Genomic DNA, 144,179 nt, shown 5'->3' with positions numbered 1-144,179 from the left:
TTCTGTAATAATAATAAAACCCAAAAGATTTTACTAGAACACATAAGTATTAAAATATTGTGCTCTAACTTAAAATATCAAACTTTGATTGTCTCTGGTGATTTCTTTAAGAAGGATGATACTGCTAGAGATGTTGAAAGACCAAGGGAAGACTGATGACAAGAACCTTCCCCAAGAGCCGGCAGAGAGAGAAAGCCATCGCCTGGAGCTGACACCCTGAATTTGGACTTCTAGCCTCCTAGACTGTGAGAGAATAAACTTCTCTTTGTTAAAATCATTCACTTGTGGTATTTCTGTTACAGCAGCACTGAATGACTAAGACAAAGTGCTATTCCACAAAGAAGATGAAATGACTGCATGGACACCAAAAAAGCAACACGTCTCTCTGATACTTTAATGGAATACTATGCTAGAGTAACAGGGAAATCTTCGATTTATTTTGTATCATCCTTTCTGTTGCACATACAACACAAACCAAAGATACAGAAAGGAAAAATATTGCCTAATAATTGAGTTTAAACATAATTGACAAGAGATATCAGGATATGCCTAAAACTGAATTAATAGGAAGTATCCCCATTTTTGGAAACCCTGGTGGCATGGTGGTTAAAAGCTTGGCTGCTAAGCAAAAGGTAGACCGTTCAAATCCACCAGGTGCTCCGTGGAAACCATATAGGGCAGTTCTACTCTGTCCTATAGGGTTGCTCTGAGTCGGAATGAACTCGACAGTAATGGATTTGGTTTCTTGGTTTATCCGCATTTTGTAAATGAAGAGATTAAGATTCAGAGAGAATATGACTAATGAGTAATAATGTTGGATAATAGAATTTACTTTCCATTTACTAATCTTCACTAAGTGACCTATGATTTTGTCTTAGTTATCTAGTGCTAAATGGCTAAATGTAGGAAGCAAGTGTAATTGGCAGCATAGAAGGGGAAATGAACAAATGCCTCTGGGAAGACTGCTCAGAGGAGAAGCTCTTTAATAGACCAAGAAGGTATTGCAGCTAGAGGATGCTCAAGGAAGAACTGCTAGATTGTAAATTGTCTTAGAAACCATAATAAGGAGTTTGTGCTTTTTTCTATAGGCCACTGGTTTTCAAAATTCTTTTTTTAAGTATACAGCTTTTGCCAGATAAAATCCCAAATGGAGCTCTAATCTGTAACTCAGATTATAGCAGAGCTTCTCTGTGTGAAACAGGTAGAGGGCCAGGGATCCCGATAACTTCCCATCACCCCAAGTGGTGCCTTTCAGGACTGCTCAGGGGAATTTCTATTGTACACAGTTTGAAAAACACAATTTCCAGAGCCTCTGATAGTTTGGGGGCAGTGGTTAAGACCTAGGGCTGCTAACCAAATGGTCAGCAGTTTGAATCCACTAGCCGCTCCTTGGAAACCCTATGGGGCAGTTCTGCTCTGTCCTGTAGGGTTGCTATGAGTTTTTTTTTTTTTTTTTTTTTTCTGACAGTCTTCTTGCTGTCTTGGTGGGGCAAATATTTAAGTGCTCCACTACTAACTGAAGGGTTGGTGGTTCGAACCCACCCAGAGCCACCTCAGAAGCATTGATTCTGACTCATGACAGCCCCATGTGTTACAGGGTAAACTGTGCTCCAAAAGGTTTTCAAGGTTGTGGCCTTTCAGAAGCAGATCACCAGACCTTTCTTCCAGGGTGCCTCTGGGTAAGTTTGAACTGCCAACCTTTTGGTTAGCAGTTGACTGCATCAACCATTTGAGCCACCCAGGGACTCCCCTGTAAATAGGGTCACTTTTTTTTTCTTTATAAGGCTATTCAGGCTATTTATTTCATCTTGTGTGACTAAATGAAAGTTAACTCTATACATCGAAACAGGGAATAGAAGACAGAGTGGGTTTATAACAGAAACTTCCACTCAGTTCCATTTGGAACACACCGAGATCTCTATTACCAGTCAGGAGAGAGGACCGTATTAAGAAATGGGAATCTATAGGCCCAGGTAAGCTATTAGATCTGAGAGAAATTGGGATTACATTGTTTATATCCATTGTAACATACATCTTGCTTTTTTGAAAGTTCAGTTACTTAAAGGAGTGTGAGAAGAGTGTGAAAAAAGAAATAAAGAAACATTGATGGGAAAGGCATAAGGGTTCGGTCAGGAGAGGTCAGAGAGCTAGAGGTCCTTCCTCCCAGGCACAGGGAGAAAGAGCCTGTACAATTTAAGCAGAATCAAAGGAGGACAGCATTCTCATTCTTTACGTACTGCATTTTGCCCAAGTTTTCCAACTTTTGTGGCTTAGGTTCTTAGTACTGCTATAACAGAAATACTACTAAAGGGTAGTTTGAACAAACAGAAATTTATCTTCTTGCAATTTAGGAGGCTAGAAGTCTGAATTCAGGGCACTGGTTCTAGGGGAAGGCTTTCTTTCTCTGTCAGCTCTGGGGCAAGGTTCTTGTCTCTTTTCAGCTTCTGTTCCCTGGTTCCTTAGCGAGCTTCATGTGGCGTATACCTTCCCCACTGTTTGTGCTTCCTTCTCTGTGCCTAATCTGCTCTTTGTATATCTCAAAGACTGGTTTAAGATACATCCTACACTGAGCTGGTACCATTAATGTAACAAAGAAAGTGTTACTCCCAAATGAGACTACATCTACACGTATAGGGGTTTAGGATTTAGAACATGCATTTTGGGGGGAAACAGTTCAATCCATAACACTCTGAAACAAATGCAAAATACCTCAGCTTAGCCTGGACTCTGCGAGCTCACACAAATTGTCCTTCTGCCTACCTTCCTAGGGCAAAATGACCCAGCCCCAAGGGTGTCCAACATGCATGAAGTCACACACTGAGTAGTTCAACCAGCACCAATAGCTCTTGAAATACACCAAACGTGAACACGTCAGGATCAGGGGCTTGCCTCCTCTCATTGCTGAGTCTCCCACCACAAAGACTGACTGTTCCTGTGAGGTGCAAGACATGCTGACTTACAAAACTGATTTGAGGGGGAAGGAGTCAAGAAAAAGGTTTTCTTCTTTTGATTCACTTTTCCATTTTTCTTCTGCTTCGGCACAGCAAGCTTCCTGCCTGCAGAGGCGGCTCTGAATGTGTATGGCTGCCTGAGGTGCGCCGTCTTCCGGTCACCGGAGATGAGGAGGGAAGCCCACAGATGTGCAAATGGGGTCACAAGGTGACCTAAACACACTCATGTGGGTGAAAAGCAGACATAGGAAAATTGGCTAGTAAGATAGATTTTTCCCAGCAAATAAATAACTCTCAGTAATAAGTTAAACACATTGGGTACCCCTGAGGACTGGGTTTAGTTTGCCAAAACAGTATTTCATTACCCTTATAAATTTTGATCTTCCTTCTGATATTGGAATGGAATACAGTAAAAGGAGAGCAGAGAGAAATAATTTTAACTTCTGAGTGTGGTACACAGCTCAGGGAAATTCACACACACTCCCACAAACATTAAAAGTTTAAGTTCCCTCAAAAAAAAAGTGCCCTCATATTATTGAACAATTACTGGCAGAGTTAATTAGTTCTAGATCTCAATATTATTGTTTTTTGTAGGAGGCTGAAGATGGAGTTTGCTAGTATTCTTGCTATTACACATGCAAGAATTTGGGACAAAATTTTAAAAATAACATTATCATACCAATTTTTCAATTCGAATAAATCCACTTAGTCACAGGTGGAGAAACCAGAGACCTGTAATATTCCCTGCAAGGGTGGGGAGTCAGAGACAGGTATATGTGTGTGTGTCAGGTATGTGTGCATGTAGTGTGTGTATGTAGTATGTGTGTGTGGAGTGTTAGGTGTGTATATGTTTTCATGATGTATGTGGTATATGTGTGTATGTGGTGTGTTTGTGATGTGTGGATATATGGTGTATGTATGTGGTAGATGCGTGTGATGTGTATGTGGGGTGTGTGTGTGAGAGAGTTTGTGTTTGGGAGAAATTTTCTATAGAATCACAGATGCGGTGGGGGTAACTGTTCCCCATAACACCCCTCCCTCTTGGAGCAAAAGTCTGTAGAAGGTGAAAAGGTAGATATATGTATATACATATAAAGAAGAAACTAGCAAAGGGGGTTAATTAGAAAATTATTGAAAAGTAGGGATTATGGCAAACATTTTCTTTTCTTTCACGCTAGGCAATTGGAGTGTAAACAAATTCCAGCCAGGGAAAGAAGAATCCTAGTGTAGTAGACCCCATGCAGTCTAAATGAGAGAGACTATCTAGTTTTCTTAACTCAGGCAGTGACCTACGTGTTTCATGCAGTCTGTAGTATTTTCTCTTAATAAGTATGCTCCTGTAATGCAACCCAATGGAAAACCAGCAGATCCATAGAAATGTACAACTTGCCAGTGCAATCTAGAAAGCAGAAGTGTAGCGTACAGAGAACTGGGAAGCCCTGGTTCAGGCAATTTTGAATTCTGGTTCTGCCGTTTACTTGTTGTGGGACATCAGAGAAATCACGGAATCTGTCTTTGCCCCAGATTAATCATCGGTCACAAGGGAGTAATTACGCCTCTCTTGTTGAGTGATTGAGTTCAGTAAATAAAATAAGAAAAACCATCTGGCAGCTAGTCCATGTCAATAATGCTGGCAATTTAGTCCAAAATATTCTTTTTGTTGGTAAGGAAAATGGGGTTCAAAAAAGTCAGCTAGTGAGCAGTAGAGGCTATACTAACTCTCAGACTTAACTTGACTCCAGAAAGCTTTTCTTCTCACCTTACCTCACAATCAAAACAAAGCAAATAAATCTCTTTATTTAAATCTCTTCAAGCCAAAAATCAGATTCCACCCAATCACCAAAAACCTAAAATATGCCTAGTTTGCAAGACCAACTGTGAACTCCTTTCAAAGGGATACAGCTATTCATGTAATTTCCACAGATTGTGTGTAATAATGAAGTGCCACAGCTGTGGAGTATGACTCTTATAATTAGTTCAGTTAGAGAAGTCCCAGGACAAATGATAAGGGAGACGGACACAAAGAGAGACTGGTTGACTCTAAGGCCAGAGTTGTAGAAATCAGTCTCTTTGGAAAGGCAGTTGCACTTGGAGAAAGGGCTCTTCTTCCCACATTTGTAGTCACCCACAGGGAGTTCAAATTAAATTAGGTTCCATTTTAATTGGATTTTCTTCTATTACATTAGAATTTGCACAATCTTGCCAATGTTTGGCAGCTTGCTAATTAGTAATAAGATGACTTCTGACTGGATAGATAAATCATGTTTTACTGCTGTCAAATTGACCTCTAATGAACCTATCAAGCGGTATGTATGTTCTTGTATTTATGTTCAGTTTTTTTCTGGTGGGCACACTGCAATTGGCAAGCTTAACTCACCATTGGAAGTTGATACTGCAATGACTTTTTTCACTGATCTGAGGAAATAAAAATTAAAAAAAAAACACACACACAAAAGATCAACTCTGAAATTTTCAATGCCGTTGACTTGTTAACTTTTTTTTTCTGATTCAACTTTTACTGCAATGTTGCCCAATAATGATTTGTCTCTTTGATAAACAGTAGCAACAAGAACCATGGACTTCCGGAAGAATGAACAAGTCTGTCTTGGAAGAAGTACAGCCAGAATATTTCTTGGAAGTGAGGATGGTGAGACTTCGTTTCATGTACTTTGGACATGTTATCAGGGGGGATCAGTCCCTGGAGAAGAACATCATGCTTGGCAATGTTGAGGGTCAGTGGAAAAAAGGAAGACCCTCAACGAGATGGATTGATACAGTGACGGCAAAAATGGGCTCAGCATAGCAAGGGTCATGAGGATGGAGCAGAACTGGGCAGTGCTTCATTCTACTATACATAGGGTTGCTATGAGTCGGAACCGACTCCAGGACACCTAACAACAGTGACAACAAAGCTTTAGGGAATTAGTGTGAGAGACAGATAATTCTTTCTTAAAGACTGTGTTCTGGAGTAGTCAAAGACTGAGGCTGAAAATATTTAGTTTCTTAAGGCTCTTTCACCTTTCCAAAACATACAGCTTTATGTGTTTCCAGAAAGTGAAACAAAACAGTTTGAGCTGCAATTATGCAACATAACTTCTAGAACTTGGGTTAAGTAGTCCCAGCAGTATGTCTGGATTGTTTTATTTAACTGCATATGCACTTGATTCTCCTGGAAATTCTTTAGGTAATTCTAGAAGCACAGATATCCATGTTTGACATAGATTTCACAATCGTTATTTATCTCCTCAAAAAGAGGATCTTCACTTGGTCCAATAGAATCTTTATTATGTGAATGAACACGATGCTTTTAAATCTGCTTAATCTTTAGACATCTGTCACACCACAGTGTAATTTAATTTCATCAAAATTTGGATACATTAGTTTACCATTTTAATTGGTGAGAGAAGGTAGACTATGTTTTTCATGAATTATTACACAAATCCATATGAAGGAAAACAGACTCAGCCATCAATTCACCTATCTTTGAAATAGCTCTGTAAGTATATATGGATACCACAAACCATCACCATCACATTAGGATTTTATCTTTCATAACCTGTTTCACCTAAAAATGAAGTTGGCTCACAATTTCTTATCAATTTATAAAAATGCTTTGTTTAAAGAATAGTTTGAAGTTCACAGTTTTATCTAGATTGAACTCATTTAATTTAAAAAGTATGTGCACCTCTCCAATCCTATTGATAAGTTTATAGAAAACAACAATGATGGACAAACAAACTGGCTAAGGAATTATGCCCCTATGAAAAAAATGGGAGCAATGTCAAAAATTTACAACCACAGAAACTTTTCCCCCAGGGAATATATGTGAATATGCTTTAAATTGACATCATTGCACCAAATGGAGTTGCTTAAATCATCGAATCATCTTTGTAAATCCGGCAACGATACGCTGAAGAGAGTTCAAGGAGTGGCACCTGTTTCATCTGCAATATCTTATTTTGAGCAAATGGTAGGTTGACCTGTTTGATTGTATAATAACTCGCTCCTTGGGCTCAATCAGGGTCTCGGCTGTCAGAAGACTTTTCCTTTATCCACGCCAAAGGGAACCATTACCAGGCACAGATAATGGAGGAGATGATGTGCAGAAACAAGCCACAGTAAAAAATAAAAAAAGAGGGACTTCAGCCAAGCTTCTTTCTGACCATTGTGCTTCTACCTTGGCATTTGCTTCTATGGATTGCCCTTCTTTTCAGAGGTGAGATCTATGAAAAAAAAAAAGGTAGGAACATGTTTCAGACTCAAAATTAAAAATTCATTTCTCTGCTTTTGGCTGAGGGCTAATGTCAATGTCTAGGGTGGTAAAACAAAAGATATTTATTTTATTCAAGAGTTTACGTTGAGAAATCAAGAGGCGGGAAATGGTGGGTTATTATAATAAGCACTGACATATGCTGGCTATTTTTGTGAACTGTGGCCTAGCTCCAATCATGCCTCAAGAGGAATGTTCTGTGGTACTTCTCCTTCTTGCTGGCATTTCAGTGGTTTGAATATTTGTTTACGAAAGCAAGTCATATATGTTGCTATTAGGTTCAGTAAAACTTATCCCACTGAAAGTTAACTTGCCAAATAAGCTATCCTTTAAAATATGGTACTGTGTACATTATTGTCAAAGCCACAGGAAGGATCACTGTTCTTAAAACTTGTTAGTGTATTCCAAAGACCAATATGAAAAAAGTTGGTATAATAGTAGGACCAGGATAGAATGATAATAATGAGTACCATGAAGAAGACAAAAATCAAAGACATCTACTCATGGCCACAGAAAAAGAAAAAAATCATAGAAATGTCAAGAAATGGTATTTTCTTTATTCATGTTAACAACTTAAAGATACGTTAAATGTTTTCTACCTGCATTTGATACATATATATTATATGATTATATATATTTTTATATATAATATAATATAATATGTGTACATGAGCTAAACTAACATTTTGGTAACAAGAAAGCAAACAGAAAGATAGTAAGTTATTTTTCCAGGCCATTATGTTAAAAAGACATCAAATATATTGAGAACAGAAGTTTCAACCCAGAGATATAAGCCACTGATTGAATCAATCCAAAGTTTAGATTTAATCCATTAGCTCGGATGCTAACCAAAAGGTCGGCAGTTTGAATCCACCAGCCACTCCTTGGAAATCCCATGGGGGCAGTTCTATTCTGTCCTATAGGGTCGCTATGAGTTGGAATTGACTCGGTGGCAATGGGTTTGGTTTCCTTCCTAGGTAATCTGAAATATTTAAAAATCGACTCCTTTTCACAGGAGTCTTGTGAAGTAGGTACAGAGGCAAAGGCCATTATTCCCTATTTTAGGTAGAGAGAGGCTGTGGCCCATAAAATAAGCCATGGCAGAATGGAAATCTGAACAAGAGACAAAACAGGTTTCCAGTCCCTTGAAGTGAAGGCAGGGTTCTCCCCATACAGTGAAGGAGGGGAGATACCTCCCTCCTGGGCACTTGGCTCTATGGTTACATTGGGAGAGGAAGAGAAATGCCACAGGGAATCATGGGGCCCTCACAGCGCTACAGTCAGGTTTTCCTCACTGTGTGATGAAGAACTCTGCTCCCTGTGTGCCTGCTAATTTATTTATTAATGGTAGCTGTTACGTTAAAAAAAAAAATGGTAGCTGTTACATTAGCTATGCTTTTATGTTCACGAGAATATCTAGGACCTTTAATCTTTCAACTGTGTTGTTGGCTGCTATCAATCATGGTAATCTCATGCACTACGGAAGGGAATAGCATCCCAATCCTGAGCCATCCCCAGGATCAGTTGTGGATCAGACCATGTGATCCATAGCGTTTTTATGGCTGATTTTCAGAAGTAGATTGTCAAGCCTTTCCTCCTAGTCCATTTTAGTCTAGAAGTGCCCCTGAAACCTGTTCAGCATCAGAGCAACACCCATGTCTCCAATGACAGACAGGTGGTGGCTGAACATCAGGTGCTTTGCCAGGAGTTGAACTGGGGTCTCCTGCATGGAGGACAAGGATTCTGTCATAGAACCACCAATGTCCCCCTCTCAACTCTAGTAATGCTTATTATCTGTGTACCATTTATTTGGTACTTATCACATGCTGTGTTTTAGTGTTATATTCATTTCTTTAGGTAATTTGTAATATCCTAGAGCTAGAGACTACAGCATACTGTATATGACCCGTAAACCTGGGTGGCAGAGGCCATGTCTTGATTCTGCTTAAAGGATCAGCTGAATTTGAAGTTCGTCTGGTACTAAGGGGGGGCGGGGGTGGTGGTGGGGTGGAGGGCAGGGTGCAAATGTGGCAGAATGATTCAAAGGACTGAGGTGACTCCGTCCTCTACATGCTCATTAATCTCTCAGAAAGTCGATGCTTTGGCATGAACAGTAAGGAAAACTAGGAAGGTAAATGTCTTTTCAATTGGGATGCAAAATATAATGTAAACCTTGCTTCCTTCCCTACAAGTTTTTAGCTTCTATTTAAGAGAGGTACTGCAATTTTATTTACCTCATGGAATTGTAACGATTTTAAACTTATTGCATGTGTATTTCTCATCTAGGCTATATATATATATATTCCGATAACAAAACCACTGAGTTTAATGATAAACTAACTTTTATAGCATTATGATATGGGTAGGGAGGCATTTTCTCCTCTAACTCTGTTTAAAAATCTAGAAATAGGCATAAAATTATCTGTCTCTAATATTAATCTTCTATATCAACCAACCCCTGGTAAAGTAATTAAGAAAGAAATGTATTTTATAAAGAAAAATATACTTAATATTTTGTCCATCTGTTTTGAAATTATACTAAGTATAATCACTAAAAGTTTCTTACATCTCTTAAATAGCTTTTCCTATTTACATTGATTCCTTTATATTTGAATTCTACTAGTATTGAAAAGAATTCAACTGAATCTGGCAATTTTACTAACATTAAAAACAAAACTGTTGCTGTTGAGTAGATTCTGACTCATAGTGACCTTTTAGGACAGAGTAGAGTTGCCCCATAGGGTTTCCAAGGCTGTAATCTTTACAGAAGCAGACTGCCACATCTTTCTCCAGCTGGTGGATCCAAAGCAATGAAGGGCTTTAACCACTGCGACACCATCTAGAAAACCCTTGTGACAGTTTTTCTCAGTCACATGAGTTCGCTATGAGCTGAAATCAACTTCGACGGCACTTAACAATAACATAAAAAGACACAAGCTGAGAAATAAGGAATCTGACTTTCAGGCCAGGATTTTCAGAATTTTTATGAATAAAATAAAAATAATAAATAAAAATAATCCATATTGATTAGTTTTTATGAATGTAATCTTTGGAGTCATATTGCCTGATTTTGTCTGTGTCCTGGCTAATGAGCTGCCAAGTGAATTTAGACAAATTACATTATATCTCTGTGCCACAGTTTCAGCATTTATAAAACAGGGTTAACAGTGGTATTCATTGCATAGAGTTACTATAAGGTTTTGATGAAATAATACAAATAAAGCACCGAAAATAGTTTCTGGCGTATCATCAGTACTCAGCTAATTGGTTATTATTAAGCATTAAACCCATTGCCGTCGAGTCCATGCCAACTCATAGCAACTCTATAGGATACAGTAGAACTCCCCATAAAGTTTCCAAGGAGCGGTTGGTGGATTCGAACTGCTGACCATTTGGTTAGCAGCTGAGCTCTTAACCACTGAGCCACCAAGGCTCCATTAAACATTACTAAAGGCCAATTATAACATTTTGACTTTGACCTATATTGTAAAGAGAGAAATATGTTTGCTCACAACACAATCTCACATGCTTCCATGCCGTGCCTTTCTAAATATGCAAGAATTGAGCTCAAGCTCATTAGACAAAGCTCAGCTCTGCACCATATGAAAAATTTGGAAATATACAGAAGTGCCTGGCATGCAATATAGTTAGAAAACATAGCTTTTGGACATTACAGAAAGGAAGAAACAAACATGATTTCAAGGTTATACTAACTTTCCTATGCCATAATTGTTCCAGAAATATGGAAGTCATTTTTCATCCCAGTCTGATAACAGATTAAAAACAAGATTAAAATGTCATTTATAAAATTACATGTTTTTAAACAGAAACTGTAACCCATTAACATCTCTGGATTTCAATGTATTAAAAAGTACCATTATTTAATGCTATGCAGAGAGAGAGCCAAGGAAGTGTCAAATGCCTTGAAAACATTCATTTAGATCTTTAATTTTTAAAAGAATAACTGATTTCTAACGCATGCCAAACATGTTCTAAAATAACCATGGATAGTAACTGAGAGCAAAGCTGAAAGTTAGTTGACTTGCGGACTGTTCGATGTGGTGCTCAGTACCTACCACCTGTGGACCCTGGTCAGGAAGCCCTTCACTAGGCCCCAGAGCTTTAGAGGACAGGGCTCTGGTCTTTCTTCAGTCATGACCTCCTCACAGTATAAGACTCTTACCCTCCAGAACAAGTTCCTGACACCCACTTGCAGACACCAAAGTTCCCTGCCCAAATGGCCCTGGGCCTGCTTCCAGGACTCGTGTGGGCCTCTCCCCTAGGCCTGAATGCTGGCCAAGAGCCGCTGTTTTCAAGGTGGTGAGAAAAGTACGATGACGTTAGGATGTGCCGGCTGGGCTGTCCTCAAGTGCACACTAAAGGTCCACACTCAAGGTCCATGGAAGTGGAAAGGTGAGAAGAGAGAAGGGAGGAGAGGGTCACAGACAAGGGCCAGGGCTCAGTTCTCCCTATGCCACCACCTCCTGGTTCAGAACTGGGAGGAATCTGACCATTCCAAATTTGATTCTGGACCTCTGTGCCATTTATCAAGGTGAAAAGCCAAATGCCATCGAGTCAATTCCTACTCAGGGTGACCCCATGTGTGTCAGAATATAACTGTGCTCCATAGGTTTTGAATGGCTGATTTTTGGAAGCAAATGCCAGGCCTTTCTTTCTAGATACTTCTGAGTAGATTCAAAGCTCCAACCTTTCATTTAGTAGCCTAGCACTTAACAGTTTGTGCCACACAGGAACTTCATTAATTAAGGTAAAAAATTAAGGTAGGAGGATAAAATATACTTTAACAGTTCGTAAGTTTGATTAATAACTTATAAATATTTGAATATACAGGGTGCAGGTTTCCATTTGCATTCTTGCCCCAGACCTGGGGAATGTTAGAGGAGGGTCTAACGGTATCATTCAACTTTAATCACTCATTGTCCAACGTACCTTTTAAAAATCACAAAGTTACTTCTCTGCAAATATATAAGGTATAGGCAGCAGAGCTACTATTTCAAATTAAATTGTTAAAAGAGAAATAATTATAAGGGGAAATATTAGGATAAAAATACAATGTGCTACATTTATTGGGGGTCATAAAAATAAATTTGTCAGGAGTCATAGAAAATTAATAAAAATTGAGAATTGGGACAGTCTATAAAGCACGCGTACTAATTACCAGTAATTGTAATATCCTCATTTCTGAAATTTGGTCATTTATTTTAAATATAGGTAAAATACTTTAAAGACTTTATGGTAGCAATAAAACAGGATTTTTAGGAACTAATTTCTATTTATAGATTATCAGAGAGTCTATATTTCCTACTGATTTTTATTCCATTAATTGAACTTTGGTATTTTCAGCCAAAAATATAGGTTATACTGACTAGCAGTATATTCTTACATAGTGGAAGACAAATATATTAGTCATACAATGACTATTATCATAACAAAAATATCTGTATGATCAAAAGGTGTCTTCTAAACCTGTAAGTGTTTAATAATCAATACTACAAAATTATTTTATAAGAATTCTAATCAATTGGGATGGACCTACAGATCAAATGGAGCTTTCCAATTAAATGAAATTAAAAATAGCAAGAATCACTACTGAAATTAAATAATGTCACTTGAGAAATTTGTGACAAGTGTAATTGCAGAGCTCCTGTCAGTTCTTAAGACGTGTCTTGAGCTTCTGGGATCACTATGAGTTGGAATTGACTTGACGGCAATGGGTTTGATTTTAGTTTTTGGCCTTGAGCTTTGAAATGGCATCATCTTTGGGAAGAATAAAGGGGAACAATAGGGATGTCAAACAAGCAGTTTTCGGGTAAAGAAATTCTTTTTTGGGTGGTCCCCAAAGCCATGATCATCCCTCTTCCGTGCTGCAGATAAGCCAGCCACAGTCATTTACAAAGCTGTGTTGGTATAGAGAAAGACAAGTTTCAAATAGTAACGTGTGCCTGTGTTATGTGTTGAATTGTGTCCATCAAAAAAGATATGTTGAAGTCCTAGCCCCCAAACAAAAAGCAAGCCTGTTGAGTAGATTTCGACTCGTGGCGATCCATGTGACAGAGCAGAACTGCTCCATAGTTTGTATCTTTACAAAATCTTTATGGAAGCAGACTGACAGGCCTTTCTTCTGTGATACTACTGGGTGGGTTCAAACCATTTTTGCACCTATGAACCCCTAGCCCCCCAAACAAACAAACAAACAAAAAAAACTAAACCAGTTGCCTTTGAGTTTATTTTGACTCATAGCCAGTCTATAGGACAGAGCCACCACATGTCATAGTATAATGGCCTGAGTGTTGCTGTGATACTGGAAGCTTTGCCACCAGCGTTTGAAATACCAGCAGGGTCACCCATGGTAGACAGGTTTCAGTGGAGCTTTCAGACTAAGACAGACTAGGAAGAAGGACCTGGTAGTTTACTTCTGAAAAAACTGGCTAGTGAAAACCTTATGAATAGCAGTGGAACATTGTCTGATACTGTGTTGGAAGATGAGCCCGCAAAGTTGAAAGACACTCAAAATATGACCGGGGAAGAGCTGCCTCCTCAAAGCAGATTCGACTTTAATGATGGATTCAAGATTTCAGGACCTTTATTTGCTGAGGTGGCACAACTCAAAATGAGAAGAAACAGCTGTAAATATCCATTAAAAACTGGAAAGGAGACTGGACAAAGTATGAATCTAGGAAAATTGAAAGTCATCAAAAATGAAATGGAACACATAAAGATCGATATCCTAGGCATTAGTGAGCTGAAACGGACTGGTATTGGCAAGAATTAGATAATCGTATGGTCTACTATGCCAAGAATGACAAACTGAAGAGGAATGATGTCACATTCATTGCCAAAAAGAACATTTCAAAATCTATCCTGAAGTACAATGATGAAAGTGATAGGCTAATATCCATACAGCTACAAGGAATACCAGCAAATATGACTATTAATCAAATTTATGCACCAATCACTAAGGCCGAAGATGAAGAAATTGAAGATTTTTACCAACTTCTGCAGTCTGAAATTGGTCAAACATGCAGTGAAGATGCATTGATAATTACTGGTGATTAGAATGGGAAAGTTGGAAACACAGAAGGGATAGTAGTTGGAAAACATGGCCTTGGCGATAGAAACGAAGCCGAAGACTGCATGATAGAATTTTGCAAGACCAATGACTTCTTTACTGCAAATCCTTTTTTCAATACCATGAATGGCAACTATACATGTGGGCCTCACCAGATGGAATACACAGGAATCAAACTGACTACATCTGTGGAAAGAGATGATGGAAAAGCTCAATAACATCAGTCAGAACAAAGCCAGCGCCGACTTCAGAACAGATCATCAATTGCTCACATGCAAGTTCAAGTTGAAGCTGAAGAAAATTAGAACAGGTACACCGGAACCAAAATACAACTGTGAGTATATCCCACCTGCATTTAGAGATCATCTCAAGAATAGAGTTGACACATTGAACACTAATGACTGAAGACCAGAGGAGTTGTGGAATGACATTAAGGACATCATACATGAAGAAAGCAAGAGGTCATTAAAAAGACAGAAAAAAAAAAGATCAAAAAGAATGTCAGAAGAGACTCTGAAACTTGCTTCTGAACATAGAGTAGCAAAAGTGAAAGGAAGAAATGATGAAGCAAAAGAGATGAACAGAATATTTCAAAGGGTGGCTCAAGAAGACAAAGTAAAATATTATAATGACATGTGGAAAGACTTGGAGATAGAAAACCAAAAGAGAAGAACATAGTTGGCATTTCTCAAGCTGAAAGATCTGGAGAAAAAATTCAAGCCTTGAATGCAATATAGAAGGATTCTACGGGGAAAACATTAAACGACACAGAAAGCCTCAAAAGAAGATGGAAAGAATACACAGAGTCACTGTATCAAAAAGAATTGGTTGACATTCAGCCATTTCAGGAGGTAGCATATGATCAAGAATTGATAGTAGTGAAGGAAGAAGTCCAAGCTGCACCGAAGATATTGGTGAAAAACAAGGTCCCAGGAATTGATGGAATACCAGTTGAGATATTTCAACAAACAGATGCAGACTGGAAGCACTGAGTTATCTATGCCAAGAAATATGGAAGGCAGCTACCTGGCCCACTGACTGGAAGAGATCCATATTTGTACCTATTCCAAAGGAAGGAGATTCAACAGAATGTGGAAATTATTGAACAATATCATTAGTATCACACACAAGTAAAATTTTGCTGAAGATCATTCAAAAGCGGTTACACCACTACATCGACAAGGAACTGCCAGAAATTCAAGCTGAATTCAGAAGAGGATGTGGAATGAGGGATATCATTCCTGATGTCAGATGGATGAAAGCAGAGAATACCAGGAAGATGTTTACTTGTGTTTTATTGACTATGATCCACTGTGTGGATAATAAATTATGGATAATATTGCAAAGAACGGCAATTCCAGAATACTTAATTCTGCTCATGAGGAACCTGTACTTAGACCAAGAGGCGGTTGTTCAAAAAGAACAAGAGTATACTACATGGTTTAAAGTCAGGAAAGGAGTGTGTCAGGGTTGTATCATTTCAGCATACCTATTCAATCTGTATGCTGAGCAAATAATTTGAGAAGCTGGACCAGATGAAGAAGAGTGGGGCATCAGGATTGGAGGGAGACTCATTAACAACCTGTGATATGCAGATGACACAACCTTGCTTGCTGTAAGTGAAGAGGGCTTGAAGCACTTATCGATGAAGATCAAAGACCACAGCCTTCAGTGTAGATTACCCTTCAACATACGGAAAACAAAAATCCTCACAACTGGACCAATAAGCAACATCATGATAAACAGAGAAAAGACTGAAGTCAAGGATTTCATTTTACTTGGATCCGCAATCAACGCCGATGGAAGCAGCAGTCAAGAAATCAAAAGACGCATTGCATTGGGCAAATCTGCTGCAAAAGAGCTCTTTAAAATGTTAAAAAGCAGTGATGTCACTTTAAGGACTAAGGTGCACCTTAGATTCAAACCATGGTTTTATCAATTGCATCATATGCATGTGAAAGCTGGACAACGAATAAGGAAGACCGGAGGAGATCGAAGATGAATTGGCGCCTTTGAATTTTGGAGCTGGTGAAGAATATTGAACATACCATGAACTGCCAAAGAAAAAAAACAAACAAATCTGTCTTGGAAGAAGTACAGCCAGAATGCTCATTAGGAGCAAAGATGACAAGACTTCATCTCACATGTTATCAGGGAGGACCAGTTCCTGAAGAAAGACATCATGCTAGGTAAAGTAGAGGGTCAGAGAAAAAGAGGAAGGCCCTCAACGAGATGGATTGACACAGTGGCTGCAACAATGGGCTCAAACATAGCAATGATTGTGAGAATGGCACAGGGCTGGGCAGTGTTTCATTCTGTTGTACATAGGGTCGCTATAAGTCAGAATCGACTTGAGGGCATCTGACAAAAACATAGGACACAGTAGAATTGCCTCATAGGATTTCCAAGGCTGTAAATCTTCACAGAAGCTGATTCTACATCTTTCTTCCATGGAGTGGATGGTAGGTTCAAACTGCTGACCCTTCAGTTGATAGCCGAGTGCTTAACCACTTCACCACCAGGGCTCCATTCTAGCCCCCCAGTACCTGTGAATTTGACTTTGTTTAGAAAAACGGTCTCTGAAGATGTTATCAGTTAGGTTAACAGGAGGTCAAACCGGAGGAGAGCGAGTCCGAATCCAATGTCATGACTGGTGTCCTTATCAAAAGGAGAAGAGACAAGGAGGCAGAGAGACACAGAGAAGGAAACGGCATGTGAAGAAGAGGCAGAGATGGAATTATACTGCAGCCGCAAGCCAAGAAACACTCGGGGCTACCAGAAGCTGGGAGAGACAAGAAAGGAGCTTCCCCTGAAGGCTTCAGAGACAGCAAGGTTCTTTCAACACCCGAATTTCAGACTCTTATCCCCAGAATGGGAACACTGGTGGCGTAGTGGTTAAGAGCTATGACTGCTTACCAAAAGGTTGGCAGTTCGAATCCACAAGGTGCTCCTTGGAAACCCTATGGGGCAGTGCTACTCTGTCCTATAGGGTCACTACAAGTCGGAATCAACTCAACAGCAACAGGTTTGGTTTGTGTTTTTTCTTTTTTTTTTTAATTCCCAGAACTGTGAGACTATACATTTCTGTTATTACATGTGACTCAGTTTGTCGTACTTGCTTACAGCAGCCCCAGGAAAATAACACACCCTGTCAAGTTCCACCAAGTCTGCCTGGATTTGCTCATAACATCTTTATTACACACTCACACACAGCTCTGCCTTTTACTGGTGATAGTCTAAATGTCAAGTGAATAGCACAGATAAAATATACTGTGAGTTTATAGGAAGGAGTGAATACTGAGAATTAGATATTAGTTATGTAACTATCTAAGTTAAAGACCCCTTTTTCATTTTTATATCTTATAATTTTAGAACATTTTAAAATGGTGAGAGGGGTAGATTATCAGACACACTGCAGTATGTGACCCAAACCACAGGTTTAGATTAAATTACACCTGCACTAAATCATACTATATGATTTAGGCATATCACTTAAATTCCCCAAGCCTCAGTTTCCCCATCTGTAAAATGCTCTAAATAATAAAACCTACTGTATAGCACTGTTACAAAGATTAAACTAAGTAATAAGTTTAAAATAGTTAGGTTTTAACATAACAGAAGCATATATTTTATTGTAATTTTACCTCTTGATACCGTTACACAGTACGTTTATGTATTACAAAGCTTGCTATTTCTTCCCAAGTAGACAAAAATAAGCAGTTCTCATATACTGTCTACAAAATTTCATTTGGACACATTTTATTTAGTTTCTGAAGGTCAGCACAACTCACTTCTGTTTTATATAATTATTAGCTTCTGTAACATTGGTCCAAGTAGAATCCAATGGTGATAAATAAATGGTCTTTTGATATTACTGAATTCTCTACTGAGTAATTTTTCTAGTGATTAAACTTCCACTTGGGGGAAAAGGTCTTTAATATTCATTTCAGACCAATATAAAATGGAAAATTTTAATTGGGTGGTAACTCAGTGATTATACAACATGCATTTAAAAAACACAGACATTATGTAACAATCATTATGATTAATAGCATGCCTTTTTAATAAAAGCTTTCCATTATGACAGAACCAAAGAACTTCATTAAAACCAATGGTTATATTTGCAATAGAAAGAAAAGCGAACATTTATAGTAATAAATAGTGATAAATACCTGAATGTTTTATTATAGATTTCTCACTTTTTATATTCCTTCTCTATAATGCTACTGCAAGCTATGGCCTTTGCCCCTCCTAGGGTGCTATGCACAGCTGTCCAGATTGGGCACTGTACAACACCAGGAGGCTCCATTCACATAGACTGCTATGAAGAGCCACTTGGACTTCACAACCTGCAGAACTACGCGTGGCAGCCCTGGCTCCCAACTTCTACTCCATAATGGAGCCCTAGTACTAAAAACTAGAACTCTACGATCTCAACTCTGAACTAAGTGAGATCAGATTTCAAGTATAGTCTGAAATCAGAAGATTACTCATCTTCAGAATTTTCAGGTGGATTCGTATGTTTGGAAATTAACTAGTTAGACTAACAGATGCATGTCATTAGAGATATTAAACAGGTAGCAGACACTGTTGACTTTTGAATATATGTGATGAGCACAGAAGTGGGATTATAATCATAGCCCAGTTTAGAGAGTCCACTCCTGGGTGGCCTCATAAGGCCATAGAAACAAGCAGTAGAAAATACAGCAGATTCTGGAAGGAGGAGGAGAATGGTGCACCAGAGGAAAATAAGATAAAAGAGGATTCTTAATTAGGAGTACTTTATAGGTGACTTTTTGTTTTTCCCATCATACTTCAAGGTGGGTGTTGTGGGCAAGCTGGCCTACGCTAAGAGCACGGCCTTGAAGTCTGACATACAGTCATTAGGGAGCACAGTTCTGAGCCTCTGGTTTCCTCTGTCTGTCTGCCAGTGGCACTTAAAACATCTGTCTAGCAAACAACCTGGACGAGTGGATGCTCATCTGTCCTTTGTAGTGGAGTTACAGAGCTTTGTTGTTGCTGTTACAAAACAGCTCTGCTAAAAGTTTTCATTTCCAACCCCAGATGGAATACTGACTCTGAGGCTGGAATAGGAACAGAAGCCAGAACTGAGATTCATGCATTTCTGTATTCCAACAGTTTCTTTTTCTTAAGGAGTTCAATTTAACCCCAGGTGCATCAAATTAGAGTTGTGTACGCACCAAGGCTTTATAGTAAGCCCTCCCCAAGTACAAATGAATGTGCGTTGAGTAAACAGCCCAAAGAGAGCCCATTAAAATGTAAACATGAAAGAATGCTCAATACAGCTGTGGTCTTACCATTTGCCTTGTGCTGCACATCTGGCGGAAACTGGTCAGGAGCATACCACTGATAGTCTGGCTGTGTGGAACAATAAAACATTATTATAGCAATATGGACTTCAAATGAAACTTAGTGGCTCATTAAAAATATAATTATACAATGCGGCTTCTATTATGCAGGCAACACAAAAGTCATTCCTATCCAAACCTGTTGCCAACTCGCTCATCCCTCTTACCCCTCCTCATCATCACCACTATCTCCCCCTATTCCCTCCTAAATCCACCTGGTGTTTGGCCAGAATTTCTACTACTTTGGCATTATGGCATGTTTTCTTTTTTGAAACAGATGTGTTTTGCAGATCTGTAGAAGTATAAACACTTTTGTAAAAGTTACTATAGCCCATAAATAAAACAAAGCAATTTACTATCAACAAATAACTCTTTAAAACCCTTACACTGGAGGTAATGGGAAGACCAAGGGGGGAAAAAAAAACGTTTAAGAGGTTTAAGGAAGAAATCTAAGACATTATAAGGGACATGGTGTAGAGAGGTTTACGATGATAAAGCAGAGAAAACCTTTCCCTTTTCACCATTCCTCTGCAGAAACTATTCTCTAATTCACTCAGATAGTTTAGACTAGGCAGCCCGTGATTTGCAGGAGCAAGAAGAGGGAAGAACTTTAAGATTTTTCTCTTAAGATTTTCTCTTACGTTTACACCAGTTATGAACAGCTAGATATTGAACACCAGGGAACATGTTCAACAAATTGTACTGAATAATGAGCTCAAGACCTGAATTTTCAAGGTACATTTCTAAGGCCAGTCTCTTTGTGTTTAACCACTTGGAACAATGGAACAATCTCAGCTTTACCTACCTACAGAGTTGGTCTGTTTTCCTGCTCCCAAGGCTCACCCTTATAAGACACGGAGAATACACGCCTTCTGTTCTCTTATTCAATTACCTCCTGAAAATAACTCAGGAAAATTTCTCTAACAATGAGCCAATGGGGCTGCCAAAATACTAGAAGTGGCCAAAAAGTTCAATAAGCCGGCAGGCCACTGAGAAACAGTAGAGTCTGACCCCACCTCACCCCTACTCAAACACCTAGACTTTTGGCTCGTTTTGGTCCACAAAAAAACTAAAAGAGGAAATGAGATCACTTCTGTTTTTTTATCTTCTCGTTTATTTTTAGATGTCTCAAGTAACACAGAAGATAAGTGCTGTGAGCCTTGGCTTTATACTGCAGGAAAGTTGCCCAAAGAAGGTAAATATGCTATAATTTTACAAACACTATGGCATGTGATTTAATTCAGACTTTGGTATTCTTTTAAAATTAAGAGTTTTTATAAATCCTACTGTTAAGCCAAGATTTTGTTTAACTGAATACTGCCAAAAAAAAAAAAAAAAAGGCTGTTTTATATGCTTGGAACCCTTTTTCAAATATGGACCTTTATTTAGGGATAATTTTACTTGGTCTGTACTACCTTACTTCTCTAATTGATAGGGAAAGTTTGATGAGTTTTTATTTATAGTGGGTGAATTCCTTCTCTCCTTCTGTGAGCGAAGGTTTGAAAAAAACAGCCATTTTTACTCCAAGATAAATGTGAACGACTCTTTAGTTTTATAGTTAACCAGTTCCCCAAACTGCAGGAGCTAACGCTGAAGTAAATTTCTATTTCTTTATGTTTCTCTCAATCCTACTTTACCTCTAAGTTCTTAAGAAGATGTTTAAAGAAGTATAGCTGTGTTGAGAGATTCCCAGAAATGTTTCTGGTGAAGATTAGGCATAAGCAGAGAGGTAAAGAAAAAAGGGAACATATTTGTGCACCAGTGTTCATTGTAGCATTATTGACAATAGCCAGGAGGTAGAAACAACCCAAGTGTCCATTAACAAATGAATGGATAAACAAAATATGGCATATCTGTACAATGGAATGGAAACCACATTGGTGTAGTGGTTAAGAGTTCAGCTGCTAACCAAAAGGTTGGCAATTCAAATCCACCAGGTGCTCCTTGGAAACCCTATGGGGCAGTTCTACTCCATCCTATAGGGTCACTATGAGTTGGAATCAACTCAGTGGCAATGAATACAATGGAATATGATTCAGTCATAAAGAGAAATGAAGTTCTGATACATGCTATGGCATGGTTAAATCTTGAAAACATTTTGCTGAATGAAATAAGTCAGACACACAAGGACAAATATTGTATGATCTTATATGAAATAACTAGAATGGGCAAATACTTAGAGACAAAATTTATAACCATTTACTAGGGATAGGAAGGAGGGAGTTAGAGTTGCTGCTTAAGGAGTACTGAGTTTTTGTTTGAGGTGATGAAATATTTGGCCATGGAGAGTGGCGATGTTTGGACAACATGGTGAAGGTAATTAATGTCACTGAACTGTACACTTAAAATGGTTAAAATGGCAAATTTATTATTATAAATATTTTCCACAATGAATTAAAAAAAATGTAAATGGGGGAGAGAAGACAGACAGAAAGAGTAACTAGGCCACCACACAAAAAGAACAAAATTCTCAGCAGTATTCTGTGTCACACCCAGGTCAAATAAGGGACGCTCATTAAACTCTCAAATCCTTCTAGCACCCAAGGAGTCATTATCTCCTCCCCGGGGAAACGGGCTTTGAGTCACACTCAGATACAAATGTATGAGAGGTTTCACCCAACCAAGAGAACCATCTCCCCATTAGTGCTCCGCTAGGAACATTCCAGCTATCATCTCATCTCCGAGATTCCTTGCAAATCAGAAACCTGGTTAATAAAAGCTAAGTGGTGTGGGGAGTTGTCTGAGCAAATCCAAAATGCAGAAAAATGCATCATTTTCTCCGTGGGTAAAGGTCTTGTTTTTGTAGGCAAAAAAAGAAAGTAAAGAATCCAGACCACAGGAGTAGGGTGGGGGGTGGGGGGCACTGCTGTGGAGAAGGAAAGGGAAGGTGCTTTTGGGCTGGATCATTCAGGTTGACTGTCCATATCAATTCTACTTGCAAATAATTGCTCAACTGTTCATTCATTTTGCCTGGATAGACAGCCATAGAGGAAAACTTAAGTGGGTCACTTTTTCTTGGATCCTTCAAAAAATCCTTTTAATTGGAAATCATCAAAAACTGTTTTACACAGATGTAGCAATACCCAGAGTAGTTCAATATAAATTTACAAAAGGCAGCATCACAATACCTCCCAGACTGTTTTGCTGTATCTACTTTCCTTTCTTTATACATCAAAATGTCTTTGTGGTAGAGTCAGGTGTGTCATTAATAATGACACATATAAAATGTTATATTTTCATTTGAGGAATTATAGCCCAATTTGATATCTTTTAGTTATTTACTTATATTTATGCATCCAGTGGACACAGTGTGCCAAAGATAATTATAGTGTATACTGACCACTGTAACTCTACAAATTAGAGGTTGAAATAAAATAGAGGCTCTTTCTGTAGACAACATTATGTGCCAAAATTCCAGAGGCAGACATTTCTACCAAAGAGAGTATTAAGTACTTATGTGTTGAAATGGAAACTCTTACGTACTGGGTGTTTCTGTAGATCCTGCACAGCCCCAGAGCTGGTTGGTACCCATGGATCCCGGAGGTGGAAAACCAAGCCACAGTTACAGGTTGGAAAATTCATCTGAGGAGAAAAATGCTGTCAGTTCACTGAAAGTAAGTGAAATTGGGGAGTCACATTGACATTGGATTTATACAACTACAAGGTTTTGTTTAACTTTCAAGGTTTAGCCTAACATGGAATAATTCTAATTCAAACTAGCAAGCATGTCGTGATGGTTGATTTCATGTGTCAGCTTGGCTAGACTATGGTTCCCAGTGGTTTGGCCAAATATTAGACTAGTTGCTATTCCATAATGTAATCTAATGCAATATAATATAATTACTTTCCATTATGTAATGTAATATAACATAATCAATCAATAGGCTCCCCGGTGGGGCAAATGGTTAAGTGCATGGCTACTAGCTGAAAGGTTGGTGGTTTGAACCTGCTCAGTGGCTCCCTGGGAGAAAGACCTAATGATCTGTTTCCTTAAAGATTACAGCCAAGAAAACCCTATAGGGCAGTTCAACTCTGTCACATGGGGTCACTATGAGTCGAAATTGACTCGATGACACCACCATTAACAATCAATCGGTTGAAAGGGAAGCTTCTTAAGTCGTGGTCTGCCTCCAGTCTCTAGATAGATACTTTGGCAGAACTTACTCTTTCTCTCTACTCTGTACTCTTCTCATCGCCTGACCTGTGGATCTCGGGACACAAGCCTGCAGAAGTCTCCAGCCTGCTTCCTGACCTATAGATTTTGGACTTGCCAGCCTCTACAGCCGGGTGACCCAATGCCTTGAAATAAATCTCTCTCTCCTCTCTCTCTCTATATATACATATATGTATCAACAGAGAACCCTGTTTCTCTGGAGAACCCTGAGTAAGGCACATGTCAGTATAAAGTCTGCATGGATTCAGCTGAGGCTCCCTGGCCAAATTTTACAATTTGTAGACAACATTATGTATTTTTCCACTTTGAAGAAATTAGAAGCAGTTGAAAGGTATATGAAATTGACTTTATTTTCCTAGCTGTCTTCACAGACGGTTTTCATTTATGAAGAACCATCGAGTGAGCCATAAAATAAGTTTTCTTAAATTGGCATCCTGAGGTTCCTATGGCATAACTAAATCATTTCCAGGGAGGAAATTAGAAATGAAGAGAAATAATATTCTTTTAGACTACTAGAGAACCAATAGGATAAAATGCTTCAATGCCTAAGAAGATATTCTATTTTCTTGAAAAAGGTAAAAGTGCTGAACATACTTTTGCGTTGTAAATTGTGTAGGCTACTAGAAGAAATACGAGGGAAATGTATTTCCCAGGTGTTTGTGCATCTATGAAGAAATCTCTATTTGAGTGAACACACACCAAGGCTTGTGCTACTGGTAACATGTTCTGCAAAGCATGTGTTTTTCATGACTGTCCCAGCTGAGAGAGCTTGGTGGTTCCTACGTACTATCTGTCCACTGATGTTTTAGTTAATAATGAAAAGCATGGGTTTTTCTAGGCCATCTGTAGCAGAGTTTGAATATGCCTTTAATTTAGGCCATGATGAACTGGTGTACATGGGAATGATGTGTGGGTGGAAGTTAAAGGTGACATTTCAATCACAACAAGAGGGCTTGGTGAACTTAGATAAGGATCCACCTACCTGTTTTAATTGCTTTTCTAGTTTTTCTTTCTCCATTTGACAAGCTTTTATCTGTGAACAAAACAAAGGCATTTGTTTATCAAAAAAGATTTCAGATGGTTTATATCAAAGCTACTATGGCCCCAGCTGTCAGTGGCCTACTTAGGAGTCCAAGGGGTGAAACACTGATAGCAGTAATGCAAAAAAAAAAAAAAAAACAGCCACATTTTTTCCCCAGACATGCAGTGAATCTATCTTGAAATTTCCAAATTAAGCTTGGAAAATTAAATAGCTTGAAACTGTCACTTCAATTTGTTGAGGCCGTTATAATTCTCAGCTTTATGTTGATATGTCCATATTTACATATAGATATAGAAACAGCTTTCATTGCTTGCTGAATGAAATCGGAATTGGTCAGCTTGGCGTTCAAAGACTTCCACAATAAATTTTCCAAGTTGTATGTGTACTTACTACAGGCCAGATAGTGATCTAAATGATTTACATGTGATAACTCACTGAATTCTCTCAATACTCCTATATGATAATGTTATCATGCCCATTTTACAGATGAGGAAACTGAGACATGGAGATGCTGAAAAAACTTGTTCAAGGTTATACTGCTATGCTTTATGGCTTCTCACTATTTGAGACCCAAACTCAGCTCCTCACCTTCCCCGGTTTCCCCTCACATCTGATATACCCAGAGAAAGTGGGTTCTTCTTTGACTCTTTAGTTACGGTATCCTCATCCCTACATCCCATCTTCCTCATCTCTATAAGGCATGGTCAAATGTTCCCTCCTATACATCATTTCTCCCTTTTAGCATTGTACATATACTATGGGATCTCTTACAGTCTGATCTGTTCCGTGAAATATATCTCCCTCACTACACTGTGAGCCCTTGAATAGCAAAGACCAGGTTTTATTCCCTCACAGCACCTAGCAGAGTGCCTTGCAAAAAGAAAGCATCAAAATTAGATTACAATGAAATGAAAGTAGCAGGCTAATTATATAGCTAAATGAAACACTTAAATGTGTTCCTTTGCAATAAACTAAAGTCATTCATTAAATATCTGTGATAATATCTGTGAACCATGACAGGAGCAAGACACATTTTTTTTCTTTTACTGAACTCTGAGAACAACTTTGTGAGTCTATGATATAGGAATCGTTACATACTTTTATAGGTTAGTACACCAATGGATGGTAAGTAACTTTATTTTCAGAGACATAGAGGCTTTAGGGTTATAAGGAACATTGTCATTTTATAAATAATAAAAAAAAAAAAGCCAAAAACCAAATCCATTGCCGCTCAGTCGATTCCAACTCATAATGACCCTATAAGACAAAGTAGAACTGCCCCCATAGAGTTTCCAAGGAGCGGCTGGTGGATTGGAACTGCCAAACTTTTGATTAGCAGCGTAGTACTTAACCACTGTGCCACCAAGACTCCATAATTAAAAAAGGGAAACATAAAAAACTTGATTAACTTGCTCAAGTTTACCACCTAGCATGTCAGTACAGGCACAAAACAGGGTCTTTACCCCTAAATTCCTCCTATCCTTTAGTCTCCCTCACTTCATCACTCTTTAATGAGTATGATTTGTTTTAAAAACTCCGCAGTGGTAAGATGAATAATCTCTGGTATGTAAGCAGAATGATTTGACCTGTAAATTCCTTGTAAAGTCCACTTGGACAACAGAAAATACGCTTTTCAAATAAAACAGTGTCGGTTCTTTTTATTGTGCCATGGTATTTAATTGTCTGTTGGTACATTTAACATAGACCATTAAACCATCTAACGTATCTCTGCGAATCTGCATCATTCTGTTACCGGAGTAAATGAGCCTTTTGAAAAATAAATCATGGGATTATCATTATTTTAAAGACAATTTTTGATAGTTTTAAGAGACTAAATTTTACTTGGCACTTAGTTCATAACCACAATTATACCATACTGGTGGTAGAGTGGTTAAAGTGCTGGACTGCTAACTGGAAGGTTGGTAGTTCAAACCCACTAGCTGCTGCAAGAGAAAGATGCGGCAATCTGCTTCTGTAAAGATTAAAAGAGAAAACCAAACCTACTGCCATCAAGTCAGCTATAAGTCATAGTGACCCTACATGACAGACCAGAACTACACCATAGGGTCTCCAAAGAGCAGCTAGTGGATTTGAACTGCTGGCCTTCTGATTAATAGCCTAGGCTCTTACCCACTATGCCACCAGGGCTCCCCATAAAGCTGACAGCCTTGGAAACCCTATGAGTCAGTTCTACTGTCTTACAGGGTCGCTATGAGTTGGAATCAACTCGACAGTAATGAGTTTTGTTTTTTTTTAAGTTTTGTGTTTTTGGTATTTAGGCTATACATTTTTTTTTTTTTGACATCAGTCAAAAATTACAGAGAACACAGGAATAAAATTACACTTGAGTTATACTTCTATAACTTAAATGGATGAATATATGTTCTTAGTTGAACTAAAACTCCTGTAATGGCAAAGATATTGCTAATCTTTGACACCAATTTATTTCCAATCTGAACTTAATATACTAAGAATGAATAAAATTTGGCAGGAAATAAAATAATTTGCACAGTGACAATCTGAAAGAATTAAGACAGCTTTGTGTGTAAGAAATAAAAGCTGAGACAGTGATTTCCTCACGAAGAATATAATCAGATCATTTTCTCACCCATTGTTCTATAGAGTAGTTTGCATTAATTATTTTCAGAAAATTATCCCATTATATTTTATCAATTTTTTTTTTTCCATCTAACTTCTTAGAGAGAAATCGTTCTGCTAAAGAGTTTTTCCATGTGAAATTAGGACTTTCAAGTTGATCCTTGGAAGAATGTCAGAGAAGAAATTAAATTTACTTTGAGATCAACTGTCTAACAGGAATAATAGGATGACTGCTAGCTTACATTTTCTTCTAAGACTACAGGTCAGCCACAGCATGTCTCACAATAATTTCCTATTGATTGAAAAGCATCGCATAATACTTGAAACCCGAAATTGTGTGATTCATTTTTTTCATAAGCTAAAATTGTGTTAGCTACATTTCTCTTCATTAACATCAATATTTATTTATTGTGACAACTTCCTGAGTACTTTTAATATATGCTATTACACTTAATTTTAGTGCAACCACCACCACTGCCTTTAATACACCCTTTTCCAATAAGCTGGTTGACATTATCTGGTTTCCCTGAGTGTGCTCCGGTTACATTAAATCTGTGAACCCACTGAATGAGTTTCTTGATTTCACTAGACGTATACGTGGCATTTAAAACTATGTATGTTTTTGGAAGACAAAAACATTCCAACAGAGCCCTTCAAAGAAAATGACAAGAATTTAGAAACCACTTCACTGTACTGGAATGTTTTGAGTTTAAATTTGAGTACTATATAGTTCAAATCCCATTCTACCAAGATAAATATTATGAGAAAAAAAATCAAAAGAACTGGGTTTTGGAAAAGTCCTTGGAATTCAATTTCTTGGGTAGCTCCTTACGCACTTAAGTTAAAAGGAACCTCCGGTCATTTTCATCTCCTTACAGCATTGTTGAAGAATGATTTCATCCCAGGTGCTGATCTCTCAAAAATTACAATGTCAATTAAAGGAAGCCAAAAAGTCTTTTTTTCTTTAAATGAGAAAATAAAAATAAAATGCACATGTGTTGGCAGAGATTGTTTTGTTTTGACTTATACCTGAGAATTCAGCCTGTTCAGCTGGGATTGAGACGTTAGATTAATTTGCTGCAGCTCCTCTTTCTGTTGGTTGAGTCTTTCTCGGTCTGATCGCTCTTTTTTGAAGTCTTCTTCGTATATTTGCACCTAGGAAATACCAGCTTGTGGTTACTGCTAACTTCCCTTTTCTCTTAAACCATTCTTACATGATTTCAGAAGAGATGGTATCTAGGCCTTTCCAATAGGAGGCATTTTACCCTCTTTTCATAAATACTGATTTATGGTGGGACTCCCTCCTGATACATACGACTTTTTTTTTTTCCCCAGCTCACAGCGACACTGTGTGTGCAGAGCAGAACTGCTTCATAGGGTTTTCAATTCAAAATAATTTTCACACTTTTTGTAAACCAAGGAAGTTTAAATGTACTTACAGGAATTACCTCTTTTTTTTTTTTTTGTTACTGAACTTTAGGTGAAGGTTTACAGAACGAACTAGCTTCTCATTGAAAAGTTACTACACATTCTGTTTTGTGACACTGAATACCAACCCCACAACACGTACGGCTTTGATTTTTATCTTTTACTTTGTTCAGAATGGTAGCTCTCAGCCTTTTCCTCCTCGTGCATATTCAGAAACTCAGATGCAAAGTAATAATGTGCATATTTTGTAAAAACAATTCCTTTTACCCATTATTCTGCTGCACACCCCATTATTGTGATGAGCTCCCTGCCTGGTGTACATGTCACTGCTTTGGAACAAGCCATCCATACACAGCACAAGGCTCTGATGTATGAAAACTGCTCAAAGTTCTAAAGGACAGTTTACTGACAATAGCTCTTAAATGAAACCATTGAAATTGACATGCTGGAGTTTCCAAATATGAATTCTGAGTTGAGCACAAAATAGAAATGAAAGACTGATGTACATGGGAAAAACAAAGCATGGTGTTGACAGGTCTTCACCAGGGTTGTCCTTTCTAAGAAACTGTGGGAGTATGTTATATAAACGAAGAAAATATAGTAATATTTTAGTAGAATGCTTCTTTAGAGGTACTCCAAATACTTCTGAGAAGTGACCAAACTAAAAAGAAAAACAAATTTAATTGTTCCTGTTGTTTTTAATTGGTATAACATATACTGATGGCTTGGAGAATGACGTGTGAAGCTATGAAAACAAATTAAACTTAGAGAATAAGTTTGTTCTGAAGCAAATGATTTCCTCTAAGACCCTGATTTAAATAACTACTTACACTGAAACCCAGAAGCTAGATTTTTGTCTATGAACACTAAAGCATATTGAGCCTCTATCATTGATATGCACTGAACTGTGTCTACCCAAAATACATGTTAGAATACTAACCTCTATACCTGTGGATATAATCCCATTTGGGAATAGTTTTCTTCATTATGTTAAAGAGGCCATATTTGTAGGGTGTGTTTTATTTATTTAATTTTTAATTTTTTTTAGTTTTATTGTGCTTTAAGTGAAAGTTTACAAATCAAGTCAGTTTCTCATACGAAAATTTATATACAGGTTGCTATATACTCCTAGTTGCTGTCCCCCTAATGAGACAGCACACTCCTTCTCCCTGCCCTGTACTATCGTGTCCATTTAGCCAGCTTTTGTCCCCTTCTGCCTTCTCATCTCCCCTCCAGACAGGAGCTCCCCACATAGTCTCATGTGTCTACTTGAGCCAAGAAGCTCACTCTGCACCAGTATCATTTTCTGTCCCATAGTGCAGTACAATCCCTGTCTGAGGAGTTGGCTTTGGGAATGGTTCCTGTCTTGGGCTAACAGAAGATCTGGGGACCATGACCTCCGGGGTCCTTCTGGTCTCAGTCAGACCATTAAGTCTGGTCTTTTTATGAGAATTTGAGGTCTGCATCCCACTGCTCTCCTGCTCCCTCAGGGATTCTCTGTTGTGTTTGTAGGGTGTGTTTTAAACCAATCACTTTTGAGATATAAAAGAGCAGATTAGGCACAGAAGCAACGAAGCACAGATGGAGGAAAATAGATGTCATGCCACATGAAGATCACCAAGGAACTGAGGAATAGAAGCTAAACAGGGACAATGACCTTCCTTTCCCCAGAGTCAACAGAGAGAGAAAGCCTCTTCCTAGAGCCAGTGCCCTGAATTTGGACTTCTAGCCTCCTAAACCGTGAGAAAATGAATTTCCGTTCATTAACGCCGCCCACATATAGTCTTTCTGTTATAGCAGCACTAAGAAACTAAGCTAATCATCAGCAGTGTAGCAAAACTTAATGCTTATCAACTTTAGATTCATAATAGGACAAAATGCAATAGGCAAGAGGGAAATAAATTGAACATTTTTATATAGATTTAGATTCAGATATACATGTTTTATTTCTAAGGCTTTATTCACAAGAAGCATTGCAAGGAATCTACACCTAGGCTAGCTGACATTTTGGTTGAGAGCTGAGGTTCAGTTCCAGACACAGTTAAACTAATCCTCTGTAAACAATTTCCAGACGCATTTTAAGTGGGAGAGACCCAACCCATCAGAACTGAGCACTCTTTATCAAACACAATACTGAAGGCTATGTTAGCACTTTAGTCAGGTGGGGGCCAAGATTCTAGCTCAGTTTCTTTGTATGTTTAAATCCTTTAGTGTTTCACTTGGCACTTGGTTACCTGTGGGAGTGTGATTAGAAATGTGCACAGTTAAAATGTGTATACAGAAAGTTCACAATACAGCCAGACAAAACTGAGGAGCTAGATTGTGGTCTACCCTTGGGGGATTGTGAAAAAAAGAATGCCTGTTACTGTCTGTATCAAGTATGAGCTAAACCATTACTGTAGACTCCATGTGTAAGAGTGATTCTCTCATGTGGTGTACATTATATGAGAGCACCGAAGACGACTCAAGTGTCTGAACACAAATGGTGTTTTTTAACAGAAAAATCCTGGCTAGCACCAAAAGTGCTTTAGGGGTTGAGAATTTGGCTGGGCTTTAAAACTGAATCATTACTATGATTCTTTTCCTGGGTTTATTTTTAAGCTATATATTTAATCTTGAAAGTAACGAAGCAGATTACTCAGTTTTTTTTTTTTTTTTAAACCATTACCATTGATTTACGGCAACAGGCTAGACCATTGATTGGAAACTCTGGTGGCGTAGTAGTTAAGAGCTAAGGCTGCCATCCAAAAGGTCAGCAGTTCAAATCCACCAGGCGCTCTTTGGAAACTCTAATGGGGCAGTTCTACTCTATCCTATAGGATCTCTACGAGTCAGAATCGACCCTACAGCAACTGGTATATATGACAACCACCGTGGATTTGATTCTGACCACAGTGACCCTGTGTGACAGGGCAGAACTGCCCCAGATGGTTCCTAACACTGTAAATCTTTACCGAAGCAGACTGCCACACCTTTCTCCTGGCCTTTTGGTAGCTGCCGAGTGCTTAACCACTGCACTGCCAAGGCTACAAAATAGAGAACTCAACTTTGCCATCATGTGCTCTCAATTATTTAGGCTGATTTGCAAATAGGTTATGTCCTATGAAGTAATAACAACAAAGTAAATTACAAAAATGCTAACAGAATTGCTTGCTGTATCCATATATTGCATCAAGAATTCTTGTAATTGATGCTTGCTTGGAGCAAATTGCCAACAAATCATATCCAAGGACATCAGAACAATACTTTCCAGCCCTTTTTTCTGGGATAGCCTCACTCCCACCCCTAACATGTAACTGACAAGGGTGCTTCAGGGATTGGGATTCATATATGATCAGGCTTCATATACATATATCCTGTGTTTATCAATATTGCAATGCACTGTTCCAACCCTCTACCTGCATGAGTTTGTTTAACCTCTCACAGGAAAAGATAGGTGATACGCATGGATGGCCACTCAGCTAGAGGAACTCTAGCCAAGCTGGCTGAATTAAATTTAGACCCAGTTCTACTCTGTAACACATGGATCACCATAGATTTTTTGTTTTGTTTTGTTTCTAAGTTTAGGCAGTGCTATAGCCCTCAAGGCCCTTGGGTGGCACAAGTGGTTTGGGACCGACTGCTAACTTACAGGTTGGCAGCTGAATCTACCCAGTGACTTCACAGAAGAAAAACCTAGTGAACTGCTTCAGTAAAGATTACAGCCAAGAAAACCTGATGGAGTTCAGTTCTAGTCTGTAACACATGGGGTCACCATGAGTTAACTGACCGGATGGCAACAGGTTTGTTTCCTATAGTCCCACAACTCTCTGCTGCTGATCCACACAGAAGCTGTAGAGAATCTGCATGTTTTTTTTTTTTTTTGCTGCCCACTTGGCAGCAGTAGGTGAGGTTGGGTTAGTGTGGAGGGGGAGGCCGCTGGGTGTCAATAAATTGGTAGGTGGTGCCATCATCTATCTGTAGGGGTAGCTGGGCAGACCTAGATCTTCAGTGATTATAATCATCGCAGAGCATTGATTTTACAGCTGTCCTCATTGTTCAAAGGTCAGCAGCTGCAGATTCACAGCCCTGCTGATACGGCACCTACCATTCTTTTAAAAGGTCCAGGGTTTGAGTTAATAGCATTTTCAAAATACATAGCATCTAAGTGAAAGTCTCTAGACGCAGTGCTAATAGAATCTCACCAAAATGTTAATTAGCATGCCCTTCTTTTAACTATGAAATCTTGGCCAAGACATTTAACTCATGTGAAGCTCAATTGCCTCTTATATAATGTAGGGGTTGGACTCGCCGGTCTGTATTTTTGTATCAAGTTTTAAAATCAGATAATTATACTGAAATAAATGCAAGAATCTTTGAAAAGTGTTGAACAGCAAGACCTTAAAAAATGTCCAAAGAAGCATGAACAACTGGCCCCATGTATTCCATATGATCATGCCACTTCTAACTTCTCACCTGATGTTTGAGAACTTCCACTTGCGTCCTCATCTCTTCATGGTTGCACTTCATTTCCGACTTCCCCAAATAGTCCTCAGAAAATGAAGAACACTCCAGCTTCAAGGCATCCTGAAGAGCCTAACATGTAAGAGAAACATGCTGTCGATCTAAGATTTACCATATCATGTGCATTCCTCTGTAATTGTTACAGCCACTGTCTCAGATGCGACAGCAAGGTAGAACGACTTCATTTTTAATGCTGATCCAAATGACTGAATAACATTCTTCTTTCTGATTTTTCTAGCATATATATTCTTTTGTCAGAATCTCAGTCTTTTCTCCATAAAAATGCTTAAGTTATTCAACCCCCATTGTTACATAGGAGGGCTTTGATGTTGGACCATCTCCCCCTCACCACCTAATCATGAAAGGAAAACATTATCTATTGCCTTTCTCTAGATTCTCTGCTTCAATCACATATACACTCTGTCAAGGATCCTTAAACTTCAGTGAGCATCGCAATCACCCCGAGAGCTAGTAAAGCCACCCATCGCGGGGCACTGCCCCCAGAGGTTCTGAATCAGTAGATCTGGGGCAGGGTCTGAGAATCTGAATTTCTAAGAAGCTGATGCTGCTGGTCCCAGATAACATTTTGTATCAACCTCTGCCACCTAATCACACAATTCCGCTATTAGAAGAGAGAGAAACCAACAGAAATGTGAACCTATGCAGACACACTCTGTGTTAGATCTATTTGCTTCTCTTCCACCTTGTCCTCCTTCAGCACTCCGTTCTTTCACCTAACCACAGTTGTATTTATTCTCCATTAAGGCATCCATTAGGGAGTCCCAGTGGCACAACTCTGGGTTCCTTATCAAAAGGTTGGTCATTTGAGCCCACACAGCGGCTCTGCAGAAGAAAAACATGGTGATCTGCTCCTGTAAAGATTAAACCAGAATAACCAAACCCATTGCCATCGAGTCGATTCCGGCTCATAGCAACCCTATAGGACAGAGTAGAACCATCCCACAGAGTTTCCAAGAAGCACCTGGTGGATTCGAACTGCTGACTTTTTGGTTAGGAGCCATAGCTCTTGACCGATATGCCACCAGGGTTTCCAAAAGATTACAGCCTAGAAAACCAAGTGGGGCAGTTCTACTTTGTCACATGGGATCACTGTTGGTCAAAAATCGACTCAACGGCACCTGGCAACAACCGCAAAGCATCCATTAACTCAGTACAGGGTGGAGAGGGCTCCCTGTTTTCCTGACATCCAATACAACTTGGTGATTTCACCACAGGCTAAGAAGGTGAAGGAAATGAGAGACACTTAGGTTCACCAAGAAGAGTATCATCCTTACTCATGAGTCCATAATGCTCCTACATATACTATACTTTGTCAGCTCATGCAAAGGACATTTCATTGCCTGTATTCTGAAGACCCCTGGTTCATGATGAATTCTATAAAAAGGCTTCCAAGAATTGTGACTGAAAACACCTCATCATGGTGTGGCCTCAGACCCTACAACATGACTGCTTGCTTATTATCAAATGACTCCTCTGTACAGATAGAAAGGTTTCATGTTCAAAGCCCTAAAAAAAAAACGAAAAACCAAACCCGTTGCTGTGGAGTGGATTCCGACTCATACTGACCCTATAGGACAGAGTAGAGCTGCCCCATAGGGTTTCCAAGGAACGCCTGGTGGATTGAAACTGCCAACCTTTTGGTTAGTTAACCACAATGCCACCAGGGTTTCCCAGCTCTAAGGAGAATTAATTTCCTCAGCGAGTTTTTCTTTAGCTTTGATGCAGTCCACTGAGTGGTACTACTAGTAACTCATTCCCTTACATTACTGTACAATATATGGTCATAAAAGTAGGAAAACTAAAGCAAAATTATGGTCTTGAACTTGTGTGGGTAGAATGAGTTTCCTAAGAGAATGCCTTAGAAGCTATGGTACTGTCTAGCCTGACATTAATATCATTTTTCAGGAAGTTGTAAGAGAAACAGGAACTTTTTTCCTGTTTAATGGTTTATGCTTTGTTAGAATTTGTTGTTAACCTACATAGCTCTAGAAAGTGTCATAACAGATGTTTTTTAGGTGTGTTAATTGTAGTAGGAAGAATCTAGGGTGGAGTGAACCAAGGGAAAGAATACAATCAAGTATGCTGGTTTCTTCACCTATGAAAAGAGTATTTTTGTGGGTCTTGTTGTATTTGAATTTCCTGGTGTACCTTTCATGTTATTCAGGCTTCTAGAAATTTTGCAAATGAGTCATAAATGGAAGGTGGGTCTGACAGACATTCATTCCATTTTGGGGGTTTTCCAACTTCCTTGAACGAACACCTGTAACATACTCTAGAATAGTTATTTGCTATCAGCACATATTCACCAAATGTATCTACCCTACTCACAATGAGGAGAAGTCAGACAAATCAGTTTTGCCCATGGGTGGCACTAGCTGACTAGCCTCAGGTAATTGCTCTCATTTTAGTTGAACATCTGGCTTCTATTCGAGAAACTTGATGAAAACAATGCCTTTGGGTACTTTCTTCAAAGGAAATAAAAAGTTAACTTGAGTACACATAGAGAGACACAGTTGTGTGAACTTCTGAAAACCATATATTAATTACTAAACTGACAAGTTACAAATTTCCAGACTGAATGGGTCTGTAGGCAGTGAGCTTGTGCAAGTTGCGGAGGGGGTACCAAATTCCATGCTGTGCGAGAATGATGTGTACAGTCAACCACCCAAATGAACACTGTAGGTCACTTCTATTTGTTACAAAGATTATAAAAGAAAAATAAGCAGTGTAAAAGAGAAGAAGAATAATTTCTCACATTCCACTAAGCACATGTGTTAGATGAGGAAAAAAAATCTCTTTTCATAACTCATCACCTTATACTTATATTTTTAAAGGACAGGTTAAGGTATACCAAACCCACTGCTGTCAAGTCGATTCCGACTCATAATGACCCTACAGGACAGAGTAGAACTGCCTGATAGAGTTTCCAAGGAGCGCCTGGCAGATTTGAACTGCTGACTTCTGGGTTAGCAGCCGTGGCACGTAACCACTATGCCACCAGGGTTAAGGTACAGATGTGAGGAATGAATTCTTTCTGGCATTAAGCATTCTTTTATTTTTTCCTTACTAGTCATAAGTAATATATTATGCCTGTTAAAGTGTGAATCTCAGGTCCAGAAAGGGCTAGCGAACATACTATGTACTAGCTAATTATATTCATTTATTCAACCATCCATTCATTTAACATATATTTAAATTCTTACAATAAGCAAGGCCCTGCTCTAGGCACCTGGGGTACAGCAGTGAACAAAACAGAAAAACCCCATTGGTTGTTGCCTTCATGGGCCTCTTCCTCCATAAAAAACAGATATTAAATTATATTTTATTACTGCATTGTTATAAAGATGTTTATATTAATATTATATGTTAAAACATTTTCTCCCACTTAAAATTTCACTTTTTTCTGATTTTAAAGAAATTAAAATGTTTTCAGAGACCCCTAAAATTATTTCAGACCCTAGGCGCTGCACAAGTCGGAATCGATGCCACAGAAACTAACAAGGACAACACCAGGAACTGTGCTTACCATGGCTAAGGGAAAAGTCAGCACTGCAAAAGTCTACCCTTATGGAGCTTACAATTAAGATTGGGAGATAGAAAACAAATAAATGTGGGACATTAAGCATATATTAGACAGTAACTAAAGAAAAAAAAACAAAGCAGGGTATACCAGGGTGAGAGTGTGCAATTTTAATTAGAATAGTCAGAAAAGTCTTCTTTGAGAAGGTAACATCTGTGTGAATACTTGAACTTTACTCAAATTAACTTTTTTGGTGGTGATTTTATGATTATAGTCACCAGAATTATAAAATTAGTATTTTTCTAACTTTTTCCTGGGTGGCTTATAAATGATTAAGCACTTCCTGCTAAGTGAAAGGCTGGTGGTTTCAGTCTACCCAGAGGGCCTCAGAAGAAAGGCCTGATGATCCACTTTTGAAAAATCAGTATCCAAAACCCCATGAAGCAAACTTGTACTTTGACACACACAGCGTTTCCATGAGTCGGAAGCAATTTGACAGCAACGCTTTTTTTTTTTTTTAATAAATACGAACACACAAAAATGAAGTGCGCACAGGGACATGAGCAAAAAACAGAGTTCTTGGCTGTCTTAGTTACTCTAGGCTTTATATCCTGTGCCTAGCCTACATTTAGGGAGGTAAACTAGAGAATGTAAGGAAACTTATAGTAATGTACCAAAAATAGGAGAAATTTCATGTTTATGAAACCAATCACCACTTTTCCATTTTCTCCTAAAGAATAACTTGAACCGCAAGCACATCGAAATTAACATCACTGTCAAGCACCCACATCACCTCCACTGGCACATACATAACACCTGGGGATCTTTAAAGGGCACTCTAACTACGATAGTTTACACAGGAAGTTCAGTCAATCACCTACCCTTGTTTTAGAAGACAATTTCTCTTTCTTTGGCAAAGAAATATCTAGCTGGAAAGCTGCAGATCTTCTCAACTCAACCATATGCTAGCAGTTTTCCTATATTCCACATATGACTTGGCTCTTGGAAAAGTTTGCAGCAAAGGATTGAAATTTTTCCCTGAACAAGACAGCCATTGCTTCCCCAAGTGAATTAAGCACTTAGTCCGTAGAATAATCACAAACAATGCACACACATACACAATTGTATCCTTTCGTGGCAATTCACAGATACCAGTTGCCCCTGACTCAACTCCAGCTCCTGTGTCAGAGTAGAACTGTGCTCCATAGAGTTTTCTTTCAATGGCTGATTTTTCAAAAGTAGATTGCCTTAATGGAGCCCTGATGGGGCAGTGGTTAAGAGCTTAGCTGCTAACAGAGAGGTTGGCAGTTCGACTCCATCAGCCGCTCCTTGGAAACCCTATGGGGCAGTTCTACTCTGTTCTATACGATCGCTATGAGTTGGAATCGACCCGCCAGCAACAGGTTTTGATTAGATTGCCTTAATTGTTTGCACCACCCAGTTCACAGGGAGCCCCTCTGAAATAGTTAAGTCAGAGCAAAGGTATTAAGGGACTTGCATCTTCCTAATAGCCGTTAACTTTTTCTCCTGCCATCTCTCCCCATCCTGTTATTCCTCAGAAGGCCACCCTCTCAGGCTCGGGTTTGGCATTTACCGTGCTTCCATACAGCCTGCATCATGCCCAGTTCTGCAATGATAATTTGAAAGAGCAGCTTGTTTCCTCAGGAAGCTTTTGTGGTCAACCAAGAGATACGTTATTGTTCGCAAACACCCACTTTCTGTGGTTCCTTCTAACTACAACAATGCTGCTTACCATCCTCTGTAATTTCTCTGCACTTCTCTTTTTCAAGCTGATTCTGTGCGGGCGCATCCCTTGTCTAAAGCCTCCTCAGCCAAGTGTGGCTGAAAGATGCAGACAGAAATTACAGAGGACCACCATCTGCTAGCCCGAAAGGCTGGGAGCTGGTGCCCTGGAGACTTCACTGTGACTCTCGGCCAGGACTGTGTTCTTTACCCAGAGACTCTCATTTGCATCTCCCAGGCTTGACCTGGCCTGATACCTTATTGAGGCGTTTTATTTCACATTCGTAACGTTCCTTCTTCTTGTTTGCAAGAACATGTTTTTCCTTCAAAAGCTTATTCTCCTTCTTCAATTCATGTAATTCTTCATTTAGGCTTTCCTTTTCCTTCTAAAGTAAAGAAAGAGCAAGAAAACAAAATCAAATTCAAGAAAATATAGATGAGAGGACAGGGCAGGAATCCTGATACATCCGCAGCTGCTGGCAGATGTTGTACTTCCTTCTTGAAATTCAATAGAAACAAGACCTGCTGGATTTCCACTAGACATTCCATTAGAATAATATTCTTTAGGTGGAAGAAAGGAATTTAAGAAATCTTCATTTTACTCTTAGTACTACTTCTTGGAAGCTTTGTGACATAGAAAACAATATTAAAACCCCCAATCCTCACTTTCTAGGATCAAATAGGGCTGCAGAACAGGCAGTTATTGTTATAAGGTGATGGATAAGTGATTCAGTAAAAGTAGCGTTATGGATTGAACTGTGTCCCCAAAAATACATGTTGTAAATGCTAACCCTTATACTTCTGGTGGAAACCCTGGTGGCGCAGTGGTTAAGTGCTATGGCTGTTAACCAAAGGGCCGGCAGTTCAAATCCGCCAGGCTCTCCTTGGAAACTCTGTGGGGCAGTTCTACTCTGTCCTGTAGGGTCGCTATGAGTCAGAATCGACTCAACGGCACTGGGTTTGGTTTTTTTTATACCTATGGTAGAGCCCTGGTGGTGCAGTGGTTAAGAGCTCGGCTGTTAACCAAAAGCTCAGTGGTTCGAATCCACCAACCACTCGTTGGAAACCCTATGGCGCAGTTCTATTCTTTCCTATAGGGTTGCTGTGAGTAGGAATCTACTGGAGGGCAACAGGTTTTTATACCAGTGGTTATAATCCCATCTGGGAATCAGTTTTCTTTGTTATGTTAATGAGGCAGTATTAGTGTAGGGTGTGTTTTAAGTCAATCTCTTTTGAGATATAAAAGAGCGGATTAAGCAAGTAAGCAAGCAAGCACAAAGTGATGGGAAAATACATGCCATATGATTGCCAAAAAACCTAGGAATAGAAGCTGAAAAAGGACGAAGATCTCCCCCCAGCGCGGACGGAGAAAGAGAGGCTTCCCCTAGAGTTGGGCCTCTCAATTTGGACTTCTTGCCTCCTAAACTATGAGAAAATAAATTTCTGTTCTTAAAGCCACCCATTTGTGGTATTTCTGTTATAAAAACCCAACCCACTGCTGTTCAGCCAGTTCCGACTCATAGTGGCCCTATAGGACAGGGTACAATTGCCCCATAAGGTTTCCAAGGAGCACCTGATGGTTTCAAACTACCTACCGACCACTCGGTTAACATCCATAGCACTTAACCATATACCACCAGGGTTTCCATTCTGTTATAGCAGCACTAAATAACTAAGACAAGTAGTGGACATCTTAAAAAAAAATGAGTTATTGCAACAAAACAATAATAAATTTCTCAAAGCCCAATTCTGCATCCCTTAGCACTGGAGAGAGGAGAAGATAAAATTCCGATCAAAAAAGATCATTCAGTGTGGATAATTATTCAGATCATTATGTTACTGTGATTATTATTTTTTAAAAGGTGGAGGTCAAGGAGTCCAACTGCCATCATCCACCCATGTTTTAAATCAGCACCACAAGGCAGAGTTTTAAATAAGGGAAGCAAGGTCAACTGCTTAGAACCAAACAGGCTCTGGATTCAGACAAAATCGTCTTCCATCTCCAAATTTCATATTCTAGATAGTAACTTTGTGTGGAGTGAATTCTTTGATATTAACGAGGTTGATATTTTAACTAATAAAATAAGTATTGCAGGCTTTAGGTAAATCAGGATGAGAAAGTAACTGATATAGGTGTTAAAGTATGTCATTTTAATAATAGATATTTCTGAATATAATTATTAAATTTAATAAATCTACATAATTTATTTTTTGAAAAGTGAAAATATTTCTATTGTCTTCTATTTAAATAGAATGGGTTCATGCACTTAGAAAATGAACCCATCATTGCCTAACTTAGTGTAATTTAAAAGAAACTAATTTTAACTAGAAAATGGTCCTGGACTTAGGAAGGGAAAGTACTAAGATTCCTGGTCAGGTTGAAAATGGAAAAGGAAGTGACTGTTACATGGTAGAAAGGGAGTTGCTAAAGCTTGTTTTCTCTGACTCACGGTGATGAAGACATCTATGGCAAGGTAGGAAAAACTGGACTGGCATTGCCTTCACTGGATTTACAACATTGACTAAAGAATTGTGCTTGTCTTAACATAAGGCCACATGTCTCACAACGTCTATGATATGACTTCATCGGAGACTATTTACAGTTTTTATTTTTAATATGGAAACTCTGGTGGCATAGTGGTTAAGAGCTATGGCTGCCAACCAAAAGGTCAGCAGTTCAAATCTACCAGGTACTTCTTGGAAACCATATAAGACAGTTCTACTCTGTCGTGTAGGGTCACTAGGAGTCAGAGTTGACTCGATGGCAACAGGTTTGGTTTTGGTTTTTAATATATCTAAAAAAAATTGAGAAGCCATTAAAGTTTTCCTTGCATTTTCTACAAAATCCATAAAGTTCAATAACTGAAAGTAAAACGAGGATGAAAAAGTTTGTCTTAGGAGAAACCATTATCTTAACTGTAACTGTCCAGGACTCAGCAGGGGTTCATGGGACCTTAGAATCTGGAGACAGGGTTCAAATCCCACTTTCCCAAGTACTGAATTATCAACAGTATTCATCTAACCTCTTTACAGCACTTTCTCATCTTAAATTGGGGGAAATAATACCTTCCTCACAGCTGGGCTGATAATGTTAAATGAGATCATGAAATTGAAGTACTTTTTAAAATGTCATATTTTTTTAATTACAAAACTAATATCTATTTGCAACGTTCTCTATAAACTGAAAATCTGTGTACAAATGCAAAGTATTGTCACGTTGTTATTATTAAACACTAGTAATAGGCATGGTATATGTCCTATAGGGTGGCTATGAGTTAGAATCGACGCCACCACAAGGGGTTTGGTGTTTTGGCTTGAACATTCTTTAAAAAATGAATAAAAATTCAAGAAAAAATTAATTGTCTCCTAGGCCAAAATGGCTCTAAAGAGATATTACCAAATCTACGGATGGGTCCTCTCTTTCCCGGCGGCTGTTTTGTGGGGTTCAGTGCCTTTCAGTCGATTTCTATTCATAGTGTTCCTATAAGGCAGATTAGAACTGCTCCATAGGGTTTCCTAGGTTGTAATCTTTAGAGAGAGGATTCCTGGTGGGGCAGTGGTGAAGTGCTCCACTGCCAACCAAAATGTGGGTGGTTTAAACCCACCAGGAGTTCTGGGCAGAAAGCAGTTGGCTACTGAAAAGATAACAGCATTGGAAACCCTATGGGGCACTTCTACTCTGTCCTATAGGGTCACTAAGAGTTGGAATCGGCTCCATGGTGGGGGTGGGAGGTGTTTAACCTTTAGGGGAGCAGATTGCCAGGTCTTTACGGTAACTTCGAACCCCCATCTTTAGGTTAGGAGCCCAGCGCTTAAACATTCCTGGTACCAAAAAAAAAAACAAAAAAAAACAAAAAAACACAAACCAATTGCCATTGAGTCGATTCCAACTCGTAGCAACCCCATAGGGCAGAGTAGAACTTCCCCATAGAGATTCCAGGGAATGCCTGGCGCATTTGAACTGCTGACCATTTTTGGTTAGCAGCCTTAGCGCTTAACCACTACGACACCAGGGTAAAAGGGCCTGGCAAATTGCTGCTTGTCTATCTGTGCAGCAAAGGAGGAAGAGAGCAGGGAACCTTCTTCCTTCTTCCAGATCTCCAGAGCAGTGGCTCTTATTTGTGGCTCTTGGGGGCTTGCGCAACCCATACACCCTCGGACATCTGTCATTGCTCATCAGTGAGTCCGATTTTAGTAAAACGGTAGATAGTTAGTTAACAGGAAACCACCTCCCTGCTCTTAATCAGATCCTGAGCCCCGCCCACCTGTTCCCGCTGCAGCTGGTCCCGGATCAGGTCCCGCTGCCTCTCGCTGTCACTCTGACACTGATGCCGCTCCTTCTCCAACTTGCTGAGGAACCTTTCTGACGCGTCCAGTTTCGTTTTCAGCTCCGCGACCTGAGGAAGCCATTCACAGACAGCTGCAGACACCTCTTCCAAAGTTCACACATCCCCGGATTTATTCCCAGCCTATCCACTTGGGGACAGAAAAGCCCCATTTCTGGATGTTCCCAAGGACAGGCTTTCCTTCCCACATATATCAGGATATTTGCATTTAAAACGGAGCTTTGTGGACTGGAGGAAAAGCAAACACCTTGCACCAAAACAGAGCCCTATTCTTCCCTCCTTTATTCAAAGCACACCACTTCTGCGGGAATAAATAAAGACTTAGTCCTTTTTTTTTTTTTTTTTTTAGTCCTTAGACAGAAGGACTTCTAGGCTTGTCACTCTACAAGTCTCAAGATGTGCCTTGCAAGAGCTGGGAACGGCAGTGAGGGACTAGATAGAATATGTCTCCACCGGAGAAAAACAAACAGGGTCTTTAACTCCTCAGTAACCTGCAGCACTTGACCTAATTCTAGAAGCAACGTTAGATGTCAGAGTGACAACAGGCCAGTGAGAAAAGCCTTAGAGACAAGTATTTCTTCAGTGATGGGAATTAAACCTGTTATTAATACCGAATCTTCACACTCCTGCAAGCCATTCAGGAAGGCAATGTGAACACTCTCTCTGCAAACATAGCCTTTAAAATCCGGAGACCTAAACTGCCCCAAACTGAATAAAACAAGGCAGCCTGCCCATCGTTGCCTTGGTAGGGGGAACATTCTCCTGCACCTTCTAAATTTAATACTTCTGGGCATCAGAATGGGGAAGAAGAGAGCAACGTGGCTATATTACTCACGTGTGGTCAAGCATCTGAATGATTTAAGGGAATTTACTTTCTCTCTTTGATGATAGAATGATTTAAAATAGTAAATGGTCTTTTACCTATTAAGGAATATTTTCTCCAAAAAGGTCTTTTCTCACTGAAGCAAAAACGTCTTCAGCAAACACACTTTCGAGAGAAGAGGGGATGCCCCACTTTCCCTCACACTTTCACTATTACCAATTTTTTTTTCTTTGTCTGTGGAAATAGCTTATGCTATCCGTAAAGATTTACAGCCTTGGAAACCCTATGGGCAGTTCTGCTTGTCCTATAGGGTTGCTATGAGTTGGAATCGACTCAACGGCAGTGAGTTTTTATTCTTCTTCTTTTGTAACTACTTACAGAATTGGAGAGCTAGTTTTGGATAAGGCAGCATGAAATTTAAACTACCCCTCGCCTCTTATATAATCTTGTATATTTGTGGCTGCTAGCAACAAAGCAGAGGCCGGAAATCTCTGTAGGGCATGAAAAATGTGCAAGGGGACTCTTGAGCCATTGCTGTAGGCTATTTTTAGCACCTTTCTTTAGCCATGCTCAAGACATTTCCCTGATGCTGTCTATTAATCTTCAGTACCAAGAGGCAGATAACGCACACAGCACCCCCTGCTCTTGTTTCTCAAGAGTTGGTTACCCACAGATCTCAAGTAGCTGAAATCAATGAGTCTCCACACACTTGGCCCCACCAGGATTACTGATTAGAAGCAAGTTTGAAACAGAGAGAGATGTTTACCTTTCTTTCATATAGCTCTTTCATGCTTCTAAATTGGTGATCCCATTGCTGGTTAACTTCCAGGAGCTGAAATTATTAAATTTTGGTGTATCAGTAAAGGATTTATGTTCCTCTGGCAATTTGGTCAAAATAAAATCTTATTTTTGGAAACCATGGGTGAAGATAGGACTTCTTCCGCCAAAATCTGGCTGGGCTGAGATGATTTAATTGGATATGCTCTTACCTTTTTGTAACTGGGTCACATGTAAAAAAACATTTAAATCTTGGGTGTACCTTAACTAGTCAGCTAAGCAGTTTATCCGCAACTTTTCACTTCCTTAGTTATCTGAATTTTCACCTTCTTTATTTAATCCAGCCAGAATCTGGTGAAAATTTTGAAGTATTGTTGGTTTTCTGTAAGATTTATTACTGTAGGAAGGGCAATTTGGCTAGATTCTCACATAATTTTCTATGTGCTTACTTGATTATTATAATGAAACATTTTTTCTAGTCTTTTAAAAGCAGAATTTATACTAACAGATTCCAGACTCCATTAACTGATAAGCATTTGCTTATATTTGTGCTTTTGCAATAATGTGTTTTTTAAAATAACACATGATTTGTAGTATATATTCCACTGATGGATAGTATAACCATTCGGCAAGTATACATTCTCACGGAATAATAGCTGTGTCCCAAGACCAGATTCAGAAATAGTTTAGGCTGCAAACAATTTGGAGGTGCTAAAACTATGTGCTAAATATAAAAAAACAAGAAAAAACACTGTGGCCTGTGTCTTAATTTTCTTATAGTGGAAGTTTGCAACTTCCTACATTAAGAAAAATTCAAGCAGTTATCAATATCGGAAAAATACCCAGAAGATAGTCATGATGATTAAAAAAAAAATAGCAGGACTTGTTTCTAATTGAACAACAAAATACCTAATTCAGGGTGGTAGTTAGCTAGGTAATGCTTAAGCTGGACAATAGACATGAATATTTAGTGTAAGACTATACAATACTATTATGCGAAGATATTTGATGAGTTGGAATTTTAGGGATTAACATTTCTGTACTATAGTAACATTACTGTGCTATAGTTCAAGAATTTTCCAGATCACAATATTCTATGCAGTATCAGAGAGGAGTGAAAGATACTGTAGAAGAGAACGTGAAGGATGTTAATACATAGAATGGTTTGGAAGAGGAATGACAAAATGGCTAACATATGTGGTGCTTCAATTGTTATGCTTTTCACCTATTCCCCTGTTAAAAAAAGAGTAAAGAGGTTTTAACAACCATTACACTCAGAAAAACACAGCTCATTTAGAATAATATCCATCATACTCCAAATAATTCTTTAGAAACAAACATTTTTTATGATAGTACTTCTTAACTCCTGCGCATTTGTTCATACAACTCGTGAAGGCGCCGTGCCTTAAGTCAACTGTACTTTAAAACCTTTGACAGTTTGAGTTTCAAGGTGTGTCAAGTTGCCAGGTATAAAGGGTACAGGTCATAAACTCGCTTGGTCCATGTGAAGGAAACATCCAAGTATTGAGGAAATTAGGAGTATAATTACCAGGACTCATCACATTGTCTTATTCATCATTGCACAGACACCGAAAGATCCAGTGAGAGACAGATAGGTGAGTGAGAAGAAAGCATTTACCCTTAAGAAAATACAATCCAGTAGACACTGGAGATAAATGTAGTGAGCCAATAACAAAAATAAAGACGCTAGGTAACGCATTCTCTATTTTATTCTCAGCATTAATCCATGACACATGTGGCTTCAACTAAATTACCTCTTTTCTCTGCTTTTCCAAGCACCTTATCTTATGTTCAAGAGAATTTGTCAAGTTCTTTCTTCTTGATGATTGAACACACTTAAAAGAAAGAAAAAAAGAGCACTGAAACAAAATAGTTCCCCAAAGAAACAGAAGAAATACAGCTGTTCACAAACCCCGTGCATTTGATCCAATCTAATGTTGTGTTTTATAAAAATATCCTATTCTAGCAGTATCAATCCTCACACCATAAATCTTTCATAGAAACCTGTTGACAAATCAGTTTTATATTTTAGACTCTCGTGTATGAATTAATTTCCAAAATAATTCTTGAACAAATTATAAATTTCTCTTTATACTAGGCCCAGAAATTAGAACTTCACGGATTTGAATTTCAAGTCTTTAAAAAAAAAAAAAAAAGACATTCCACAGTATAATATCTTACAGAAGTCAGGTATGTTTCATGGATACATTTTCTCTATCTACGTAGTAAGCATTTCGAGAAAGTCATTTTTTGTAGATGTGCCCATATTGCCAGTAAGATTCTGAATAGCAGCCCTGGGGAAAGTCAGGGGAGTGACCGAACCAGAGATACAAAAAAAGAACACATAGCACCTAAAATGGGGCAAAGTGATTCTAAAGTTACAATTAATTGACTACCTTAAAGACCATGACACCGTACAGTTATAAAGGTGGGTGGAGATTTATCCAGCACTGTGTAATTTTAACCAGCCCTTTGGATTAAGCCACTAGGCCACACATTTAGATTGATAATGAATCATTGGCATAATGAAAAAAGTTAAGCAGCTTTTTTTTTTAGGAGTGGGTGTGTTCATTTAAAAAAGCACAAAAGCTCTTCAAACTCTGCTTCCCATCTGCCTAAGTCCACCAGCAGCAAAGTTCACTTAAGCAAAGGACTGTTTTCTCTACTGCAACTCTTGTTACCATCTCACCTCAATTTCATATAAGTAATGTAAACGGGGTAATGATGGTAGTCCCTGCATCTGCTATTCAGTTTCAGACTCAATAGTTACTGTTGACCACAGTATTGCTTAAAGATAGTCTTGAACAATTAAGAAATATTTTCAAAACATGCTGGTCTTTGCCAGAAACTTTTACAGGAACTAACTCTTTTGCAATCATCATAGGATTTCAGGACTTTTTTCATTAGACGTCATTTATAAAACTGTATTTTTCTATCTTTCCCCTACTTATATCTCAACTTTTCTAGGATTTGATGATATTTTACATCTCTATAGATGTTACTGGAAACCCGGGTGGTGTAGTGGTTAAGTGCTATGGCTGCTAACCGAAAGGTCTGCCGTTCGAATCCACCAGGCGCTCCTCGGAGACTCTGTGGGGCAGTCCTACTCTGTTCTATAGGGTCGCTATGAGTCAGAATCGACCCGACGGCAATGGGTTTGGTTTTTATAGATGTTAGTGCTTAGTTTTCTTAGGTTCTTCCTATTTAATCCCAGTGCATAATTAAGACCACCTTTGAAGAAAGAGACACTTGTCCATGGGGTCAGTAAATTCAGATGATTATATTTGGTCCTGAGCTTATGAATATGGTTTGGCTGAGTGCCAAGAGTGACATCAAAGCCCAGGTGATGAGTATACTGGACCCTGTAATTGGGTTTTCCCTTTTTTCGGGGGGTGGACTTCCTAGAGAGTGGACCCATTCTGCATCAGAACAGGCTAAACTTTAGGCATCTTTGATTTGGAAAACGCTGTGACCCAATACTACTTAGTGCGTCCTGAGTCCAGCAAAGCAGAAGATGCAATGAGACTGGATTCTAGACCTGTGGTTCTCACCACAAGAGCGCATCAGAGTCATCTTAAACCAAAATCAAACCCATTGCTGGCAAGTCGATTCTGACTTATAGAGACCTTATATGACAGAGTACAACTGCCCCTCAGAATTCCCAGGGAATGACTGGTGGATTCGAACTGCCAGCCTTTTTGGTTAGCAGCCGAACTCTTAACCACTTGGCTCAGGAGCTTGCTGGGAACACTGAACCAGAATTGCTGAGGGTGGAGCCAGAACACCTCTACCTTAAACCAATTTCCCAGGTTATTATGATTTCCAACTAAAAGGTCAAGATCCCCCGTGCCAGGGGGACTATGCATTTATAGCCATCAAAAAACCTCCATTTGTTTTGTGAAGTAGGCAGAATCTACGACCGGCAACCATTTGTATACATTTGTGTGCATTTCTTTTCTACTTTCATTAATTTTCTTCAAAAAATGATAAAATATTTTGACCCTAGGTTTTTATTTTATAATTAAGAGTTGCTGAAAAAACTAGTTTCTAAACCTGGAAAAGAATCTATTTGCAAGTGTAGAAGTACTGATTTTTGAAACACCGAAGTTTCAAAGGTGAGAGGAAAAAGGATAGAAAGCACAGTGAATATGAATTGCTCGTAAGCCATAAATACATCACCAGGGATTTCTCTGGAAATTACTCAACACTGTAGAATGATTCATATGTCTTAGATGTATCTTAAAATGAAGCAAAATCAATCAGATACAAAGGTTTTGACAGAACTTTTCATTTATATTTGCTTTTCTTTCCAGTTGCTAATTAAGACATCTGACAATTGCAATAAATACAAAGATTTTTAGTCATTCGTTCTATGGGCTTGGTTACAGAACAACTATTCTCTAAAAAGTATAATCCATGTAAAAAGTATCTAGGCTTTTTTTTTTTTTTTTTCTCATTTACCATATCATCTATAACAACTTTCAAGGTATTCAAGTCCTGGCATTACTAAATTAAATACTTAATTGAACAAATAAGTTTTATTTACTTTCCCACTATACTTCAGTCATCTCTAAGAGGCTTTAAGAAAGCATTTTCATTCATTCATTTACTCATTAATTCAATCAATCAAAAAGTATCTAGTCTCTCCCTAACCTACTGCGAGGTAGTAACTGAACAAAACCTGTGGTATTAATTTTGTATGTGTAAATATTTTACTATAGATATTCAATTGCTCTAACATGTTTTATTTCTAAACACCTCTATACAGTATTTTTAAAGTTTTATACTTTACCAAATTCCTTTAAAATCAAAAGAAAAATACGGAACTCACAGAATTTGGGAACTGAAAGGAATTTAGAGAGGATTTATGCTCTCATTTTATAAAAGAAGTTGTGCAGAGATGTTAAAAGAAATGTAATGATCGCCCAGATACTTCTTCGTTAAGTAGCATTTGTCAAAAATACGGAGCAGCTGTTAGCTAAAGAAAGCAAATTAGTCATTTTCTACTGTCACTGTTTCATAATTAACTACTAGAAGTGCTATCCATGCTTAAAAGTGCTATCCATGCTAGAGATGGTCAATTCATCCTCTAGAAACATGTTCTTACCTCTGCATGCTCCGTAGAACTTTCTGTGCCACTCATTCTAGTTGTGCCTTGTACAAAAGGTGCCAGGGAAGCTGTTTTTTCTGGAGTCTTGGAAAGCAGAAAAAAAAAAAATGTCTTTTATGATATCCTTTAGGGTGAGACCAAATATACAAAATTAAAAAAAAAAAAAAGGTTAACTCATGGTAGAAAATAACAACGTAATTTTTCATTAAAAATGAACAGAAGTGACTATGTGAACTGCACAGAATTAGATCATAAACACAGCAACTGCAATTTTAACTTTTCTTCTCTTCGAGAAAGGGATTTCCCAGGATGTCTCAAGTAGGCAGGCTGTGACTAAGACATGGGGCAGATTAGCCTTGCTACGGTATGTAAATTGTCATTCTTCCTTTACTGGCAGTTTCTCCCACTGGATGAAGAAGTTGCTGCAGAAAGCCTGGGCAAACCAAGTCTTTCCTCACTGCCATAACTTCACTGTATTTCCCAGAGCAATTAGGTAACAGTTGACTTTTTGATAGCTCGGTTACTTGCCTTCCTAAAGGCGTGATTTTCTGGCAATGCCTTCTGTGACCTTAGTTGCGTAGAACTTAATGAGTCATATATAATTTTTTCAGTGCTACTAATTCTTATGGAAATAAAAAAGAAAATAATTCATTACAAAAAAAAAAAAAAAAGGAGGAGGGCATTGTTCGCAATGCTGATCTTCCATATTGGCAGAAAGGGGTTTCCCAAGTTTAAAAGTGGAGAGGTCAAGTCTAGATTTTCTCCGCTTCTCCTCCGGAGTTAAGTCTTTTTTTCCACTAACAGCTTGAATTAACCAACTTTGGTCATTGAACAGGACCTTGAGGTAATGGAGCACTGGTGTTATTATTAGCTGCCATCAAATAGGGATAGGACTTTCGTGATCTATAGGTTTTCATTGGCTGATTTTCAGAAGTAGGCCACCAGGCCTTTCTTCCTAGTCTGTTGTAGACTGGAAGCACTGCTGAAACCTGTTAAGCCTCAGAGCAACATGCGAAGCCTCACTGAGTGAAGGGTGGTGGCTGCATTTGAGATGAACTGGCTGGGAATCGAACCTGGGTCTCTCACATAGAAGGAGAGAATTCTGCAGCTGAACAAAATGGCAGAGGTCTTGAGATACACAAATAGACCCCAATGAAACAGAAAACCTTATTGTGGATTTGGAGGATAGGGAGCAAAAGAGGAAAGAGCAAAAAAAAAAAAAAAAAAAAGGAAGGATGTGTCTTTGCTGAAATTGAATACAAGGAATTTGCAATCAATCACTTTATTTACATTTTTCTTTAAAATTGTTTATGAGTTATCCACATATATGTAGGATAAAACCTAAACTCCTGAAATTCAAACTCTTTAGAAGGACATGAATGGGTGTCCAAGTTTCAAGCCTTCCTTTTCTTATTAATATCTCTCACCATTCTCTTAACTCACACCCTGAATACTGAATTACCTCCATTTCCTGAAGTGAGTCATTCTGTTGTACTTATCTAAGCCCTTGTATATGTTGTGATCTCAGCCTGAACTGTCCCCTCTCTCTTCACCCTCCCTCCTGCCTGGTGACCTGAAAAACCTAATCAGTGCCTTTCCTGTCCTTTCACCTTACCTTGACCTTCTCTACCATTAAAACCAATTGCTGTCTGGTGGATTCTTACTTATGGTGACGGCTCGTATGCCAGAGTAGAACAGTGTTCCATATGGTTTTCAGTGGCTGGTATTTTGGAAGTGGATTGCCAGAATTTTCTTCCAAGGCACCTTAGGAGGGACTCAAACTGCCAAACTTTTGGTTAACAGCCAAGTGTGTTAATTGTTTGCACTATCCAGGGACTCCTCATAAACCATTACAATAATCTATTTACATGCTCAAATGTTTATCTCTGTATCCGCGGTATGGCAGACAGCAGGTGCTCCACAAACGTTGTTGAATGAATAAATTATTGAATATCCATATAATTAAAGTTCACACCAAATTTATAGACATTTTGCTAGTTATTGTGCTTTTTACTTTTTGGTTTATTTGTCTGTTTTGAGGTAGGTTTAAGTGAAAAGGTGTTGACACTGATGTTTCCTTAAAATGATGTCCAAAAACACAGGCGGGTATCCAATTGTTCATACAGAGTTCTGAACGCAAAAGTTATGACTCACGTATCATCTGACTTTGGGGTATATAAGCCGAGATTTCCTGGAGACTGACGCTATTAACGCCAAAATTTTCCCATCAGAAAAAAGCAAAAAACAAAAACTCTAATGGAAAAATATTTTCCTTCCAGTAGAAAGGAATCTTGATCGTGTAAGGTTCCCCTCAGCCTTATCTGTGCATTTGGTAATAATGACTCGATGGATGTGTAACGAGGAGCTAGGGAAGGGGTTTGAGAGAATATGTTCTTGCCAGGAAATGCTACCCTTGGCACTGCTTCTTTTGTCTCCCTATAAAGATATCCTAATGCACACACATCGCCAGGTGTGAAACCTTCTATTCACCAGAAACCCTATACCTTTGCCTATTTCGTCACAATCCCTTGTCTCTTTCACTATGCAGCTTAACAACAGATTCTCTGTTCACTCCAGAGAGCTGTGTGGTGATTTATGAATAAACAATAACTCTTCTGGAGAAACTCACATTTGCTTTGAGAACACTGGAAGCTGCAGTAGGCCAATCCTAGGACACTTTCTGTCACCTGTGCCCTGTTCCCCTCACCTCTGCCCCGCCCACATGTGTTAGCCCCTTTAAGTGTCTGGCTTTTACTCAAGCTTTGTTTCCTAAGTCATACTAGCCGAAATAACTTTCAGAGAAGCAGAGGTGTCACTCCATGTTTCCCAGGCTATTTCGAGGAGTCCTCTTTTCTTAAGTGAGTAAAATATCACATAGAAGGAAAAATGAACAAAGAGAAATATGGTTAAGGAAAGGAACAACAACAACAACAACAAAACACCCTTAGAATTGACAATAAATCTCTAGTCCAAGAAGAGAGCATCACATTTGTACAAATGCTCAGAGGCACTCTTTGGCAGGCGAAATAAAGGAAACTTTTCTTCAATGACCTTCTTAGAATGAAGGTTGAAAAACCCTCTTTGCTTCCTGAATCACTTAGCATGAATTTTTAAGTGAATGAGCTATTGTATAGGAGACAGAGTATCTAACGGGAACTAAAAGATCAGGCTCTGGGGTTATATCATCTGGATTCGTATTTCAGCTCCACCGTTCACTGCTTGGGACTTTGGGCAAGAGGCTTAAGCTCTCCGAGGCTCAACTTCCTCAGTCGTAAAACGGGAATGGTAACAGTGTCTTCCTCCTACAGTTGCTATGTGGTCATGCATATAAGAGCTTAGATAATAATAATATGACCTTAAATATAAGGCCATCAATCAAATTATTTATGCAACAACAATGTGACCTGGAGGCAGGGTAATCAATCAACAAATAGTTAGGGATCACTTACTATGTGAAAGGCATTGAGTGAATTCCAAAGGAACATCAACAAAGGTCCCAGGTTCCAATAAAATTTGATATATATGAAATTTATGTATCTATACATATATATGGAAACCCTGTTGGCATAGTGGTTAAGTGTTACAGCTGCTAACCAAAGGGTCAGCAGTTCTAATCCACCAGGCACTCCTTGGAAACTCAATGGGGCAGTTCTACTCTGTCCTATAGGGTTGCTATGAGTTGGAATCGACTCGACAGCACTGGGTTTGGGGTTTTTTTTGGCGTACATATATATATATAGCTGGATCAGTGAATGAAAGCCATAAATAAGTGGTGGGGATAATAATGGCTGTAAGAACTCAGAGGAGAGAGCTCATTCTCAACTTCAACAGCTATGGAAGGAGTTGGAATTTCCACTGGGTTTTGAAAGCTGGATAAGATTTTGATAGATGGAGAAAGGTGTGATATATTGCTATAAAGGGAGCCACTTGAAAAACAGAGCAGAGATGGAGTCTAACAAGCCCAGTTTAAGGAGAATAGGGCTCTTGTGGCATATCTCAAGTTGATTGGGATCAAATTGTAAAACACTTCAAACTTCAGATTAGGAAATTTGGACCTGGTTGCATTAAGGCCCTTGAACAAAGGAATCATGTGATTAAAGTGGCTTTTTATTAAAATTAAACATGGAGATTTGTACTATGTATCAAACAGGATTATGTATCTACCAGTTAGTAGATATTACCAATATTCAAAATATTTAACAACCAGTTCGCTGGGGTACTCAGAATGTACTACCCTCCTGAACTCCAGACTTCAATATGAACTGCCTACTTATGGTCTCTACTTGGGTGGCTAATACACAGCTCCTTCTTCACTTGTCTAAAGCCTATTTTCCCACAAAGCTTGTCTCCTCTACTACAATTGACAGAAAATTTCATTCTCCAGATGAAAAATTTTGGAGTCTTCCTTGACTCCTCTTTTTCCCATAGCCTGCATCCAAGTCATCAGGACGTTTTGGAGGCACTTACAAAATATATCCAGAAAGTAGAGCAGCACATTGCCACCAGATGATATAGACTTCCAGTTTAATGAGAGAATGGCGAGGAGAAATAAACATGCTTATTTATGGCTTTTTTGAAATGTGGGCTTTCACTGTCACGTGAAATTTTTAAACGAGCTTGTCAGCAGTGGCTGAGATCTGGCTGTGGTGTTAAGTCCCTGCTTCATCACTTACAAGTTATGTGGCCTTGGGCAAGACATGTGAACTGACACCAAGCCACCATCAACTCTCACCCGGTTTATTACAAGAACCTCCTAGTGGACTCCCTGCTTCCACTCTTGTCCCCACTCCTCAATCTATTCTTGACACAATAGCCATTGTAAGCCTTTTAAAGTGTGTTATTTCTTGTCATTCCTCTGCACAAAACTTTTCAATGGCTTCCCATCTCACTCAGAGTGAAAGCAGAACTCCTTACAGTGGTCGACAAAGTCGCACACAATCTGCTCGGCTGCTTCTTGAAACTCTTCCCAGTATCCTGCCATTTGCTCACTCTGCTCCAAGTCTCTGCGTTCTGCTGTTGCTGGAACATGTTAAGCACACTCTCTGTTCCCTCTGCCTAGAACTCTCTTTCCCCTAGATGTCCGCATGGCTCATCTCCTCACCTTCAGTAGGTGATTGCTCGAGTATCATCTGTTTATTGAAGCCTTACCTGCCTCTCTATTTAAAATTGCTCCTCACTCCAGCATTTTGTATCCACCTGATCTGCTTAATTTTTTCCATAGCACTATTTATGATACAGTACATATTTTCTAGTTTATTCATTCACTGTTTTTCTCCCACTGCTGTTGTTGTGTGCCATCGAGTTGACTCTGACTCATAGTGACCCTATATGACAGAGAATAACTGCCCCTCCGAGTTCCCTAGACTGTAACCTTTATAGGAGTAGATCAGTAGGTGTTTTCTCCCGTGGGGCTGCTGGGTGGGTTCAAACCACCGACCTTTTGGTTAGCAGATGAGTGCTTAACCCTTGCAGCGCCAGGGCTCCTTTGTCTCCTACTACTAGAGTGTAAACTCCATGATAGAAATTTTTGTTTCTTGTATTTATCCCATGTTTTCTGAGCCTGAAATAGTGCCTAGTACATGATAGATAACGAGCCCTGATGGCATAGTGGTTAAGCACTGGGCTGCTAATCAGAAGGTCAGCGGCTGCTAACCAAAAGATCAATGGTTTGAATTCACCAGCTGCTTTGCAGAGGGAGATGTGACAGTCTGCTTCTGTAAAGACTTACAGCCTTGGAAATCCTACAGGGCAGTTCTACTCTGTCCTATAAGGTGGCTATGAGTCGAAATCGACTCGACGGCAATGGGTTTGGTTTTTGACAATAAATATGTGTTGAATGAATAAAAAAAGATATATGTAGTTCTGTGTAGTAAGGTCTGTATCTTTCATTAGATACTGAGATGAGTCTGTGATTTACAATACATTTTAAGAAATAATAGATCCTAAAAATATCAGTGCATGGACACCTTAATGCTTCAGCTGTTTGTCAGTGGTCTTTCTGCAACTGCCTCATATTTTTCTTGAGCAGGTATCATGGTGAACCAAACATGGCCTTTGGTTGCAGAGACACCTAAGTCTAAATTTTGACTCATTCATCTTCTCTCAGTGTTATCCTGAAGACCTCAGCTTCTGTGTATATAAAATAGAGATATTAGCCAACCCCCAGGTGGTTGTTGTCAAGAATTGTGAAGGATCTGAGATTGTACTTCTACTTGCATACTAACAAGTTAGCCTGCCACAGGATGCTGGCAGAAGGCATGATATTCTTGGGTCAGAGACAAGAGACTCTATTATTCACAGCATAGCTGGAGGCATTAGTATCACGTTTGTGTTGGTTCCTCCATTTCAGGGGTGATGCAGAGAGGCCCAGGTGAATGTTGTGCGTAGAGGAGACTTGTGTCAAGCCAAATGTTATGGACTGAATTAAGCCGCCCGCAAAATGTGTGTATCAGCTTGGTTAGGCCATGATTCCCAGTATTGTGTGGTTGTCCTCCATTTTGTGATTGTAAATTTATGTTAAGAGGATTAGGGTAGGATTGTAACACCACCCTTATTCAGGTCACTTCGCTGATCCAATGTAAAGGCAGTTTCCCTGGTGTGTGGCCTGCACCACCTTTTATCTCTCAAAAGATAAAAGGAAAGGGAAGCAAGCAAAGAGTTGGGAAGCTCATACCACCAAGAAAGCAGTGCCGGGAGCAGAGCGCGTCCTTTGGACCTGAGGTTCCTGTGCTGAGATGCTCCCAGACCAAAGGAAGACTGATGGTGAGGACCTTCCTCCAGAGCTGACAGACAGAAAGCCTTCCCCTAGAGCCGGCAAACTGAATTGGACTTATAGCCTACTAGACTGTGAGAGAATGAATTTCCCTTTGTTAAAGCCATCCACTTGTGGTATTTCTGTTATAGCAGCCCTAGATGGCTAAGACACCAAGATATCCCAAGCTTAGAAAACCCAAATCTTTTACAGTGGGAGGAAAGAAAACCTGCCTGTCATTTGCCCTGGAGGAAAATATTCTCTTTATTATACTGACCAGCAAACAAACCCACCCTCTACTCTGGAAGACACTGTTTCTATCTTCCATGCACAATCATGCATGAAAAGATAGGACAAGATAAAAGCTGTCAATCTTTGTTCACAAGATGTGCAGAAACTCGAGAGACTCACCCATAATTGTCTTACAACAGTTGTGAGGATTGAATCAGATAAACTTGTAAAATACCTGGCATAGCTAAAAGGGAGCTATTATTATTGAAGTGTGGATTTCAGAATTTTGAAATGGATCTCAAAAATGAAAATTCATGTGGAGTTCTACATACTGCATGAAAATATTTTTCAATAAAAATAGATATAAAAACATTTCTACACCAACATCTCCATTTTGAAAGGGTGCCGGTCTTGTGAAAATAAGACAATTGAGAAATCTTCCTGAGGAAAATATTTGGGAGGCAGTGGGCTAGAATATGGCATCAGTATATATATGTAGATGTAGATGTAGATGTAGACGTAGACGTAGACGTAGACGTAGATGTAGATGTAGATGTATGCATGTAAGAAGTACATACTATTGAATGAGATAGTATGTACTTCTTACATGCATACATCTACATTTTCACATAATGATAATAATGATATATTTTAAAATACTTGCTCCTACTATTAGGTATCCACTTCAAATTTCTTCAATTTTTTTTCATAACACCTTTGAGAGATGGAAAGTAAAAATATGTTACCATAATTTTATGCACACATTTGCATAAGGATGCAGACACGCATATGCCACTTTCCCACCAAAACCAAAACAAAACAAAACAAAATGAACAACAACAAAATCCACAAATTTAGAATCTTCTTGAATCAGATATCTTTTCAAAAGATTATAAAAGACTGAAGATCAGAATATCCCACCTCTTGACCCTCAAACTAGTAAATCACCTCATCTTGGTCTCTGAAATTCCCTGGACTAGGAATCAAGTTAGAAGAGTGTCCACAGCCTCATGGAGGATATATGCTTGTGTCCCTTCCATTTGGAGCTCTGAAAGTAATTCTCCCATGCAATATACAACATTGCTGTTAGTCTGTTCTGACTACATACTTTCAGTTTTTAGTGCACTCAAGATGTGTTATAGGATAAATTGACTTTTGTTAGCTAGTCTTTTGTTATTATTTTATGAAGCTCCCGTGTCTAAATATCTCTCAGCACTCCACAAAGCAGTAAACAACTGACCCAGACTGAGCATCAGCTCTTCCTTTCAAGCTCCCTGGTTTTCCAGAGCAGAGTTAGTTGCTTCCTCCTTTGTGATCCCATGATGCTTTGTGAAGAATCTACTCTAGCACTTATAAAGACTACTGTTAATTTTATGTACCTTTCTCCTTTGAAAGGCTGCAAGCTTCTTGAACGAAGAGTCTACATCTGGTCATTTTATCCTTGAAAACTAACGGTGCCTAGTACAGAGTAGTATACAGTACTTTTTTATTGAATGAATCTGTTTATGTATACTCTTCAGTGAGAAATCAGAGCACAACCTTGCTTCTCAGCATATAGCCCATGGCAGGATGACCACAGGGATATATAGAGTTATATGTTTTCTCCTCCAAGCCAGAAATGAGCAACTAAGAGTGTCAACCCATTATTAAAGTGCTGTTCTTTCTTTTTATTCATTGCACACCTGAATATTTCACCCTTTCCCATTTTGGTTATGTGATTTTATTATGCATCTGTACAAACCCCCTTTTAAATTTTTTACCTTAATCTTGGTTAATATTCAATAAACAAAATAAATAATTACACATTGTCTTAGTCACCTAGTGCTGCTTTAACAGAAATACCTCAAGTGGATGGATTTAACAAAGAGAAATTTATTCTCTCACATCATAGGAGGCTAAAAGTCTGAACTCAGGGTGCCAGCTTTCTTCTCTCTCAGCTCTGGGAGAAGGTCCCTGTCATCGATCTTTCCCCAGACTAGGAGCTTCTCAGTGCAGGGACCCCGGGTGCAAAGGATGTGCGTTCCTGTTCTTCTTTCTTGGTGGTATGAGGTTCCCTGTCTCTCTGCTTGCTTCTCTCTTTTATACCTCAAAAGAGATTGGCTTAAGACACAATCTAATCTTGTAGATTGAGTCCTGGCTCATTAACCTAACTGCCACTAACCCCATCTCATTAACATCATAGAGACAGGATTTATAACACATAGGAAAATCCCATCATATGACAAAATGGTGGACAATCACACAACACTGACAATCATGGCCCAGACAAATTGATACACGTATTTTTGGGGGACACAATTGAATCCATGACACACATGCTATGGGGGGATTTTAATAAAGGCATAAACATGGCCTTCAGTAATACTTCCTACAGTTACGCTGTGCCCTATGACATGAGATTAAGTTAATATCTTGAAGTATTAACTGATTACCCCCCAAAACACACACTGCTTTTTGTTTTATGTAACAGATCTTTTCTTTGTTCAGGCAGATATCTTTTGCCTCAGGGCTGATGAATTTTGTCATAGAATGTTAAGGGAAAAACAGTCCATGTTCAGCATTTGAATTTCAAAACGGGCTGATGAATTTTGTCATAGAATGTTAAGGGAAAAACAGTCCATGTTCAGCATTTGAATTTCAAAACGGGCTGATGAATTTTGTCATAGAATGTTAAGGGAAAAACAGTCCATGTTCAGCATTTGAATTTCAAAACGGACACTCCATCTTGAAAGCGATCATCTTAAAAACCAAAACTTTGGCTGTAAAGGTAGCATTTAAAGAAAAAAAAAAAAACACTAAAGGCTAATTCTTTTTATGCAATTTGCTTTGAAATACCTCAGAAAATAACATGGGTTGATGGATAAAAATTGGGATGGGTAGATAGATAGACACTTGGTAAACAAGTAGAGTAAAATGTTAATGGAAGAACCTAGGTGGTGACTATATTGGTGTGCACCATAAAATCCTTTCAACTTTGCTATATGTTTGAAATTTTCATAGTAAGATGTTAGGAAAGGATAGGCTGAAGCAAGGCATAAAAATTTATACATGAACAACTGATAACAAAAGAATGTAGATGAAGAGTCGAAATACCATGTTCTTTACCACTTCCACTTCCTGCCACAGAAGACTAAGTTAAGGTTTCACCAACTGGGGAAAAATCAAGAAAGAATCAAAGAAAATGAGCACATAGATGTTAAGAGTCTTCATGAAGAAACTGAGCCCTATTCCCCTACCCTTAGGGACATACCCTAGGATAGGGCTGTTTATAGAGCTGCCCACATTGAATATCAAGGAGTGGAGAGAAGTTCAGCCTTACTCCTGTGTTTAGCCTGGGGAAGTAGCAAGTCTTGAAGAGAATTTTCCTTATACCAGCAACCATGAGACTTGGCTTTGTGGCATGTCTAGTTAGAAAGGCCCTAAGACAGCTCAACCTCACAGTGGTATAGAAGCAGAGCCAGAAATTTCTTATGTTCCTGAGAAGGATGCAAAAGTGAGTAACTGAGGTTCAGTGGATTCAAGGAGGTCTCAGTGTCAAATTGAGGAAGGCGCAGTGTTTACCACATGGACCTGAAGGCAGAAGACATGGTGAGTGACCTGGAAGCTTCTGAGATTGCCGGTAAAACACAGGCCAATGAAAAGACCATGAGAGCTAGATTATATCGGGACAATGGCAGTGTAAAATGGTGGATTCCTGCAGCCCAGATGCCTCCACTCTAAAGTTGCCAGAAGAAATACAGGATACCTAGTTCAATTTGAATTGCAGATAGACAATGAATAATTTTTTTAAGGATAAGTAAGTGCCAAGCAATATTTTGTTGTTTATCTGAAACTCAGATTGAACTGGTCATCATATATTTTTATTCATTACATCTAGCAACCAACCTGGATCATGTTACAAAATCTGCTCCGTAGACCCTAGGTGCTATTATGGGGAGAAGCGGGGAGAGAGGAATTCTTACATGTAACTACATTGAAAATTCAAATTGCCTGGGAAAACAATGAGTTGACCGGGATTTCCTGCAGTGGACTAGATTTTTTTTTTAAGGGGCATGTGGGGGTCCTAGGCTGAAACTAAGTTCAGTTCAGAAAACAAAGAAAATTACAATTTTGTATACATGAGCTCTGTAGTTTGAAACATTTTATATACGTCCATCTGAACCCCATATCAGAGTCCCTGGGTGGCGCAAATGGTAAAGAGCTCAGCTACTAACTGAAGGGTTGGCGATTCAAGTCCACCAGCCTGGAGATCTACTTCCAAAATATCAGCCACTAAAAACCTATGTAGTACAGTTCTGCTCTGACACAAGTGGGATCTCCATGAGTCAGAAGTGACTCCATAGCAACTGGTTTGGTTTAGTTTTTTCAAACTTCGCGATAACAGCCCATGAGGTTGTCAGGAGAGCCATCTTTGAAGCTAATGGAAATTAAGATGAAGTTCAGAGGTGCTAAGCAACTTGCCCACGGTCATTACTTCATAACTGGGTGACCAAACCATAGCAGAGTTCACCTACCCACCCTGGGTTTCTTCTTCCGCAAAAGGCCTTTTACCTATGTAGACATATACGAATAACATGCCAAAAAATTATTGGACGAGACATTGTTTACTTTTGGCTGCAGATAACTGATAAATGCTAAGGAGTCTGAGCCATTAAGGAATACAATTCAAGGAAAATTTCATGGGAATTGAACTTTTTGGAGGCCTAGATATAAAATGGCTTGATCTTCAAGGTTCTGTTCAAATGAAATCTTACCAGTTTCTACCACTGCTTGCCAAGAGATTTATTTTTGTTTCTAAGGACTAAAAAAAAAAAAAAAAAAAAAGACTAGTGATCAGAAAAAAAGAAAGTTTAACCTTCAGAAATTATATTCCTATATTTGAGTTTTTAAAAAAATTTTCTTTTCTCTGGAGGGATATTAATCTCTGGCTACTTGATATCAGCTGAGATCACTGTATTTTTCTCCTTTATTTTGCTCATGTGTGGGCAGCATCTTCATTCATGCGTTTATTCTTATAATAAATATTTATTGATTATGAACCATTGGATCAGGTGCTGTGTTAAGTATTGGGATATAAACATGACCAAAACGGACATGCCTCTTGCTTAAGGAGGTGTATTTTCTGTTCTTTGACTATAAACATCTGAAGATTGGAAGGGACCACTCCATTGATGATGGAAGCCCTTCTGCATCATTCCTGCCAAGTGTTTGTCCATAAGCTTACTACCTCAGCTGATAGAGAACTACCTTCTTCCTGGGGCAATACATTTCAACATCGTATCCCTAGAGTTGTCTATTTTTTAAATAATAAAAAATACAATTATGCATGAAAATTTAAGAAAGAGCATGTGCATATAAAGATAATGAAGGGATAACACAAAGACTACTGTGACAACTCAGTGGGAACACTGGTGACACAAAGAGTGCTTACCAGGAGTGTTGTCTTAGATATCTAGTGTTGCTATAACAGAAATACCACAGGCAGAGGACTTTAACAAACAGAAATTTGTTCTCTCACAGTCTAGGAGGCCAGCATCCGAATTCAGAGTACCAGCTCCTGGGGAAGACTTTCTTTTTCTGTCAGCTCTGGAGGAAGGTCTTTGTTATCAATCTCCCTCTGGTCTAGGAGCTTATCAGGGCAGGGACGCTGGGTCCAAAGGATTGCTCTGCTCCTGGCGTTTCTTTCTTGGTGATATGAGGTCCCTCTCCTCTCTGCTTGGTTCTCTCTTTTGTATCTCAAAAGTGATCGACCCAAAATAAACCTAATCGTGTAGAGTCTGTCCTGCCTCATTCACATAACTGCCTCTAATCCTGCCTCATTAACATCATAGAGGTTAGGATTTACAACACATAGGATAATCACATCAGATCACAAAATGGTGGACAACCACACAATATAGGGAATCATGGCCTCAACAAGTTGACACACATTTTTGGGAGGCACAATTCAATCCATAACAAGCATTTTGTCTGATAATGAGTCTGACCCAAAAGGAAATCTCTCAATATGCTTGGCTTAAAAATTACAAACATTTGTTGACTCATTTTTAGTGATAAAGGAAATTTTATTTTAGAAACAATTAGTATGACTGTCTTCTTCACTGGAAAAAGAAAGAACAATTGATTTTTCTCCTTTTTTGGTACTTATACCAGAACTTTGTAGGAAAAATGGGTCCAGCTTCACTCTTTCTATAAGTACAAAATAAGGTAAAAAGAATCTGACACTAGATTTCTTCTAGAAGGTGGGTGTTAGAATGATATAAGCATGCTTCAGTGAGAGTTGAGAGTGCCCACTTTGTTAGTATTTTTCCCACATTGGTTAAAAAAAAAAAAAAGATTGTTTTCAACCAAACTAGAAATAGGGAGACTTACTTTAGACAGAAGGCTTATTGTGGCATTAGATCCTGAAAACTAGCTTGGAGTTGGGAGTCCCTAAGAAGTTCCCACATCCTGTTAGAAAGCTAAACGGTCCAAACACATAAAGAACACATTTGCTAAACAACTCTCACATACATGTTATTCATGCTATCTCCAAAGCCAAATATTTTGCTTCTTTAATGTTGTCACTAGTTTATAAATTTCTAAATCAACAGGCTTAGGCCATGCTTTCTCTTTTATAAAAAGGAAGACATTTAAAATTTCTTCAAATTTACTTGCTCAAGGCACACAAATCTGAGAGAAGACAATCAAAGGTAGAATAATAGGTCCAAAGGTAAGGATAATACTTTTATTATAGTAGAAAGTTCAAGGTGGGCATACACAGCAAGACCTCCTTATTTGGACATATATCTGATACTCATGTACGGTGGAGGCCTCTTGACATTCTCGAAATGAATGAAGAGAGGAATATGTCGTAGATTACTCATGGGACACTTTATGATGATATTTTGGGAAACATGACCTGGTTTCTTTATCTCTTTACTACCGATTTATTTATTTAGCCCCCTCCCTCTTCTTAATTTTATTGTGGTTAAAATATATATATATCAAAATTTGCAATCTTAACCATTTTTAAGTGTGCAATGTGACATTAATTACTTTTGTAATGTTGTACTACCATCACCACTATTTCCAAAAGTTTTTCATGGTCCCAAATAGAAACTCTGTACCCATTAAGCAATAACTCCCCATTCCCCCCTCCTCCCAAGCCCTGGTAACCTTTAATCTACTTTCAATCTCTATAAATTTACCTATTCTAGATATCCCACATAACATTTGCTCTTTTGCACCCGGCTTATTTCACTTAGCATGTTTTCAAGTTTCACTCATGTCGTAACATGTTATCAGAACTTCATTCCTTTTTATGGATGAATAATATTATACTACATTTTGTTAATCAATTAATTTGTTGATAGAACTTTGGATTTCTATTTTTGGCTGTTGCGATGATGCTGCCATGAACATTGGTGTACAAGTATCTATTTGGGTCCCTGCTTTCGAGTCTTTTGAGTTTATACCAAGGAGTGGAATTGCTTGGTCATGTGGTAATTCTGTGTTTAACATTTTTTTTTTAATTGTACTTTAGTTGAAAGTTTACAGAGCAAACTAGTTTCTCATGAAACAGCTAGTATGCATATTGGTTTATGACATTGCTTAACAACTTCACGACATGCCAACAGTCTCCCTTCTGGACTTTGGGTTCCCTTTTATCAGCTTTCCTGTCACCTCTTGTCTTCTAGTCCTTGTCCCTGGGCTGGTGTGCCCCTTTATTCTCTTTTTGTCTTATGGGCCTGTCAAATCCTTGGCCGAAGGGTGAACCACGGGAGTGACTTCATTACTGAGCTAAAAGGGAGTCCGGGGACCATTCTCTTCAGGTTTCTCCATTCTCTGTCAGGCCAGTAAGTTTGGTCTTTTTTTGTGAGCTAGAATTTTATTCTACATTTTTTCCAGCTCTGTCCAGGACCTTCTGTTGTGATCCCTGTCAGAGCAGTCAGTGGTGGTAGCTGAGCACCATCTAGTTGTACTGGACTCAGTCTGGTGGAGGCCGTGGTAGATGTGGTCCATTAGTCCTTTGGACTAATCTTTCCCTTGTATCTTTAGTTTTCTTCATCTTTCTTGCTCCCGAGGGGGTGAGACCAGTGGAGTGGTCTTAGATTGCTGCTCACAGACTTTTAAGACCCCAGACACTACTCACCAAAGCAGAATGTAGAACATTTTCTTTATAAGTTATGTTATACCAATTGAGCTAGATGTTCCCCAGACCACTTTATATTCTTACTACAACTTCTCTTACAGATGAGAAAACAATGTTTTGATAATCAAACTTTCATTTTAATAAAGGATAGCTAACTTATCTTTTGAAAAACAGAAATAAAGAAATAGAAACTGGATCTTCTTTTTTTTTTTCAACAATGAGGTTACAGAAAACATGTGTCAACTTACTGTACTTTGCAAGAGATTTTTCCCTTATAGTCTTTCAAAGTGTCATAAGTTCATATTACTACTCTCAACCACACAAGACATTTTCTCAAGTTTTTTACTTAGGAAGAATGACCAGATATAAAAATTTGTCCCCAGTCACTGGAAGACTCCCCTAACATGTATCCAAAGTTATTCAAAGCCAATTTCTGGTGCTGCCTGTTAGTTAAAATCAGAAAAACTAAGTAGAATCTAAAAGCATGAGAAGATTCTTAAGCAAACTCAAGTCCGGTTGATCTTAAAATTTAGGCATTTTCCCAACAAATTGTAACTTCATTTCCAAGTATTACTGGAAATATATACATTTGCTCAAGAAACACATTTAAGCCTCCTATCCCTTTCTTGTCTTTTTGAAGGAGTACTCTTATGGGGCCACATATTAATGTACATGTATTAATTTTCACATATTAGGACCATATTTTGGTTTAGTGAAGCTTTCACTTAACATTCCTTTTGGAATCTGAATATTACTCTCACTTAAGTAATTATTTTTTTCTTTGCCTATAAGATTTTTTTTTTTAATGGGTTTTTTGTTTTTATAAGATTTTAATACCCTTTGTTTGCCAACCTTCTACTTCAACTCTTCCAGAATATTAAAGCATGCTTTCATGGTGATAGAGCTCTTCATATTCATCAATGTTTTTGTGTTTCCTCGAAGTGGTGAGTCAGCCTATTCTTTTTTTTTTCTTTGTTTCTCTTGTGTTAGTTCTTCCTCCTTACTTATTCTTGGCACAGTTGTTAGGCAAAAAGGGAACTTGACATATGTCCCAGGCCCTTTCATGGAATCATGTTCATTTTATTCAGCTACATCCTTCCCAACTCACGACGTCATACAAAAATTCATTTCCTGCTCCTGGAAAAGGAGCCCACCTTATTGTTCTTCTGCTTACTTCCTTCAGTGGAAATATGAGGGAAGCCCTCCAGAGTTCCTCTGTCAATGGCTCACCCTTGTCTTACCAAAACAGAAATCCCTCTCCTTTCCCTCCCCCCGCCTCTTTTTTTAAATGCTATCTATATCTCAGCAAGAATGTAAAGGTTTTTTTGTTTTGTTTTGTTTTGAATGTAGGATTTCCTTCTGCCCAGTGCTATTATATACAGGTTCCTCATGATCTATGTACAGAAGGAACATGTACATAGATCAAGAGGTAGTTGTCCGAAGAGAAAAATGGGACTCTGTGCATTTAAAGTCAGGAAAGGAGTGCGTCAGGGCTGCACCCTTTCACCATACTTATTCAATCTGTACTCTGAGCAAATAATCCCAGAAGCTGGACTATATGAAGAAGAACCGGGCATCAGGACTGGAGGAAGACTCAATAACATCCTGCGTTATGCAGATAACACAACCTTGCTTACTGAAAGTGAAGAGGACTTGAAGCACTCACTGACAAAGACCAAAGACCATAGCCTTCAGTACAGATTACACCTCAACATAAAGTAGACAAAAATCCTCACAACTGGACCAAAATGCAACATCATGATAAATGGAGAAAAGACTGTAGTTGTCAAGGATTTAATTTTATTTGGATCCACAATCAACACCCACGGAAGCAGCAGTCAAGAAATCAAAAGATGCATTCTATTGGGCAAATCTACTGCAAAAGGTCTCTTTAAAGTGCTAAAAAGCTGTCACCTTGATTACTAAGGTGTGCCTGACCCAAGCCATGGTGTTTTCGCCTCATATACATGTGAAAGCTGGGCAACGAATGAGGAAGATCAAAGTAAGAATTGATGCTTTTGAATTACGGCATTGGCAAAGAATATTGAATACACAATGGACTGCCAAAAGAACGAACAAATCTATCTTGGAAGAAGTATAGCCAGAATGCTACTTAGAAGCAAGGATGGCGACATTATGTCTCACATACTTTGGGCATGTTATCAGGAGGGATCAGTCTTTGGAGAAGGACCCCATGCTTGGTAAAGTAAAGCGTCTTCGAAAAAGAGGAAGCCCCTCAACAGGATGCATTGACACAGTGGCTATAACAATGGACCCAAGCATAACAAGGATTTTCACGATGGAGCAGGACCAGGCAGTGTTTCGTTCTGCCATACTGACTCGACAACACCTAACAACAACAATGTTGTTATGTAAACAGGAATTTAGCAAAGATTCCAGCCTGAAATTAAGTTGTGCCTACTGAAGCAATCAAATATTTGAGGATATCTTTAGATGACCATTGGGGAAGATATGCTAGAGGTCTATTAGGATGAAGAACAGAGACACCTGGGGGCTGTTCCTCCAGGGAGTTTCACCCCCAGGGAGAGAGTAAAAGCAATGGCTTGATCCATGGATGTTGCTTTAAGCCCAGAAAGAAAGGACTGCTCTGATGACAGCATACTTCCTGATACCAGTTTGAGCTCTGGTCCAGCTCTCAAACCACCTTTTTGTGAGGAAAGAGAGAAGATCAATGTGGTAGAGATGAATTAATGAGGACAAACTGAAGTAGAGAAATAAGTTAGGCAATTCCTGGGGTTATTCTAGGCAAGGGACAATGACTATCTGAACTAAGGTATAATAAGACTGGAAGAAAAGGGACAAACTATAGAGATAGAAAGAAGGTAGAATAGGCAAGATCCTGAGAGAAGGGTACAGACTGAAGGAAAGATGGCACAATTCTGTGAGGTGTGTCCCCTGGAGTTGTGCACTCTGATGGTCCTGCAGGAATTCAGAATTATATTCAAGTTTGAATGACTGAATGAATAGTGGCCCATTAACCAGAGTAGGACATATAGGAAACAGCAAGCAGTTTTAGCAGAGAAGACAATGAGTTCAATTTTGCAAATGTTGAGCGAAATGTATGCACATGTGGAAAAGAACTCCATGTTTAGTAAGTACATATATCTGGAGTCCTCAGCATTTATCTTGTAATTGAATGAGTCTAGGGCTATGGACAGCAATGGGTAGGGCTATGGAAAGATCCCTGGGTAACACTAATATAACACAGGTAGGCTCTGGGAGGTGATATAAGTCAATGAATGTGGTGAGAAGGAGGGACCATTGAAAAAAAGAGGTGTATGGAGCCTGGGAGGGGGATTAATGTTAAAGATATCAATGGAGTAAGAACTTTCATGAACGTTGAATTAATAAATAGTGTCAAACATAAATGAGATGACAAAAGAAAAATAAGATACAAAGTGACCATTGGATTTAGCAAATTAGAAGTTACTAGTGGTGTGATACCCTGGTGGTGTAGTGATTAAGAGTTCAGCTGCTAATCAAAAAGTTGGCAGGTCGAATTTACCAGCTGCTTTTGGAAATCCTATGGGGCAGTTCTACTATGTCCTCTAGGGTCCTTATGAGTCAAAACTGACTCAACAGCAATGGGTTATTTAGTGGTCTGATATGGAGCCCTGGTGGCACAGTAATTAAGAGTTTGGCTGCTGATCAAAAAGGTCGGCAGTTCAAATCTACCAGGTGCTCCTTGGAAACCCCATGGGACACTTCTACCCCATTCTATAGGGTCGCTATGAGTCAGAATCCACTCGACAGCAAAGGGTTTAGTGGTGTGATAAGGGAATGAGAGGGAAGCTGTTAGAAGGTATGATCCATAAGCTTGGCTAGGAAGTGTGAGTTAGAACATTACCCATAAAATAATATGGGGTCTTATTCTCTATACATGCGTAGGTAAATGTGGGAGACAATTGAGCGTGCTTTAAGATGGCAAGAAGTGATGGAGATATTGTTGATATAGGAATTCAAACATTGTTGGGTGATTGGTGTTGTACAGTGGTGGTTTTCAAACTCATCTCGGTTCTCATTGCTACTCAGCAACTCATTTTATTTATTTATTTATTTTTAGGGCTATAAGAGGTATATTTGAGCCAGTGTCCTCCCACTTGCTAGTTTTTATTGCTGTTGTTGTTTTAATATTTTATTGTGTTCTAGGTGAAAGCTTACACAACAAATTAAATTCTCATTCAACAATTAATACACAAATTGTTCTGTGATATTAGTTACAATCCCCATAATGTGTCAGCACTCTGAGCATTTTCACTTAGCCTGCCCTGTTTCCATCCATCCAGTTTCCCTGCCCCTCCTTGCCTTCTCATCTTTGCTTTTGTGTAAATGTTGACCTTTCGTCTCCTATAGTTGATTGTTTAAAGAGGTACATTTCTCAGGAGTGCTATTGCTTATTTTATAGGCCAATCTGTTATTTGGCTGAAAGGTCATCTCTGGCAGCAACTTCTGTTCCAAGTTAAAAGAGTATCTTAGGGTAATATCCTTGAGTGTTCCTCTAGTGCCTATCAGTTCAGTAAGTCTTTTTTACGAATTTGAATTTTGTTCTGCATTTTTCTCCCATGCTAACCAGGACCTTCTACTGTGTCCCTTGTCAGAATGGTCAGTAGTGGTAGCTGGGTACCATCTATTTCTTCTGGTCTCAGGCTAGAAGAGGCTGTGGTTAATGTGGGCCCTTAGTCTTATTGATTGATTTCTTCCTTGAGTCTTCGGTTTCCTTCACTCTCCTTTGCTCCAGACAGAAAGAGACCAATAGGTATATCTTAGATGGCTGTTTGAAAGCTTTTGAAACTCCAGATGCTACTAACCAAATCAGGATGTAGATCAGTATCTTTATGAACTAAGTTATGCCATTTGACCTTGTTGTCCCATGAGACTATAATCCTAAGCCTTCAAACCTAGCAATTCAATTCCACAAGGTGTTTAGATATGTCTAAGAAGTATCTATAACTGTGCCTCCTATATGCTTTACTGTCTATATGAATATATATGCAGGACATGCAAACATATATATACCTATGCTCATATAGCATACATAACTACCTATGTAACCACTCACGTATTTTCTGCTTGTTATTACTGTTGTAAAATTGAACGTTAGAGCATTTACCACACTTGCTGTTTATTCTTGCCCTTTATTATCACAGTGTCTTCATTTCCCTTAGCCAAGCTGTGCCGACTTCCTCCATATTGTGTGTTGCCTTTCCCATCACCGGAATTAACGTGTTTGCAGTCCTGGTGGCACAGTGGGTAAGAGCTCATTGGCTAACCAAAATGTTGGCACTCTGAATCCACTAGTCACTTCTTGGAAACCGATGGGGCAGTTCTACTCTGTCCTACAGGGTCACCATGAGTCAGAATCAACTTGATGGCAACAAGTTTTGTTTTGGGTTTGACTATCTAGTAAGTGACTCCCCCTCCTTCTGCCTCCTATTCTTGGTAACTGTCAAAGAACTTTCCGCGACTCGTTTTAGTTTTGCTACTCTCTTCTGTCTCTCTGTTTCCTAATGGCAATTTCATATTTTCCTCAACTTCCTTAAACCCTGGACCTCACCTCACCTCTACCCTCTCACTTTCTGTGGATGTCTTTACCTAATACTTCACAAAGAAAATAAAAGACATCAGGTAGGAGTCTGCTATCCTCTGCTTGAATGTGTGTGGAGCATAGAAAATGAGAAAATTTCATCAAAGAAGTGATAGTGGAAGCAGTATCGTGGAGGGAGACACAAGTTTCAGTTACGTTTCAAAAGTAGCAGGAATTTATTACCACAAGGATGGCAATGGGGGTGTTGGAAAGGTCTTTATCATATAAGGAGGGAAGTCAGGAGACAAAAATGAACAGAATTGGGAGAGAGGTCGGCCATGAGCAAGTGGGTTTTAGGGGAAGATAACCAGAGAAGATGAGGATCAGGTACTGGAGGGGATTAAAGTTCTTATTCCTAGATCTCATTCAGGGATTAGACAAGAAGGCCACTAGAGAAAAGCACACATTTCCATGAAGGAATGCAGTCCTAGTTGGGAGTTAGAGGTGCATGTATGAGGGCTGAGAGTGGAAGTGAGAAGGGAAGAAGGGAATGGGAGAAAGAAGCCTTTCTTGATCTCTAACCATTAGCAGGTATTCACTTGCAACCTTGAAAATAAAGATCATCTTTTCAGGAAGAAGGAGTCCCTGGGTGGTGCAAACATTAACACGCTTGGCTGCTAAACAAAAGGCTAGAGGTTCATGTCCACCCACAGGTGCCTACAGAGAAAAGCCTGGTGATCTTCTTCCAAAAATTAGCCACTGAAAACCCTTTAGAGCACAGTTCTACTCTGACACACATGGGGTTGCCATGAGACAGCAACTGGTCTGGTTTCAGGAAGAAGTGAGTTTCTTAACAGAAAAATGCACCTATGTGCAGAATAACCCTTTGCTGTCTAGACGATTCTGACTCATAGCTACAGTATGGAGCCCTGGTGGCTCAATGGTTAAGAGCTCAGCTGCTATCCAAAAGATCAGCAGTTCTAATCCACCAGCCACTCCTTGGAAACCCTATGCGACAGTCCTACTCTATCCTATAGTGTCTCTATGAGCCGGAATTGACTTGAGTGTTGTGGGTTTGCTTTTTTTTTTTTGGTTTATATGCAGAATGCACACAGTACCATTTGTTTACAAAACGGAATGAGCAAAAGAGGCCCAGGAGTAATCAGGACATATTATTAAGTGAAAAAAAGGTAGATTAACAAAACAGAAGTGACAGACCGAGGCTTATATAATTGGAGGAACTCCATTAAGAAAAAGATGCAAATATATAAATGTAATTTAAATACAAATATAAACATCTGTTTAGGGGAGATTTTTTTAATCTTCATTAGGAAACCCTGGCGGCATAGTGGTTAAGTGCTACTGCTGCTGACCAAAAAGGCTGGCAGTTTAAATCCAACCGGCACTCCTTGGAAACTCTATGGAGCAGTTCTACTCTGTCCTATAGGGTTGCTATGAGTTGGAAACGACTACAGCAGAGGGTTTAGTGTTTTTTTGGAAGCTTCATTAGCTCCACATTAAATCTGCCTTGACATGGTTTTTATAGTTTTTTCTCTGCTTATCCATATAAGTTTTCTACAATGAGTGTGAGTCACTTTAGAAATAAGAACCAAAGTAGAAATTATTTAATATTTTTATGCTGGCCTTGCTGTCATATACTATAGTTATATATGATGAGTTTTTTTGTTTTGTTTTTTTTTTGTCATGATTGGTAAAGACTGTTTCTAATCGGGGGGCTACATATCTTAAGAGTTTATTTTGTCACTTATGATGATGCATTTCTAGAAAGTCATCCAGAAATTCCTAACTGGAGCTTATCCTTGAATTTATTTATTTACGCAAAGCACCGTAAACAAATACCCTGAAACAAGAGGAAATTCAAAGTTGAACAGCTCCTTTAATCAGTAAAGCCTTGTTTTCTCTTAAAACATGAACATCACTTGTGCTGATTTTGGTAACCCAATTTAAGAGAGTTTAAACATTCTTCCTAATAACACACTCCCCTCCTCACTGTCCTACAGCTGAGGCTGCCTGGTATCATATTTCAGGTTGGAACGTGCCTTTTGCTGACTGGTGTCTTCAGTAATAGGAAGTGACTGGGTGAGAAAAGTTTTATACTGGTTCATTTTATCCTCTTAGCCATCAAGGAAGTAGTGACTGCCTGTAAATGGTTTGGGGACTGTCCCCATAAATTCTTCTTAGTGAACCAGCTATTTAAGGGTGTACTGAGAAAAAATTAGAAAGAAGGTGTTTTCTTACCTTTAGAGAACGTGGGTTTCTGTGACTTGGTATGGTTTCTGGGGTGACCCCTTTTGGATCAGAAGAAGCGTTCCTCTCAATCAGATCCCGGATTTTATTGTCCAGCTCCATGCTTTCACATCTGCCAGGAAGACACAGGAAAGCCATATATTACTAAGGTAATAAAAATTATTCAGGGTATAGTGAGTTTGTGAGTAACATGGAGGTATTACTTGTGTAAGATACTTCTCTAGAATCTTCACATCTCTAATGTCATTTTATTTTCATTAGACCATGTCATCAGAGCACTTTGAAAAAGAGTATTGGAATGTAATTTTCACTTATTTGCACATTCATACAAAGGGATAAAGTATGCTATAGATGAGCTCAGGGATTTTCAAAGTCTGATAACAATAATAGGAATTGAACACCCACAGTGAGCCAGGTGTTTTGCATGCGTTTTCTTAGTCATTGGTCATAACAACCCGTTGAAGCGATCACTGTTTTACAGATGAACACATCTGGGCATAGGGAAGTTAAGTAACTTACTAAGTTATATGAGGTCAAACTGCTAATCATTGGCAGGGCCAACACCAAACTCAGATCTGTGGGCTTCTATAGCCCATCTCTTAACCATTTTTGCTGTATGCCTTCAATCAACCCTGAGAACAAATCTCTAAGCAATTGTTTGTCACCAAACAAAAATATTATATTAGAGCTAATTAGTATGTGCGAGCTACTTTAAAGAAAATATAGTTCAATTGCTTCATTTAACTGAGAGCCAGAGTGAATTGCTCAGGGTCACATAATCATTACCTGATAGGTAACGCTGAGATTTAAACCCAATCTTCTGACTCACTGTCCTACAGGGTCACTATGAGATGGAATTAACTCGATGGCAACCGGTTTGGTTTGGTTTTCTTCTGACTCAAGTCCATTTTTCTTTACCATTATACCATATTAGCATGATGGAGAAATTTAATCATTCAAAACACAACTCCAAATAAAAATGCATCCTTTATGTGATTTTTCTCTAGGTAATTTTTTTTGCCTGCCTCATCATTTATCATCTTTTAAAAATAACCCCTTGGATTGAGGAGGGTTTCTTTTCTTTTTCTTAATTTTTTTTTACCAGTTGGGTAAATTGTGATTTTTTAAATTGTTGTAAAAATGCAGATAACACATTTGTCAATTCAACATTTTTCACATGTACAACTCAGTGAGATCTATTGCATCAATCATGTTGTATAATCATTACCAGTATCTTTGTTAAATTTTCCATCCCCATAAATAAAAATTCAATCCTTCATAAACAATAATTCCAGGAGTATTTCTCAAGGTTATCTCCAAGAAAAATAAATATGTAGATGGGGGGTAGGTAACCTAAAAATATGTCTGTGTACCCTGGTGGCATAGTGGTTAAGAGCTGCAGCTGCTAACCAAAAGGTCAGCAGTTCAAATCTACCAGGTGCTCCTTGGAAACCATATGGGGCAATTCTACTCTGTCCTATAGGGTCACTATGAGTTGGAATCAACTATATGGCAACAGGTTTGTTTTGTTTTTTTTTTTGTTGTTGTTGCAGACATTGCTTGGGTTTTTTGTCAAACCCACACCCTCTTTGAGAGTGGCTCCCAGAGGTAGAGTCTGACAGCCACATTTGTAGACACTACTTGACCTTGTTTCCATGGTTATAACTGATTGGATAGACAGTAAACCACTGATCCATGCTTGTCAGATGAGATTTTCTTCTGGGTACAGAAAGAGCTGACAATGAAGCAGATGGGTAGAGAAGCAGGGCTGAGAAAGAGTCCTGACAACTTTCTAGTTCTATTGAATAAGCCCTTTCTAAGGCCTAACTGGGGTAGCGATGGTTCACTGGGAGAATTCTCATCTTCCATGTAGGAGACCCAGGTTCTATTCCCAGCCAATGTGCCTCATGCCCAGCCACACCCTATCTGTCAATGGAGGTTTGTGTATTGCTATGATGCTGAACAGCTGTAGTTTCCAGACTAAGACAGGCTAGGAGGAAAGGCCTGATGATGTATTCTTTAAAATCAGCCAATGAAAAATCTCATAGGTCACAACTGTCTGATCTGTATCCGATCATGGGGATGGCACAGGACAGGGAAGAGTTCAGTTCCTTTGTGCACTGGATAGACAAGAATCAGGGCAGAACTTGACAGCAGCTAGTAACAGTAAGGCCTGACTGCCTTCCTGCCCTTGGATTCTATGAACCATCCTATGTCTTTATAATGAATTGGTTCTCTCTCTTTTCAGCTAGTTTTACTTGGTTTCTGATATTTATCATTAAAGATCCCTAAATAATGCAGTTTACCTTCATATTTGTATTCCTTCAGGCTCTGAAATATCTGTACCACATGTCCCACATATGATGCCATCCAAAATATAGGCTACTATGCCTACAGTAAATGCTTCATAGCAGCCCCAAAGATGTCATATGCTTAGCATTGAGTTTGAACCTACCTTCAAGGTTTTCCTCAAAAAAGGAGACTCACAAAATTCCTTGAGTAACTGCCCCAAATCCTCAAATCACATTAATTAAATTCTCAAGTAGCTTTAGAATTGGGTTAGTCTGCAAATGAAGCCCCGAGGAAGCTCTTTGACCTATTCTGAACAAAATTTGCCTGTCAAAATGTCACAAAGATTTGTTGTTACATCCGTTTCTGGTACATGTCTTACTGAACCATTTCCAGCTCCTTCTAGAACGGTTCATTTTGACATGGCCTACTACGGTCTACGCGTCTCAATACTGGCTTCCTTCCTATCTTCCTGACTTCATCTGCTACTCCCTTCCTCCCTGCTCTCTTCCTCTAGCCACGTTTACCCCAGTACTGTTCCTGGAACATGCCAAGCACAGTTCCCACTTCAGGGCCTTTCATTTCCTCTTCTGCTTCATTCATGTCCTGGCTCAAATGTCACTTTATCAGAGAAGGCTCTCCTGACTAACCTATCTGAAATAGCTCTCATACTCCCGTCGCTGTTGTGTGCCATCGAGTCAGTTCCAACTCATAATGACCCTACAGGACAGAAAAGAACTGCCCCATAGGGTTTTCTAGGCTGTAAATCTTTACAGGAGCAGATTGCCAGGTCTTTTCTGCCACAGAGTGGATGGTGGGTTTGAACTGCCAACTTCAGTTAGCAGGTGAGCATTTAACCACTGTGCCACCAGGGGTCCTCTTAGTCCCATTACTAAAAAAAAAAAAAAAATTTTTTTTTGGTTTTTTAGTTTTTTAAAAACTGTCCCTTAATTGCACTTTATTCTTAAAATTTTTATGATGATAATTTCTTGTTTTTCTGTTTACTGTCCCCCTCTCCCTCCCCACCTGAAGCCATATAAGTGCCATGAAAGAAGGACCTTGACTGTTTTTACTCACTTTCCACTCTGTCCCCTAGCACATAGTGACTGCTCAATAAATATTTGTTATTGGAAAAATGTGACTTCGTGATGAAGTGAAACTTAAAACAACTAATCATTAACTCAAACCTAATCATTAAATTAGATATGTATTTAAAATGTATACACGTAACCTCAAATGCATAAAAAAAAAGGTGTATTTGTTGCCGTTGAGTTTTTCCGACTCATGGCAACTCCACGTGTGGCATAGTAGAACTGCTCCATAGGGTTTTCTTGGTTGTAATCTTTACAGAAGCAGTTTACCAGGCCTTTTTCCATGGTGTCACTGGATATGTTCCAACCACTGACTTTTTTTTTTTTTTAATTGTGCTTTAAGTGGAAGTTTTCAAATCAAGTCAGTCTGTCATACAAAAACTTATATACACCTTGCTGTATACTCCTAGTTGCTCTCCCTCTAATGAGACAGCACATTCCTTCTCTCCACTCGGTTTTTGTGTCCATTCGACCAGGTTCTGACACCCTCTGCCCTCTCATCTTCCTTCCAGACAGGAGCTGCCCACATAGTCTCATGTGTCTACTTGATCCAAGATGCTCACTCTTCACCAGTATCATTTTCTATCCCATAGTGCAGTCCAATCCCTATCTGAAGAGTTGGCTTTGGGAATGGTTCCTGTCTTGGGCTAACAGAAGATCTGGGGACCATGATCTCTGGGGTCCTTCTAGTCTCAGTCAAACCATTAAGTCTGGTCTTCTTATGAGAATTTGTGGTCTGCATCCCACTGTTCTCCTGCTCCCTCAGGGGTTCTCTGTTGTGTTCCCTGTCAGGGCAGTCATCGGTTGTAGCCGGGCACCATGTAGTTTTTCTGGTCTCAAGCTGATGTAGTCTCTCTCTGGTTTATGTGGCCCTTTCTGTCTCTTGGGCTCATAATTACCTTGTGTCTTTGGTGTTCTTCATTCTCCTTTGCTCTAGGTGGGTTGAGACCAATTGATGCATCTTAGATGACTGCTTGCTAGCGTTTAAGACCCCAGACACCACTCTCCAAAGTGGGATGCAGAATGTTTTCTTGATAGATTTTATTATGCCAGTTGACTTAGATGTTCCCTGAAACCATGGTCCCCAAGCCCCCACCCCTGCTATGCTGGCCTTCAAAGCATTCAGTTTATTCAGGAAACTTCTTCGCTTTTGGTTTAGTCCAGTTGCCAATCACCAACCTTTTAGTTAGTAGTCCAGTACAAACAAACTCATGTTGTTGTTGTTGATTCCAACTCATGGTAACCCTGTATATGCAAAGGAGAACTGCTCCACAGAGTTTTCAAGGCTCTGACCTTTTGGAAACAGATTGGCAGGTCTGTCTTCCAAGGTACCTTTCAGTGGATTCAAACCACCAACTTTTGGCTAGCAGTCAAGTTTAGGCCAAAGGGTTTTGGCTACCCAGGGTCTCCTAAGCAAACTCTTATGAGTTTGGGATGGATTCATTAAGCAAAGAAACATTAATAACAGCTTCAGAATGGAAGCATATGGCTGCCTTAGTCTTTTATACTGGAATTATGTATTTGTCAATATTCAACAATAATTCATTGAGTATTCACTATTGCAAGGTACTGACTTTTCACAGAAATAAGCACATGCAATGATGATTTTCAACTTATTGCTGAACATGTTTAGAGGCCAACGGTTACCCTTGCCCTTTTCATTTGGACAGGCGAGTGAAGACCCTCCTCCCTCTCTTGCAAATGTGGTTGAGCACACGTTCCTCAGACCACAGCCTAAGAGGCAGGGACCTGTGTGAGAGTGGTGGGATCCTGGCTTGGTGCAGAGTGAGGCTCTGTGTGGTAACTGCAGATTCATTGACTTTGGCCACTACAGGAAGATGGGAAGTAACAGTAAAGAGGAAAAGAAGAATATGGTAGTGACTGGAGGTGGGGTGTTTCTGGTCACACCCATGGAGAAGGTGAATTTCAGTGCTAACTTCCACGGCAGGGACAGGGCTTGAGCACTTAAGAATCTGGCTGGGAACTGAAAGGTCATGGAAAACATTGGAACCCCAGTGATTATGTCTTAGTTAGGACTTAGACCCTTTTTCTCTTGTCATTGCCATTGTTACTGCCTTTGCCATTGTTCTTATGAGAATGCTTCAGAACTTACATATAAAGCTTCTAAAAAAAGCACTGTGATGCAGTAGAAGGTAAATAAGTTTTTGGAGTTGGACATAACAGTGGGACCTAGGGTAAGTCCCTTAACATCTATGAACTCTATTAGCCTGGTTTGTAAAAAGAGGGAAATAATGGTATGCTGTGACTGTCTTGGAGCCTTGATGGCACAGTGGTTAACAGCTTGGTTTGCTAATCAAAAGGTCAGCAGTTCAAATCCACGAGCTGCTCCTTGGAAACCCTATGAGTCAGTTCCACTCTGTCCTATAGAGTCGCTATGAGTCAGAATAGACTTGACGGCATTTTTGTTTTGTTTTGTTTTGGTGAGCGTCTTAGTTTCCTAGTGCTGCTGTAACACAGATACAACAAGCAGGTGGTTTTAAAGAACAGATGTTTATTTCTTCACAGTTCAGGAGGCTAAAAGTCTTGGCTGTGTTGATTCTTTCCTTAATGGTAGCCCTGGGCATTCCTTGGTTTCTTGGTGTTCCTTGCCTTATAGATGATCCTTGTATGGCATCTGTCTTCCTCTGTGTGTCTCCATATCAAGTGTGATCTTTTAATAACTCAGAAATAATTAGATTTAGGATCCATCCTACACTGGTATAGCCGTATTAACATAACAGAAGATAAAGAGTATTTCCAAACAGGATCATAACCACAGGTACAAGGGCCAGGAATTCAACACATATTTTTGGAGGACAGTGAGGCTATCAGTAGGATTAGTGATAACATATGTAGAGTGGTTAGCACAGTGCCAGACATGCTGTAGTTGCTCAATAATTGATATCACTATTATTATTCTGAGGATCTGGCATGCTAACAAATGGGTTTAGAAAGTAGCAACCAAAAATTCAGCATATTGCTGGAATGCAAAGAAAAATAATTTAAGAATGACAAAAAATGTCAATTTGGTTCAAAAGATAATCAAAAAGTTTGGTCACCCGCTGGGTAAAAGATAGCCACATTACTACACGGGTTTTTATAATATTCTTAGTAAATCTCTTGGATTTTTCTGTAATTAATGTAAGAATTCAGTGGATAAAAATATTTTTACTTTCTGTTTTTAATTAGTAAGATTTATTATGTATTATGAATTTCAATTTGCCCAAGATTTATTATAGTAGAAAGGGTATTTAAAAAGTTTTCTTTCTTGCCTACAAAGATCAATATTCTGAAAATTGAGAGGCAGAATTAAAGTTGGTAAACTTTGCTTTCCTCTTTAGATCACAAAATAATTACATTTAACATAGTTATTCTCTCAATATAACATTATGACCTGAGTTTCAGTAGATTAAAAAAAAGAAAACACACCACCAAACTTTTAAACAAAAATAGAACAAATCCTTTATAACCCTTGTATTAGTGTTACTGGGTACATATTATCCTCACCTTGGGATCTGTTCCCTAACTCTACTCAGCTGACGAGGTGAGGGTTATAGCTCCATTGACCTAAGCTCTGGGTCATGTCTCTTAATCATCCTTATTTTGAAGATTATAAACTTGAGACTCAGTGAGGTTAAGTAACTTCTCTAAGGTTCTGTGGCTTGGAAAGGCAGGACAGGGATACACTCTGAATCCTATGACTTTTTACTCTACCGGTGGGCCGTCAGTGACTTTAGGAATTGTCAAGGCAGCAATATGCTGTGGACCACAGACAGCTGTGTCATTTCCAAATAATTGATTTTAAGTTTTTCGTTTTGACAGGCAGCTCTGCTATGGATTTCTGCCCCAGCTCCAAAGAAAACAATTTGTTGGTGCCTACAACTAAAATGTACCTGATATTTAAAGTCAGTTATTAGGAGTGGCTTGGAAGGCAAGATATAAGGATCAGGTATACCACTCATGCTGTATCTCTTAAAAAGTGGCTCCTTATTTTACTAAGTGTGGGTTCTTGACCAACGCCCACAAATGGGGTTCAGGGTGCCCACGAACCACCCCAAATCAAATTAAATACAAAGTAATATGTGTACTATGTGATTATTATCTTTTCCTAAAGAGAGAATCCATAGATTTTATTAAGTTCTTGACCCCCCAAAGCTAAGAATCACTGACTCAACCTTAGTTACTGCCATGAATTACACTTTAAAATAAAATCTCATAACAGCTTTCCCTGTCTAAGAGTACAGTTTTTTTTTTTTTTTAACCATGGAGGATGAAAATTCTGAAGTGACTGTATAAAACATTGTTACTAGAATCTTCATTTGAGGCAGCCTCCTTACTAAATTGCAAGTGGAAAGAGAGTTATAGAGGCCATATTGTTAGGCTAAGAGTACACGAAGAGTTCACTGAGATGAGGGTGACAGAATTAAATGAAATCCCGTAATTCCTCATTGGACATTGGACTTTGCACAGTTTATTTTAAACTTACATGGATACAAGCCTCCTTATCATCCGTCCTTCCTACCCTTCACTCACAAGGATAAATCAACATAGAAAGTAAAGAGAAATGCAGTTACAATGAGTGAGCTTTTACCAAGAGGGTAGTGGGTAAAGCCAATGTAGCAATAAAGTTTTATTCATTTATTTTAAAATAGTTTCTCCTGAGTTATATAGGTGTGAGCTCTTTTTCCCTAGACTATCATTGTGAAGTAATAGTTTGTCTAGTAACTTCAGGGGCAATCAGAGAGAATGGGGAGAAATGTGAATGGTTCTCAAGAATATTTTGTAGCCCTCATAAATTTATTACATTCTCAAAGGTCACTAGTACAAACGTCTACAAAAAATTGTCTGATAAAGCAAAGAATGCAGCATGTTCTTTCATTGTCACTGTTTAACAGGCTCACCCTAGAATTATTTAAATTTTACTTTTTGATTAGAGCTCAGACACTGTGGAGTTAAATGTTAACTTGCACATTTCTGTCCAGTAGAAAAGATAACCCCAAAAGTTATCGTACTGCCTTGTAGAATATTAACCAGTTTTGTATCTAGCCTGGCCATTGTATGTTAACATTCCTCTATCAAATTGCCTGTAAATACTCAGCTCTTCATATGCTCTTTGAATGAACCTTATTCTCTTTCTGGATTCCTCACTAACTAGTAAGTTGAATAAGACCTTGGACATATATTTATTTTATGTTCATACAAGAGTAAGTGTTTTAACTTTTTGAAACTTATACATTAATATCTATATAAAAAAAAAAGAACAGTTGACATTGAGCCAATTTGGATTCCTAGCGACCCCACGTGGGTCAGAATAGAACTATGCTCCACAGGGTTTTTAATTGCTGATTCTTTGGAAGTAGATCCACAGACCTTTCTTCTGAGGGACCTCCGGGTGGACTTGAACCTACAACCTTCTGATTAGCAGCCAAGTGAGTTAACCATTTGCATCAGCCGGTGATTCTGTCTATACTTTAAGACCACTGGATTTCTAACTGATAATAATAACTCACGGTGAGCATGCAATGAAAAACCACCAGCCTTGGTTACATGCTAGGGTGACCTTATTAGTATTCAAGTAATGTAAATTGCTGAAGAAAATAATTACACTTAATAATAAAAAAAAAATAACCACAATCCTGGGAATAACTGAAAGATCATTTATCTCTTATGTTTAAATGATAGAGCAACGAGGCTCAGAAGGGTTAAATGACAGCTAGCAAAACTGGTATTCTTCCTTCCTCCACACACTCTGTCCACCTCAAATGCCCACATTTCCTCCCAGCCCTGCTGCCAAGATCACATTCTCTGCTTTGATCTTCTGTCATAAACCAAGTCTTTTTACGGAGATCCTGGAGAACAAAGCACATTTTAAAATATGAGTCAAGGAAAAATCTATAGCAGGTTCTTCTATAATGGAAATGCTTCTAGATGTTCAAAGACCAGGAATTGTAACTGTCATGGATTGAATTGTGTCCCCCCAAAATATGTGTATCAATTTCGCTAGGCCATGATTCCCAGTATTGTGTGATTGTCCACCATTTTGTCATCGGATGTGATTTTCCTATGTGTTGTAAATCCTATCTCCATGGTGTTAACGAGATGGAATTATCAGCAGCTATGTTATTATGTTAATATAAGGCAGGACTCAATTTATAAGATTAGATTGTATTTTAAGCCAATCTCTTTTGAGATATAAAAGAGAGAAGTGAGCAGAGAGATGGGGGGGGGCTCATATAACTAAGAAACAGGAGCTAGGAGAATAGTGAGTCATTTGGACCTGGGGTCCCTGCCCTGAGAAGCTCTTTGACCAGGGAAGATTGATGACAAGGACCTTCCACCAGGGCCAACAAAGAACCTTCTTCCCCTGGAGCTGGTACCTTGAGTTTGGACTTCTAGCCTTCTAAACTGTGAAAGAATAAATTTCTCTTTGTCAAAGCCAACCACTTGTGGTATTTTTGTTACAGTGGCACTAGATAACCAAGACAGTAACCTACAGTGACCCAGAGTAAGTGTTGTCTAACAGACCACAGCAAGCAATGCTTTTTAGGTTTTGCTTTTTGTTGTCATAATTAGTACTCTGAGTATGCTGCTGGTTATTTTGGGAAAAATAAATTACTTGATAAAGAAATTACTTTGTGTATGTGTATTTAAGATGAATAAGTCCTGCTGTCTTAATTATATTGGTAGTTGGGAACTTAAAAAGTTGTTGCTTAATAAGGTAGTAGAAGAGAAAGGTTCAGCTCAGAGAATTTCTAAAGTAGCATTGGCCTTGGGCAAGAATGAATATTTCCAAAGTTTTACCCAAGACTACGTGGTTTGATAATTTAAATATGTATCTAAAAATTATATTTGCATGTCTGAAATGAAAGCCCAGAAGAAGAGAGATATTTCTTATAAACATGAGTTCTGCTATTGCCTTCAATCTGCATTCTTGGCTGGATCCCTGATTATTTTCTCTCTGCTTTTGGGATGTGCCAGGTCACTGTACTGATAGCGCATACCAGAGTCAAACCTCTTGTGGCTGAGCAGAGAAGGAGCATGCAGGCCGAGAGCCAGAGTGGAGCAGAGTGTGGCTGCAGGTGCTGGTTCGAGCACCAACGAAATGTTATCAGTGAACAGTTCTATTGAAATCACATCCTCCTACAGGTATCCTACTGAGGTTTGACCTCGTTATTGGTCCTGTGCTGTGCCAGTGAAACAATCTCATTCACAAGGGCAAAGTGATAGTTTGAGACAGGGTATAGTCTTTGAATACACAACTCTTAAACAGGAGATATTCTGATACATGCATACCTTGGCCTCTTTGCCTGGTTAAGCCGTAGTCACTCTCCAGGTCTCACCTGGAATATCATTTCCTCAGGGAAACAACCCTAGAATTGGTGAGATGCACCATCTATGTACTTCCATGCTGTTGTGGTTAGATGCCACTGAGTTACCTCCGACTCCTGGGGACCTTAAGTATAACAGAATGAAATATTGCCTGGGTCCTTTGCCATCTTCATAATCATTGGTATGTTTGAGTCCATTGTGGCTATTGTGTCAATCCATCTAACTGAGGGTTTCTTTCATTTTTGCTAACTGGACAATATGATGTCCAATTTTAGCTATTGGCCTTTTCTGATAACGTGCTGAACGTAAGAGAGCTGAAGTCTTGCCATTCTCTCTTCTAAGGATCATTCTGATGTACTTACACAGCATCCTGCATTTCTCCCACGACACAACGTATTGCATTTTATTGTAATTGTGTGTTTATACACATGTATTCTCCATTAGATTATAAGCCCCATGGAGACAAGAACAGGTTTAATTTGCTTATCATTGTATCTCCAGAGCCTAACCCAAAAACCAAACCTGTTGCCATCAAGTTGATTTCAACCCATAGTGACCCAGAGCCTAACGGTGGTTATTAGATATCTGACAAGAAACAAATAGCTAAGACCAACCAGATCTGAGGTCAACAGGATGCATGACAATTAATGAAAGAGGAGAAGTTTATATTAAAAAGGTATTGGCAGGAGTTCCTGTCTTTATCTGTTAAACCCATATATTCATTCTTCCCTCTTCAATCTTAATGAATCTGCATCTGGGAAAAGGATCCCATAAAAGATAATAATTATAAGTATTGTAATTGTAATATTGACTTGTATCTTTCTGATACAAGTCACAGAATTCAGGTATCAGCGAGCCAGGCTCTGGAAGTATTTTGGAGTTCAGAAGACCTTTCTAAATTCCCTGGAATTAAACCTGTTATCAGGTAGGTCCTAGAGAAGACATATGAATAAGGACAAAACCTCAGTCAAAGGCAAGTATCTTTGTTATTCAGTGCTGCTATAACAGAAATACCAGAAGTGGGTGGCTTTAACAAACACAAATTTATTTTCTCACAGTTTAGGAGGCCAGATGTTCAAATTCAGGGAGCCAGCTCTAGGAGAAAGCTTTCTTTCTCTGGAGGAAGTTCCTTGTCTCTTTTGAGCTTCTGCTCCTGGACGATCTTCATGTGACTTGGCATCTGTCTTCCCTCATCTCTGCTTGCTGGCTTGCTTGTTTAATCTCTTTTGTATATCAAAAGAGATTGACTCAAGACACACCCTACACTAATGCTGTCTCATTAACATAATAAACAAAGCCATTCCCAAATAGGATTATAACCATAGTTATAGGGGCTTAGGAAACCCTGGTGGCGTAGTGGTTAAGTGCTATAGCTGGTGACCCGAAGGCTCACAGTTCAAATCCACCAGGCATTCCTTGCAAACCCTATGGGGCAGTTCTACTCTGTCGTATAGGGTCACTATGAGTCAGAATAGACTCGACGGCAGTGGGTTTGAGATTAAAAAAAAAATTTTTTTTCTTTTTTTTTTTTTAGGGATTTATAATTTATGATACATATTTTGGGGGCATACAATTCAATCCATAACCACAAGTGTTAAACACAGTAGTCCCTATCAAACTTTCTGACTTTTATTAAGAGAAAAATGACCCTCCGCTAGGTTTCATGGATAGGGTGAGCCCAGAAGACCAAGGTATGGTAAGATGTGAGTTCCCCTACTCCAGGGAGCAGGGAGCAGGGGCCCTATTCAAAGAAAAGAAGAAAACCAAGAGGTAAGGTGAACATTGCTACTCTCCCTACCATTTATGACAAAGTTAAAAATTACACAAAATTCTCCCCCTAATAGGAATACAGGAAGGATGCAGCTTAATAGATTTGTAGGTAATGAGGGGGTAGATTCTTTAGTGTTTTTGTTATCGTTGTTCTAATATGGCATACTATCATCAAGGTTTTTATTTATTTATTTAAAATTTCATTCTCTTGAAGAGCAGAGATGATAAAAAAGCGACTAATCTTACAGATTCAGGTAATAAGGACCATAGTTCCTAACCAGCATAATGAGAAAGTTAAGCCTTTCATTTTAGTTCCAGTGTGCTGGCACTTTATTTGCACGGCCCAATTAAGGCTTTTGCACTGCTCTTCTGCAGTGCAAATATACTCATAAAGAAGGTTTTTTAATGAACACAGGAAAGAGAACAAAATTGAACTAGCTCTACATGCACAGCAGAATTACCTATTTTATTGTCAATGTTCTTAAACATAAGCATTTGAATGAAAACAAACAAACCCATTGCCACTGAGTTAATTCCCATTCATAGCGACCCTATAGGACAGGGCAGAACTGCCCCATAGGGGATACAAGGAACCCCTAATGGATTGAACTGCTGACCTTTTGGTTAGCAGCCGTAGCACTTAACCACTACACCGAAAGGGTTTCTGGCATTTGAATAGGAACATTTAAATGATGTATTTTACAGTTGTGTCTATGTTGAAGAAGTGAAGTAGAGTACATAATTTGAATACTCACCTGATATAACCATGTTCTTGTATCAAAGCAAACCTGTTGCCATCGAGTGGTTTCCTAATTATAGCAATCCTGTAGGACATAGTAGAACTGCCCCATAGAGTTTCCAGGGAGCGGCTGGTGGATTAGAACTTGCCCAATTTTTGGTTAGCAGCTGAGCTCTTAACCTTTTCCTTTAATTTATTAAAGTGATTCTCTCAGGGAATCATTTATTGGATGCTTAGACAGATGCAGTTCCAAGTTGTGACATTCTTTAGGAGGAATGGAAGACTAAACTTTGAGCCGTGTCCAATAATTATACTGATTTTCCTGGCATCTTATTGCTATGTTGTGACTATTTTGGGTAAAAATTATCTTTGAATAACAAAATAATACCGCCTTGCAACTATTCTCTTAAATCAATATTGGTAAAGCTGAACTACATGGGGACAGATATTTGAAAGAGGTTTTTTTTTTTTTTTAAAGGAACAGCTATTGATTAAATAATTTTATTCAAATTCTTTCAATTTAGAGCAAAGATTGTGAGAAAGTATTGCTTTAAATAACTATACTTGAGATATTCAGTTATTTAGAAACCATATACTTGAGAGCAGTATTAAAAGTTTTAAAGTTGTAGAAATATTTTACCTTTCTATTTAATCATTAAATGGCATTTATGTGGGACATAACCATTTCAATGTGAGTTATTTTTCACATCTGATTTGGAATTTCATTTCAGGGTATGATTACAGTTCTTGATTTTAATTAATCAGTGTTTTTCAATTTGTAGTAGCATATACCAAGAAGGCCCAAAGCTGAGCTAAGACTGACAGCTGAGGCACTTTGCCAATCTAATTGGACTACACCTGATCAGGCTACGGCTATTGGGGAAATAATCAGCATAAGTTATGAAGATATTTCTTCTGCATGAAAGTTTTGGGCTATTTCATGACAGTTTTGCAAAAAGTCACAAACTGTCATATAACATTACTATCTTTTCTCATGTGATAACATGTTCCTAATCCTTTTATCTAGCTGATGAAGTGCAGTCACTTTTATATATGCTATTACATGTAATATGACATGCAGTATGTATAATATTATAATATTTGTTTAGCAATGAATAGCATTTTCCATATATAAACTTTTTGTTGGGCTCCTTGCAGAGGTGATTGCAAATATACTGAAGAATATATTGATCGATTATTATTCCGTGTAGCATAATTCTACATATTTAATGAGAACTTTCTGAAAAGCTTCTGTAGAGATTTAAACAGGCTCATTTGCAGTTGGAAATATTGCATCAATTCAATGCTGCCTCTAGAGGGCGCACTGCATTCAGTTCAGGCAGAAAATAGTAAAATAGTTTTTGATGTTGCTCACATTTTGTTAAAGATTGAATTTTGAATTTCCTTTAATTTGGTGGGCCTGAGTTCAGGACATATGCAATAATTGAAGTGCATTTCTTTTCTTAACTTACTGAAAACTTTTAATGAAAATTATAATATTCCTTTTTTAATAATGTTTTTTAAAGTTGAAATCCTTGCTGGCCATTTATAGAATAGATTTACATAAAATATGCTTCCTTCTCTAGTGGTAAGTTGATTTTATTAAAGAGTGCAACAATCCACATTCATTTTTTTTCTTTTTATGTTGTTCACATGCATATGGAATTCATGAGCCTGGGATTCCTTTTTGTACCAAAAAATTGAGGAGCACTCAAAGAATTGGCCAAATACAAGACAATAGAGCATCAAAATGAATAATGATACCAATGCACTATAATTCATTAAATAAAATAAAAATTCATTAATCCATACTAATAAAAGAAAAAAAATTTTTTTTTTTAATAAAAGAACTAAAAGTGGGCATAAATGGGGATAGAATAAAATTTTCCTTTACACTGGAATGCCTACAGATGAATGCAGAAGAAATTATGGTACTGAAAAAATCACTATTTGGCAACTATCATACCAAAAAAACCAAACTCATTGCCATCAAGTCAATTCTGAGTCCCAGTGACCCTACAGGACAGAGCAGAACTGCCATCATAGGGTTTCCAAGGAGCAGCTAGTGGATTTGGACTGCTGACCTTTTTTGGTTAGCAGCCGAGTGTTTAACCACTCTGCCACCAGGGCCAGTCGCAGTTAATTCAATGGAGAAATATCAATGTATGCTAAAACTAGTGCCTGAGATTTCGATGGGATATTTATGTAATTTCATAATGCCTCCCCCTCCAAATTCTTAGTGAATGGAAAGGGAAATAGAGTATCTTTACATTGGAGGAACTTGACAGACACCACCTGGACCAAATTATCAAGGTTAAAAATCACTTTGTTATCGATGCATTGTTATCATTATCTATTCATTTAATGGGACAAACCTAAAAGGTAGCCATCTGATAGGATCTATCGAGAAAAAAACACAGCTTCAGTGGTGTGCTATTCCTGCCAAAAATGCATACCCTGAATGTAGTTATGAGGAAACATTAGACAAAAAGCAAATAGACATTCTACAGATTATCAGCCTACAGTCTTCAAAGTCTCGGGTTGTGAAAGTCAAGCAAAGACTGCAGAGATATCCCTGACTGAAGGAGACTAAAAAACATGAAAACTAAATGCAGGACATGATCTTGGATCACATCCTTTTGCTATGAAAGCCATTGCCAGGATAATTGGCAAAACTTGACTGCAGTTTGAGGATTAGATGCTACTATTGTATCAACATGAATTTTCTGATTGTGATGGTTATTTTGTGGTTATGTAAGAGAATGCCCTTGTTTGTAGGAAATACACATTGAAATATTCAGTGGTAATTTACTTCTAAATGGCCCAGGAATGCTATATAAAAAAAAAAAAGTCTTTTGTACAATTTTTGGAAAAAAGGTCCTTAAGTTTGAAACTCTTTTAAAATGGGAAGAAAAAGAACTTAAAATATTCAACGTAAAAAAAAAAAATCAGACTTCACTTAAATTATGCTCAATGTAGGGATAATTTTATAAAAATGAAATTAGTATTTCGTCATGTGGCAGGAACCAAGTAGCAGCTGATGAATCTTCTCTAAGGATTTGTGAAAGAAGTGCAAACCAAAGCAGCTAAGATGATTTAGTGAGGGTTTTGGTTTTTTTCCTGAAAGGATTGGAAGAAGAGTATTACACAATCACATTACCTCGATCGTCTCTCCTAATCCAAGGATCCCCAAAAATAAAATAAGCTGCTCCCACCGCAATATTTAAAGCCAAAATTGGAGGCGAGGGCAAAGATAAAGCCAAACCTTGAGTATCTTCACCTTTGCTCTGTCTAATGGTTGGCATTTCACCTCCCTGCTGGACTTCACACACTAAATAAATAGGCTTTGTTGGAATCCGCAGATTATAGAATCCTACCTTTAGAAATGTAGGTCAGTACTAAAATCCATGCATAATGGAAAAATTTCTGAAATATTTTTTTTCATTTAATTCAATAAATATTTGTCTAATACTTTTGTTGTTGTTGTTAAGGGCCATTAGAACTGAAAATCAACCATGCCTGTAGTCTCATGATTTTGAATGAGATTCCAAAAGAAATGCGCAGGAATTTTTTTCCTTCCATTAATTACTATTTTTTTTAAAACACAGTGATGTGACCCTTGACATCAGAGAACATTGCACAGTTTTAAAGTGGATCTTATCACATTACTTTGAGATACAAGGCTATAAAGACAGTTATGGATCTTACCTATTTATTTCTGAGTATAGAGAGTGGGTGATTTATTCCAGGGTGAAATGCATAAGCTACTGCATTCTCTTTGTTGTAAATATCAAACCATTGAACCGATATGGGAATTACCAAGCGCCATGACTACGTGAGAGAGAGACCAGTGAAGAAACAGTTATTTGTCTAAAAGTGTTTTCTATTTTTCATAATTTTTATAGGATTGACATGAAAGCAACTCAAGTATTTATATAAATACAACCATACAAAGGCGAGAAGATGAGTTCCTAAAAATGGGTAAGTTACAACGCTTGGCAGCAAAGGCAGGTTTCAAATATAACAAGGCTTTCAGAGATCAAGTGGAAAAAGAATTTCTACAAAGGCCAGGTAGCATTCTGTAATATAGACAGTGACCAGCAGATGAGTGAGGGTGACATTGATTTTGTGAGTGATTTACAAGAAGGATGTAAACAGCAGCATTCTACTAAGGAAATGGTTTTCACTGCCACTTGGCTGATGCTTGCCAAAGTATATAAAAACACAAGACCACCAGGCCAAGCTGATTCTAATGATATCAAAAAAACCAAACCCGGTGCCTTCTAGCTGAATCCAACTTATAGCGACCCTATAGGACAGAGTAGAACTGCTCCACAGGGTTTCCAAGGAGTGGCTGGTGGATTCCAACTGCAGACCTTTTGGTTTGCAACTGAGCTCTTAACCACTGTGCCACCAGAGCTCTGATCCTAATGATGGTCAGCATTTATTGAGTGGGAACTTTGTGCCAGCAATAGCACTAAACACTTTATATACTTTATTGCACACAGTTTTTAGGACCTCTTGATGTAGAAATTGTTGCTGCATTTTACAGATAAGAAAACTAAGGCTCAGGAACATTAAGTAACTTGCTCAGGTTGAGAGATTTAAAACTCTTAACTACTACATTCCACTGAGCAGGGACTGCTCATGGATTGCACAAAATTAAGAATCAGGACCTATCAAGTAGTGATAATGATGAAGGTAGGTCTTTTAAAATAAATAATTCTTTTTTTTCCCCCATTAGGTAACAGTATAGTTTTTTTTTAAAAGATAGTAAGAAAAGAAAAGGGCACAAATAATATTTGTTCCTGATGACCCAAAAATCAGGAACTGGTACAGGAAGTAATTCTGTGTGGATGACTACGCAATGGTGATCATAATACAATTAAATTCAGAATTCCAACGAGATTGGGAAGATGTAAGAATCTGCCACACTTATTTTTTTTAAAATGAAATTATAAAATACACAAAGTAAGTAGTTTTAAAATTGAAAAAAATTAATAAATACTTAAAAATGTACAATTCCATAAATAAATATGAATAACTAGCAAGTCTCAACAAGTGCTGAGTAAACAAATAGTGATAACAAGTATTTTAATCTTTTATAATAAAAACTTTTATAGTTTTTATGATAATATAACTTTAATGGAGAAAAGTTAGAAAAAAACAGTAAATTTCCTCTTTTCTTTCTATGTCATACTTATTTAAAAAAATTGGAATTAGTAATACATATATCAAGTTTTATATTTCACTTTCTCAAATTTGTTTATTATCAGAGTATAAAATGCCTCTCCTTTTGTAAAGAGACTCACAGGTAGAACAAGAATTCCATTTAAAGCATTAAAGATCAAACACAAACAGACTTGGCTTAAGTTCACCAAAAGTGGGCCAGACCAATTAGAAAGTAGTGAGGCTATTTATCAGTGTAATATAAAAGCCATGCCCATAATGGATACACAGATGGCTGTTAAGAGTTGAGAAACTCTTGGATTTTGGATATTGTCACACAAATGCTAATCTTAAGAATACATTAGTCCGAGGTATTGGTTCAAGTATAAATAAGATCTACTCTAAACTCAGCTAGAAAACTAAACATAAACTAAACTTAGGATTTGTTTAAAAAAATAAAAAATTCTAAAGGAATTTAAGAACAAATTTAGGAAACCTGCTCAAAATATGTTAGCTACCATGAAAGAGAAATGAGCGTTGCTAATATCATTCTCATTAATAAGAGGAGCCATATAAAAAATCAAAGACCTTTTCAGTGAGCAGTGGAATGTCATGATACAGATTCACTAAAATGAAAAGCAACGTAAGCTGTGGAAAGAAAAGTTTTTGTAAGGAGAAATTTTGCTTGACTGAATAAATACAGATGTGAAAACTTCATTAAGATTACATGCATCCTGAGGTTCACCCTTCAGCCAAAGATTAGAGGGATCCATAAAACAAAATGAGACTAAAGGGGCACACCAGCCCAGGAACAAGGACTAGAAGGCAGGAGGGCACAGGAAAGCTGGTAATGGGGAACCCAAGGTCTAGAAGAGAATGTTGACATGTCGTGTGTTTGGTGACCAATGTCACAAAACAATATTTGCACCAATTGTTTAATGAGAAACTAGCTTGCTCTGTAAACCTTCATCTAAAGTACAATAAAAAAAAAGAAAAAAAGAGGGCACACACACAAAAAAAGATTACATGTGAAGACAACTAAAAAAAATGTAAATATAAAACTGTTTTATCCTGTTTTTAAAAATAGTTCCTAGAAAATAATTAAAGTTTAATGGATAATAGACATATTTCTGGGTGAATATAAATATTGGATTTCTCCAGGGATCTAAGCTAGGAGAAGTTTCATTTTGTTTGTTTGTCTTATAAATTATCTTAAAGAGAAAGTAAATAATGACACTTTTAAGCTTTTTCAAACCCAAATGCTAAAGCAAAAGGAATAAGCTATAGGAAAGATGTACAAACTTACGGGAACGGGCAGAAAAGTAACACACGACCTTCATTGTAAAGAACTGCACTGAAAGAAAAATAACCTAAAACATATGGATTGAATATCTTTTGCCTAAACCTTCAGTTACAAAAAAATTTATAAGCCACTGTAGAGTGTTTGCTTATGAAGTCACCCTCACAGTGCCATAGGAGTAAAACAAAACAAAACAAAAAAAGATGAGAATTTTATCATCTGACAAATATTTATTGAACACTTATTATGAGCCAGACATTCTTTTTTGGTGCTTAGGACATATCAATGAACAAAACAGATGGATAGTCCAGCTATTGTGGTGCTTACACTCTAGAATTTCTTAAAAACAACAAAAGCTAAGACATTATCTTGCCTCTGAACAACCCTATAGTAAATTTGGCTCAGGAAATCTAGTGAAGGCCAACTAAACTGATCAAGAAGATTGATTGCCTTAGGGCACAGTTAGAGAATTAGTATATCTGATTGGAAAACCTAAGGAATTTCAAACAGAATGTTAACAAAATCATGGACTGTGTTATGGGAACAGTCCCTCCATATAGAAGTGTCTCTAGTTTGAGTTATGACCCTAGATGAGCAGCTAATGATTTACGTTGTAAAATATACTTGTAGCTCTTAGCATAGGAGTAGCTCCTTGGGAGAAACACCTGGTGATCTGCTTCTGTAAAGATTACATTAGAAAGCCCTATAGGGTAGTTCTACTCTGCCACATGGGCCCCTGTGAGTTGAAAAGGACTTGGTGGCATACAACAATAAGCTCTTAGTGTTTAATTTTTAAAATAACAATGACAGATTGGAGGTAGGAATAAAAGCATAAAAATTTTAAAGAATTTCTTTTAAACAGATACAGATTCTCTATGATGGACAAGATACAAAGTTGTAAGAAATTAAGAGGAAGTTTAGTGAAACTCTAAAATAAAAGAACAAACAAAATGGCTGGAGGGAGCCCAGACGCAATATGGCAGGCCCAACTGAAGGTACAGAGGAAGAGCAAGAGTAGAGACTGACAGTTCAAAACAAAACAAAAACAGAAAAGAAAAAAAAGTAGGGAAACTCCAGGGACAAGAACACTTGGGAAGTGCTGGTGGAGATGGTGGCACCACCTCAGGGAATCAGTAAGGGGTGAATGCTAGAGCTAAGTAAAGTTTAGTAAAATGTTTATAATATTTATAGGGTATTAAGCTTGAAGGTACACCCATAAAGCTGTTTGTTACTGAGACAGCAGTTTTCATTTAAAATAAAAGTCAGCAACAGAGAGTTCCTGACGGAGCAGGAGATAAGTGTGGTGCAGAACTCAAATTGACATAAAAAGACCAGATTTAATGGTCTAACTAAGACTAGAGGAACCCCAGAAGACATGGCTCCCTGATTGTTAACCCAGAACTAAAACGATTCCCGAAGCCAACTCCTCAGACAAAGATTAGACTGGACTATCAAACATAAATAATGCTCCTGAAGAGTATGCTTCTTAGTCCAAGTAGATACACGAGACTAAATGGGCAGCTCCTGTACGGAGGCGAGATGAGAAGGCAGAAAGGGACAGGCGTTGGGTGAATGGACACAGGAAACCTACGGTGGAAAGGGGGAGTGTGCTGTCACATCATAGGGATGGCAACTAGGGTTACATAACAATCCGCGTTGCTGTCGAGTTGATTCCAACTCATAGAGACCCTATAGGACAGAATAGAACTGCTCCGTAGAGTTTCCAAGGAGCGCCTGGCGGATTTGAACTGCCGACCCTTCGGTTAGCAGCCATAGCACTTAACCACTACGCCACCAGGGTTTCCTACATAACAATATGTGTATACGTTTTTATATGAGAAATTAACTTGAGCTGTAAACTTTCACCTAAAGCACAATAAAAAAAGAAAAGTCAGGCACTGGGCCTAAAAGAATCTCACTACTCTTGTAGGTTGGAGATACCCCTGCCTGGGAGAGGTAGGCTGGCAGGAAAAAACACGAACTCTAAAGGCCCTGGCCACGAGCAGAGGGCCAGTGAACTGGAAAAGGAAGTGGCAACTAGGAACTATTGATTAAAGATTTCAATTCATGACAGATGAGAGATTAAGGTTATAACCAAAATGATTTATGTCTCCCAAGTTCCCCACGCTGCTCAGCTGGCTGCGTGTGCTGAGCTGCAATGTCTAGAGAAAAGTGTCTCAGGGAAGAGAAAAGGGATCATGAAAACCAAATCCTCACTGTCCAGAGATAAATCAGCCGTTTGTTACACTTAGATAGTGAAAGGAAACTAAGGAATCTTAGTGGGGTGGTGGGCGTGGGGGTGGGCAGTGGTGGTTCAGTGTAGGATTCCTGCCTTCCAGGAAGCAGGCCTAGCTTTGATTCCCAGTCAACGCTCCTCGCGTGCAGCCACCACCCGTCTTTCAGTGGGGGCTGGAGTGCTGCTATGATGCTGCACCGGTTTCAGCAGAGACTCCACACAGGAAGAAAGGTCTGGCAGTCTACTTCTGAAAATGAGCCAGTGAAAACCCTATGGATCACAACCGTCAGTTCCACAACCAACCGTGGACGTGGCACAGGACGGGCCGATATTTTGTTCCATTGTGCGTGGGATTGCCGTGAGCCAGGATTGACTCTACTCAAAGGCAGCGAACAACAACAAGGAATCTTAATTTTTTTGAAGTGTCATCAGAAAAGGGCACTGAGTACAGTTGTGTAGGTTGCTGTATAAAAGTTCCTGGCTTGTTGTTGTTAGGTGCCGTGAGTTGGTTCCAACTCATAGTGACCCCACGGACAACAAAAGGAAACACTGCCCAGTCCTACATCACCCTTATAATCTTTGTTATGCTTCAGCCCATTGTTGCAGCCACTGTGTCAGTCGATCTCGTTGAGGGTCTTCCTCTTTTTCGCTGACCCTCTACCTTACCAAGCATGATGTCCTTCTCCAGGTACTGGTCCCTCCTTATAACATGTCCAAATAAGCACTAGAATTCTGCCCATTCTCTACTTGCCAAGCAAAGAGTTCTGTTGTGGAATTGCAAACACCCAGAAGAAAGGGTGCCTTTTTCTAAATTACACAAAGGTGCTATATGAGCCAGTGATGACCCTGGTAACTGTCCCTTCTCAAAACCACTGTCAGAGGCAGAGCTCTTACCTGGCAACATTGTTATGGCATTTGGCATTTCTTTTACATGCATGTACAGTGAGGCACTGTGATCTTTTTGAGTTGGTTGATTTACTGCCTCCAAGTAGACACAAATGTGCTAACAGAATTTCCTTTTCCTCACCCAAGTAGGTAACACCCACCACACCTGAGAGTGCTAAACAATGAACTTAGTAGGACAACTGCAGAAGAGTGTTTACAAGAAGACATTACAAAAATGGCAAATTTTCGTTAGCATAACCTTAAATTAACAAGGGGATGATTTGTACTACGAGATTTCTCAAAAGCTTTATAGTAGGGCCCTCAGCAGTCTTTATTTAGACCTAATTTCTCAAAACTGAACCTAGTTAGAACTTCTCAGGCTGATGGGGTTTTCCACACTTGCGAGCAGGCGTTTTTCATCTTTACAAAGATTTTTTGGCAGTTGGCAGCTGTTGGACCAGAGCAGGTCTGGATGCATAAAAAGACCCCTGAGCACATGCCCTAATCAGCAGGCTCCTGTGTTGTTTTCTGTAGCCACCAAGGAGGCGCTAATTGGAACATATTCTTCCCCTGTGATGGAACAATCTAGTTCAAAGAGAACTGTAGCTGGAACTTATTGCCAGGGTTATTGATTTGATGATCAAGATTTATTGCCTGCAATTGGGCACCTCAGCTGTCCTTTTATTGACAGCGTTTTTTCCCTCTCAGATGGCTTTTTGTTCCTGTTCATCCAGCAGGTTTCTGGAACACCAGCTAAACTGACTATCTCAAGTCCTCTGCTCTGGCTCTGGAGTCCCTGGGTGGTGCAAACCATCAATGTGCTTAGCTGTTAACTGAAAGGCTGGAGGTTGGAGTCCACCCAGGGACATTTCAGAATAAAGGCCTGCCAATCTACATCTGAAAAACCGGCCACTGAAAACCCGATGGAGCACACAGTTCTAATCTGACACACGTGGGGTTGCCATGAGTCGTAATTGACTGGATGGCAACTGGTGGGCTCCAAACCAACCAAAACCAAACCCGTTGCTGTCGAGTTGATTCCGACTCATAGCAACCCCATAGGACTGAGTAGAACTGCTCCACAGGGTTTCCAATGAGAGGCTGGTGATTTGAACTGCCAACCTTTTGATGAGCAGCTGAGCTCTTAACCACTGCACCACCAGGGCTCAGGCTCTATTAAAAAAAAAAAAAGTGCTATACTGGAAAATCATTAGTGGAACTAAACCCAGAGGGAAGTGTCACAAAGTGAAACTAGTGCTTTGGATCTACTAGGTGAGAGTGAAAGTGAAGGTCACTTTTTGTTAAGAGACTCTGAGCGTTAGTAAAAGCGGAACTGTGTGTTGGGGAAGAGAGTAGGAGTTGAAGGTCAAGAGGGAAATTTGGTGGCTGCAGTCGGTATGGTTGATTTATGAATGGACTCTAAGCTATATCAGTGGGTGCTTCTGGTGAGCCTAGATGAACAATGGGCAAGGGAAGAAGTTTTGGGGTGTGAGGAAAGTCCAGAAAGTGTGCTAATCAAATGTTCCATGAGCGTGAACAACTGGGTAGCCATATTGATGCTTCATTCAGTGCTTTGAAGGACCACGGTGGGACTCACCACAGAAACCACGGGGCTGTTCCATGCAAGACGGCATGTGGTCACTGGCCTGCTTCTGAAAGAGCAGTGGGCTCCAGAGAGGAACATCTGGTTATTCAGCATTGTTTTGTGCCACATGTGTTTAAAATTAGTTTATAAGCATTATTTTGTATGCCTCAAAAATAGAAACGGATAAATCAATAGTTTCTCTAAAAAGAAAAAATAATTATGATCCTTCTCCATGAGCACATCATGATTTTTGCAAAGTTAGAGTTAGGATGTTTATAAGGAGTTTTTCATATAAGCTCGTTATTGAATCACACAAAGCTTATGTCTTTCTTCAAGTTGCTCTCCCAAGCTCTGCCTCTGTTGTTAGACTCCTGAACCTGGATTTGTAAGATCTGTATTCTAGGTGTGCCTCTGCTACTAGCTAGCTGCACCTCCCTTGAGCAAGTACTTGACTCATTAATTTGTATATTAATACATACATACATCCATTTATCCAACGGTCACATACCAAGAAACCGCTCTGTGCCTGAGGATCTCATTTTCCTCAAATATAAATTGAGCCCTGGGGGCTTAATGGTTAAGACCTTGGCTGCTAACCAAAAGGTTGGCAGTTCAAATCCACCAGCCACTCCTTGGAAACTGTATGGGGCAGTTCTACTCTGTCCTAGAGGGTCACCATGAGTTGGAATCAACTCAACGGCAAAGAGTTTGCTTTGAGGTTTATACTAGGTCACCTTCAATGTTGAAATCATATAATTGATTTTAAATGTCACCTTTTTTTTTTTTTAAGAATTAAGATAAAAATCTAGGTTATCTGAGACTATACATATTCTTAGTATTTATTTATCAGAATATTGTTGTTGTTAGGTGCCGTTGGTTTCGACTCATAGTGACTGCCCAGTCCTGCGCCACCCTTACAATCTTTGTTATGCTTGAGCTCATTATTGTAGCCATTGTGCCAATCTACCTCGTTGAGGGTCTTCCTCTTTTCCACTGACCCTATACTTTGCCAAACATGATGTCCTTCTCCAGGGACTGATCCTTCCTAACAACAGGATATTAGGTCTTGTATTTTCAAATAATAGCCTTTTTTTTTTTTTTCTTTGTGGGCTATTTTTATACTACAAAAGTTCACCCATTTCAACAAGCAAGTATTTGAGGGTGTGAAAAGAAAAAGTTAATATTCTTCCTTTAGTTCCACCATACTGTGTTAATAATGTGTTAAAGCCAGTCTTCTACCTTTTTTCTATGACCTTACAAACGTAGTATACCTATATACTAATATACAAGATATTCTTTTCTTTCCTCATTTTTCCAAATAAAAGTATAGTCATATTATGTATTACTCTGCTATTTTTTAATTTATGATAATGTATTACCTTATTATTTTGCATTTCTCTGAAAATTCCTTCAGGTCCGTATATACAGAACTAACCAATTATTTTTAAAAGCTGAATAATATTTGAAAAAACACATGGAGAGATCAAACTTATTATTTCCTTATGGAGGGACTATCAAATTGTTTCTAAAGTTTTTTTTTTTTTTTGCTTTTTAATGCCACTGTTTTCAGTACTGTATTAGAAATACCCGTCTATATATATTCTTATATATATATATAAAAAAAAAAAACAGGTCCTTTATTTATGTAGGCTAGATTTACCAAAGTGGATCAAAGGGTAAAAATATGGAAACTTTTAATAATACTTTTTAGGTTACTTCCCAAGTTGATTATAGCAATTTTCATTTCTACCAGTTATATGTAGGAATTCTTATTTTCTACATCCAAAGTCAGCCCTGGGATGTTATTAACACTTTTGCAAGCAATGGTTATTCCCTTCTTGTTTCAATTCGTATTTTCCTAATTACCAGCAATGTTGGATGTTGATCATCTTTCAATATGTTTATTATTCATTTGCTTTTTCTCTTCTGTAATTGTCGGTTCTGGTTCTTAACTGACTTTTCTTTATAGGTATCTTTTCCCTTACCCATTAGCAGTAGTTCTCTGTCTAGTTAGGATTTTAAAAGGTAATAGGCATTATAGAAAAAATATAGAGCAATGTGATAGGTATCAGGACTACGGGGGATGAGATGGGGGTGAGGATGGCAATTTTAAATAGAATGATTGAAGGTAGGGCTCACTGAGAAGGTGACAGTTGAGCAAGAATTGCAGTGGATGTACAAGTGAGCCATGTGGCTAACTAGAGAAAGGGTATTCCCCGTAGAGATAATCCGTGCAAAGACCGTAAGGCTGGAGTCTGCCTGGTGTGTCCAGCAAAAAGCAAGAAAGCCAGTATGACCAGAGTAGGGGGAGCCAGATTATACCGCTAGTTGTAGCAGATTATGCTAGAGAGATAGAAGGAAACCAGACCAAGTAGGGCTTGTGGGCCTTACAAAAACGTTGGTTTTTACTCTGAGGAGATGGAGGTTTTTGGTAAAGGATATGATGTGGCTTTATTTTGAAAATATCATTGAGGTTGAAAATATTAGTAATAGTAGCACACAGGGAGGCCATTTAGGAAGCTATTGCAGTAATCCAGACTAGAGATGATAGTGGTTTGGACAGAGTGGTAGTGGTGACAGTGGAGAGAAAAGATGGGGTCCTGGGTGTAATTTGAATTCATTTTGTGGGTGGGGAGGGGTAGAAACAGAGATAGAGATAGAAAGAGAGAAAGATGATAGGTAGGTAAGTAGGTAGGTAGGTAGGTAGGTAGGCAGGTAGGTAGGTAGATAAAGAAAACCCAAGGATGCCAAAAAATTCTTTTACTCTAAGCAACTGGAAAAAAAAAAAAAGAGTTGCTTTTTATTGAGACAGGGTAGGCTGAGGGTAGAGCAAGTTTGGGGTAGTTTAAAAGAAAATTAGGAATTTTCTTTCGAATCTCTTATTGGGGCTGTCAGACATTAGAAATAGTGAGTAGGCAGATTGGCATACAAGTGTTGATCAAAGTAAACCCTTTGTTAAACACTTCATGTGCCTTATCTCATTTAATCCTCACTTTAACACAATCAGGAAGCAATTGTTATCCCCACTTTAACTTCCCTAATCGTCAGAGATATTAAACAAAAATATCTTATTCCCTGAAATAATCTACAAATTACTAATTATTGTCAGAGGCATTTTATTATGGACACATTACTTAGTGTTCTGACTTTTTAAATACAAATTTATTTAAGGGTTTTGAAATGTTAGACTTAGGTATATCTTGGGTCTTATTTTGTGCTAAGCCCCTGAGAGTAGAGACTTATCTAATGTTGTCTTCATGGGTTTACCTCTAAATTTGTCTTTATAGGAGTTGTACTTAATTTCACATGGCCACTTCTAAGTAAAGAAGAAATTATTGAAACTTGAAATATTTTTAAGGTAAGTATTTCTCTTTATACCATAACCTAAGCTGGTTGTTCTAAATACATCTATAAGATGATTGAGGAACCATGGCGGTTCAATGGTTAAAGTGCTCGGCTGCTAACCCTAAGGTCAGTGGTTTGAATCCATTAGCCCTCTCCACAGGAGAGAGATGTGTCAGTCTTCTTCCATGGAGATTGTCAACCTTGGAAACCCTTTGGGGGAGTTCTCCTCTGTCCTATGGGGTTACTATGAGTCGGAATCGACTTGATGGCAGTGGGTTATAAGATGATTAAATGCTTACTATGTGTAAGGGGCTGTCTAGGTATTATCTTGTTTAATCCTCACAACTTTTATTACCCCCATCAGGTGGATGAAATATATACTATTATAGGTACTATGATAAGCCTCATTAGATGAGAATATGGAGGTTTAGAGAGGTTAAGTAATTTACCCAAAAACTGTGATTTGAATTCAGGCAGCCTGACTCAAGAAACCACATTCTTAGCCAGGATACTGCTTTTTAAGTGTTGTCATTGAGATAGCAGATGCTCTCTACTTGTAAATAAATAAGAACTTGGGCTCTCAGCTTTTCTCAAAAGGGTAGGTGTGAGTTACCCTGAGCCTTCAATGGGAAGGGGTTTTACCATCTTTAATAAATTATACCATATAAAAGAAAGGAAACCAGTATATAGATATGAAATAAATCTTTGTACTCTGGAATGTTTGTAACAGTCTTAAATTGAATCATGTTTAGTAATTATATCTTTGATAATAAAAGTACTGTGGCTTGCTGGAAGAATATTTCCTAACATACAACCTAGACTTCTAGATGCCTGTTAGATATTGGCAGCTGCCTAATCCAAATTCCTCCCACATCCTCCAGAAACTTTGCAGATTAACAAGTTCATATGAAATCTATAATATGCACCTGAGCATAAACAGGACACAGAGGATATCTCAAATTTCCATTGAAAACCAACAGAGCCAGATTTGAAAACCATGCCAGAGCAGGGTTTGGGGAAGCCTGGGTTGAAAAGATGAACAAACCATGGGGGACTAATGGTGGTGGACATCAATAAAATCTCCCTTGGAAGGAAAGTGTCCTACTTATTCTGAAAACAGGTGAATAAAAAGAAAGAAGTGAGTATTTATCCTGCATTTTCTACATAATCTACATCTCAGGATAGTTGTATAGTTGATGGGATGTTTCTATTTGTAGAAGTAGTTCATCATATAACAAAGGAGGAATAATAGAATTAGAATACTATATTGCCATTTTATAATGACTAATGAATTAATGGATCCAAACAATCATCAGAAGCTGATACCGCCACCAGTCGCCATCAAATCAACTCCAATTCATGGTGCCACCATGTGTGCATGAGTAGAATTCTGCTCCATAGCATTTTCAGTGGCTGATTTTTTTGGAAGTAGAACTCAGAGAGATCCCTCTTTTTTCTGAGGTACCTCCGAGTGTCCTGGAACCTCCAACCTTTAGGTTAGCAGCTGAGTGTGTTAATAGCAGGGCTTTGAACCAGTTCATTCCAGTTTGAACTCCTGGTGAGAATTTGCATTTCTAACAAGTTCCCAGATGATGCTAAGGTTGCTGGTTAGGGACTAATTCTGAGAACCACTGGTAGAGCAAATGTTCTCAAAATTTTTTTATATATAAGAATCACCTGGGGACCTTGTTAAAATGTAGATCCTGATTCAGTATATCTGGAGTGGAAATGCAAATTCTTATCAGGAGTTCAAACTGGAATGAACTGGTTCGAAGACCTGGTTAACAGTTTGCACCACCCAGGTATTTCCAGAGGTTAATAGCCTTGAACGAAAAAGAGACAAGCAAACATTAAGTGCCTCTTTATGGAAGTATACCAACTATGAAGTACTGCTGCCAAATGAATAAAATATGAACCTGAACACACCTTTACATCTAAGGAGCAATTTACCATAAATACAATGAATAGAGGAACATAATTATGTACTACCACATGACTGCTGTTGGAAAAATTGGGAAATACTACAGAACAAACCACTCAGTTTTTTTAATAAGAACGAAAAGAAAAATCTACAAGACAAAAGACATGAAAGGAATGATAATTAAAAGCTATATCAACCAAGTGAAATGCTGGATATCATTTGCATACACTATAACTATAAATAGAAATAAGTCAGTTGTGAGAATGTGAACATTGACTGGATATTTTATGACATTAAGGGGTTGTTAATTATTGTTAAATATTTTAGGTGTAATAATGTGTTGTGGGTATGTTTTTAAAAAGAAATGCTTATCTTTTAGAAATACATAATTATTCACAGATGAAAAGCTATGGTGTCTTGGATTTTCAAAATAATTCAAGGGTGGGGGAGTTGGCATGGAATAGATAATATAATATTGACCTCTTATTGATTATTACAGAAGCTGCCATAATTAAAGGATTCCTCATAATATTCTCTCTGATTTTGTATATGTTTGAAAATAATCTTAATTAAAAGTTTAAAAAGTAATACACTGGATTTTGGGAGGGGAAGAGGAGAGAGAAAGTCCCATTCTGAGTGAGGAAATACTGAGATGGGGGTGCGTGCTGACTACTGGGGGTCCAAAGATCAAGTAGGAGGACAGAAGGGAGCTCTCGAGAACTGTGAAGAATTTGAGACTTTATCCTATTTGCAAGCTGAGAGACCCTAATCTTAAACCCAAAACCAAATCCACTGCTGTTGAGTAGGTCCTGTCTCATTGTTGCTGGTGGTTTTGAAACACCGACCTTTCTGTTAGCAGTCAGTCGTCTGGGCAGTAAACATGCCTGCCCTCGCTCCAAAGGGAGACGATATCTCTATCTTGGAAGACTGTAAGCAATTCTTCCCTTTGCTTTAAAAGGCAGCCTTACTTTTATCTTCCAAGGATGTTTGTTAGACAAATATTCTTGAAAATATAGTCCAAAACAAAGGCAGATAGTGCTTCTTCTCTCAAGACAGACACAAATAAATGTAAGAGATCCATGGAGAATGTCTTTCAACAATGGCAGCCTTGGGAAGGTATGTCTTGTGGGGGAGAGGATGATGACTTTGAAGGAGAAAACCTAGAGAGTTCTGTTGGTAAAAGCATGTAAGAAAGTAAGCCATGGAAATTAACTCGTTCAGAAACAAGATTATTACAAGATCAGAAGACACATTGACTTCTGAAATATACCAACTAGTAAAGAAAAAGCATCTACTGTATCTATACCAACAGAGGAGGGTGCCCTTGAACTAAGAAACCCTCACCACATCTACATCCAAACCTGTTGCTATCCAGTCAATTGCATAGCGTAGCGACCCTGTAAGGACAGAATAGAACTGGCACACAGGGTTTCGAATGCTATAAATCCTTATGGAAGCAGGTTGCCACATCTCTCTCCCGCAGAGCAGCTGGTGGGTTCCAACCACCAACCTTTCAGTTAGCAACAGAGCCTATAGCCACTGCATCACCAGGGCTCCTTGTATCTACATACCTGTTGCAGTTGAGTCGATTCCGACTCATAGCAGCCCTACAGGACACTGTAGAACTGCCCCATAGAGTTTCCAAGAAGTGGCTGGTGGATTCAAACTGCTGACCTTCTGGTTAGCAGCTGAGCTCTGGACCACTGTGCCACCATCTACATAGAAACATCTATTATTCTTAGCCAGAAAAATATAAGACATTTCAAAATGATCATAAAATGGCAGGAAACATCCATATTAAACTGCTATAAGAAGAAAGCAGAAAATGAGAATCAAAAGATCTCAGCTAATTAAAATACTCTAAGAAATCAAAAGTGAAGGAAAGAAAAATTGCAATAAAACATGTCAATAATCATTAAGCATCTCTAAACAAACATTTTCAGATATGAAAGAGCATCTTAAATCATAAATTCAAAAAAAAAAAAAAAAACTCAGGACAGAAGTAGACAAAAAACACATTTTAGGATGTGATATGACCAAATTCAGGAGAGAAATTGAAGAAAAATATCAAAATTATTTCAAAGGGTATATTTCAAATTATAGAACAAATTTGACTGCAAATTTAAGAGATTGAGCAGAAGAAAAAAAATTAAAATAAATAGGATCAGAAGGAGTTAGATATAGAAGAATGGCAAAAAAAAAAAAAAGATCCGATATACAAAATTTGATTTTTCTAAATAAGAAAAATAAAACAATGGAATAGAACTAATACTTAAAGCTACAATAAAAAATCGTTTCAGGAAAAAATGAAATCTTAGTCTTATTGACAAATGGCTCCCCATACACTTGGGAAAACTGACTCAGAATCACAAAAAATATATATATAACCCTCTAGGGAAAAACAAACAAACAAGAAACAAAGTTTCTTGCCAGCAACATACAAAGCAAGACAACAAATGAAGCAGTATTTTCAAAAAGTTTTAAGAAAGGTAGAGTATGAGGAAAAATTTCGTGTCCAGCTAAGCTGCCTTACTTGTATCAAAGCTAAAGAAAAATGAATTTAAACATGCAGGGACTCAAAAAATACTGTGTTTATGAGTGCTTCCTGTAGAATCTACAAAGCACAAGCTTTATCTAACCAAGTGATACCTGGGGAAACTTTGGTTAACGGACTGCTGATGAGTATGAAGGAGAACAAGCTCACTGATTGTCGTATAGGTGATAGATAAAAATCAAAAAATATAATTTAAACCCAACAAACCAGATAGTAGAACTCTTAAGTAAGGACCAAAAAAAAAAAAAAAGACTAAGGCCTTTCTGAAAGTTATAAGTATAAAAGTAGCCACTATAACAAAAATATGAATTTTATAAAATTGGTATAAAAATAAATACTAAAAGTGACTAAAGAAAACAGACCAAGTAGAGAAAGAACCATGACCTAACCTGTGGTCGTCCAGTGGATTCGGACTTCTAGTGATCCTATAGGACAGATTAGAACTGCCCCATAGGGTTTCCAAGGAGCGGCTGATGGATTTGAATATTGACATCCAATAATAAGACAGTTGAGACCAAACATACTGGTCATATCAACAAATGTAAATAGGCTGAACTCAGCTATTTAATGAACAAGAGTTTCAGTGTAACCTACAAAGCAAAACTCAAATCTATGCTGAAGAGATTGGACACTCCAAACGTAAATGATTCAGAGAGGCTAAAAATAAAGGATTATACTAAGGCATACCAGACAAACACAAACAATCAGAAAGCAGGGGATGAGAGCCTAGCAGCAAGGTCGAATTCAGGTGCAAAGCATTAAATGAGACAAGCTAATATTCTGTGAAGTTAATTGGAAGCATGCTTGATGATCCACTAAGACTCTGGCCATTAATTTGAAAATATCAGAAAACTTTATGCCTCATATAATTTCTCAATACTGAGTCTCACTTTTAAAATAATTCTGAAAATTATTCTCCTTTTCCTCCACTTCAATAACAAGCACATAAGCATTATAACAATAAAACATGTAGGGCATAAGGTTTTAATTCCTCTCTCTCAGTTTGGGCTCAACTACTAACCTACAGGTTGGTGGTTTGAACCATTCCAGCAGCACCTTAGAAGAAAGGCCTGGCAATCTGCTTCCATAAAGATTACAGCCAAGAAAATCCATGGGCTTGCCATGAGTCAGGATAGACTCAAGAGCAATGGGTTTAGTTTTTTGCTTATTTGTTTTTTCTCTTTCTAGAAGCCCTGTTAAAATGCCAAGAAATGATTTTTTAAAAACTATTATTAACCCTCAAGGACAAAAAGAATGAGAAGAGCCAAAAGTGAATGAGGTTATTTCAACAAATTTTTGGAGGAAGAAGAGCAGAAGTTATAACTGACTTACCGAAGCAGAGAAAACAAAAACCTGAATGTAATTAGAGAGAGAAGCTAACAAGAACTGAGGCCAATTTGTTCCACAGAATCTCTGAAATGCTGAGCACTTGAAAGTACCAGGTACCAGGAAGGATGGACTGAAGAAAAAGTTGAAAACAGTGGAGCTGATTTCAAAGTCTGACTTTGAAATATTTGAATTCCCTAAAGTCTTCTCTCACATACATGCAGCTAGGCAACTATTCCTAAGGCTCCAGTGGGGGCCAGAGGGTAATTCTCTTGGGAAGTTGAAACCAAAGCTCTCTGGGTTCAAGGACATGAGGCACAGAGGAAGGCCGGGGTGGAGGTGGGGGATTTCATGAAAATCTACATAATGAACTGTAGTAGTCTAAGATTTCTTCCCTTACTTTTGCTCTAAATACCTACAGCCAGTCATATATCTCCATGATTAGAAATGGAAAATTCCTCAGTAGAAAAGTTGAGAAGCCAGAAAACAAAAAACAAACAAACAAAAAAACCCCACAGGTACTTACCTTTGGGAATCCCTCATTCAAAAGACTTAGCTTGCTATCTGTGAACCCACGCACGGTAAAAGAGCTTTGAAACAATTTTTTAGGAATCCACCTCTAAATACGAATGGCCAGCCAAGGACAACTAGACATTTGGAAAAAAGTCTCCAAAATGGAAAATAAAGATCAAAACTAAGAACAAACAAAAAGAAAACAAGGAAAAAACAACCTGTTATGGATTGAATTGTGTCCTTGCAAAATATGTGTTGAAATCCTAACTCCTGTACTTGTAAATATGACCTTGTTTGGAAATACAGTGTTTTCTTTTTTTATGTTAATGAGGGCATACCAGTGTAGCATGGGTCCTAAACCTAGTAACTTTTGAGTTATATAAAGAGCAGAATAGACACAGAGACACACACACAGGGTAAATGGAAGACAGTGCAGAGACACATGCATCTCTAAGCCTAAGAAATCCAAAGATTGCCAGCTACTAGAAACTGAGATAGACAAAGAAGAACCTCCCTGTCTTAACTTCCTAGTGTTGCTATAACAGAAATACCACAAGTGAGTGACTTTAAAGAACAGAAATGTATTTCTTTATAGTTCTGGAGGCTAAAAGTTCAAGCCAGGGTCTTAGGCAGGTTGATTCTTTCCTTATTGGTAGCTTGGGCCTTCCTTGCTTCTTCATGATCCTGAAATGATATCTGTTTTCCCCAGTGCATGCTTGTGTCTGTGTCTAATCCGTTCTTTTAGGTTTAGGACACACCCTATATTGACATGGCTTCATTAACATAACAAAGAAAATCCTATTTCCAAGCAAGATTACACCCACAGGTATCGGGGTTAGGATTCCAAAACATACCTGAGAGGATACAGTGCAATCCATAATATCCCTTTAGAGCCACACCATGAATTCAGACTCCTGAACTGTAAGAAAATAAATTTCTATTCTTCATAGCCACCCAAATTATGGTACTTTTGTTATGGCAGCACTAGGTAACTAAGACATTGCTCAAAGGAAAAAAAGAAACAATACAAGAGAAGAATACTTAAAATAAATACCGAAACCTATAATGATCATGTTGAAAGAAATATAAAATGGAATCACATTAATAAAATAAAAACAGTATTAAAGAAAAGGAAAAAGAACTCTAGGAAATTAAAGATATAACTGAAATAAAACTTATTTCAAAGGATTAGAAGATGAAGTAAAAGAAATCCACCATAAATTAGATTGAAAATTTTAAAAGATGGAATAAATAGAGGAAGAGATGACAGAATCAAAAGAACAGTCCAAGAAATCCAACTTTTGACTAATACGAGTTTCAGAGTAAGAACAGAAGAGATTATCAGACAAAGAATATAGAAAAATTTTCTAAACTGAAAAGAAAAAAAAAAAAGAGATTCTAGAATGAATAGATCCACTAAGTGTTCTGTAAAATGAATTATAAAAGACTAAACCCTGGTGGCGCAGTGGTTAAGTGCTACAGCTGCTAACCAAGAGTTCGGCAATTCGAATCCGCCAGTCACTCCTTGGAAACTCTATGGGGCAGTTCTACTCTGCCTATAGGGTCCCTATGAGTCAGAATCGACTCGACGGCAGCAGTTTCGTTTTTTGGGTTTTTTTTTGCATTGCTAAGTAGTTCTTGATGAAATTTCAAAATACCATGTTTAATGGGAAGAGCCTAGTAGCATCTAAGCATAAAAAGATCATACATAAAATAGTAGATATCAGAATATCAAACTTTTCAATACTGAAAACTAAGAGATTGTAGCTATTTGCCTTCAGAAATTTTTAGTTAAAACTATTTACAACATAAAAATCTATAATTAGCCAGACTATCCACCATGAGCAGGATAGAAAAAAGCCGTTTCCAGGTACGCATGGACTAAAAATATTTATCACCCATGCACCTTTTCTTACGAAGCTACTGGAAGGTGTTCTCCCACAAAATAAGGACATGAATAAGAAGAACAAGCCTTGGAACAAGGAAATACAATTTATTAACAGAGATGGGCAGTGAAGAAAGTTTTAGGAAAAAAGCTGCACTGAGGGCAAAAACCAAATCAAACCAGTTGCCGTCTATTCTGACTCATGGCAACCTCATGTCCTGTGTTTTGGTCACTGAAGACCAAAAAAAAAAAAAAAAAGAAACCAAACCTGTTGCAGTTGAGTCAATTCCGACTCATAGCCACCGTATAGGACAGAGTAGAACTGTCCCATATAGTTTCCAAGGAGCACCTGGTGGGTTCAAACTGCCAAGCTTTTGGTTAGCAGCTGTAGCTCTTAACCACTACACCACCAGGGTTTCCCCCTGAAAATCAAAGAGTAACAATTCAGACTGACAAGAAGGACAGAGAGTGCAAGCAGTAAGGTTGTGGGGAAAAAGAAAAAAAAAAAAGTAAATGATGGGATTAACTGTAGAGTTATTACAGATACCTCATCTGGTGAGAGAGAAATCTAGAAAGCTAACCAACTGAAATAACAGAGCAATTCTTAACTCCAACGAAAAATAGCATTGTCGAAAAAGAAATTGTGATCAGGGCGAATTACTTGTTTCAACAGTGAATGACATTTGAAGCCATAATAATGTAGAAAAATTACTGTCTTTATTCCTGGAGGGGAAGTAAACTGTTGCTATTTTGCTTGAGAGTATTGGGTAATACATATCAAAAGCCTTAATTTTTTCAATATTTTCATTCAACAATTTCACTTCTAGGAATTTATTCCAAGGAAATGAACGTAAATGTGCACAAAGATTTAAATATTAGTTGTTGCAGCAATGTTCCTAACAGTGAAAAATTGAATTCAGACTAATTGTCTCAAGTAGTGAGTTGATTAAATATATTTTGATACAGCTATGTAACTAGATACTATACAGATTAATATTTGCTTAGGAAAATATTCATAATAAATATATGGATAAAAAAAGAAGTTTAAAAAAATCTTTTCAATATGGTTCCAGTTAAAAAAAATATGGAGATAAAGGAATATGAAAAATTTTATCAGTAATTGTTTTGGATACTGAGATTAAATGTGAATTTTCTTTTCTTTCTTCTTGCCTGTATTTTGCAAACACTAACGTCTTCTGCATGAATATGGCACCCGGAGTTGCCACACAGAGAAAAGATTGACGTATAAACCATGCTTTAATTTTATAATTAGAAAATATAAACTGTATTCACAAAAGAAGGAGAAAGAGAAAGACAAGGAAGATAAGATGGCATAGTGACATGTTATTTTGTAATGATCAGAAAAAGTATTCTGTTTAGCAAAGGGGTAGAGTAAATTTATAGCGTAAATTAATCTCTACTTATCCACTCATTCATCATACATTTCAGACCACTTACCACATACCACTCACTGTAATTAGCTCTTTTCCTGTAAAGAGTAAATAACCAGTCAACAGATAAGACGCAGAAGCAATTGGAAATAACCAAGAACCCAAATTAGAGTTTACTTTTCTATGTAGATTGTAACCTACTCTAAACTTAGATATAGAAATGTGAAAAGACTTTGTAAATTGTATATCACTCAAATGTAAGATCTGATTATGAATAATAGCACACCCAATGGTGTCCTATTCAAGTATTAACAATAATAACTGTGTCAGGTGTGAAACAAGATTCACATCTGGGTGGTATAAACGGTTAATGCAGTAGGCTGCTAACCAAAACGTTGGAGGTTCAAGTACTCCCAGAGGCGGTTTGGAAGAAAGACTTGGGGATATGCTTCCGAAAAATCAGCCATTGATTTTTATAGAGCACAGTTCTACTCTGACACACGTGGGATCACCATGAGTGAGAACTGACTGGAAGGCAACTGATTAAGGTCGAAAACATCTAAGTTTTAATGACAACGTTTACATTTAACTTCCCGTTTGTATATCAGGACACAGCCTATTATTCTGTTCTAAAGTAAATGTAAGTGTGACGTAACTTGGATAAAAATGAAAATAAAAAAGGTAAATCACACAAATGTTCTGAATCTTAAAATAATTTTATTTTACATTTTAATATGCTGATTTTCTGTGATGATTGAAAACACTGATCTGGTATTATCTGCCAACCTTTCAGTTAGTGTCTGAGCACTTAACCGTTTTTGCCATTCAAGGACTCCTTATAAAGAGAATAAAGGGACTTATATGAATAGAACAAAAGAAATGATTGGGCTTGGAGAGCAGACATGTCTCTGGCTTAGAAATATTTTCTATACATGAAATGGAAAAAAATGATTCTTCAGTCCACTTGCTTTGAAAAGTAGAGTGACGTGTGATTTAACTAATTTCAATCTTGTCTAACAAAGCAGTATATTCCGATATGAAATTATGGCCAGCGCCATACATCAATATAAAAATTAGTAAATGATATAAAGTACTAAAAGTGAGGAATGAAACTTTATTTCAGATTCTCGGTATAACATGCCTCCTTTCTAAAAGTAAATTCATGTTTAAGGAGAGACAGATGCAGCATACCAGGCTGAAGCCTACCTAAGATGAAAAACCCAATTTGCTGAGAATATTAAATTTAAACAATTGATGTATATGAAGGAATAGAAGAGAAAAAGATCGAAACCAAAATCAAATTGAATTTTTCAAACTCGAGTCATGTCATTTTTTCCCCACTGTTTCCTCACTTAGCATGCTTATATGACTTCCTGAAGATAAGAATGCATTTGATATTTCCAAATTGTTTTGGAAACTGAAATTTGCTAATGTAATAGTTTCCAGAATGTTAACAGGCTTTGAATCGCATCAAATTCAAACCATGGAAACTGAATGTACTACCTTAGGCGGGTCTGTGTATTTAATTACCCACTGGAGGTGATGCCTTTAGCAGAAACTCTGAAGGCTTCTGCAAAAATAAAACTTTTAGAGTTGCCACTCACAGAAGGAATGGACTTCTAACTCATTCAGCTGGTTTCAGCTGGCTGCATGTTGTCTGGAGGCTGCCTGGGGCCTAGCATAGACCTCCAAGCAAGTTCTATGCCTCCACATTAGTGTCAAAGACATTTCCTCTGAGGTAGCCTGGCAGGTTTCCAGCCTCCAGACATACACATTTCAGACCGGGACCTGTACCAATACTTAACTGATAAATGGTAAGTCCATTCTTTGGAGAATTCTAATTTGGTATTCTTTCCAACAATGGGAGCCCTGGTGGCTCAGTGGTTAAGAGCTCAGCTGCTAACCAAAAGGTCGGCAGTTCAAATCCACCAGCTGCTCCTTGGAAACCCTATGAGGCAGTTCTACTCTGTCCTATAGGGTTGCTATGAGTCAGAATTAGCTCGAGAACAGTATCTCACAAACATTCCCTAGCACATAGTAGAAGGCTTACAAGGGATTACTGAATGGAATTAAACAAAGAGTTTATGCAATCATAACATATTAAAAAAAAAAAGGCAGGACTTAAGGTATAGTATAGGTATCTTCTTGGGAATTCTGTATAAACTTGTTAGTTGCTTCAGGGTTAACCTCCAACTCATGGTGAAACCATACACAACTAAAAAAAAAAAAAAAGAGTCCCCATATTAGTCTGAAAGTTCCATTGAAACCTTTTAGTATCACAGCAACACGGAAAGCCTCCACTGACATTGGCCAGGACTCGAAGCCCAAACTTTCACATGGAAGGTGAGACTCCCACCACTGAACCACCGCTGCCCCCTCTGTGTAAGCCAGGCCTCAGAAAATGGAAGGTTTGTGTTTGCATGGAAAAGGGTTTTCCTTTATGTACTCTGTAGAGCCTGACTGAAAACACAAGTTACTCAAAGCCCCCTTGTCTTAAATCTCTGAATTTATACATTCAATAAAAGTTAATTTTACTTAATATATTACACAGAAACACATGGTTCAGAAGCTACTTGCTTATTTTTGGAAAGAGAAGAGACTTAATTAGATTGCGGTCCAGAAACCCAATATGACTTCAATGTTTATTAGTTTGAATAAATGTACCCCGTTTTTACACAAATAACACACGTCCTACACTTTTCACCAATCATTCCCACCCTCTCCCACTCCAAGTATTTTCATAAGTGAGCTCTGCCACATTTTTTCACATGTTGCTGTTACATGTAGCTTTTGTGTTTTGTTTTCAGCTTGGGATGGTTGTTTTAAAGTCACCATTTTTACTGTTTAACGCTTTACTCTGTTGGTGAAAAATTAGTATAGTGTTCTTATGAAAATACCTGCGTGGGGGGAGAGGGTGCAGTTGGCAAAAAAAGTAGAATGCACGTTATTTGTATAAAAATGCAGTAATTTCTGAAAAATCGACAAATTTGTATTGCAAGCTGTAATTTTAAGACTAAAGTATAATTAAACATAAGTAAAATTAATGAAAAAAAATTATGATCTATGATGCTGTGAGGAGCCCTGGTGGCATAGTGGTTAAACGTTTGGTTGCTAACCAAAAGGTCAGCAATTAGAATCCACCAGCCACTCCTTGGAAACCCTATGGGATAGTTCTACTCTGTCCTATAGGGCCTCTGTGAGTCAGAATCGACTAGACAGCAACTGTTTGGTTTGGTCTTTCGATGCTGTCAGTCATTAAAAATATGTATTCATCATTTCAAAATCTATTTTTCTTCTTCTGCACAAAATAACATGAACAGACAGAAAAGAACCTGCCTGAACTTACATCTTTTATGAAAAAGCGGGTGAGACCATTAAATTCTCTGCCCTGTGGACAGCTGCTATGCAAATGACCCTTTATCCTGCCTTTCCAGAAAAGTTTAATGTAAGGTCAGGTAAAAACTGACTTAAAAATAAAAAGGCCAAAAGAATTGTAAAAATGTTGATGACGTCATAAAAGAGATCATTTTAGCTTTGGCTTACCGCATACACAGTCCTGCTCCAACTAAAACATCTGCCTGTCACTCCATAAACGTCCCTACACTTCTCTTCCCTTTATGAGCAAGAAAAAAGAAAAAAAATGGAGCTTTAGGGGACTTTTCACAGCCAGCAGCTGTTCGGCTGCCAGATACTTCATCTGGAGGAGAATGCGTTATTCACATGGGGGAAAAAAATTCGTCGGCAACGAGTTATTGTTTAATTTGTAAGTTTCTTAATTTAAAGTACACCAATGCTTTGCATAAAGACATTTGAGTGCTGTGAATATGGAGAAAAGACATTGGACTGAATCCCCTAACTGCGACTGAAAACCAGCATACTGTTATCAGAAGAAATACCTGAGACTGTATTTAATCATGTTTAATCCATAGTTTGAATGAGTCCTTTTGAGGAGTTTAATACCAGGTAAAGGGGCACTTCAAGAGAACTTAGATTCATTTTATTCTCCTGAGGTGACTCTACCTGAGGCTGCCATGAATCATAACGGTTTTCCTTGTAATGTTATAATTTCCTGAACACAGAATCCATTCTTTTAAAATACCTGCATTTCTTAAAATAAATGTGTTAGAACAGGGAAACATCTGCCTTAGAAAAAAAAATAAAATTGAGAACTGGCACTATAAGAGTATCTTGAAGAAGGATGGCCCCAGGGTCAAAATGTAGCGAGGAGAGCTACTTTTAAAATGATACACTTCAAGGTTATGTTGAAGGGGAATATAAAAGCTGTAAGACATTGTATTTACTTTGATATCCCCCACGCTGAGAGTCAAAGCTATTTCCTCCAACCCTTTTACTTTGAAAAGAAGCTTTGTATGGCAACTCTAATATCAATATAGTATTTCAAGAGACACAGTTTTACCTCTGCAGAGCCTAAAGTTGTTCAGTTAGAAAGGAGTTCCTTCAAGAAACAAAGAGAGAAGGGTGACTCAGCACTCGCTGTTCTGCTCCTGTCTCATAGCCTTTCATCTCTTTCTCTCTCTTTTTTTCTTTCCTACCACTCAAGAGGAAACCCTGATGGCATAGTGGTTAAGTGCTACAGCTGCTAACCAAAAGGTCGGCAGTTTGAATCCGCCGGGTGCTCCTTGGAAACCCTATGGAGCAGTTCTACTCTGTCCTATAGGGTCGCTATGAGTCGGAATCGACCCGGTGGCAGTGGGTTTGGTTGTATTTGGTTACCATTCACGAGACTAGTATATGAATCACAGCATCTGCCACCTCCTTTTTCTTCTTTTTGGATCCCAAGTCATATATGCCCCTCACTCAAGATGTCAATTGATTTTCCTGAAGTTTTTGTACTACAAGCTCTGGTGGCACAGCTCGGCTGCTAACCAAAAGGTCTGTGGTTTGCACTCACCTGCTCTGCCAGAAAGACATGGCAGTCTGCTTTCCTAAACATTAAAGGCTTGGAAACCCCATGGAACAGTTCTACTCTGTCCTACAGAGCCTCTCTAGGAGTTGGAATTGACTTGATGGCAGTGGGTACATGCCAGATACTGAAGCCAAATGGAACTTCTTATCGGTCCCCCCCACTCAAGTCCTCAACTTTCCTTCTACTACACCTCTACACACACCCCACCTTCAGCCTGGAATACCCTTTCCTTGCCTTTTTCCATCCTTCTCCCAATCTTCTCTTTGCCAGAACCTGGGTCAAACAACTCCCTTTCCATGCTTCTCTTTATCCTCACAACTAGAAATCTCACCGTCCTCTGATTTCCCAGAGCAGTTTATGGGTGCTTCTTTAATGAGACAAAACATTATACGATATATTATACCTAGATATGTGCATAAATTGCAAGCAGCTTGAGTATAGAATTTGTATCTGACTCATCTTCCCCAAGCAGCTAGCACAATATCTTGCATGTAAAAGATGCCAAATAAAAAAGCAAATAACTCTATGTGTCAATGAATAGAATGAGGTTTGAGAAAAACTTTGAAAGAAAGACAGGCTTGAACAGGAGCTGAGAAGGAATTTTTTTTTTTTTTTTTTTGATAAGTGACTTATTAAACTTCACGCCTTGTTCCTGAGCTAAGGATTAAACAAATACTCGAGAAGATAAAGCTACCTCTTTACTTTATTGGTGAAATAGAGTTGTTTCCTAGGAAAATATATGTACAACTTCAAGAGAAACCATCCCAAGTACCAAGCCAGCCAAGGGAAATTTAACAAATACTTAAAAAATCAAATAACCTCCATAACTTGCCATGATCCTTCTCCTTGGCACAGCAATGAAAGAAAACGTGTTCAAGTAGTCTGCCATGTTTTTCTTATCTACTCTACGTAGTTCCAACCAGATATGTTATCTTCTACTCTTTATAGCTGGATCATCTTTGTCCAAAGCAGAAGTGCTCTGGTTAGAATGTTACTATTGGAGACATACAACCTTTAAAGAAAATGCCGTTATTACCTTTCAGAATCATCAGACTGATGGGTGAACATTGCCAGTTTCTCTTCGTATTTCTCCTTTTTCTTTGTGAGCTGTTCACATGGAATCTAGAAGAAAAAAAAATAAAAAGGACATGAGGCTCAGGCATGTCTCCAGGGAAAAGAACCACGTCAGTCACTGGAGGAGAAACCACCTGTTAACTGTATTTTTCATCAAAAGCCATGTTTTTATTCTCATGTCTTGTTTTCAACCCTGCCAGTTAGAAGACAGACCACAATCTTGCCTTCTGCCTAGTTTCAATCAAAGGTAAAACACTGGGCGTAAACACAGACTCAATCTTTCACCTGAGGAAGAGTCCTATGACAGGGAGAAATTGTCCAGAAGCAAGTAAAGGAAAGCTGGACATTCCAACACACAAGGTATAAACTGTTCGAGTTGTCAGACTGACATGTTTGTAATTCAATTAGCCACGGTCTAGAAATGAGTTCTCCAGGAGGAGTGCCCAACGGCACCAGGAGCTTTCTTTTCAGAACACTATTCTTCACAGCTGTTACTCCAATCGGAGTTAGTGATTATTTCCCTACATTTCAGAGTAACAAGGAAACAGGTCACGTGACAATTAAAACAGGAGGAAATAGTAAAAAGAAGTGCATAAGACACCACATTTTTTCATTTCCCAATTTCTTTCTGTGTAATATTAATTGCAACTTAAGCAACAAACTGTGATCAAATAACACCAACTTCAGAGTACCTTGTCTGGGCTTAGAGTAGAATTCTGAGATCGAAACTCTTGAAGACTTGTGTATGTTTTAAAAGCCAATTCCTCCAGGCAGTTAACACATTTTAACTGCATCTGGAAACCACTAATTGCTGTGATCCCATTAGAAAGTTGAGGCAGTTCATTTCTGCCAGGAACATGAAGCCAGTTTGTCTGAGTTTTATGAGTTTCTGCTTAAAAGTAACAACAACTCTCCCCTCCCCCCGAAAAAAAAAATTTCTCTGTTAAAATGCTCCAAGAAGGATTTGTTTAAACTCTTGGCAAGCTGTCTGTATATAGTGTGGGAGGGTAGCTTTTTTATTTTGTTTTGTTTTGTTTTCAGCTTGTGACAGCTGTTTAAAAGTCATCTGTTACCACCATGGTAGTCAGTTGATAGATGAAAGAAATGCCTTTCAGGATTGTTGTAGGAATGGGACCACCAACTACTACAGCTATCTTTTAATTATGCAAATTAGAGAAGAGCCATAGCTTTGTTTTGTGGCACTCTCTGGAAATACTAGAGAATTCTGCCCCTGCACTGGAGACACAAGGCAGTGACAGGCTTCCCTATAAAGGGTGACTTGGAATAAGTGTCTGTACTATAATTTGTGGAATATGAGGTTTTTAATTTAATTAATAAATTCAGTGAAATATTCTTATGGTAAAGTTTTTAAAAATGCTTTTTATTACTTTTAAAAAATGGTAGACTTCCCAGTAGGTCTGATATGACACATGGAATCTAGGAGTAGCAGCCAATCATAGAACTTGAGACCTGAGAGAATACTCTCAGAGTTCTAACACCCTGGTTTTACAAGAGAGGAAATGGAAGGCTAGAAAGAACAATCATGTGGCTAATTAATGGCTGGCCATGGTCTGACTCTCAGCCACGATTTTGACTCCCAGTCCATGATTTTCTATTGTTGCTCCATAATTGAATATTATACAGATGATGAGATTTTCAGTTTGAAAAAAGTGTGATCTAATTTTAATACTAAGATTTTTTAAAGCAAGGTATACAATTTTTGTAATCCAAATGAAACCTCATATCCATGTATTTCTTAGGCAAAAAAAACAAAATTTTTTTTTTTTTTTTAACTCTGGAGGTAAACAAGACGGGACAATGTGGAACGGGACATTTCCAGACTTAAAATTTTATACCTCTGAGGCACTGGTAACAGAAAAAATCAGGGATTGTCTCAAAGGTATTAGTTTACTGAACACTGGATTTCCTTTCTAAATAGTCTTTTGATAGATTGTGATTTTACACTTATTACTGTATCCAAGAAATCAAAATAGCAGCTAGTGATAATCAGAAAAGTCAGTATCTCAGGAATAATTATAATTCCCAGTGGTTTATTCATTTCCACTGGAATTCTTTTTATTTCCACAAATAACCATGTTTGCCCAACAGAAAAGTAACAAAGGCGGTAATCAGAAAAAGGTACTCAGCAATTAAAAGGCTTCTTTTGCAAGTGGAAGCAAATAAATAAATTTAAGCAAACCACCGTCTTAATACCATTGTCTTATTATTATTATTTTTTGAACAGCTTCAGAAGTCTTCTAAAACCAAAACCAAACCCGTTGCCATTGAGTCAGTTCCGACTCATGGTTACCCCATGTACTATAGGGTAGGACTGCTCCGTAGGATTTTCTTGGCTATAATATTTACCAGAAGCAGATCACCAGGCCTTCCTTCCACAGTGCCACAGCCATGGGTGAGTTCAAAGCACCAACTTTTAGGTTAGTAGTTGAGTGCAAACTGCTTGTGCCACCCAGGGACCTCAGAAGTCTCATAGGACTTAGTAAACATTTTTATGCTTCTATAAACTTTATCTCTACCTATTATAAGTCAAGGTGACATTACAACATAAAATTAGGAATTCTGCTGAAGTACTCTTTCCACCTATCTGTCAGCTTGTCCTGCTATGGCAGTTTGCATGTTGCTATGATGCTGGAAGCTATACCACTGGTAATTCAAATACTGGCAGGATCACCCATAATGGACAGGTTTCAGAGGATCTTCTAGGCTAACACAGATAGGAAGACAGACCTGGTGATCTACTTCTGAAAATTAGCCAACGGAAGCCTTATAAATAACAACAGAATATTATTAAATGTAGTGCTGGAATATATGTCTTCTAGGTTGGAAGGCACTCAAAATACACAATGGCTGCAACGATGTACTCAGACACACCAAGGATCGTGAAGGTGGTGCAGGACAGGGCAATGATTTGCCTGTTGTCCATGGAGTCTCAACGAGTTGGTGCCAACTTGATGGCAACGAACAACTCTTTCCTATGGTTTTTCACTGAGCAAAAGTACAAAATCAGTCTTGCTGGGGAGGGCATAATCTTTCTAAATTTTTATTGACTACTGTGGAGACACGCAAATGGACAAAGTACCTGATACAACAAACCAGGTGAATGCTGTGCAGCCAGCACTGCCAATTCCCGCGGCATACTACGGTTGTCTTGGATTGTAGTTCGTTAATTTCCTATAAAAGGTGATTCAAAACATGTTTACCTTGCTAAACATTTTAAATATTTGAGCACCCATTGCTGTCGAATTGATTCTGACTCATAGGCCAGAGTAGAACTGCCCCATAAGATTTTCAAGGCTATAACTTTTATGGAAGCAGACTGCCACATCTTTCGGTTGGTTTGAACAGCCAACTTTTCACTTAGCAGCTGAGTGCTTAACCGCTGTACCATCAGGCCTCTTTAAATATTTGAAACAGATCCTAAGTAGGACAACCAAGTTAGACATAGAACTAAGTGGATTCCCATAAAGGCAAATTGCATTTGAATTCTAAACAGTGGGGGTAAAGGAAAGAATAGGGTACCAGACCCTTTCACCTTAACCTTTGATCGTTCAAGGTGGATTTCTTAGGTATTTCATCTTGAACATACTTAAAGTGTAACTATTCAAGTTTTTAATGATTGATTGTGAAGCACAGTGTCTACGTACTATACTACTATTTCTGTTAGCTTTTAGATAAAAGTCAACAAATCGTTGCTTTCTCTCATGCCTGTGGCATTTATCTTTTACCCTGTTCGTGTATATGATCCATGGGACACAGAATTTGTCGTTAAAAGAGGCATAACCATAATGCAAGTATTCTATTCCAACAAAGCTACTATGGATTAAATACTAAGATCGTCTTCTGAAATTGCTTCTAGAATCTATGGTACATTCTTCTGAAAAATTTTTGAAGAAGACAAACTATCAGGTTAAATTTCGACAAATAAGATGAAAAAAGTCAAGCTAAGTTGTATCAGTGGTTTTAGAATATCTTAGGGTGAAAATTAATAGAGCTGGCTGCCTTCCCTTGCTTGTAAACTGCTTATTTAGGTTCCTTTTCTTTGCAAGCACTGAAGCACAGTAGCACAGCCTTAGAAGCCAGATGGCCCAAGTCCAATCTCTGCTCCGTTAGTGGCTGTTCACCTGGAAGGATTATAACCTTTCTGTGCCTCTATTCCTCTTTTATAAAATGCCTGTCTCATACGGCTGTTATGTGGCTTAAATAGGTTGATATTTTTTTTTATACGTAAGATTCAAAGAGCAATGCCTGGCATGTAGCTACCACACTATAGTTATTCGTGGGTGTCATTTTAGTTGAGTCTTAGTTGTGATCACTTCACCAACCTGACTCATGGTGGGAGGGGTCATATTGGAAGACCTTGGTATATGGGGGATTGATACAGATTATTTCTAAGGTCTATTTTGACTCTGAAATTCTACGTTTCTAAGACTCCAAGTATAGCAATTGGTGTTTTCCTTCAAAGAACTCATCATCCTACTGAGAAAATAGGACGACAAGTTCCCAAAAGGCCAGAAATCAGGCGCGTCTTATTTTCATGTCCCCAGGACCCAGCACAGAACCTGGCTCACAGTGAGGACCTAATATTTCAAGACCAGAAGAATGGAAGAAAGATACCTACCTGCATAAATAGCCAATGAGAAATGAAAAATAAGTGGCATTGACAATAACTAAGAGTCCGAGGTTGATAGGAATTACTATGACCAACAGTATTTACAGCAAATGCTATGACCAACAGCAGTTGCTCAATTTTTTTTCTCCAGTAGATTACTCACATTGTTGTGTTTTTGCCTTTTTATATCAAGGAAATTTAAGACCAAGAGAGTTTAAAATTTTACTGAAAGTTGTTTTAAAACTTTGATTTTCTGGGGAATCTAGTATAAACCACACAAAATTTCTGAGAAACAAGAGATTGACAATCCAGACTACGGAATTAAGATTTATCTAACTGGCTGACAAAGGAGCCCTGTTGGTGCAGTGGTTAAGCATTTGGCTGCTAACTAAAGGTTGGCAGTTCAAACCCACCAACCACTTCTGTAAAGATTACAGCCTTGGAAACCCTATAGAGCAGTTTTACTCTGTCCTATAGGGCCACTATGAGTTGGAATTGACTCAATGGCAGCAAGTTTATTGGTTGACAGTACCTGCTAAATAAAAAGCAAACACACTTCTTTATTTCCATCGTTAGTTATTTTCTTCTTCCCCTTCCACTCTTCCTCTTCTTTCTAAGGAGTTCCTGAATACTGTTAAAGAAGCAGCTGTTGCTTTGTGTTTAACTTAAGCAAAAGATGTCCTGGATTCTTGGATGAATTTCAGTACATCACTGAAGATCATAAGCTGTTTGATTGTTTCAGCAGAAGTTTACACAATCCACAGTTCCAAAACAACCTAACGTTAAAGGATAAACTTACTTTTGGAAGTAAACCAGATTTTGTGAGCTTTTCACCATTCATGGTGACAGCTTTTAATACACTTGAATTTCTAAATTAGGTTCAAGGGCTAAGGTGTATTACTAGTCACAGTCAAACTGCAAAAATAGGTTTTACAGACCTTGAGAGCATCATGTTAAAACTTGTCAAAGGATTCTTCATTGTGCAAGGTTGTTATGTTGGTAAAGTCTGTGTTATAGCATTGGAACGTGTCAACATATAAGTGCAATCAAAGGCATGAAGTCTTTACTTAAAACAGAAAAAAACTAGAAGCTTACAAATGATTTTTATCTATACAAAATGTGCTTCCCTCTGGGGCATCCAATTTAAAACTCATAATAGTTGCTTAGAAACTCTGCTTCATTCCAGTCTCTGCCTTTACTAAATTCAAAATAAAATGTTAACCAGTTTCAATGCATTTGGTATGAAATGTCCAGGAAAAGTCCTAAACCATCACGATAAATTATTGTCCTTATATCCATATCCACCACCTGTCTGCCAGTTTGTCCTCTATGGTGGCTTGCATGTTGTGACAATCCTGGAAGCTATACCACTGGTATTTCAGATACCAAAAGAGTCACACATGGTGGACAGGTTTCAGCAGACCTTCCAGACTAAGATGGACTAGGAAAAAAGGCCTGGTAGTCTACACCCGAAAATTAGACAATAAAAACCTTATGAATCACAACAGAACATTGTCCGACTCACTTGCTTCGGACATGTCATCAGGAAAGACGAGTCTCTGGGAAACGACATCATTATTTGGGGAAGTAGAGGGCCCATGAGGGTGTGGCAGAACTTCTGTGAGATGGACTGGCACAATAAACTGCAACAATTAACTTGAACATGATGGGGATTGTGAGGATGACACAGAACCAGGCAACGTTGTATTCAGTCACAGTCTACTCAAAAACAGCTAACAATAACATATTATATGTATGATAAATAATAAAGATTTTATATGATTCTATACACATATTTATGTATGTAAAAAGGAGCCCTGGTAGCACAATGGTTAAGCACTTGGTGCTAACTAAAAGGTCCGTGGTTCGAACCCACCAGCAGCTCCGAGCAAGAAAAGACCTGAGGATCTGCTCCCGTAAAGGCTACCTCTTTGAAAACCCTATGGGGCAGTTCTACTCTGTCCTGTAGGGTCACTATGACTCAGAATTGACATCACGGCACGCAACTACAACATATATAAAGGTACTTAAACTGATTTCTTTGGAAAATGGCATTTTGGCTTGTAAAAATACCTAAAGAGTTTTCTTATTCATCACACAAGAGACCTATGATAGCTAATTAATTTAAAAAATGGTTAAAACTGGGACTCATGATAACAATACATTAATGCCATATTAATTTAACTTAAAATACAGAAGTAGACATGATTTGCCAACCCTTCTTTCTCAAATAGGATCTACTGATAGTGCTCCATGTGAGCCTTGTGACCCATAATGAATCTTCTGTGAGTTTGAGTTTCAGTTTCTTTATGGAAAACAAAACAAAACAAAAAAAAAAACCCATTGCCATCTAGTCAATTCCAACTCATAGCAACCCTAGAGGACAGAGCAGAACTGCCCATAGGGCTTCCAAGGAGCAGCTGGTGGATTTGAACTACGAACCTTTTAGTTAGCAGCTGAGCTCTTAACCACTGCCCCACCAGAGCTCTGTGAGTTCTAGTTTCAGTTGCCATATAAAGGAGCAATAATTTTAATAATTTATACAGTAGGATGAAAACAGAATGCATTTAGATTTTTATCATATTTTTCCAATCTTTTATATTTCCCTCACCCGCACCCAAAACATGACATGTCTGTCGCCGATATATGGATAATAATGCATAGTATCTTGAGATCCTTTCTACTGTTGATAAGGAAAAAATGTGAAGAAGAAAAAGCACTAGATTAGAAATCAGAAGCTCTTTTTGTTTTTATTGATTCTTCTCTGGTCCCAGTTTGTAAATTAACAAAAATTAATTGCTCTGGACTTCGGTGTTTCTCTGAAGAATCAAAGTCTGACAGAACCATCTCTAACATCCCTGAAGAGTCCCTGAGTGACACAAATGGTTAAGTGCTCCACTACTGACCCAAAGGCTGGAGCCTGGAACACATCCAGAGGTGCCTCAGAAAAGGGCCTGGCGATCTGCTTCTGAACAGTCACAGTCCTGAAAATCCTGCGGAACACAGTTTTACTCTGCAACATGTAGGGTCACCGTAAGCTGGAATCAAGTTAACAGCAATTTTTTCTTCTGTTTTTAAATGTCCCTTGAAGTCTAAAATTCTATAACTATCACTGTCAAATATTTCCTATCGGCACTGGGGACTGTGGCCAGGATCAATGTTGGGTCAATGCTGAAGATAGGAGGGCAACAGCTGTGCTTTCTGTTCTCCATGTTTGGTTCTCTTTACAGTATAATTGACTTGTAAAAATGAAAGACTCCATTGGGGAACTAAAGGATCAAACAAGCTTATCTTTATGTTTAATGTTCTGTTTTAGGATGGCTGGTAAGAAATATCTTCAAGCATTTTATAGGTTCTCTTCAATGCTCGTAAATGACTAACAATACCATTCATTTTTGCCTGGACTACTAGAATATCATCTTGTTAGCCCCTTTCCATTTTTAGCTCCCTTCCATTTGTTTTCCACATTGTAGCCAGAATATCCATTTCAAAACATACATTATATTTTGTCATCTTCCCTCTCCCTTACCCACATTAACAACACTTCTGTGGCTTTCCATGATCATAACCAAAGCTAAAGGATTCTGCAGAGTCCTACTGTGGTGCCGTAAGTGGGTCACTTTTGAAGTTTTGGCATGACGGTCTTTTGTCTTCCTAGTCTTGCAAGCTGTTTAACATCCCTGGGCCCCAATAATTGTGATAGCCAAAAATTCTCCCCTTGCTCCACTGACCCAGAAGCACCTTGCATCCCCTTCTCTCATCACCCCTCAGCCACATCAGCCTTTGGTCAGTTCCTTGAAGGTGCCATGCTCCCTCCTGCTGTAACTTTGGACCTGCTCTTCCCACTCTCTAGGATGTTCCTCCTCTCAAAACATAAAGTTTGTCTTGACTTCCCATACTTGTAAAAAAATCCTTTAAAATACACCCTTACAACGGTATTTCCTTTTCCTTTGAAGCACTCATTGTATTTGTAATTTCACTATTTTGAGGGCGTGTGTGTCATTATTTGCCTAAGGCCATTCTCCCCTAGACTGTGTGTTTCGCGATACAGTATTTTGTTCACAGCTGAATTCCCAGTACCTAGTCCAGTGCCCGGGAGCCCTGGTGCCTGAGTGGTTAAGAGCTATGGCTGCTAATCAAAAGGTCAGCTGTTCAAATCCAGCAGGTGCCCTTTGGAAACACTATGGGGCAGTTCTACTCTGTCCTATAGGATTGCTATGAGTCAGAATCAACTCAATGGCAATGGATTTGTTTTTTAGTGCAGTGTCTGGAATATGCTAAATGCCCTATAAACGTTGAATAAATGAATTGTAGAATATTAATTATGCCAGCAGTTAGTTGTTCAAGGAAGTATAAAACTTCTGATTACAAAATTTTGAATATCATTCCCTAAAATGCCTCTAACATTCAATCTTATCTAATTCACACGTTTCCCATGAAATAACCAATTTATATCTTCAAGAATCTTTATCTCTAGAGCTCTCTATCAAAGTTTTGGTTAATTCCAAAAAATTTAAAAAAGGAAAAGGAATCTATGTAGCCCAGAAACAGGGATTATAAATCATATTGGGTGATTATAAAATCAGTTTAAGTTTGTAAACACAAAGCTATGATCCCATTAAATTATTTCAGATGATTTCTACTCCAAATTAGGCAATTGATTGAGGTTTTTAAGAATACAATATTACCATTGAAAAAATACTGCACATGTTCTAGATTTTCATCTTTTGATTTCCTTTAGCAAATAAGATTCATGTATCTAACAGGTGTTTAAGGTCCTTCGCTTGCAGAGTGAAGAGTCCTGGTAGAGAAATTGGAGAAGTGGAAGATTACACATTGCTCTCATTTACAGTAATGGCTCAAGGGAAATAAAAAACAAGAAAGAGATTTTTGCCTGTACATCGTTTGGCTACACCAAAGGAAAGAAACACCTAAAAGAGTTACAGGGTTTTTTTTTTTTTCCATTTCATATTTCTGAGAAAGGTGTCAAATCAGGGGACTTTCATCATTTATTTCCTTCTAAGAAGTCTTTTTATTTCATAACAATAAATACCATTTTTCCTTGCCACCATCGATTCTCTGCAGCTCGCTCCCAAGAGGACACCTGCATTTCTTTGATGTGCACAAACTGACAACCTGGCATCTGGGGACTGAAATTGGAGAAGTTCCTGAACCAGGAGACCAAGATTTGTCACTGTCACCATGGCTGTTGCTAACTTGCTTGTCCCTGGATAAGGTGCTTTATCACCCTGGGGCATCAGTTTCACCATCTCTAAAATGGGAAGAAGTCAGGTCATAGAATGGCTAAAAGCCCTTCCAAAACTTATGTGTTGTGAAAATTTGTCCTCCTAAGAATATATATATTCTCTCTTTTTTTTTTCTTCTGACTTATTTGTGTCTTGGAGGCACACAGTAATATGACCAATGGCAGATTTTTAACCTATTATGAAGATCTTGTTGTCCATAGCATGGTTCCTCATTCTTCAGCAGAGTAAGTGTCCTTACTCTGGGTCTTAATCCAGCTCTATTTTGGTAAATATTCTTATAGTGTGGACTTTTACCAAAGAACTTATTGAAATCCCCAAATTACGAATTAACTTTTCTTAACATTGAGTATTGGAAAGGTGAAGGCATGTGGGCCCTAATCATGCCTCTTACACTTAACAAGCTATGTGATGGAGGCACATTATTTAAACTCTCTGAGCCCTCGCTTCCTGATCTGAAGCAGAGATAATAATACCATCCTCAAAGGGAAAAACGTAAAGGTTGAACAAGATACGTATTTGAAAGCAACTTCCAGTTCACCTCAGCTACAAAGTGGTTTGTTAGAGTTGCCTGACACATACATAATAAAACAAAAAAAAGCTCTAACTAAATGTGGTAGAATTTAAATCTTGTTTAATATTAAGAACTCACTGGAAAGCAAAATAATTTTTATGGAACCTGACTGTAATCACTTATGAATGTCAATGGTTCTGCTGATACCATAATGCTGATATCAAGAATGCGTTGCTTATTTTACGGGCGCTAAAATTTTTTTTTTTTTTGCTTCAGGTAAGGCTTGTTACAGATAGCTTTCACAGCCATTCCAGGTGAGCCAGCCTTCATCCTTAGCCTCCTGCTAAAAGTACCAATTCTTCCAGATGGGTTTTCATCTACATGAAAGGGTAATAAAGGCTCAATTCAGAATTCTGTGTACATCAGGATTTTGTTTCCAAGTAAATAAATTTTATTTTTCAATTATGTATTAATTTTTGAATGCATCTTAGCAAGTAAAGACCAAACTAAAAGCTAATCTTGCACAAAAACAATTCAAATTACAATGCTGCTTAGCTCTAATCCTTTCATGAGAAAATAACTATAAGATGGTGAGGAGTACAAATAGCTACAGAGTCTGGAAGAGATTAATACCTTTTTATCAGACCTATATTTCATCGTTGCCTTATAGGATTCAGAGCATGAAATGCAGAAGCCAAAATGACGTCCTTGCATACCTTTCTCAGCTGGCCTGCTCATCCAGGCCAGTAAACCAAAAACCAAACCCGTAGACATCGAGTCAATTACAACTCATAGTAACCCTATAGGACAGAGTAGAAATGCCACATGGATTTTCCAAGAAGCAGCTGGTGGATTTGAACTGCTGACCTTTTGGTTAGCAGTCATAGCTCTTAACCATCTAGGCCATTAGGCACCTGCAAAACTGTAATACCATTTTTCCTAATCCTATATCTAAAAGAGATTCCTGGGTGGTACAGTTTGTGTTCGACTACAAATCAAAAGGTTGTCGGTTTGAATCCACCCGGCAGAGCTTCAGAAGAAAGGCCTGAAGATCTACTTCCCTAAGATTACAGCCACTGAGTACCCTATGAAGCAGTTCTACCCTGAAACACATTGGAATCACCACGAGTCGTAATCAACTCCACAGTGATGAGTTTTATATTTAAAATAGATCAGTAGCTATCACAAGGAAAGAGTACAGTATACTTCTTCCTGCACCAAAATTTTAGTAATAGTAGCTGTATCAGAAACTACACTTTAAAATAATAATAACTAATAATTTTTTTAAAATAATAGTACAGTGTTATTATAATAAAAATAAAGCAATTGTGATAAATCTAAATATTTGTGGCTACACAGAAATTGCCTTGGAATTTTAACATTCAGGAAATTATCTCCAGAATAACAAATATGTATGTAAAGAAACATACTGTCCCAATTCCTCAAATGAAAATAAATGAAAGACTGTTCAATTATAATAATGAATAATAATGACTGAGTTGAGCCTTGGGATTTTAATGAATGCCTTCTGTTGATGATGAAAAGTTGAGATGAGACTGACCCCAGGACACTGGATTTCTGATCAAGAATCCATCTTTGTTTTTTACGTATGACGTTTTAAGATCCTCTTAGGCTAATTACATATTCTCTGCCTTAGTTTTATTTTCTGAAATAATGTTAATATATGATTATATTTCTTTGATATTTTTTCTTGTTTTTAAACAAGGAGAACACTCTCTAATTACAAATCCATCTCTTTATTTGATCTAAATTAAAGCAGGATTAAATTTGTCTACATTAAACCCTTTAAAATAGAGAATTCTTTTTATTCTTCTTTTCCAGTTAAATAACTCTAAGTGTTTCTTTTCGTTATAAAGCAGATGTGATTGTTTTAATATTGTTCCTATATTTTATGTTTCTACCTACAAGAAAAATTCAAAAAGGGTGTCTATTTTACTGTTGCTTAGGCCGACCAACTTTTTTTTTAATATCTACTGTTTTTATTGCCTTTTCTAATTAAAAATATATTTATATAAGCTATCTTCCCATAAGATTTTAGAGTTTGTAGAAAATAATAATGTACTCTCCAAAATGGAAAAAATAAATTGTTAATATGGCAACACACTGAACAGTATACTGATTATATTATGTAAGTCTGTAATCCATCTGAAGGTCATCCCATCAAAACCTATTGTATTTAACTACATTTATTCACATCAGAAGGAAACATTTCACCATCTTTGCAACTTAAGATGCAAATTAAAATGGTGAAATGGGTCACTTCCCTTCAAAGCTATTTTATGCTGCTTAACACTATGTTACAGAATATGTCCTTTCCTCTCACAGAATTTATACACGTCAGATTAGCAACAGCATAAAATGATTAATTTTCATTACTTACCACAGTAATCTATTAACTGTCCTGCTGGGGCTGTTTCTCTGTCATATAAGGTTTTTTTTTTTTACATTTTTAGATCAATCAAGGTATATATTTGTTGGGATTGTGCTTTTCAACCACTAGAATAACTTTCGCCCATACGTTGTTTTTATTTTAAAACCATGGGGATAATTAATCTTGGCAGTGCTTTCAAATAAAATCGATTTTTATCTCATGTTACGGGAATTTCAGTAGAAAAACATTTTTATCCTAGTCTCCTTCTTAAAGGCCTTGCTTGCTGGAAGCAAAGAGGGCTTGAAGCACTCACTGATGAAGATCAGAGACCATAGCCTTCAGTATGGATTACACCACAACATAAAGAAAATAAAAATCCCCACAAATGGACTACTATTAATAAGCAATATCATGATAAATGGAGAAAAGATTGAAGTTGTCAAGGATTTCATTGTACTTGGATTCACAATCAAAAGCCATGAAAGCAGCAGTCGAGAAATCAAATGAAGTATTGCATTGGGCAAATCTGCTGCAAAAGAACTCTTTAAAGCAAAGATGTCATTTTGAAGACCAAGGTGTGCCTGACCCAAGCCATAGTATTTCCAGTTGCCTTATCTGTATGTGAAAGGTGGACAGTGAATAAGGAAGACTGAAGAAGAATTGATGCCTTTGAAATATAGGGTTGGTGAAAAATATTAAATATAACATGGACTGCCAAAAGAATGAACAAATCTGTCTTGGAAGACGTACAGTGAGAATGCTCCTTAGAAGCGAGGATGGTGAGACTTTGTCTCAAGTACTTTGTACATGGTATCAGGCAGGACCATTCCCTAGAGAAGGACATTATCCTTGGTAAAGCAGAAGGTCAGCAAAAAAGAGGAAGACCCTCAACGAGTTGGGTTGACACAACGGCTACAACAATGGGCTCAAACATAGCAACGACTGTGAGGATGGTATCGGACCAGACAGTGTCTCGTCCTGTTGTACACAGGGTCACTATGAGCTGGAACTGACTTGACAGCACCTAACAACAACAACAATCTTCTTCAAGACATGAGGCCACCATGTGAGTAAAGGGCATTTCTTTTATTCATAGTCCTTCATCCTTCATGAAGCAAATATTTGAAAGATCCAAACTGTCACCACTCCAAACACATGGGAGGACAATTGTGACTGAAAGATTTTCCTCTAAAAATTCTCCTTTATCTAATATTAATGAGAAAGCAAAGTTTAGGAATTAATAATTAATGAGCCAAAGCGTAAAGTGCTAAAGAGCAATTTTTAGAAGTTAACTGTCAAAGAGATGTCTGTGGTTTTATCCTAAGCAGGAAGTATTTTATTGACAAAAAGCTTAATAAGCAGCTTTGCCCCTCTCACCATTCCTCACCTCCTCCTCCATTCTTCTCCATAAAGAAGCCTAACACCAGAGAAGGAGGGAGTTTTCAAGGAGTCAGGGTACAGAATTAGATCATTGATCAAGCATCTGGGATTGTTAACTATATCATTCCACAGGTTCCTTTGGCACTGGTATGTTTCAGGTTCCTTTAAGAGGAGGAAATGAATTTAACACTCACTTATTATTTTTCCCTTATTCATGCCTCATTTATCTCATGAAAACTGGGAAATAATATAGTGGATGCAAATTTCAATGAAAAAGTTCAATAGAAAACCATTGATATACTAATGAAAATAAATACATTGTGGAGTGAGAAAGCAGGAGCAAGCTGAGAGGGGAGAGAGCAATACAGAATGAGAGTGAGAGAGAGAATAAAAAGGAAAGAAAAAGATAAAAATACAAGAGGTTATCTTTCTCCTCTTTCCCTAATTTCCTGGACTATAGTACTTTAAAAATACATTATAATTCTGATTTTTAAAAAATTTCCTGAAAAAACTCAGGGGGACACGTCTGAAAATAGTTTGTTAACATTAGCATTGATCCCTTCCACAAATACTTGCTTATTACCCATAGGATTAAAGCTCTGTGCAGTCCTTACACTGGAGGGACAGGTCAGTAGATGCCATGTCATTTAAATGAGTACTCTCAGAACTTCTACAACAGGGCGGTACCAGAGATTCCCAAGAATTAAGTATCTCAGCATTTCACAGCAGGAAAGTTTGTGACTAAGCCAGAAACTTCATGCTGCAAGATTAATGAAACACTGTCTCTATGCCCAGAGGCATAGGTCTACCTTTGTTCAACGCTGGTTTTTCAAAGTAAACCTTCTCGGAAGACAATTTGATTGGTTACACTTAAATTATACTTAAGCAAGTTTATTTTCCAATCTCCTTTGGAAATTTTTACTATTTGAATAAGCAGCCCAGTGACTTTCTATTTAGAAATACATTCTTTTAGAATTTTCTGTGCTTCTCATCACCCTGATTATAGAATACAGCAATGAAGAGTACAGCAAACTCACTGTCTGGACACTTGTCGTAATCACTGCTTAATCAAGATTAACCTCCGTAGTATACTAAGAGAGCAAACATAGCAACATTACTCATAGAAGAGCTTAAACTTCGTTATTCTTTACAGAATTTCCTGAAATAACAAGGTAAATAGGATCACATTTATATAGTTAACTGCGACATTTCCAAGGCTTGTTTTATCTGAACTGGACAAAAGGGCAAACTGGTAAAAGCTATACACATTTGAAAGGAAAACACACTTGCAACACGTCCTATCTATCTCCCACCTGGAACCCATGAAGCCATATCTGAATTGCTAACATTACCAAACTCAAAACCAGTCACAAAGGCCATTTTAATACGAGCACTTTAGGCCTTTTAAAAAGAAATTAAGTTACAGAGAACTTTTGTTAAGTAAGCAAAATGAAAGTAAAGGCAGGAGGCACCGTGTTACTCACCATACTCTATACTGAAAGTCCCTCTCAGATCTAGGTGAGTGTACTACAAGGCCTAATGAAGACACGGAGAGGTCGTCTTTATGACTCTTTGAATCAAACAGTAACTCAGTGGTTTAAGTAGAAACATATATTTTGAAAGGTTAATCCACCCATACACAGGGAAACCCCTTTTTTAAGAAAGTCATTCTGCTGCCAAGAGGCTATTAATATTCATCTCTCGGATACAAATACAACCTCCAGATAAAAGATTCACCATCTATGTGAAAAATACCACAGAGGATTCCCTCTTCGTCTTTATGCTGTAATGGAAACACAAGAAAACAATATACCTCTTCAGGCAACCGGGGGTACTACAGGAAATCCACCTGCCCACTTAATGGAAAAGTTCTATCAGCTTAATAGGGCCACAACACATAAACATAAATGTAGAATTAGTATAATTTACTGTAAGGACCATAGGTCACACACTCATTTCTAGGAATGTTCCTCTGTTTCATCTTCCTATTTCTTTCCCTGAGAGCCCTAGCACCCAGGTTAACATTTAAGCAGTCAACCTTTAAAGTAATTTAGAAATATGCCCACTACCTTTTAAAAACAGAAGTTGCTGAGTGTTTTTTCTTACTTAGAGGGGAAATTATATTTATAGTCTTTATGTTGTGTCACTGACATTACAGGATTATGAATTATGTATCTTTTTCTCATCACACTAGAAAACAGTTCTGTGTAATCATTTACAGTGGCCAACCTCTCCAAAGTCATAACGAACTTTGTACCAGCTTGGGAATGAAATGTTGGCTGACAAGCACTCTGATAGTTCTTGGCTCTCTGTCTCATTGGCTTCTATTGAAGTATTCATTTTTCGGTGCGGCCTGGAGAGATTAAGTAAATGGCCGATAGCATGTTGGCAATATGCTCGGGAGACAGAATGTGCTAGAGTTGGACTGTATGAGGTGCTTCAGCCTCATCGCAAGAGATATTGTTACTTCAGAAAAATAGATCGGCAGATCTATAAACACGGTTGAGAAAGTCAATGAACCACAAAGGGAACTGAATGTTATCATTTTTATGACAAAATGTTATCAATATTAACCTGGGGTGGTGAGCTCATGACTGTTTGTTACATTTTTCTCTACACTTTTCTGTATTTTCGAAAGAAATGCAGTCCGTAATACCATGTAGCTCGCACACGCAATCACTCTAGAGAGAATGACAAAAAAAAAAAAAAAAGAAAACCTAAACAGGACCTGGGAAGGAGTCAATCTCTTGTTAACCTTAGTGATTAAACACCTTTGATATGTAAATGTCCTTGTTTTAAGAACTCCTAAAGTATTCTGAATGTCTTTTAAAAAGTCCTCTGAATTAACACAAAATGACATTTACTCTCTGTAAGAAAACTAATTAATGAGTGTTTCACAAAAGTATGCCATTTTAGTGTGATACCCAAAGAGCAAGGAGAAATTCATCAACATACCAACAGCAAAAAGGTTAAAAGCTAAGCCATTCTAACAGAGTGGAATTTCTAGATTTAATTAATGCCTACCTTTTCTGAAAGTATTTTCAAATTACAGAGTGCTCTATAAGTTCATGGCATGATTATTAAAACCTTGAAGGACTACCACAGTGTGTCTAAGGACCATCTGGTCTCAGGCCGTGTGCCTCTTTGATGATCATATATCGTAAAGGATACCGAGAAAGCACCAACACAGGCTTCCAGAGTTCACTGATTCAAGCAGGAAGGTTATTTCCATTAAAAACCATGGCATGGTGAGGCTAGTCAATGGAAAATGAAACAAGACATCATTTTTATTTTCCTCCTGGACGTGTTGGTGGTGATAGTGGGATGGTGGGAAGGGGTCTATAAAACACAGGCCAGAACTTGTTGTTGCTACCTTCCACCATCCTATCTGTGAAATGGAAACAAGCTCTTCTACAGAATGGTATGATACAGCAAATGCAGAAATGGTTCATAAAGCGCTGTACTGCTCCTTGTATACACTCAAGCCACTTAAGATCAACTGTGTGCAGAAGCTGGCCATCTGCCTACCAAACGATTTTTATTATTTACAAAAGAGCATTTTGTTTTAGTGATTTACCTTCAGGGAAAAAATAAGGAAATGAGTTCAAGAAAATTTAATAAAACTTGAAGACTAGTGCCTGAAGTGATTGATCCAAAATTAGTTTCACATGGCTTGAGGGTACAAGTGCCTGAGGGAACGGGGGGAAAAAAAGGGGTGGGGGGGGAGAAAATGAGACTGTTCGAGTAAAACAAGCTCATTTAGAGTTGAGTTTGAGAAGAAGAAAACAGTCATGTTCCAGTTTTCTTCCTTTATCCAGCAAGAAGAATATTAAAGAGTCTAAATGAGGCAGTTTTCAAGCTTTGGGCTTGGGAAAGGGCAAACCCAACCTGTCGCCAAAGATGAGCTGAACGCATCACTCAGTACTAAGGCTCCCCCGGACCTCAGCGTGAGCCTGGTGTGCAGGCTGTCCACGGGCGTCCTCAGGAAGACAGGCAAAGTGCTTCCACATGCTTGTGTTTGGGAACTAGTCCAGGCACCCTCTGCTCCCTCCCTCAGGCTCCTTTCCCTCTCAGCTTCCCAACATCCCAGATTCCAAATCATGGATAAGAAATGGAGGGTGAGTAGGGACAGTAAATACCATTAGTACAGTTGAAGAATTTACTCTCAAAGGCTTTACCCCATAAGGTTTTTCTAAGAAGTGTAGTAAAGTTCATTTGGCAATGTTTGTCCCATTTGAGAGCCATTTCCTCAGGAGTTATTCAAATTTGATTTTGCCTGTTGGGTGAGAGCTTTCTGTAGATTAGGGACATTTGATGGCCCTCCGGAGTCCTTCCAGAGGGAGGCCCTGGCCTCCTGCCAAACTCTGGTCCTTGTTTTTTGATGAGAGATTCAAACTGGAGAGTCTATTCCCATTGCTTCAGAACATCACCTGTAATATTTAACGGATGGAGGTGGTTGTGCCAGGAGCCTCAGCTGGACCGGATTCAACCTAAAAGGTTAGTTAGCATTGCAGGCTTGTGCTCCCTGCTTCCTAGCCCCATTAATTAGGAATAAGCCTTCGTGTTAAGTTTGGGTTTTCTACTTCATAACATGTAATGCCATTTTTTTGCTGTCAGATCCAAAATCCCCATAACGACAAGTAGTAATATCTAGTTGGTTTCATTATTTGATAATTGGATGAAAATAGACATAGAAAAGAGGCCATTTGTCATTGTTTTGTGAAAAGAACACCTCTTCATAAGACTTTGGAAATAGTTATGCTCATGATGGTTAGATTTTTGATTTATTTCTCCATTCCTTTTTTGTCAATAGAACTATCATTTTAAGGAACTCAGTTGTTCTGTGCATTTTTGCTGACTTCCTTTTTACTCTCTCCCCATTATTGTGTGTGCTTTTTTTTTTTTTTTTAACTCTAGTGTGGATAACAAAGAGCTAAACAGCACATAAAGTATTAAAATATCAGATCTCTGCTTTTTCAAATAAGGACTGGAATGAATTTTTTTTCAGCAAAATTCTGCCAAAAGGAGGATATGTCAGGTAAACAATTAGGACAGGAGATGGGGCATAGATCTCCTTTCTGGGGAGGATGAATCACTGATGTAGATAAATCAGAAATACAGCTGTTTGGGACCTAATTCCAGTTATCACGGCAAACCAGGCCCAAAAGATGTGGCAATCTTTAAAAGGCAATCCCAGGTGCTGACAGATTAGAGAAGTCACAGGAGAATTCTTTGACACTCAACTCCTTTGACTTTTACCCTTAACGCACTGTATTCCTTCCTGTTTTCAATACACATGAAGATATTTTCTCATCCAAATTCAGGACCCATACCTGTTTTCAACATTAAATGTGCCTTTGATCATTTCTGTCTTTCAGGAATTACCTCCCAAAGAGCATGAATGTCGAAATTAGGCATTTGGACCAAGTGCTCTAAGACCAACCTTGAATCATTTGCATACATCCTCCATCACGTGAAAACTGAGATCAGGTATCGGATATTTTTCTTATATAAGTTTCTTGTTTTGAATAGAAAAACTAAAATGGAGAAATAACTTCTGATCTTAAGCTGTGATTTCCACCTTTTATGACCCTCATTTACAGAGAATTGCCTTCGTGTGATCTTTAGATCTTAACTCAAAAATCTACGCAGTTGAGGTGTTTATGCACTAGGGAACTGACAGGAAAAATATAAAACTACTTTAGAACTGTAAAAACGGTTTCTAAAATGATTAACTTTATGGGTCTTTGAAGGAAAAGTCATTTACTGTGCTGGAATTTGGGAGGAACCTCACTGTTTTATCCCAAAAGACTCAGAAGATTACATAACACATGTAAAATTTTACCTCCAGCACTTTGAAACTGAAAAAAATAATTTTAAAGCTTGTATTGGAAGTCTTTTTATACACCAAGGAGAGAATTGCTGGGATCTGTTTATAGAAGTTTAATTCAAACCAACACATTATTCTCTAGTGGCATTTTTTCTAACGATCTTATTACAAATCGTATTCATTTCTCCTCTGGAGACTTCGGTCCCTTTATCTAAAAATGAGACTAGGGTAGGTGGCGCCTAAAAATCCCATCCAGGTCAAAGAGTTTGTAATTTGGTATTATCCCAACTAGCAAACAACGCATTTCCATTTTGATTGATTTTATGGCATGAAATCAAGTCTTTTTTAAAGGCCCCTTTTATTTTTTTATTTTTATTATTATTTTTATAGTCGAGAAAAAACAATCCCAAAAACATGATTGTCATAATATTCTACAGTGTGTTTACTCTGAGCTGATTCTACTCATGGAAAGACAAGAACTCTTTTCAGACCTTAAATCAAAAATATCTAGAGTATAGAAAAGTTGGATTTCCAGCACAATTAAAGTTATACATGAATGCCTAATTTTCTGACAAGGGATAACTAAGCCTTAGATAAAATTGAGAAACCCTGGTGGTGTAGTGGTTAATTGCTATGGCTGTTAACCAAAAGGTCCCCAGCTCAAATCCAGTAGGCATTCCTTGGAAACTCTATGGGGCAGTTCTACTCTGTCCTATAGTGTCACTAAGAGTTGGAATTGACTTGATGACAATGGGTTTTAGGTAGAATTGTTCTTATTATGGTACTTCACCTCACTGGGCTGTTAACGACATTTGACATTAAGAAGCACTTTGCTCTTAAGAAAATGTCTATTTACAAAAAAAAAAAAAAAATTTACAAAGATGCCAAAATTCCAGGCAGTCAAGGGAAGCCAAAAGATCCTGAATAATAATTGTTTTTTCTTCTTTAAATTTTAATTGCAAAAGTCAAACATAGAAATTTTACAAAATTTAAGAATTACAGGACTATATTATATAAAAAAAAAAAAAATTTTTTTTTTTTTTATGGCAGGTAAAAAAGTAGAGAAGTAACTTCTGATACTATGCTACGATTTCTAAAAATGACAACTATTTTCAGAAAATTTGGTGTATATTCCTCCAATTTTTTTCTCTATATATTTAATAACGGACATAATTGTTTCCAATAATATTTTGCTACTGAATGAAGGAATTGGAAATAATATCTCTAATTGGGTAAAACTAAGACTACTTCATACAGTACAATAAGTGATAATCTCTCCTTTGGAGCCCTGATGGCACAGTGGTTAAGAACTTGGCTGCTAACCAAAAGGTAGGCAGTTTGAATCAATCAGCTGCTCCTTGGAAACCCTATGGAACAGTTCTACTCTGTCCTATGTGGTCACTATGAGTTGAAATCGACTCGATGGTAATGAGTTTGGTCTTTTGTTTTTTACTACAATGAGGAGATAGAATGAAAAGTGGTCACAAATTCAAGAGGTTGTCATGATCATTATTGGACAGAGCCTATTGTTGAGATCATGTCAAGTTTACAATAAAGTTAGCTTGGATAATTTTTTGTGTGTGTGTGATAATAATAAATGGAAGCAATTCATATGTACGAGTTCAACCATAATGATTGTACTAGTTTCCTAGAGCTGTCGTAACAAAATACCACAAATTGGTTGGGTTATGAAAACAGAAACTTATTATGTCAGAATTCCGGAGTCCATTATGGATTGAATCGTGTCCCCCAAAAATGTGTGTCAATTGGCTAGGCCATGATTCCCAGTATTGTGTAATTGTCCACCATTTTGTCATCTGATACGATTATCCTTTGTGTTTTAAATATTACCTCTATGATGTTAATGAGGCAGGGTTAGGGGCAATTATGTTAATTAGACAGGATTCAATCCACAAGATTAGGTTGTCTTTTAAATCAATCTCTTTTGAGATGTAAAAGAAAGAAGTGAGCAGAGAGACATGGGGGACCTCATACCACCAAGAAAGAAACACCAGGAGCAAAGCGTATCCTTTGGACCCAGGGTCCCTGCATGGAGAAGCTCCTCTATCAGTGGAAGATTGACAACAAGGACCTTCCCCCAGAGCCATCAGAGAGAAAGCCTTCCCCTGGAGATGCTATCCTGAATTCGGACTTCTAGCCTCCTAGACTGTGAGAGAATAAAGTTCTCTTTGTTAATTTCCCTTTGTGGTATTTCTGTTATAGCAGCACTAGATGACTGAGACAGAGTCTAAATTCAGGGCACTGGTGGGGCCTTGCTCTCTCTGTCTGCTATAGGGGAAGATCCTTCCTTTTTTCTCCCAGCTTCTGGTAGCCCCAGGTGTTCCTTGGTTAAACTTAAAAGCTAAACTTAAAAGATTTCATGGTCCCCAGTTTTCCCCTCCTCACTCATTTTTTTATCCACTTAAAACTTTTCTTTTTCTACTGCTTATCACTCCACTGAAGTCATGAAGAAATAGATTCATTATCAAGTATCAGTGGACATTTTCATTCATCTTTATTGTCCTTTCTTTGATTTTTCTCCTCTGCCCTTTTCTCCTTTCTCTGAATAAATGCAGAGTGCAGGCATATTGTGTATCCTCTGTTTGGGGAGATGGAATCTGAGGTGACTCAGAGCCATCGCCCTCTATTGCTGCCTAAATTCCACTAATTGGAGTTCATTTAAGAGGAACAACTTGAGTACATTTTTGGGCCCCAAGAGAGCAAAAATAAATAAATAAATAAAAATTAAAATTAAAAAATGTATGTCTCAGTCAAAGAAACAAGGCCTAGGCCCCTGGATGATGAATAGAAAACCAGTTATTGTCAAGTCGGTTTTGACTCTTGGTGACCCCATGTGTGACAGAGTAGGACTGTGCTCCACAGGGTTTTCAATAACTAATTTTTCAGAAATAGGTCTTTCTTCTGAGGTGTCTCTAGGTGGACTCGAATTGCCAACCCTTCAGTTAACAGCTGAGTGCGTTAACTGTTTGCACCACCCAGGGACTCCAGAGGATGACTAGAATCTGACTTTCCATGGACTGAGTTCTTTACCTGCAAGGACCCACTGGGAAAGGTAATGATTTTCTCTCTCTGACTGCTTTCCTCGTAATAAATGCTTATGGAGTATTTCTGGTGGAGCCCTGATAAAATCTATGTCAACTTCTGCAAAGAGGGAGTCAATACTTATTTGGTTTTTCAGGCTCCTTCTATTTTCAGTCCAGCTGAACCCTCATTCTCTTTCTTCCCTGGTCAGTTTAATTCTACCAAGGAGTCCCTGCCAGGATCAGCAGAGCAATGTCTACAAGATTCGTCCTTTCATTCCCAGGAGTTGGGAAAGGAGCATGCTCTAGGGTCCTGTTGACAGGTAATGTGAAAAGGAGTGTAGTTTTCCCTGGAAAGAAAATTTCATCACAGTTACAAGCTGCAGCTAGATGTCCCTTCTCAACACAGCCACAGCAAATGCCGGCCCATAGTTTTAACCTTTTTTCATGTATAATGTATAGAAATAGTATATATATCAAAAAATATGTAGTCTTATGAGTTTTACATATATATATATATATATATATGCCTCTGTAACCATCACACAATCAAGAAGTGGAGCATTCCCAAGGAGGCAGTTTTTTTTTTTTTTTTTACATTTCCTATTTATAGCAGGGTTTGCTAAATGCCGGGGATAATAGTCCTCCCATTTCTGACGACCCCATCCCGATGAAGTCAAATTAGTGAATGTAGGGTATGAAGCTGGGAAGTAAATTCTGGGTGGAGTGTTTGTTGTTAGAAACTGGGGAACCTGCTAATTCTCATCCACTAAATTTTTCTTTGTTGCATCTGACTTCAGAAGCTCTGGGAAAATTACCTTATTCCAGCTCTCTAAGTTGACTGTATTTTCTGGAATTGGATCTCCTCATTGTCTTGCTCCTGGAGGATCACTGGAAACTCAACTCTTTCTACTTCACCCCAGCGTGGGGATTTCAATATTGTTCAGCTATTCTTGGCTATAAATATATCCCTCTTGGACCTGGCTTATTTCTCATTCTTTAAGCATCAGTCTACCACTTCTCCCAACTGATATGTCATGGTTGCCTTCAGATTGGAACATGAAAACGTATGAACCCTAGCCATTCTCTGTTCTGGAATACTTGTTCCTGAGTGGTGAAGCCATCCTGTAGGAACCACCCCAGAGCTGAATTCTGGAATCTGCCATGGTTTTTTTGTTTTAATCAGACTCTGAGACTTCTAGCCCATCTTGTGTCACTGGTATATTCAAGGCTCAAAGTCTTTTTCTTAGGATCTTGAAGCTGAGGATTCTTAGTATTCTTTGTGAGTTTCTCCAGTTTATGGTAGAAATATTTCATGCCCATGGTTCAAAATCCTGCTTAATTACCAGTCACACAGTACTAGTCACCTCCCTAAGGAATCTGCTCTCTAACAGTGAAACCAGGGCTTTGAACCAGTTGCCCAATGAAGCAAAAGCAGAACAGGTTCAAATTTTTACAGTTTGAGTGATAGAAATGATAACCGGAACGGGAAAAATTACAGGTCCAAGCACTGGAGTGGGAGACTCGAAAGAGGTGTAACGAGCCCTTTCAGGAGCATGATGTGTGAGACTGGATTATTGAAAGGACTGTGCAGAGTGGCACACATTCAAAGCAGAGTTGTCAGCTGCCATCTTTGAGTGGGGCACCGCTGTTTTCGACCCTGCTGAAAATCTGACAGGCAAGAGATTTGGTTGCTACGCGACGCTACGTTACCCTGGCTTTCTCAGAGGGAGATTTGTTTTCTAGCAGAGCTTAGACCCATAATTTTTCCCATGCTGGTTATAGTTCTGGTTCACCCAAGTTTTAAAAATTTGGATCTGTTCTGGTTTCACTTCCTTGGCCATGGCTAAACCAGGATGAACTGGTTCAAAGCCCTGGTTCAGAGCAATGAGTCAGTAATCATCAAAACAAGAGTGATACCAACCTAAGTACCTGTAGCTTTTCAAGAAATTTAGTACTTCATAAATGTTGAGTGGAAAATGAGGACAGGTTTACAACTTCGTAAGAGAGATACTCAGTCTTCCTTTGATTATTGAAGCAGCACAGTATTATGAACATCTGATTCTCTACCTAAAATATCCAGTTTTGAACCATGCATTCTACACAGAATTCCAGTTGAGATTTCAGTGACAATTCCACAGCATTTCATTGGTAACTGGTGGATCCTAAAGAAAAGAAGAAGTGAGCAAGGCCTCTTGAGGCCTAGACTGAGTAATGATACAAATTTACTTCCCCATATTGGCCAAAGCAAGTTACAAGGCCAGCCCAGAATCAAGGAGTAGAAAAATAGATGCTACATCTATTGTGACTTTTTAGTTTCTTCCATAGAGCCAGAAGATGTGTTCCAGTTGCCCTCTTCCTCACCTGAGTTAACAGGTCAACCCCCAAAAGCATAATTGATTGACAGGTTACTGATTCAGCCATATGTGTGAGTCCAGTTGAGACTGGACTATCTTTCTGAGCCCAACCCAAATTGTCAGTCTACAAAATCGAGAGGTGGATAACTGGCTATATTATTAAGTCACTACTAAGTTTTTGCGTGATTGCCTACACAGACTATCCTATCACATAGTGAAAAAAAAAAAAAGTACAGTAACTCTTAAGTGTTACATTTTAATTCTGCTTCATTTTTGTCTTTTGAAAAACATTAAAAGGTATCCAATTCACAGCACAACATCACTTCTAAGAAAAGCAAACAAAATAATACTCTATCCTTTCCTCAGTAGTTTTCTTGAGTAGGTCTGGAGACTTTCTTGCCTCATTCCCAAACCATTGCTCAAAATTCTCCAAACTCTCTGTCTACTCAGGCTCCTTGCTTCATATCTCATGGCTTAACTAATGCTTACCTCTAAGCCATGCTGCACGCCTTCTTGAGGGTATGACTCTGGAGCCCCACACCTACCCTTGGGATAACCAGTGGATCCAATGGCAGCATGGCCTCTGGTCTTTCCTCGCTCATGAAGAGCTAAAGTCTGTGCTCCTTGGAAAGCTTATCTCTTTTCTCATAAGGAAAACTCCTAAAGATTTTTCAAAGGGAAACATCTTCACCTTGTTACCTAAGTCTTATGGATTGAATCATGTCCCCCCAAAATATGTGTCACTTTTTTGGTTAGGCCATGATTCCCAGTATTGTGTGGCTGTCCTCCATTTCATGATTGATGAAATGTGTTGTTTTCTATGTGTTGTAAACCCTAATCTCTGCCTGTGATTAATGAGTCAAGATTGGGTTATGTTGAAGAGGATTAGGGTGGGATTCACGTCCCTGATCCAATGTAAAGGGAGTTTGTTTCCCTGAGGTGTGGCCCACATTACCTTTTGTCTTACAAGAGATAAAAGGATACAGAAGTTAGCAAAGAGTTGGGAACCTCATACCACCAAGAAACAAGAGCCAAGAAATTAGTGTGCTCTTTGGACCTGGGATCCCTGCACTGAGAAGCTCCTCTACCAGGGGAAGATTGATGACAAGGGCCTTCATTCAGAACTGACAGAAAGAGAAAGCCTTCCCCTGGAGCTAATGTCCTGAATTTGGACTTACAACCTACTAGACTATGACAGAACCAACTTGTGTTCCATTTGTGGTATTTCTGTTCTAGCAGCACTAGATAATTAAGACACTAAGCAAAACCTTCTGGAAGTGATAAGTGGAAGTAAAAGGGCCTCAGAGTCTATGAGTCATTCCTACCTTCACATAAATTACTGTATAGCCTCTTCTGGACATATTGCCAGAGTCATCCCTGAAGAATGTATCCAAACTAGTAACTCTAATAGGGGGGGAGGGAGAAACAAAATCTTTTAACTGAGACTTGGAGCAAACTGAAAGTTTACAATTAGAAGAAAACATTTTATAAATCTATATAACTTCCTTGAGTTAGCAAGTAGTTGCAAAATGAGTGGAAATCAGAAAGCAACCGGAGCTTCAGTGATTATTAGAGCCTTAATGGGAAATGTCGCAGTATGGGTTAAGCACCAGCTGACAGGGCACATTCTGTGTGAGAGCAGGAGGTCTGGCTTGTCAATGAGTCCAGAAAATTCAGTCAAAGCAATGAATCAAGATAGTAGTATTCTGGAGAAGCTCATGAACAAGAAGCAAGGGGTAGACAAGCCAGAATATTCAGACAGGGAGCTGGGTCAGAGCCATTTATTACAACTCGGTATCTGACAGATGAGTCGTGATGGTCAGTAGTAAGAAAAACTACTGTTCCCAGAGACCTTTAAGGTGAGACACCAAAACCTCTTACTTGGTTCTACCCTCCCTAAAAGGTGCCTGTTTCTTTACGAGTGGAAAGTTGTGCAGATCTGTGCAATATTTCCCTGCTCCACTCTTAGGAAAATGCCAAGGGCGTAATGTTGGTTGGGTATTAGAAGCAAACTATAGAAAGTACTCAAAGGCCCTGAGTGGAATCATCCATTTCCCAGGGTCTTCCTTTGGGCTCACATCCTCACAGTCATGGTATTAATCACTTTAAAGATATTATCATGCTGTTGGGATACGGAAATTTCTGTAACAAAATGCCATAAAGATATTCTATCCTCTCAGCTCAGACTTTGGAGTACACATTTTATAAATTTTTACAGGGATTGTGGGACTATAATTTCTGGGTTAGCATTTGCAGAGTCTTGAAGGTGAAGATGCCATGACTTGAAGATAAAGCAGTTCCATTCAATACTCAGAGAGGACAGATAAGATGAAGTAACGGGCCATGAAAATGGGTATATTTTCAGGGTAGTTGTAAAATATACATGACAATGCAAAGAACTGTACCATCTGCAGTAAGTTTAATTATGTTAAGCAAGTACAGCAACAAGTTGATTGCCACATTTTTGAAGAGTAGAACTGGGTTTCCACTTGTCTCACTGTTGCATAACTTGCCTTGACCTTATGGCTTGGCTCCTAACTGCTGACCAGGTATAGACCCAATGTTGCTTCTTGACTTCTGGTTTCTCTCTGGTGGTGAGCATCCTGTTACAGTGCTCACACACAATTCTTAGCCTTGACCTTGGATCCCTGGGTTCTGGCTTTTGGCCCTGTCCCCCACACATCACTTTCCATGCTTCTCCATGACAGCACTATAACTTCTGGCACA

At 38.4% G+C, this 144,179-nt stretch overlaps 1 protein-coding gene and 1 long non-coding RNA gene across 2 annotated transcripts; both read right to left on the bottom strand.

The window, feature by feature from the left end:
• Positions 1-6,215: 6,215 nt before the first annotated feature.
• TNIP3 (TNFAIP3 interacting protein 3) lies at positions 6,216-49,940 on the bottom strand. Its single transcript, XM_023548628.2, has 11 exons — positions 49,784-49,940; positions 46,431-46,511; positions 44,645-44,710; positions 42,975-43,106; positions 38,967-39,095; positions 33,378-33,497; positions 28,524-28,649; positions 24,837-24,887; positions 23,164-23,262; positions 19,630-19,690; positions 6,216-7,174 (listed from the first exon to the last, which is right to left on the bottom strand). The coding sequence occupies exons 1-11, from the start codon at positions 49,817-49,819 to the stop codon at positions 7,143-7,145; spliced, it is 933 nt and encodes a 310-aa protein (XP_023404396.1). The 5' UTR covers positions 49,820-49,940; the 3' UTR covers positions 6,216-7,142.
• A 21,853-nt stretch (positions 49,941-71,793) lies between these two features.
• LOC111750798 (uncharacterized) lies at positions 71,794-132,703 on the bottom strand. Its single transcript, XR_002785854.2, has 3 exons — positions 131,709-132,703; positions 116,007-116,092; positions 71,794-72,827 (listed from the first exon to the last, which is right to left on the bottom strand). It is a non-coding gene; the product is annotated as an uncharacterized LOC111750798 (long non-coding RNA).
• Positions 132,704-144,179: the final 11,476 nt, after the last annotated feature.

Source organism: Loxodonta africana, chromosome 5 (genome assembly GCF_030014295.1).
Source record: "Loxodonta africana isolate mLoxAfr1 chromosome 5, mLoxAfr1.hap2, whole genome shotgun sequence".
Classification (NCBI taxonomy): domain Eukaryota; kingdom Metazoa; phylum Chordata; class Mammalia; order Proboscidea; family Elephantidae; genus Loxodonta; species Loxodonta africana.
Note: the sequence above shows the minus strand (reverse complement) of the source record. Positions and strands in the feature narration are given on the sequence as shown.

Excerpts from the sequence above, each read along its gene's own strand:
- TNIP3 (XM_023548628.2), bottom strand. The coding sequence starts at position 49,819 with ATGAGTGGCACAGAAAGTTCTACGGAGCATGCAGAG. Across the intron at positions 44,711-46,430 it reads TGGAAAAGCAGAGAAAAGAG|CTCCTGGAAGTTAACCAGCA; the intron begins GTAATTTAGTTG and ends TAATAATTTCAG. Across the intron at positions 33,498-38,966 it reads AAATAAAACGCCTCAATAAG|GCTCTTCAGGATGCCTTGAA; the intron begins GTATCAGGCCAG and ends CTTACATGTTAG.